The 133,889-nt window shown below is 33.2% G+C and overlaps 2 protein-coding genes across 3 annotated transcripts; both read right to left on the bottom strand.

Annotated features, from left to right (window-relative positions):
- Positions 1–56,948: 56,948 nt before the first annotated feature.
- Positions 56,949–63,877, bottom strand: LOC124367173. Its single transcript, XM_046823822.1, has 4 exons — positions 63,746–63,877; positions 62,622–62,714; positions 58,431–58,532; positions 56,949–57,134 (listed from the first exon to the last, which is right to left on the bottom strand). The coding sequence occupies exons 1-4, from the start codon at positions 63,784–63,786 to the stop codon at positions 57,020–57,022; spliced, it is 351 nt and encodes a 116-aa protein (XP_046679778.1). The 5' UTR covers positions 63,787–63,877; the 3' UTR covers positions 56,949–57,019.
- Positions 63,878–67,551: 3,674 nt separating this feature from the next.
- On the bottom strand, positions 67,552–121,568 carry LOC124368000 (peroxisomal acyl-coenzyme A oxidase 3-like). 2 transcript variants are annotated; one of them, XM_046825265.1, is made up of 13 exons: positions 121,313–121,568; positions 109,945–110,106; positions 108,530–108,688; positions 105,336–105,488; positions 103,178–103,325; positions 80,997–81,171; positions 78,959–79,074; positions 77,064–77,227; positions 73,837–73,959; positions 71,686–71,806; positions 69,498–69,731; positions 69,112–69,266; positions 67,552–67,710 (listed from the first exon to the last, which is right to left on the bottom strand). In XM_046825265.1, the coding sequence occupies exons 2-13, from the start codon at positions 110,071–110,073 to the stop codon at positions 67,567–67,569; spliced, it is 1,821 nt and encodes a 606-aa protein (XP_046681221.1). In that variant the 5' UTR covers positions 110,074–110,106; positions 121,313–121,568; the 3' UTR covers positions 67,552–67,566. The 2 variants fall into 2 exon arrangements, with proteins under 2 accessions (XP_046681221.1, XP_046681222.1); XM_046825266.1 differs by having other exon boundaries at positions 121,213–121,568.
- Between the last annotated feature and the right edge of the window lie 12,321 nt (positions 121,569–133,889).

Consider the following 133,889-nt stretch of genomic DNA (forward strand, 5'->3'; position numbering starts at 1 on the left):
TTTATAGTTAAAAGTTTTTAATGTATAAATATGTCGGACATTTTTAACTGTTCTTGGTTAGTGTTGTTGAGAAAGGGAGAAAAGTAGTTCCATCATTTAATTGTTTGAGAAATACTAGTCCGTTTTAGGTGAAACATCAGTTCAGTTTTTTATTAGCTCTAACTTTAATCTTTTTAAATCTTACTTTAGCCTTAATACATGCTTTTTAAATTGTTTAACATTATTACTGGAAACATGAGAGTACCAATGGCAGAGCGGTCTAAGATGTCAGAATTTGAATCTTATTTAGAGATAGCGCAGATTCAAACCCTGTCTGTGGCCATAGCAGTTTTTTATCAGTACCATTGTCCTTGTACTGTTTCAACTCTTTTCCTAATAAGGAAAAGACGTAATAATATTTAATAACGTTCTCGCACAGGCCAGTGGCCCATGAGGATGTGTAGAACACAATTCAAAAGAATGTTGGCCCATCAAAAAAAAACTAAATTTAATTTACAATTCAATATTTTAGCTATTCTATTAAACATTAAATAATAGATCATAATATTAATCTTATTGAACAATATATCTTCAATTGGCTAAAAGCTCTGGGAACGGGTGAGTTTGAAATAAAACCTGGATGTCAGAGTCAGGAGGTGATTTGTATATATGCGTAAAGGCCATGTAATTGGGGACTACTTATTTCTAAATACTGTAAATCTGCAAATTTACAGTTTAATAGCTTTAAAAACTAATGTTAATAAAGTACAAACTGTCATATTGTATAAGAGATATATTTCCATATAAATAAAACATCAAGTAAGGATTAAGAATCTTGGAGTATTGTAAAAATTTTAATTTAATATCACTAGTAAATGATACACATTTTCCAATTTTAGTTTTATTTTTGTAAGGTCTTTTACAATCAATTATTCCCTCATCAGGCAACTTGCCTTGATTTTGAAAGGCCTATCGAAAATAAAATTAACATTGGAAAACGTGTACTCCTTCACTAGTGATGTCGAATCATGTAAGGAGTTTACTCATATTCACGTACATGTTGTGTGTTGTAAAATACAAAAAACTCATATCCGGCATAACTGACTCCATGAAATATCCGGCTAGAGTCCGTCAGCTTGTTTCCGGTATCAGGCGATAACGTCAAGCGCTTCTGTATTGTTCGTACTTCCAGCATACAGTAGGTATATACTTACATTATTATCTAAATATTATATCACTAATACTTCACACATTGCCATAAATTACTCCATAAGTTTTTCTTGTCTGTTTTTCGTATTTGTGTTTAGAAAATAATTTTTTACTCTTCGGATTATCCAAATTACTCGTATTTCCGTTCCAACAACGGCACGGTACCACCAAAGACGGATATAATCATTTATTTTCTTGACTTTCAAAAAAGAATGTTAAGTAATAATCTTCGGCCACCCCATCCAACTATTCAATCACATAGTTAGTTACCTTTCACCAAATTCAACAGGACTAGGGAGGATACATGCTTAGTAGTCTCGTCTCTACGTGTTACAGCACAACAGAACCATCATCAAATCATCAAAATGTAGATAAAATCACCTTAACGCCATCTATTAAAAATTCGATTCTTGTGTTTTTGAATTTTAAATAGTACATAAGTTTACATTTAAAAAAATTAAAATTACCATTAATTTTGAAATTATTTCTGTTTAGTTCAAGTCATTTAACCACCCCCGTCTTTACGGGGGTGATTAAATAACTTGTGTTTTATTTTCACGCACGAGAAGACCAGAGATGAATAGAGCAACTATTTCACCTCCCGTAGTACTCTGGCACAACCTCCGTTTTTCTGATAAATACGTGAAATTGGGCCTTTTGTCAGACAACTCGCTATTCACCCGAAACTGTGCGCTCCACTGGCTTCTCTCTGGCTTTTGCTCTCGGCTTTTACTCAGTCTGAGTAACGATTGTTAACCAACGAGAAGGATGTTAATCATATTCAATTTCCTACAATTGCAACAGATTATATTTGAAATCGTTCTACCTGAAAAATCCAGGCAACATTTGTAGCTATTTTTAAATACCATAGTATTAAAATTCCCGTAGGACAATCTTTTTTATCAATATTACAATATTTTCAAAAACAATTTTGTAAAACTGTGTGCTCTATGCAACAGATTATATTTGAAATCGTTCTACCTGAAAAATCCAGGCAACATTTGTAGTTATTTTTAAATACCATATTATTAAAATTCCAGTAGGACAATCTTTTTTATCAATATTACAATATTTTCAAAAACAATTTTTAAAAACTGTGTGCTCTATGATTGCCTAATGCTAGTACATAATTATATTTTTGAGCTTTAATATCAATCCCCTTGGAGTCACTGGAAACGTCGGAACTTTTTTGCAATTTATTAAACCTAAATAACCATCATCTAAGTTTCACACCTAAATATTTCAAAAACTTAAACGTCTGGCAATGTTTTCAGGTGTTATGTACATATACTCACAATATCACTGTTAAAGCTTGTCATTACGTAACTTTAAATATTACTAAATGTTAATAAAAACACTACTTTTTCCAAATTGTTTATTTTTTTGACGAGGCCTTTCGAAACCAAAGGTTTCATCTTCAGGCAACTCCACAAATAAATATTTACACATTGTTTGTTATAATTAATATTAAAATAACATATGGTGTAAAAATGTAAATACAAAAATTTTGGAAATATTTCAGCCAGTATGAAAAATTAGATTTGACTAGAGTTTAATTTTTGAATAAATTGAGAAGAAAGAAGATTGGAATTTTCAATAGGGCCCTCTTCATTGTTCATGAGTTTTTCTTTATTTTTGTTTATGTATAGTGTTTCCCAAGCATTCAAGTTCATTGGTTTTGTTATTTCTTTTATTAATTTTAGATTTGTAATTGATGTTCTGTGTCCTGATTCAATGCAGTGCTTGGCTACAGCAGATTTGTCGACTCTTCCATATTTTGTGTGTGATAAATGCTCTTTAAATCGTGTTTTTATTGTTCTTTTTGTTTGTCCAATATAAATTTTGTCACAGTCATCACATAAATTTATGTATGAATCAGAGCACATTCCAATATAGAGAATCTTACTACACCCAAATTGATGGAACGGCTATGGGAAATCCTCTCTCATGTTTTATTGCCAATATTTTTATGAGCTATTTTGAAACTACAGCCAAATATAAAATGACATATTTCCCAAGACAATGGATGCGATACGTCGATGATATTTTTGCAATATTTAATAAAAATGAAAACATACAAGATTTTATCACAACTCTAAATTTGTTTTACCCTACTATTAAATTTACATATGAAATTGAACAAAACAATAGTATCCCATTTTTAGACGTATTAGTTATTAGAAATGAAACAAAATTTGAATTTGATATCTACAGGAAACCAACTCATACAGATAGGTTCATCATCAATGAATCTAACCATCCATCTGCACAAAAAAGAGCAACATTTAATTCAATGATTTATAGACTGTTAAATACACCACTTTCAACAGAAAACTACAAGAAAGAACTAAATTACATCAAATCTATTGCTATGTTCAATGGTTACACTACACAACTCATTGACAATATACTAAAAAAAGCTTTAAAAAGAAGAAGTAGAAAAGATAAGACAACATTAAGACCACCTCAAGACACAAAACATGAATTTATTTCCACAACATACAGCACTTTTTAAAACCAAATATGCAAAACTTTTAAAAAGCATACAAATAAAACTGTCACTCACAGAACAAGCAACAAATTATCCCAAATTTTAGGAAACCCTAAGGACAAAATTTCAAATGATAGTAAATCGGGAATTTATGAAATTGGATGTGATGACTGTGACAAAATTTATATTGGACAAACAAAAAGAACAGTAAAAACACGATTTAAAGAGCATTTATCACACACAAAATATGGAAGAGTCGACAAATCTGCTGTAGCCAAGCACTGCATTGAATCAGGACACAGAACATCAATTACAAATCTAAAATTAATAAAAGAAATAACAAAACCAATGAACTTGAATGCTTGGGAAACACTATACATAAACAAAAATAAAGAAAAACTCATGAACAATGAAGAGGGCCCTATTGAAAATTCCAATCTTCTTTCTTCTCAATTTATTCAAAAATTAAACTCTAGTCAAATCTAATTTTTCATACTGGCTGAAATATTTCCAAAATTTTTGTATTTACATTTTTACACCATATGTTATTTTAATATTAATTATAACAAACAATGTGTAAATATTTATTTGTGGAGTTGCCTGAAGATGAAACCTTTGGTTTCGAAAGGCCTCGTCCAAAAAATAAACAATTTGGAAAAAGTAGTGTTTTTATTAACATTTAGTAATATTTAAAGAATTTTCCAATTGCTCCAAGAGCCTACAATTACGTAAATTGTTAGTTCAATATCGAACATAGTTTCATTTTATACACATACAATGGGAGCTTTCCAGTCTAGACAATACGCTGCACGATGCAAATTTGGACTATTCTTTCATTCTATAGTGAACATCACCAAGTTTCATCTCATTTGTTACACTAACACTTAGGATCGCGTAACGCTTTTGAATGCGGGGTTGTCGAAACATGAATATTTTCATCAATTATGTTTGGGTACTTTTCCGTTCGATTATCCTAGTTTTTATGCTTATCAGGATGCTTGAAGTATATAGGGTTGCAATCTACTGCCGCAAAACAAACTTAAAAACGAAAACGTTGCCGAAGTGGGGTTTAACTCGTTGAAATTTGATGTTTTTAACTATAAGTGTTAGATGGCTTAAACCACACAATGTTACCTGTGGACTGCGAGATAAATTCATCCAACATAATTTCATTCACTCATACTGTTAGTTATATTTCAATTACTGATGTATATGTTACCGGACAAACCCGATTTTAGGACAAACTAGTTTGGACTAGGATGTTCTAGTTTTTCCTGACCACACTAGGATAAACTAGTTTGGCCTTATTGATTACAGGCTGAACTGGTTTGGCCTAATAGCGTTAGGATAAACTAGTTCAGCCTGGTAGAATTGTTAGGCCGAACTAGTTTGGCCTGGTAGCGAACGGATAAACTAATGTGGCCGGGTTCAAGGTCAGGCCAAACCCAAGCAGCCGGGTGGTGGGGGTTGCAAGTCTCGACGTGCTCGTCGCATTACATTGTTGCTCCTACCGCTCACTGTCTCAGTCAGTATCCGCTGTGCGTGGAGTGCGAATATGAGTGCGTCTTAGTTGTTATTTGGTTGTTCGTTGTGCTTTACACCGTGCTTTGGAGTGTGTCGTGTGGGAGTATTAGTGTTAGTGAGTTAAGAGAGTGGTACAAGTAACGTATACTTTAGTAGGTGGGACTATGGAGGAAGATTCTATTAGTGGTGGGCATAGCCAGAAAGAATGGAGAGAAAGATTCATGACTACAGTTTTACAAAGTGAAAACGAGAAATCAACACATTTCAACGTATTGACAAAAGATAAGTACCAACAACTTATAAATGAAGTCGAAACTGCTGCAAACACAGATAAGAAGACCCCGTTGCAGCAGAGACGCCTGAAACGATTTGGTGTAATTGACATCGGAGGAGTAAAAAACTTGGCAGCCGGTGAGAGACACCAAGACATCAAGTACTATTTGACGGTAGATGAACTGTACGATGTTATCGATGCCGCTCACGGGGCAGTTGGTCACGTTGGCCGTGATAGAATGCTTGCCGAAACGTCAAAGAAATATGCCAATATTACGAAGGAAGAAATACAGCTTTATCTGTCAATGTGCCAAGTATGTCACATGAAAAAAAAACAAAAAGAAACGTGGTCTGGTATCAAAACCAATTTTACATTCGGAAATGAATAGTAGGTGCCAAGTTGATCTTATCGATTTTCAGACTCAACCAGATAACCAATTTAAGTTTATAATGGTTTACCAAGATCATTTAACAAAATTTGTTTTGCTTCGTCCATTGCAAAGCAAAAGAGCTGAGGAAGTTGCCTACCAACTGAATGATATCTTTTTAACTTTAGGAGCCCCGTGTATTCTACAGTCTGATAATGGAGAGAACCCAAGCAGCCGGGGGGGTGGGGGTTAAACTATATTAGAGTATCATAAAATGTTTAAGGGTAATGAATTATTCACATTTCGATATTCTGAGGAACAAAACTAAACGTGTTTATTGATTACTTATTGTTACATGACAAACTGGAATGGCATTTAGAATTGCAGAGTACATTTTTCTTTTTGCAAAGGCACCTATTTGTTTTGCAGCTTGTTGTACAAGAACATTTTAGAAATCCTTGACCGCTACCAATGGAATGTTTTGTTGCTGCGGTTCTTAAAGAAATCTCGCTCTCCATATTCACGTCATTTTCAGTGAAGAATCTTTGGGCACTCACGTCAAACTGGGTTCTGAAAAAAGTCCGCAAATTGTATTCTTGATAAACAATTAAGTAAACTTAAACTTTTAACATTTGTAATTTACTGTAAACTTATATTTAGGCTGGTTTAAATGAAAAGTCGTTGAATTCGGGTAAAAATTATGGACGATGAGGGTAAAATTGTGAGATCAAACACGGGGTCAAAAAACATTTTTGAAACTATAACGTTAACGTTAACATAATTAACTAAACATATGCCTACCTGCAATAGAGTGTTTGAAGAATTCCATGTTTCGTTCCAATTTTGTACAGCCCCTCATCAGTGATATCAATAACAACTCCAATGATATTCCTTAGGTCAACTTTAGACTTGTCCACATCGGGAATGGGTATCATGACGTTATCTCCAATATTGGCTGGTGGATGTGACTTGTCACTGTGTGATTTCATTTTTTTTTTTTGCTTGCTTTCTTAGACCTTCAGCAGCGGTTTTTCTTGAATTTTTTATTTTATTTTCAGTTGAGGTATGGGTCTGAACCATATTTTCATCTTCTTCCATTAAGATATCGTCAGCTGTTTCACTTGCAGGTGTTAGGTTATTGTTTATAACCTTTTTAAGATCTTCCTCATCGTTTATATCTTTGAAAATTTCAGAGGGCAGAGATGAAGTAGAAAGTCCGACTCTAGGATCCATGCCGAACATAGCTTTATAAGGAGATTGCTTAATACCAGAATGGAAAGCTCTGTTCTTCATGAATTGTACATACAGAACCCCTCAGACCACTTTGTTGTCTTGTTATCAGCCATCCAAGATGCGAGCATGTTTTCGATGTCTTGATTGGCTCTTTCAACTGAGCCCTGACTTTGGCTGTGCCGAGGTTTACCATGCACAATTTTCAACTCTGGCCACAACTGTGTTACTTCAGAAATAACTTTATTAACAAATTCTCTTCCATTATCAGACTGTAGAATACACGGGGCTCCTAAAGTTAAAAAGATATCATTCAGTTGGTAGGCAACTTCCTCAGCTCTTTTGCTTTGCAATGGACGAAGCAAAACAAATTTTGTTAAATGATCTTGGTAAAACCATTATAAACTTAAATTGGTTATCTGGTTGAGTCTGAAAATCGATAAGATCAACTTGGCACCTACTATTCATTTCCGAATGTAAAATTGGTTTTGAGACCAGACCTCGTTTCTTTTTGTTTTTTTTTCATGTGACATACTTGGCACATTGACAGATAAAGCTGTATTTCTTCCTTCGTAATATTGGCATATTTCTTTGACGTTTCGGCAAGCATTCTATCACGGCCACCGTGACCAACTGCCCCGTGAGCAGCATCGATAACATCGTACAGTTCATCTACCGTCAAATAGTACTTGATGTCTTGGTTTCTCTCACCGGCTGCCACCAATTTTTTTTACTCCTCCGATGTCAATTACACCAAATCGTTTCAGGCGTCTCTGCTGCAACGGGGTCTTCTTATCTGTGTTTGCAGCAGTTTCGACTTCATTTATAAGTTGTTGGTACTTATCTTTTGTCAATACGTTGAAATGTGTTGATTTCTCGTTTTCACTTTGTAAAACTGTAGTCATGAATCTTTCTTTCCATTCTTTCTGGCTATGCCCACCACTAACAGAATCTTCCTCCATAGTCCCACCTACTAAAGTATACGTTACTTGTACCACTCTCTTAGCTCACTAACACTAATACTACCACACGACACACTCCAAAGCACGGTGCAAAGCACAACGAACAACCAAATAACAACTAAGACGCACTCATATTCGCACTCCACGCACAGCGGATACTGACTGAGACAGTGAGCGGTAGGAGCAAACAATGTAATGCGACGAGCACGTCGAGACTTGCAACCCCCACCACCCGGCTGCTTGGGTTTGGCCTGACCTTGAACCCGGCCAAATTAGTTTATCCGTTCGCTACCAGGCCAAATTAGTTCGGCCTAACAATTCTACCAGGCTGAACTAGTTTATCCTAACGCTATTAGGCCAAACCAGTTCAGCCTGTAATCAATAAGGCCAAACTAGTTTATCCTAGTGTGGTCAGGAAAAACTAGAACATCCTAGTCCAAACTAGTTTGTCCTAAAATCGGGTTTGTCCGGTAACATATATATATATATATATATATATATATATATATATATATATATATGTATATAACTCGAATGGTCTACAATAGCTAGAGTTGATTATCAACAACCAATTTAAACACAGAGAGCTGATATCAAAGATCAACGGACCGTGTTTTTTATTCATTTATTAGACGGAAACACGATGTTTTGAGTGGAATAGCAGATATTTTAGGATTTTGTTTTAGATATATTACCCCAGGCTAAGTTGAGGTGGTAGCGACGCTTCGACCATATCGTGTGATTGTCTCTGGAGCTTCTCTTTGGTGCTCTCTTAACCAGATGGCCTCTTTCGAATTGTTCGGTGTTGCTGTGCAATGCGAGATTATAGCCTTCCTTCCTTTTATGTCTTTTATGTCATCTTCATTCGTCCATTTCTAACTTCATAATTTATTTCACCCCGATTTGATCTATTTTGAATAACAATTTTATAAGTGGTTTGTAATGATCCGCTGTACCTATCTGGCCGGTTTAACTTCGAACGTCACATTCATTCGTCAATTTAGCTATTCAAATAGCTCCCAGTATAATGTGTTATTATATATTTTCACGAACGTAATTTATTTATTTGTAATACTAGAACTATCAAAGTGTTACATAATCTGTGATTTGTTTGAATTAAACATTTACAAGTTTAACGTATTTTCTTTAAATTCAAGTCCTTATTACAAATTAACAATAAATTATATGGAGTTATTAATTATAAAGTTATATACGCTTCCCCTAAATTCAGATTTACTAAAACATTCTCTGAATAAACTTTTTATTTCTGGGAAACTTTCAAGCAGACCTGCTAATGTTGTCAGACGAGTATAAAACAGTGGCAAAACTAATATGGTCCAGATTGCAGGCCTGGGGCGTACGGCACACAAATAAGAAAACATTTTGGGACGACGAATGTCAGTATTAACTTTAAAATGTATTTCTAACATAAAATGTGCATAAAATGATTTCTTTTAAATACTTCTGTTTTAATTTAAAATGTTTCTATTTCCTTTCTACAATTGTTAAAAACACGATCCATTACTGTATTTTCTTTATTAAATAGATAGATATCGTATATGTGAAGTAATTATACTCCACTAGTAAACGTTGAGTTTTTCACACTGACAGGTCTCAGCAGTGTTTAAACTTGGAAATGTAACTTTCCAACATCGGTCGCATTTCGCTAACTGCTAACGTACACTGGGTTTTTTTTAGGAGAAGCCGATCTCCTTTTTGCCTTATCCTGCCCGTCCTCATGGGCCACTGGTCTGTGCGAGGATCTTATCAAACAGAATAAGGGGGAGAGTCGATACAGTACAAGGTCGATGGTACTGATAAAAAGTGCAACGGTCACAGACAGGATTCGAACCTGCGCTATCTCTAACTCAGACTCTCAGTCCAGCGTCTTAGACCACTCGGCCATCGGCACTCCCTGGTATGACGTCAGTCACGAGACGTGATCAGCGATCACATAAGACCAATAGATGGAGCAGTGGGGTTGCCCGTTGAAGTCGACTCTGGCGCGCGATGCTACTACAATGGCGGCGACCTTGGGATGATTCACCCTAGTGGCGAGCGCTCAGACTGTGTTCGCTGCTGTCTGGCAGGTTTTAGAACATGAGAAGGAAGATGAAGATCTCGACTATTTCTATGATATTGTAGGAAACACTTCAAATGTAACGACGCATATTGTGGAGTACCTTTCTGGTTTTATAGTAAGAACGTTAAGAAATCAAATAGCCTGTAGCGGGTGCCTAATGAGGAAATGCAATACCGCAACAGTTTGATAAGTTGTAAAAACCGAGGAGGACTTTTACAATCTTCTGAAGGTGTTGTGAAACTTTGTTTGTTATGTGAAACAGAAGTAAAGTTGCGTATTAATAAAGGCGACGTGACAACTGTGAAAAAACTAGAGGACAGAATGGTAAATTCAATGTTACGAAAGTGTATCGGTATAAATCTGTTCCCAGGAGGGCATTGTTTTGAACAAGATCCTGGGGTAAATCACCTTATATTAGTTAAAAAAAGCTATTTGTAAATAATACTTCAAAGTGCGACTACATCACCACTGCAAAAATGTCAGTGCCTCATTACACAAAAGCAGAATACGCAGTCATTTATTAAAAACTGTAACAATTTTGTAAGCTTTGGATATTTATGTTTCTAATTTTCATATTGTAATTTCCATTATATTAAATACATTATTTATAAACAAATAAGTCTATGTCTAGTGGTTTACTTTATTGTACCTTATATTGCCTCAAGTTTAGTTAATATTTAATTGCACTAAATGACAGTTTCTATTTAAATGAAATGATAAGCGAATGCCTTATAAATGGGGTTTAAAAATGTTTAACATATTAAAAATAATTAATTACATTTAAATGAATTTTAAATTAACGATATGTTGACTTTTAATTTAAGAGCCGAGAGCGGCCTGGAGTGTAGGCGATCTGTTTTAGGTCGGGCGATGCGGTCAGGGTTTTCCCCTATATTCTGCCGATAATATCAGGAAAACGACTGGTCTTAGAAAAAAAAGTTTCGAATGAAAAAAATAATTCAACTCTTTATCTCAAACTTTCCCGCTTGCAAAACTTGCCTGTCCTAAAAACAAAAAAAAAATCCTCAAAGACCGACTTTTTCATGTTACGATTTCTAATGTGTATAAAACTTTTAAAGTTTTTTGCTCATTAAAATTATATAGAGATCAAAACTGGTAATTTGAGTTGCACCATTGGAATCGGTGTTTTATGAGATATACGTACACCAAATTTGAACATTTTGGCTTAATCCTAAGTGGGCTAGGTGGCGATTTATTTATGCGCGCGCACTGCAATTTTTAAGCTTCTCTGGACGGTGTTTGGCGTTTCTAGATGCTCTCAAGATGGCCGCCACTGGCTTCAACACCAGTAATGTTGTAGGAATAGGAGTGCTCCATCTATTGGTCTTATGTGATCGCTGGACGTGGTGCACCCGTTTAAACAAGTAGTTTTTAATGACGCAATAGTTAAATCTTAAGCAATTTCTAGCTAGTGCACACGATACATTTTCTGGTATATAGAATTTACAAAAGGTGTAACAATTATGTGTTATTTTGTCCATGTAGAAATGAAGGTTTCAAGTCTACAAACTATATCTTTCCCGGAATTCCTTTCCCCATTAACATTTTAGTCCATTAAATTGAGTTTCACATCGGTGCATGGTAAAAGCCTACTACACATCGTCACCATAAAATGGTGTTGGATGTTGTGTTGGCTATTATTAGACTACATATTTCAGTGACGTGTTGAAATCTCTTACGATTATACTGAGTTTGTTTACAGATTTATTTGCAAATCCAATTAAAAAATATTCGATAGCACTCAGCCAAATTCTATGGAGTTACATGCACCATAGTAAACACAATATTCCTCGTATAAATATCAAGGTTCATATAAAAATTCAAGTCTAGGGCAGTATGTTTTCGTAATATCGTGCGGAAAGACTTGCAGATGAAAGATATGAAATTTTCAGCTTTACGAGAAATAGGCTTCGCTTACACTCATCCAACAAACCTTAGTTACACGTATTTCATTTTTCATTGTACTAAGCTATAAGGATAAGTCCTAGAAAACTGACTCGCAAGCTTTGATTCGAAGATACTGGAAATTGCTTAGCAACAAAAATCTCAATAACTGTCATATACATTTCATATACTTTCTGTGCTTCATAAACATCCATTTGCAGAGAAATATCAGTCAGGTTTACCAAACATATGAATAGCATAATAATAATTCCCCTAAGAACAATCATACTAAAAACAAGTTTTTATTAATTATTTGACGAATCACAGAAAAAATAAAGCATATATGGTATTTTTGAAATCAGTAAAAAATTTCCTTTCTTTAAGTTGAAGAAAATATGCTCCTTGCATTAAAAAATTAACTTGAACGCTTTATGATCTGCTTACTTATTTTTAAAAGTTTTCATTAAAGTATTTACAAACTATAAAGTATTGCATACATGTTCATGAAAAAGTCGTTTTATTTCAGGTATTAATAAGAGAGCTGTGACAGTTTGAATATTTAGACCAAAACGGTTGTTGAGCGTAGCGAGTGAACGACGCAATAATTAATCTAACCACGTTGATTTACTGGTTTTTTATAGTTTCCAAAATCCTTACAGTGTGCATAACATTTTGAACAAAGTGTATATTGTTTATAAGTTTAAGGTTTGATAAGTGCAAAAATCACGAATTTTATTCTTATAAATCTACATTAATATTAAAAAGATATAATCTTTAAAAAAAATTATACATATACATATCCACCACACACTAAGTAATTTTTTTGAATATCAAATTAATACAATCAAATTTTCCAGAAATTTTCAATTTTATATAGACACCATATGTCCCTCCATGAGATATGTGTGTCCGTAGGATATATGGGGATTGAATTGAGCATGTATACTTTAAGGACTATGCAATTAATACTCATGTGGCTGCCAAATGTCTCTTGTCTGTTAGCTCTCTTAGTGTCTCTGCCTTCTGCAGAATATTTCCAGAATCCGTTGAACTATAGAATTTAAATTTATCATTAAACTCCAACGAAGATTGTTACGCTAAATGTGGTGTACCTCAGTACCCCAGTTTTTTTCTCTTCTAGGACAAGAAGCTTAGAAAATTCCACCTAGTCCTATAAGAACCTTTGCGCTGCTTCCGGAGTGACAGGATATTTTTGATGGGTAAGTTTGGGAGTAGGGGCCAACTCCTATTCATGAGGAAAAGTTTAGGGCACTCATCTTAAGTCATGTCTCCTAGGAAGAATGAAAAGCCAGCTCTGTAGCAGCCTCTCCAGTCAAAGCAGGCAGGGGGTGGCACACCCTTATGTCTAGGCTAATAAGAACCTTTGACTCTTATTGAACCCCACCAACTCCAACAGCCTTCTCTCGCAGTAGACTAGACCTATCGAATTGCCCTTGAGCCCCAGAATCTCGACATTTTCGGTTAGTGATGTACCGGTCCTGGACATCCGTAAGATTTCCCAGATTTAAGTGACATCGGTTTTTACTGTACCCACTGTGGGTCCAACTGGAAGGTATAAACCTGCCAGAAGTGAGCCTTCCTAGGGAATTGGTACCCAAGTTGTACTCGTACAGTGTAACTGTATAGCTGTGACAGACGTATTAGGGCGTTCTTTTTGAATGTAGTACTTAAGATTACTCAGTATAGACCAGCAGTGGATGTGTAATTCCACTACCTTTGGTTGGTTGACAAAACAACTTTAAGGTTATTCACAACCTTGAAGGCTTAAAATGTACAATCAACAAATTTCCGCAATGTGAATTTATCTTTAGGCAGTGTAATAATAAAAATATACAGAAAACAAGTGAGTTATATTTTATGTACTCCAGTAACTCCAACCATATTTAGATATCATTTATCACAGCCTGTTCGGCTGTTATCTGTCAGAGGAAATGGCTCCTTTTACAGCCCATAATCTGCACCTATACTGCTTATCTCTCTCTACCTTAGAGTTTGAGGACTAGACAGAATAACAGATAAGAAACTCGTGAAAAGGGTTCGTGTAGTGAGGTTTGTTATTAAATATAACATTTAATTAACAAAACTATTGTAGAAATTGGTGCAGATTTATTGTATGGTTGATGCTTGCAAACTTATCTAGCAGTTGAGAGTTTAGGCAGAAAGAAACTCAATGTATTTATATTATCCTTATACATTCCGAATTCGAAATTTTCCAGACAGTTTGTGTTACATTGTTTAACGGTAATAAACATGAGACAATACGATGTACTTCTCAATAACACTGTTTTATTGTACATTTATAACATGTAGACCATATTTTCTTAACAATAAATTTTCATAAATATGATAAATAGAAATTATGGTGGTTATTTTTGTAGGTGTGCTTCACCCTCTTAAAGTTTTATAATGATGCCAAGTTTCGGCACATACAAATATATAAATTATATCAAATATTACAACAAATATATCAGGAATTACATACATACAGTGAAATTAAAACTGTTTCAAAATAATTACGTTTACAAGGTTGCCTACAAAAAACTTTTTACTCATCTGGCAACGTTTAAAAATGAGAGACGACAAATTTTACGTTGTTTGTTGTTACAGTGAGGAAATTGTATTTTGTCGACAATTAAAAAATGTAGATGTCGAAATACTGAGTATCATCGTTTGCGCGGTAGTGATGTAGTGTTGTAAAATAATCTATGATTCGTTTTGGAATATCGCAAATTGGCTAAGATCTAATCTTTAACTAATCAGATCAATCTTTAGAGTAGTTATTGTACAAATTTTATATCGGCTATATGAAACATTTAGTTTTAACAAAGCAGTGTTTAATAAAATCCGCTTTACAGATATGGTAGGAGTGATAGTGGTGGCTGGGGGTGAAATAGTAATCTCCATAATCGTGAGGTATTATTGGACTAGTCTAATGAGCTTTGTAATTAACACTGATTAGCTAATAATTGGACAAATTAAAACTTTGGGGGTGCCCGAGGAGAGTTGAAAATAAAAATCCCTATCTCGGTTTGTACTGGCATTGTGGCAACTTTCCATGAGCAGATTACAATTTACATATGTATTATTGAATAACAGCCACAATTGAGGGGTAGCTATGGAAAATAGAAATCAATATTTTCAGAATCGCACCTATTAGTGGTTTCGGCTGTCACTAATAGGTCTTTACTGGGTATATTTTTTGCATTGGAAATGGTTGAAAATGAGTCATTGATTTATTTCCCAGGTTATAAAATGATAATTCATAAAATTTCTTATCCTAGTTATTTACTAAATATAAAACATTATAAATAAAGATTGTCTACTCAGATAATAGTTGTTCGAAGCAAAACTGGTAAAATAAAATAAGATAAAATTTTTAAACAATATTTTATCCAGAATGTTTGGGATAAAAATACAACTTTTATTCTTTGTTTGTAAGTCTTTTTGAAGGATGGAAGGATTGTGAAGGAAACATAAGTTCTATTTGGTGGCCGGTGAGTGCAGACAGTTCTTTAGTTCAGTTTTAATAATGATTTTTTACTTTTATTACGTGAGTGTTTTAGAGTTAGTGTGCGTGGAACTGGCACACAACATGATGGTTGTGGTTCCAAACTTACGCGTGCCACAACGCTCTGGTATGTTTTTTTTACTTTAATCTAAGGTTGTAGACATGTATTAATTTAGTTATGCGCCCGAGGAAGAGGTCAGATTACAGACACACATATTATACTGGCCTAGCTTAAAGATGTTGCTTATTATACCAAATAAAAATTACTATTAAAAATACACAAACTAAAATATATGTTATATATAGCATACCAGTATTGTTTTGTTACCATTATTTTAAGAAACCAAATTTATATATAAATACCTAAGTTTTCAACTGTAAGCGACATTTCCTAACTTTCATTCATGTCACTTTCACTTCAGTACGAAAATTGAGAAGGTTCTGATGTAAAAAGGTCCCTGCTATTTTCAACTCCCACCACTAGGAAGTTATATAAATTGTTATATTTAATAGCTGATTTAAAATTTAAAAAATTATTAAATAACAAAAATAAATTAATTATGGTAAACAAATAAGTTAAGAAAAGCACAAGAAAAATGTATGATAAATATAATTTTGATCTGTATTTTTGTCAGAAAATTAGCTACAAATATTTGTTTTCGTTCAATTCACTTAGTACATAATACAAATTACAATTAGAACACTAAAATTAAATGAACGTAACTTTAGCAAATTTCCTTATTAAAAATATGCAATGCTAATAAAAATGTACAATAAATAATTAGAAAAATGTGTAATAATAAACTAGTGTGTGTCTAATTAGATCTATTAGTTATGTAAAAGCAATGCAAACAACACTTTAGATTGTTACAAACAAGACTTTATATTTTACCAAACCTAATTTAAATCTAACTTTTTATTTGTGTGATGTTAAAAAGTGAGCCTGATTCTCAAACAACATTACTGCGTAAAATATACAGTACAAAACAATTAATGAATAATTCATTTTGTTTTAGTCAATATACTTGCCTCACACATAATAATTCATATTTTAATTAACTTTCAAGTGAACCAATGTTTGATTTAGTAAATTTCTGTCAAATTGGTTTTGTATGTAAATATTTATAACCACGTACTAATATGCAATGTGTCCGAATACAATTATTGGCAATCATATTTATTCTTTTATTTATTTTAACCTTTATTTTACCATATTTTAATTATAAATAAAAATTGATTCAATGTAAATTAATGCCCATAGTTGACTTAAATTCCATAGTGTATTTTAAAATTCGACCTCGTTACATTTTTAATTGGCTCAGTATTATAGCGAAGCCTATCACACAAGGGGCTAGAAAAAAATTCATCTCAGTCTGACGTCTCAAGTCTGCCTAAAGAAACCTAAAAAAAGTCGGTGGCGTCAACGTTCTCTTTCCATTGTTTCGTCAGCAGATAATAAAAAAGGGCTCTGGCTGGATTACTCAGCAGTCTTACAGTGTAATGTAGATGAATCTGCAGAACAGAGTTCATTACGATATTTCAGACCCTGCCTCCTTACGGAGGTGGACTCCAGATTACAGAAATATGACAGCGTCGGATTTCAGACGCTTCTTTAAGTGGAAGGTGAACTGGACCTAAACATAACATTCGGAAGAGGTTTATGTTAAGAGCTGTGTAATTTTATGTCGTTTTGGTTTAAGTTTATTGCGTAGAGTTCTGGAAAACTATTGTAAAACGATTTAAAAAAATATGTTTTATTACTAAAATACAAAGGGGTCCAATTCTCTATTAGACTATTATTTGGTGTTAATCAAAAAAGTTCTAAGACGCTTATAAAACGAATTTGAGAATAGACGATGAAAATAATTTAGTAAACAATGGATATTTTAAAAAAATCACTGTTACTAGTGTGTTTTAAATTACACATTAAATATATTTTCATTTGAAAAATATACTTCCTAGTAGTTTTTAATTATGCGTCTCCATTTATTTACATATATGAGTTTGCTTGTATTAATAATCTACGTCAACCATTTTGTGTTTAGTTATGTAGATCTGATTGTCGGTGTTTGAGAGCAAAAGGCTAAAAAATTAAATAAACAATATTAGGCCAGGTTTAATTTTTAATTAATAAATAAAAATAAAATTAAAACACACATGCATCTCGCTTTTTTTGTCCATATGTCTGTTTTTTTTACCTCAAATTTATTTAGAACTTTAGTTAAATTATTCTGAACTTTCAGAAAAGGGACGGTTTCGTTTTTAATTACGCAAATAATAATACTATACAATTTATTTGTAGTTTTTAACTCTCTGCATTACATACTAAAACACATTGTCATTCATGCCTCAGATATACCGGATGTAGGACAAATTTAACTTTACGAGTGACTACTTACTTCCAAGGCGATATTGCCAAAGTTGAAATGAACGCTCTCCACGGCTCGTGCCAAGTGCCAAACACACATGAAACCTAACCGATATAAACATTATATATTGACTTGCTGCCAAGCATAATTAACAAGTAACAGTAATCCAACAACTTTTTAAAAAGATAATAGTATTAATAAAATTAATATTAGGAAATTTGTATTCATTTAGCACTGATAATAAATTTAACATTTTCCAATGCTCCAAGATTCATCATGCAAGATAATTCCGGTTCACTCTGTAGATTTCTAACTTTATGGAGTTTTCCAACACAAATTGGGGAGAGCCAAAGATTAGGGTTCAGATCTTAAGTTTAACACGGGCACCTAACGTTCATCATAACGGAAAATAAATAACCTTATCGAACTTTGTTATCGTCTGATATACCTGAACCCAAGTTTTCGTGAGTGGAAGCTTTGCCTTAAATATACTTTTTGAAATTTTAAGCAATGGACAGGCACACTCTAAAAATTAATAATCATTCAAGTCAAGACAAATTTTAAGGTCAGATAATGATATTGATCATTTATAACATTAGTCAGAATTAGCAACTGATCAGTTATTGAATAAACGATTATACTCTGTTATTCCAATCTGTTTTTTAAATCTTTTCATTTTTTTCTTTAATATAGTACTTTTAATAATGATTACTAGTTCACCATGTTTACTACACAATTATTTCAACTTCAGTGCAAAAGCACGTACAAGAGTAACGTAGGCTTAATCTAAAATAGTCCAGGAACTAAAAGCCATTTTGCATTGAAAAGAACCAAACTAGTTTTCCTTGTAATCGATAACGACATTTTCCATAGAGAAGAAGTTGATCGTGAACTTTTGGTTTTGGTTGAGGCCGAAATTGTAAGGTACCGAAAGGGTTAAAATATGAAATAATGTTTTTAAGTTTAGGTAATGTTTATTTGAAATAATATTTTTCTTGGCACGCTTAAAGTTATCATTGGACACTTAATTAAGTGTTAAATAAACACTACTAACCATATATAAACCCTAGTGGAAACTTTCAATCTTTTTATTTAATTGTTTCTCAACGGATAATAATTTGTATTGCCTGACGACTCATTTTAAGCGTATCATACTAGGAAAATTATTTCGCTAATTTTAATTACATTTTTAAAATAATACATTTATTTCTTGATAGTATCATTTTCATTCGAAATATAAATTGTATATATGAAGGGCGTGTATTATCCAAAGCATAATGTAAATGAAAAGAGCTTTAGAAAGTTCTGACTTAAACAAGCACGTGAGTCTGAAAAGAGAAATAATTTGTTTCAAATTAGTACCTCCGTCGCTGCAGACAGGATCAAACTTTCTCAATTAAAACTTTTTTGCCTAATCAGGATACAAGAGTAATCCAGTAAATTTGTGTTCATCATTTATTAATTAATAGACACCCTCACAAGGACATGGTTAACGTAACGACTTAACTTTCATTTATGTCAATCAAGTTTAAAATAAAAAATGGTAGCTACCTGATTACTAGACTGTATGAATAATTTATTTTAAACGCCGTAGTATTAAAATAATATGATATTTTAATGCTACGTAAAGTATATATCGATAAATTATGTTAGAAACTGAACAGCTATCTAGTGGTAGTTAATTTGATGAGGAACCACTCTTAAATTATCCATATAGGATTCTGTATTTTATGATCTAATGCTTACTTCAGTTTGATCGAACGTTTTATTTATCAACAGGTAGAAGTACGCCATACCATATGTCCTAGCAGGCTTCGGTGAGATTAAATAAACAATTTCAAATGTATAGTTTATTTCATTCTGTAAATGACCTGCGGAAAGATAGATAGACATACAATCATAAAACAATTTACACGAAAATGACACTTCATATAACACGTTCTCTAAGACTTGACATATAAAATCTTTCTCGATACTCCTTGTACTTTCAAATTTTTAATCGTTGAATTGGGTGTTCAAATAATAAATGTCTATAAGCCTATAAAGTCTACTATACACTTTTTGTATGCATTGGGCTAGTTAGGCTACATGCGTTATTATATCACTTGTTTAAATCTCTTATGGTTGTATTGCTTGTTTACAAATTTATTTATTCTATGATTTTTCCTTTGTCATCATATCTACCCATAAGACCAATGCAAAAATATTCAATAACGCTCAGCCAAATCTCATGGAGTGACATGCACCCTAATTAAACTTAGTGTTCCTCATAAAGAAATGAAGCCTCATACACAGTTTGTCTATAGTTCAGTTCGTTTTCGAGATACCATGTGTACAGAACACATACAGACAGAAATGATAATTCAGCCCCACGATTTATAGACGTCAGCCAATTCGATAAACGTCAGTCAATTAGACATATTTAGTATGAAGATATTCAGGTACCTGAGTCTCCGTTAAGAGGATCATTATAAGTCGTTGCAGCTGAACTTCCTGTGCAATCAAGGATCGATCATTAAGTCCTAGACATTTTGGGACTCTGAAGGCCTAAAAGCTCCAAGATGCTTGTTTAGGAATTGTCTTGTCCTTCAAGTAAGATACTAAGGTAAATCCACCCGCAACTGTACTAGGAGTGTTAGATATCCCATTACTCTCCTTAGGGTTGAAGGATCTGTTCGTCTGAAACTGAAGAGCGTGTCCTCAACCTCAAGGATCAGTTTAATTCCCGCCATTTTCTGGTTTAACACCGCCGTTATGGCATTATAGGTTAGTACTTATCATATCCTGTCAAAAATTGATAATCCAAAAACATCTGTCAAAAGTGTATGTTTATAGCCAATATACACGTACATGTACTTTATTTTAAAGTGGCCTAACACTCAAGCTTTAAGTTAAACCAGAAATGTATTTTAAAGACAAATATACATAATAACTTAGCGCCTTCAAATAGTGTTTGGCTATTTAATATTCTTAACTGTCGCGTATTTGCAGTTTATAATGTGCAGGTGCTTTGAAAAGTATCATTTGCAGCGCCGCTTGGTAGTGAGTTACATCGATGGGCATAGTATATAAACCTTATCCGTAAAAAAATACATAAATCAAAATTCAAAATTTTCACAATGATCGGTCTAATAGTTTTTGATTCTATATAGGACATGCATAAAAACATTTTATATTATATAAAATTCAATTTAGGTTGAAATTTATGGATCTCTAGGGCATACAGAGTATTTTTTTAACGGTGTTTAATTTAAATCAATCCTAGAAAAAATATATAAAACGTATCTTTACTAATATTATTACAATTATAAACCTATTTTTAAAGTTATTAAATTCGAAAAATTTAATTAAGTGTCTGAAGAAATTAAAAATGTATTTATATACATAACTCGACGTCTTAAGTAACGTGTTTATTTCTTTTTAATATCCTCTAATATATCAAAAAAGAAGGTTAAAACAAATTTGGACTGTCGAAATTTGAATACAAAGGTCCATTTGTATATTCCAATATAAGTATAAGTATCTCCAATATTATATTTTCCTAGTAATCTATTTCACTTGTGTGTTTGTAAATCCTCGTCTCTTTCGAAATAAATTTCTGAGATAATTAGATCGTTACAACTTGAATCTTATTGTTACTCTCAAAATAATCAAATGTATTCAATAATCTCTGCAGTTAATTACGATGTTATTTACCACCTCCGGCAATTTTAGTAATGCTGAGAACAGGCCCTAAAGAACAAATATCACCAACTAAGTGCCCTCTTAAGTATTTCCGGCCTCTTCAAGCAGAACTTCGTTATTAAACTTCGTTGTCGAGATTGTTCTTTATTGCGCTGACAGTTCTAAACTTAATAACTCTCGAGACATTTCAGATATTGCTGAGTTGGTGGAGTCATTTTGCCGGGAAGAGGTGAATCGGTTTAGAAATACTAACAGTTTTTAGTTGTTGTGTTTTTTAAGTAACTAGCAGTTTATCTGGTGTTGCCCCGGTTACTTCTTAGTAAAGGATGTAGACCAAAGTGGATCTATACACTGGAATTACATTGTAGTATTAATTTGATATAAAAATCTGTAAAATATTTTGAGAAATAATAGTATTAAATAATTTGAGCTCATTTTTCCGAGGTCAGGGATGGGGTTACATCCTGTGCGAAGTCAATATACCCAATTGCACTAAACGATACATACTGAAATTTTAATGAATTATCTTGTATTTAATATTTCTAAATGATCACTATGTAAGTAAGTAATTTGAGTGTGGGTTCGATTCTCATTCCGTGGATGTTGAAAAAATAAATATGAATAAACAACAGATTTCAAATGCTAAAACTATTCCAAAGTTAGCTCTTTAATATTCAAAAGTAGGAAAGCATTTGGAATCTACGTTTAGAAACATTTATTAAAAGACCTTCGGAAGACAAAGAACGCATAAGTAAAATAAATAACCTGACACTGACGCAAAACAAATTGTCGGGATCTGCTTAGCTTCCAACGTTGCCCTACTTCGTACAGTTCTCTTGGTGATGTAGTAGATACGTGGTTTATTGTAACTGACACAAATAGCGGAGCTACACAAGAATATTTATTTATTTATCCTTCCAACGGAATTAAACCAGCAGTACAATTAAATAAGTTCAAAAGAATGGTGGAGTCCGTGAGGACCGAATCCGCCAGGGCCGAATAGTGAATTCGTCCGCCAAGACCGAAAACGATACTTTCCGTCAGCTCCGAATGATTCGACGTTCACGGACTGGAGAGCAAATTATTCGGAGCTATCGGACGAAGACATAAAATATTCGAGGCTCACGGACGATTCTACTTTTCGCCACTCACGGAATCTAGGAGGATTCGGAGTTGGCGGACTGTCTCGTTATTCGGTCCTGGCGGACTCATCATGTATAGAGTCGAATAAATTCGGAGCTCACGGACTGATGTAGAAACTCTTCGATGTTGACGGACGAATAATAGAATTTATCGGTGCTATAGGAAAATTTAAAGTAGAATCTTCAACTGTCCGCGAACTCCGAATTCATACCAATCCGCCAGAGCCGAATCAGCTCCATTCCGCCAACGTCGAAAAGAGCCCATTCCGTCAACGCCGAATCGTGAGGAGGGGGCAGTCATGGAGGGATACAAGTTTGCAATGGCTGCTGGCTCCTCCTACTGTCGACAGTAAATTACAGTCGCCTGGCTCTACACTCCTCCCTCTAACGGTACTACTCCGCTACACTTTACGTTAAGTGAAATGAGATAGCTATTTAAGATAGGTACAAAAACTTCAAAATGTCTGCTTCTAAAGAAAAATGTAGTAAAATTAACAGTAAATAGGAAATATTATTTTCGTATATTGTGTTATATTATTTCTTGGATTTTATAGAATTACTTTTAAATTAAAAGTTTGATTAGTACTTAACTAATGTAATTGCTATTTACCCAAATGTTAATTATTTTTAAGTTACTCGTATAATTTCAATACTACGATGAAACATCTTTAACCTCATACACCATTATACAAAGGAATTCTAGGTGTATAATATTGACGAAAACATTACTTTATAGAAGGTTTTTATCTTCAGTTTGTTCAAGAACTTACCTTGTCATCTATTAGGCCCAACATATAATAAATCTACACCCTCTTAGTTATAAACGATAGAACGGCGCAACAAAAAATGAGTTCGAACTAACACAAAACATAAGTTGAATGGTTTTCTAAAATTATTACCACATTTGAATCTTCCTTTCACTACAAAATTTACAATTTAATATGGTTTTACTGTAACCGTAGTATTTTGCGTAACAAATTGTTAATTGTAGTGTGATATCAGTAAAATATTTTTAATGGGGAAAAAGATTACATGTTTGCAATCATAGATTGCACATATTTTATTATGTTACTCTCTCAACTTTTATCTATTACAAATAATGAATTAAGTTTTATATCCAATACTTTGATATACGATTTTTCAAGAATTGAAAACCCAACCAAGGTTACAAGACACATAAAACCAGTTAATTAAGTTGTGATACACTGACTACTTTGTTAGGATTAGATAAGATCATATCGTACGTATTATTGTAGCTTATATGCATTTTCCAGCTACTTGTTACCTAATACCAATAAATAAAGTACCAAATAGTTTGGTCTTTTGGCGGTTTCCCACTAATCCTATCCATATTTACAATATTACATAAAGCAATACATACAGTAGTAGAGATCAATCTTGTCTTAGTTGGAGCAATAGTACTTATAATATCCCTCGCAGATAAAGCCATGATAATCGCAGAAATTTTGGAGCTGGTGAGGATTAACCAAAGTATGTACTGTATAGTTTTAGGGGAGTCGAATATGGAATTAATACCAATGATTCAAAATATTGAATATGTAGAAAATCCCTAAAGGAAATAGTCAATTAATTAACGGAATAGTCAGTTAAATTCTGTATAATGATTAAAATGTAGAAATCTATTTGGCTGTAAAAAAATAATAATGTTAAAAATTAATATATTGGATTAAATGAGTACACTTCATTAGGCATTTTACGTGAAAGCTTGTTATCCTTCTCATAAGTTATGAAATAATTTATGCTCACGGAAGTTATTTTTAATATTCAGTGTATATAATCTGTGTCACTCGGTCAGCCAGAGCGGACGATGCGGTGCATGAGAGAGGGCTAATGGCCAGTAGCGTAGCCAGAAATTTCGTTCGGGGGGGGGTCCGAAAATTTGGGCCCGAAACCGGGGGATCCGGGGGACGTTTTGTGTGTTATTTGCCAATGAGTTCACTGGTAAAAGGTAAATACCAAAAATATGGAGCTTTAGTAACTACGCCTTATAGAAAGTGGAAAGATGTAATAGGCAAATACAACTCTCACAGCAACTCTAGTACCACAAAGTTCGATTCTGGCCGAATAGAAGGCACCAAAGTGATGTTGGATTCACTGGATAAGAAAGAAAAAGAACAAAACAGAGCTTCACTCAAGCGTATAGTTGATACAACTATATTCTGTGGAGAAAATGAAATACCTCTGCGGGGACATTGGGCCACTGACGGTCGAAATCCCTTTAGAAAAGGAGGGCAATTTTCGAGTGTTGCTCGGGTACAGATCAAACTAACGGTCGGAAAATGCACCGCAAAAACTCTACTGATTAGAAGTTCGGCTACTTTTGATTTCACTGATTGAGGTATTTATGAATGAATTATAATGACGATTTTTTGTATCATTACACTGTAGACGAGTATATAATTATCGGAAAAAACATTTAAAAAATCACTTTCGGTCGGAAATAAAATACACCTGAAAAACTCTAATGATTAGGTAGAACTTCAACTACTTCGGACTTCAGTTATTGAGGTAAACGTGGTATTTTTGATTGAGTTAGGACGACGATTTTTGTTATCATTAATACTCGACTACCTATATAATTATCGAGAAAAAAATCACTTTCTGTCGGTAAATACAGAAGAAAAGCTCTCTACAGATTCAAGTTTTGACGATTTTGGATTTCACTGGTTGAGTGGTTGAGGTAAAATGGTACTTATAATTATGTTAGGACATTGATTTCAGATATTAATTCAATGCCGACTAATAAATATATATTTACCGAGAAAAAAAACAAAAATAATCACTTCCGATCGGAATATACTAAGGAAAATGAAATAATACCTCAGTCAGTGAAATCCAAAGTAGTCGGAACTTCTTATCAGTAGAGATTTTTTCCGGTGTATTATCCGACCGGAAGTGATTTTTCCAACTTTTCCTTGATAATTAATTATATAGGTATTAGTCGGCGTTCAATTGATACCTAAAATCAATGTTCAAACATACTTCTAAGTACCACTTTTATCTCAACGACTCAACCAGTGAAATCAGTAGAGCTTTTCCTCGGTATTTTCAGACCAGAAGTGATTTTATTGTTTTCTTTCTCGATAATTAGTCGACGTTGCATTAATACCTAAAATAAACGTCCTAACAAAATTATAAGTACCATTTTTACCTCAACCATTCAACCAGTGAAATCCTAAATCGTCAAAACTTGATTCTGTAGACAGTTTTCTTCGGTATTTACCGACCGGAAGTGATTTTTTCTCGATAATTATATAGGTACATTGTATAGTTTAATGATAACAAAAATCGTCGTCCTAACTCAATCAAAAATACCACGTTTACCTCAATAACTGAAGTCCCAAGTAGTTGAAGTTCTACCTAATCATTAGAGTTTTCCAGGTGTATTTTATTTCCGACCGAAAGTGATTTTTTAAATGTTTTTCCGATAATTATATACACGTCTACAGTTTATTGACACCTAAAATCAACGTCGTAACTTAATTCTAAGCAGTCATTTTAAGTCCTCAAGACGAATTTGAACGAAGTAGTCGCTAATTTAAACTGTTCGCCATGTTACGGTTCACGTTACTTTGCGACGTCACGTGACCGCGCCCTATAGAAATACCGTGATAACACTACACTATCCGAAAGGCCGAGCCCAAAAGTATCGTTTGATACTTTATGATTTAAACGAAAAGACAATTATATTTTTAACAACGGTCACTTCAATTAAATAAATCAATTAATTTAATGTTTGTAGACAAAAGTAAAGACAACTCTCCTTTTTTTCTCCTGCTCCATGCTTTATTTTTTAATACGTCTTAAAATTTGGGGGGGGTCCGGACCCCCTGGACCCCCCCCCCTTCGGTACGCCACTGAGGCAGGCCAGCTGCACGGACGAGCAGGAGATGATTGTGTAACATCGCCCATTGAACAGAGTCTCTGCACCTCGAGGTTTGTGGTCGTGTCACAGTCAGGCCCGCGCCGCCCGCACGCGTATTTACAACCCCAAAGTGGTCTCAGCAATCGCTCAGTCGGGTCTGCCGAGGCCTGGCGGGGATATCCGGATTGGCGGGCCCGCATATCCTATCTATTGCATCAGGCTGAGCCCGTGCATAATATTATGTAGACAAACATGAATTTTGTTATTCATTCGTGTCACAATAACGGCCTCTTCCACCAAATGGACATTCTCAAGTTGTAAAATCTACATTGAGGGAATACATAATGTTTTCTTTTCAGAATTAACAGAGTACTCGGTTTATCAATCTTGTACTAGACTTAGGTTTAGTGGCTCATAATATTTTTTGATCACACCGATAAGTGCCGAAATCAATGACTCTGGTTTCATTGTAGTTTTCAAATGACTTGCAAATATACTCAATCAATACATAGTCTATGCATCAAAAGTTTTACATCATTGTAATACTACATCTTTCAATTGAACGCCGACTAATACCTATACAGGGTGAGTGGCTCTTGGTGTGACAAAATTTTTTGGGTTATAATGCAATGTAAATGTGATACAATGGCGGTTATAAAAAAGTCTAACTCCAAAACTTAGGTCTGAAATGAATTATTTTCAGTTTTTCTAAATGACCCGTGTTTTTGTACGTAAATCTGATATTTACTATAACACACAAAACGTCCCCCGGATCACCCGGTTTCGGACCCCCCCCCCGAACGATATTTCTGGCTACGCTACTGTGTTTCCTCATCATATTTCTGAAAATAGATTTACCTTCACAAACAAAAACAGTAGTTGGGGGATGAACCACCTGCAATCTATTGCCTTAATATCACATAACGTAGTTTGGTCTGTTTTTCTCATTCTTCATATATTAAAAAATCGTAACTTTATTAAAATGGTACTTTCATGTATATATTATTACTATGAAGTTATAGAGAACAAGTTTTTTGTCAATTGGAATTAGTTTGTGTAGACATTCAACAAAGTTTATACAGTTGTAATTACATCAAGTTGGTTTAGGTTTTGTTAGAAATAAGTAAACCTCTTTCTTTCGACATATTTTAAAACTCGTTCAAATAGTGATCCAGGAACGACAGGAGATAATATTTTTTGTTACTAGCAGTTAGTTACCAATGACTTCGAACGCAACATATTCTTAAATATATTCTTAAACAATATTAGTTTTACTCCTCTTTACGATAAACTATTAACCGTTAAACGGTTTAACATTTGGAATATCGTAGTTAATAAAAAACACAAATGCTGTAAGGTTTTTTAAAGGTGCACGATTACAATTCATGTTAAAACTCGTTCATGTTACCCGCGTTTCGCACACAAATTCCTAGGCTTTCTTATGAGCACTTCTCGCTGCAGTGAATTATATATCCGACGTCAATGTTAAGATTTCCTTGTTCAAAGAAATATGTCTAAAAGTGTAGACTTGTAGTCATTGTAATTTATATTTAAAAAAATTAATGATGTAATATGATGGAGCTGTATAGTATTTTTTTCAAACAGGAATAGACATATCAGGTAGCTATTATTTCAGTATCCAAGACACTTTCACAGTTGAGGGGTATCAGATGTTTGTTAATCGAGGTTTTTGCAAGCGTACCTTTAAAGTAGTGGCGCTCCCTTCTACGTCGATGGATTCGTTGAAAAAGTACCTTGAAAATCACAACATTATTTCTTTAAATATCACTTTTATTTATTACATGTGCAGAGTGTATACTTTTTTAAACCATTAAAATTATACCATTTACCATTTTGTGAACTATAACGTATATTGTGTACTTCTATATAGTAATTCTTATACAAATTCAATGGAACCGTTATTTTAAACTAATTACATCTCAATTTAGGTGATTATTTTACTACACTTTACGTTAAGTGAAATAAAATAGCTATTACAGATACGTCTCATAAAGTAGAGTACACAGTTAAACTAATCGCATTATAGGTACAAAAACTTAGAGGCCAAATTGTCTGCTTCTAAAGAAAAATGTAGTAAAATTAACAGTAAATAGTAAATATTATTATTTTCATATAATGTGTTGTATTATTTCTTGGATTTTATAGAACTATTGTAAAAAAAAATGATTTGATTAGTGCTTAACTGTTGTAACTGATATTTATCCAAATGTAGGTAATCATTTTTAAGATACTCGTATAATTTCTATACGACGATGAAACACCAACGTAATGGAATCTTTCAACTCATACACCACTATACGAAAGAATTATAGGTGTAATTATTTTGACGGAAACATTATTTTATAGTAACAGTCAAATCGTCAATTTATGGAAGAACTGACCTTGCCATATATTAACACATAAAACATATACACCCTCTTCACTTTAACCTAAACAATCGCGTACAAACAATAAACTATTACAAAATATAAGTAGAATGGTTTTATAAAATTAATACCGCATTGGAATCTTCTTTTCTTTTCATTGTACAATTTACAATTCAATACGGTTTTACTTTAAACCTTGATATTTTGCGTAACAAATTGTTGATTATAGTAACTTAGTGATATCGGATTTATGCAAACACGAAACAATACATACAGTAGTAGAGACCTTTCTTGTCTTAAAGTTGGATCAATAGTAGTTATAATATCCCTCTCAGACAAAGCCTTGATAATCGCATAAAGTTGGAGGACCAGATAAAAACTAACCAAAGTAAGCACAGGTTAAGGAAGTCGAAAATGGAATTAATCTACCAATGATTCAAAATATTATTAAAAATGTAGAAAATAAACCAAGGGAAATAGTCAGTTAATTAACGTAATAGTCAGTTAAATTATGTATAATGAGTTAAATGTAAAACCCTATTTGGCTGTGGACAGAAAAAAATAATGTTTAAGATTATATATTGGATGAAATGAGTACACTACGATACATTACGAATTTTAAGCGCAAGTTTCTATCCTACTGATAAGTTCTGAAATAATGTGTGCTTTTTGTAGTTGTTTCTATTGTTCGGTGTATATAATCTTTCACTCGGTCAGCCAGCGCGAACGTTAGGTGCATGAATGAGGTGCTAACAGTAGGCCACCTGCACATTGAACGCAGGTGCTGTGCGGACGAGCAGGATATGATTTCGTAACATCGCACATTGAACAAAGCCTCTGCGAGCATACCTGTTTGTGGTCGTGGCGCATTCAGACCCGCGCCGCCCGCACGCGTATTTACAACCCCAAAGTGGCTTCAGTCGCCAGTCGGGTCTGCCAAGGCGCGTGGCAGAGATATCCGATGACTGGCTGGCCCGTATATCCTATCTATAGCGTGAGGCTGAGCTGTCTATAACCTTGCATAATATTATGTAGACAAACATGAAGTATGTTATTCATTCGTGTCACAATAACGGCCTCTTCTATCAAATGGACATTCACAAGTCACAAAATATACATTAAAAGGAATACATAATGTGTTCTTTCCATGATATTGAATTATCCACAACTAAACAAAGAAATGTACATGACGATGTTACTTTAATATTAGTTAGGTTAAAATTAATATACGTGCTTGCCGATTGGAGTGTTGAGAATATTAATAATTGGCTTTTATTTTCTTTGAACAGTAGCTGAGAACCACTACCCTGCTTCGTCAGTTGCTTGATTAATTTTATTCTCTAAATCATCAAGAGATTTTGTTTTTTATAGTGGTGTCGTCAGCAAACACAACTACAGATAATGTAGTTAGGTTAGGTGAAAAATCGTTCACGTAATTTAGAAATAGTAGTGGACCCAGCACTGAGCCTTGGAAACGCCACGATCGTTAAGTTGTCAGTGGGAAGAAAACTTTATCGAAGACTTATTTTTAATTGTAACCTTTTGTTTCTTATGTGATAAATATGAAGATATTGAACTGTGAACTGAAAAGCCATAAATTCTAATTTCTTTAACATTTTTCTGTGTTCAACACAGTCAAAAGCCTTTGATAGGTCACAGAAAAGAGTTGCAGTATGATGTTTTTTGTCAAAATTGAAAAATAAAATTGTATCAATTAGTTCAAACACTGCCTAGGCTGTTTATGAGTTAAACTGATTTTTATACAAAATGTTATATTTAGTAAAATGTTTAAGAATTGTGATTGGGTCTACTTTTTCAAAAAATTTAGAAATCACTGGAAGAAGGGGACTCAAGATCCTCATCCGCTTTAATTTTTAACTTGTTAGTTTCTCTATTAACCATCTCCCACATCGCGTGTGGCCTATTCCTCGCATCCAATATGAATCTGTCATTTGCCATTTTTTTGGAAGCAAGAATTACTTTCCTTAAGATATTACAATATACTTCTTATAGTATTTAGTGAGCTCTTGACAGTTCAGTGATTTCTGAGCTTCCATAATATTTTGATCACACCGATAACTGGCGAAATCAATGAATCTGGTTTCACGGTAGTTTTCAAATCAATTGCAAATATAATTAATCAAAGCATAGTCTATCAAGAGATTTACATCATTTTAATCTTTCAAAAAGCTCACGAACGCTTCACAGTACTTGTTTGTATCATCCCTTTGGATCATCACAATGTTGCAAAACGATAGCACCATAGAGCTCTCCACTCCAAAAGAGTTTTAAAATAACACATATAGGTACTCCTTTTTCACGATTCTTAATTTATTAGTCCTCATACCATTGTTCTGCTGCACCGACTGAAGTCGCACTTTCTTCATTCTTGCAGTCTGCTTGTTGTACCTCTTGGAAACTTTTCATTTTAGTTTTCATATCTTATTTCAACACATTGTGTTTTATATCCCACAGCCACCTCCAGACTGCTTGACATACATGAAAGTACACAAAAGTAAATTAGATTTAGGAAAAACATTTGTAAAGAGTTTCGTCTAACAGAAATATAGTCACCTTGTCTGTGTTGTATTAAGCACTTCTTTAAGCAAACTATATGGTATGTTGTAGTTTTCTTCGGTATCTGGTGGATGAAGTACACAGACTAACGGTAGATCTCCTATTTTGTCAGTAGAAGGTAAAGATGTACTAAGGATTGTGTTTATTTGGTCACATAATCCACTAGAGTCTACAAAAGTTTTATAGTTTGTATCATTCTGTCGTTTCATGATTAGAGATACCTCTGATACAGTTTTAGAGTTTTCACCAATACTTACACGAAACATCTTTTTTTAGATAAGCCTTTGTTATCACAGGTTTCTGAAACGTTTCTCAATCTCTGCCTCCGAAATAGCGTTTCCTTCAACTGTTCATGTGAAAATGTGCATGTGAATAGACTGAACGTTTCTTTAAATACGAAAGTCACATATTCGGTCGGCTTGAGATAAAGAAAAATCGGAAAAAAACTACCTGAAAAACTAATGCCTTCAGGTTTTCTAACAATACGTACACTTCTCATAATAAGCATATAATTTATTAGCAATACGATTACAAATTTTGGAATTAGTCTGTCTAGGATATAGTTTTGTTATTGTCACATAGAGCAATGTTCTTTGGTCCTTTACAAGACGAAGAATTCTTTCAGAAGATTAGTATAATACATACAAAAGAAAAGTATTTGATTTCATTCCTTTCCTTTTAAAAATATGAATAGCTAGTGATTTAAATTTGCACATTAAATTACAATTAAATAGTGTATTTGTGTACATTGTTTTCCAAAACCTCCCGCCTTACCTCAGGTCTAAATAAAATATGCGTATTAGACAGTTTTATTTATTTCTAAACTTGAGAGACATCGCTCTCTAAACACAACATGCAGAGTTCTAATATTGTCCAATAAATTGTCTGATAAATAGAATGAAGTGTGACAAAAAGAAGAGGCTCATTGATTTTCAAAGTAATCAAGTATTAGTGGAAAGAGTTTGATTTAAAAGAGGGAAAAGGCGATGAACTCGAAAGGAAGCTAGATCAGTAGGTATGCTGGCCACTATCTCTCCCCCTACCGGGGTTCTCACGGTTCTTATCACATGTCTGAAAATAGATACACCCTGACCGGAAAAAACAGTAGTTGGGAGATCAACGTCCTGGAATATCTTGTCTCAATATCACATAACGTAGTTCGATCTGTTCATCTCATAATTGATGGATGAACTAATCATAACTTTATTTAAGTGGTACTTTCATGTATACCACTAAATAACCATATGTAGGTATATATTGTCACTATGACGTTATAAGGAACAAGTTTTTCATCAAAGGCAATTAGATTGTGTACAGATTTAATAAAGTTTACACAGTTGTGATTTCATCAAATTGATTTTTGATTATAATAAGCAAAGTCTCTTTCTTGGTATGTTACAATCAATACTTTTTTCAACCTCGTTTCTTAACCCTCCATTTTTATTCTGGATCAGTGTTTCCCAAACGGTTTTTTCTCGTGGCACACAACAAAAAACGGCACACCTATTACTTTATGCCATTGATTAAGCTTAAGTACTTGATATAAACGTACTTATACAACAAAAATCAGGAAAATTATATTATTTATTAAAATAATATAATTTTCTTGGGTAAGTGAAAGAAAAAAATTACATTTAAAAGAAACTTAATTTATTTTAACTTATTGAGCAAAATATAGTAGTATAATACAACCAGTAAAAGTTGGAAAATATTAAACAAAATACTTCTTGATTTCCATTATTCACATTCTTGGTTAATGTTAACACTATTTTCCGCTGTAGAGGTTGAACAACGAATAAGGCCAATTTCAAGTCGTGCTCTACTGTTTCTTTTTTACAACTTGGTCGAGTACAGGTGAAGCAAAAAATGGAAGTACTCCCCGCTTTCTTGTACATGGTCACTCATTATGTTTTTAAACTTTAGATATCGGATTCATTTTAGGCCATACGTCATGAGAAATTAAAATTTGAAATTTCTTAGGCGATATTATTTTCTTTAATTTTCTAACCTTCTTATAAGTATTATACGTTTTCATGTAAATACTTGTATATAGGCTATATTTATCGTACTTCCATTCAAACGGTTTACATACTACCTGTTTCATCATCAGGTATTCCAAGAAAGGTGGAAGTCGAAAATTAACAGTTTTTGCCAGAATGGACCGATTTGTATTGTTTCACGCGTATTGGTACCAAATCGTGTTAGAGCAGTACGATTGTGTTTGAAGTGTCACAAAACAGTTGCGTTACTTAAAAGATGGATTATAAAACGGCATTATGAGATCAAACACAAATAATATGCTGATATATTTACACCTGCCAGTAATCTTAGTAAATCTAAAGTTTACTGTCAATCTACGTATCTTCAACTCAAATCAATGACTGAGCAGGTGGAATGTGGAGAGGCTTCTTTACGTATTTCTTGGACTCTTGCTAAGCACATGAAACTATTCAACGATACTGACATAATTAAGGAACACATGCCCGATGTAGGCAATGTTCTAGTGATAACGGAAAACATGGTGTTGAAACTCCATTGTCTGCAAATTCACTAAAAAAACACACATGTTTTGGTAGAATAAAATCATTTTTATTTGAAAGGATAGTTATATAATTCCGAATATTACATATTGGCTAAGGATGACTCTTGTAAAATTACTGTTGAAGCACAATTCATTATATTTGTACGTTTTTTGGATAAAATTAGAGAAACTTTTGTTGATGAGCTATTAGTTATTTTGTTGTTAATAGGAAAAACCCAGGGAAATACATAATCGAAGCGGTAATGGATTATTTCGTTAAATATGAGTTACATTTTAAAAAGCTTTTATCACTAACTACCGACGGTGCACCAGCGATTATTGGGTCAAAAACGACTAGTTCACCTACTAAAAATCAATGGAAAAGTAATGAAAATTTCTTTTCCAACCACTATATCATTCAGCATACTGCGCTTTTCTTCAAACGCAATCCTATTCTTGAGAGAATAATGCAAGAAATTATTTAAATAACAAACTGTCTTCGTGCAATACATCGTGAATTGAAAATATTTCTTTATGAAGTAGACGCTTAAGATGACGTTCTGTTGTTGCAAAATAATGTGTGGTTAAAAGGTTGAAAGCAAAGACTGCATTTTACAACGATTCTTTACCATTTTAGAAGACGAAGACATTTCTTTTCAATATTGATCAGATATCAACCATCACCTACTTAAGTTTTCTTGGCAATAAAGAATAAACACATCCATTGCTTTCTTATCAGATATTCTTTAACAATTCAATAATCTGAACTTTAACTTAAAGGCAAAGAAAAGCTTGCATGGCAGTTCCTGACAAAAGTAAAAAGCTTTTTGCACAAACTAAATCTTTTTAACATTGATCCTGAAAATGAACGCCTGCACTTCCCTAATTAAAAAATAATCAGTAGTGACAACAAGCTTGACGTCGGCCAATACAAAACGTTCATTAAGGACCTTAAAAAGGAATTTGAAAACAAATTCACAGATTTCAAGAAAATTGAGATTGTTGTCGACATCCTTAGTAACATTTACTCTTTGGATTCTGTTGATGAATGGAGCAATGAAGGTGCAAATATTCTCGGGAGTAATAAAGTTGCTCTCAAGATAGAAATGATCGATTTCCAAGAAAATACATTTGTTAAACATCAAAAAGAGAAAGTGTAATGTCAATACTTTTGGATAAAACGTCTACTTTGTCTTAATAAATATCCAGAAAACTAGCCTTGAAACTTCTTACTTTGTATGGGTTGACGTATGTTTGAAAGCAGCATTTTCTAACATGAACTTCTTTAAGAATAAATTCCGAAGCAGACTTATCAACAAAAATCTTTCATATTTAATGATAATAGCCTGTTCAAACTTTAGTCTAGTCTTCGGGAGGATAGTTCAGGGCAAAAATATTATTTTGCTCATTAAAATTGTAAATTACAGATGATACTTCCTTTGGATTATAATGTTTGTTTATTATTTAATAAAATAATATCCCAAAACTCATTTGTTATATGTATTTATTAATATTGCAACTACAATAATGTTTAAATAGGACAATTTAATATTTCAATTATCAAGCCACCATAATATTTCACAATACCTATTTTCTATGACAAGCAATATTTTGTTCAAACCAATTAATTTAATTTTAATTTTAATTTTATAGCGTTTATGTTATAATAACAAAGGCGTTACAATAACAACATAAAGAACTTCGGGAATAGCAAAACTAACGTATACTAAGGATCCAACCAGTTGTAAGTGAATGGGCTATTTTGCGTGGGCCAAATTGCCAGAAATGAAAACTTAAGGGTTCTTAATATTTCGTTAAATATAAAACAAAGGTGGTGAATGACAAACGTAACAAAACCTACCAAAAATGTATGTTGTCTGGAATGCATTTTGCATCGATGTTACTACAATCTAATTACCCATTAATCTTGTTTCGCCACTTTTTCACGGTGTGAAGTATGCCTAGCCATTAAATTAGGGCTGTAAAATAGATATTATTGCTGAAGTAACGAAAAATAACGAGGGACAGACGATATGAATTTTGAAAACGTATTATTTAATCTGGGTAGGCTAATTTTTATGGTGACACATTGAATTAAGGCTGTAAAGTTTTTAATATTGCTAAACTAACGAAACTTTTGTGAGAACTAACAGGAACTTACGAAGAACTAACGAATAATATGAAAAATGTGGGTAAGCTATTTTGTGTATGTCAACTTTACACACCTGTCGAGTACTACTTTTATTCCAGAAGCCAAAGATATGGCAATCAGAGTTTCTCTATGTAGGAAACAATGTGTATAAACTATATCTGTGTTTTTCTGTTTTGCTAACGTTAGAAAGCCTGTGAAGTGCCCACCCATAAATGGGACACTTAAACAGGACTGCCATAATATTTTGGAATTTTCAAAGAACTTATCAACTAAATTAAAAATGTCTTGTCCTTTTGTTGTATCAGGGAGATCTTTACAAAACAGGAATGGTTCAACTATAGATTTTTCATCAATAAACTGTACAAAAGTCACCACCAGTGATTATATAAGTATATGTATCTTCTCAGTGTAATTATACTAAATCAATAATTAAAGAGTCCATTTCGGTACGTTATATCTCTAAATTGTATGTGTATATAGATTAGTGCACAAACAAAAAGTCAAAAAGTTAGTTAAATAGAGTATAATAATACACATTTCACTGACTGCTCTAACGAGGCCTGTAACTTGTGGGATTAAACAAATTTAATTTGTAAGTTTGTCTGTCTGTCTGTATATCTGTCCGCACGAAAACGAACTAACCTACAAACTTAAAACTGTACCATAAAGCTAAATTAAATTAATTAAAGTTAAATTATGGTACATGTCACTCCATGGGATTTGGCTAAATGTTTAGACTACATTGGGCAACCGTGATAAAAACGAGACAGTATCAACATAAATAAATTTCAAAAATAAACTCATTAACATATTAACGCATGTAGCCTAACTATCCCAACACATATGTAAATTAATAGTGAATTAGTGTGTAGAATTTTATGATTTTAACACCGATATGAAACCCAATTTAATGAACAAAAATTTGAATGTATTATCTGGAAGATATGCCAAGAAAGACTTCATATGAAGGTTTAAAATTTTGCATGAAACTTCATTTATACAAGACTGAGTTTTATTATAGGTAATTTTAGTTTCAAACTCTATTTTGTACGATTGTTTGTCTGATTGTGCACAGTGCATCTTAAGAATGAACTGAGACATAGAGTAGCAATTTTTTATGCAACCTCCGCGAATCCTGTTACTTGATCAAAATAATGTCAATAGATGAATTGCATCGAATAATAAGTTTTCACGGTAAGTATATAAAAACGGATTCACAGGTTAAACTATTTAAGTACTAACACGCTAATAAAATGAAAAGTAAATTTAATTTTCTTTGGTTGTAGTATTGCAAAACATATAATTTATGAAGGTGTAAAAAAATATATAGTTTCCTGGAGGTATCCTTCATGAAAGAGAAGTTGAAATGAATCATTATTATTATAGAATGTATCATATCACTAGAAGTTACTCACGGATTGCCTTGCAATTTCGTATGCTTTTTATTTGTGCACGAGTACTTCTTGTTCGAGTGAATTATATTTCCGACGCCGATGTAGTATGCCTTGTTGCCACGATAAAGAAAATCTGTCAAAAGTGTAATATCGTAACATTAAATATGGCCATTATAAATTAATGTTGTCTTAGCATTCTTTTCTTCCACAATTTTGTCTTCTATCCCGATCAAGAAAATATGTATACAGGGCAGGGAAAAGCTTCTCTCAAGACAACTAAGATGGGTTTTACAACCAACTTTATTTAAGCTTATAGTAAGTTAGATAGTGACTCTGTCCTTTATATTAGCGTCACAGTACTGACCAAGCACAGAATAAATTAACATTTGCTAAAATTTAGAGTTTATTTTCACAAAAACTGTTATTATCTTATCTGGATATTTTCTTACTCAGTGCTAAACAGCGGTTGCAGAAAATGTAGAGATAAGTGATGCTACTATGAAGCTCTCAGTACGTTTTCAAGCCTATAAATGTAACCAAATTGAAAATAGTGGTTAAACTATATAGTTAAACCTATGATTGTATCTACCGTCAGCAAACTATGTTTACACAAAACATACATTACACACATTACATTACATTTAACAGGTCTTTGAATACATTTCCTTGCTGCAATACAACTTCAGAGACCAAGATGAGGATTTTCATAATTTGGAATACGAATAGGCCTATATGTTAATATACAAACAAACTCACTTTCGCATTTATAATATAAGTTACGATGTAGGTCTCAAAAACTTATTTCGGTCAAAAAATTTCCACATTCGGAACTTGCAATCTTCTTTTAGTCTAAGATATTTCCAGTGCCATTGTGCATTTTACAATGTACCTTTTGTCTATGTTATCTGCATTTCACTACTGACCATGCACTGTATACCTAATATTTTATAAAATTAAAAGGGTTAAACTTCTTTCAACCTTTTTGAGGAAAATCAGTTGAAACATCAAATAATGCTTTAATATATGTTAATATATTACTAACATATATTAGATATTATATATATATATATATATATATATATATATATATATATATATATATATTTTCTTTTTCTTCTTCGTCAGAACAACAAGGCAAACTCAACTATGGTACTGGAAATATCTTAGACCTGAAATATATGACAAGGACTAGAAATATACGCTTTTTGACCGAAGTAAGTTTCCGAGACCTGTATGATCTGAGATTTGTCTTTTCTTGATCGGGATGACAAGGCAGATTCAGCTGTGACGTTATGTACATAATTAATTTTAACCAGAAATGCTCCCACATGTGCCAAACATGATTTAATAATTGAGTTAAACTCTGATACTATTTACCATGAACTTAAATAATATCTACCTGATGTATGCCTACAAATTAAAATTTTTATAGGACTTCCATCATATTAGCCTACATCATAATTGCTTTTACTAAGTAATATAAGGACTTTGGTTCTAAGATTGCGTGCGAAGCCGCGGGTAACAGCTAGTATTCTATAAATACCCGGCCCATACTAGAACTACAATGAGATTAACTAACTATTAACTACAGGCCACATGTAAACAAACGATTAACTATATGCCTATAAAGTTGATGTGCTAATGAAAATATGATGCATATATTACCAAGGAATTGACTGTGTAGACTCAACACAAATTCCTAAAACTAAATTTTACGTACAATAATTGTAGTGGAAATATAATGATAATGAGGATTATACTTATTGATGAAGGAAAATGTGACTACACTTGATGTTATTAAATGTGTAAAGGTGTAAAGAACGTTTGGAAGTACCCAAGCCAAATTTGACATTTTTTACAAAAAGTTATTGTTTTATGGGTCCTAGAATTTTTAATATTATTCCGAAAAGCATTGCAAATTGTACAAATGCTAAGTTGTTTGCAAAAAAATTGAAGTTTTGGCTTTTAAAAAAAGATAATATTGATCACCTTATTAATATACAAGTTTAATTTGTGTTAAATCTATATCGTAAAGAAACAAACATTATTCTAAGCGGCTAGGTTTGTTGAAGTTATATTGCCACAATGCATTTATTTAGTGGGAATTTATGTAGTTAAATAAAATATAAAAATCTTTGTAGCGCAAAATGTTTAATCTTGGAGAAGGAACCTCTACACAGGCTTTGCCTTAGAGGCCCTATGTTTTTGAAAGTAAATATATATTGGATATATACTAGAATATGTGTGTTGCATTTAAACTTATATATAGTATTTTTATTCTTTTAATTATGATAATTTGTGATATTGTATAGTTTAATTGCAGTCAAATTTAAGACTATATTATGTGAATTAATATTATTACCATCTTTTTTGATAATTTTGCACCAGATTATTTTAGTTGTGATAGATTGTAATTACTTTCGAAAAATAAATATATTCTATTCTGAATTCTATTCTATTCTAAATATGTTCATACAATATTCAAGCTCCATGTGAGTTTTAAAATTATTTCTTAAAATGTCGTTCACTTTTCCAACATAATTATGACGTAGAATAAATACCATTCAAATTGTACTCATTGATGGACTAATTGAGTCATTTATATGTATCACATAACATTCTTCTCTACAATGGAGCGAGAGAACAATGAACCTTCCTGTTGCGGAGCCCGCCGCAGTCTGACCTGTACGAAGTGATGGGATAACCGAATGGATTTTATAACCGACTAACCAGTCAGTTATTTTTGTCGTTAATCGGTTATTTTAGTCGAATGAATAACCGATTACCTTTTAAATTCTATCCACAGTTTAGGGATGGGGTGGTGGGGGAATGAACCATTCCTGTTGAGACAGGTACGCGGCGCGGCGCGGCCAATTTACTCACGGCCGTACTTAGCTTTGGCGAGCCCTGGTAAAGATATTCGGTCGGGTCCCGTCGTGTCCCCCCACCAGACACAGTCCCTTCATATAGACGTGTGACTGGCTCCGGAAGAAATTGTACGAAAACCCGGTCTGAGTTCGGACCTGAATATACAATCAAAAAATTCCAAGCAAACCCGCACTGGCAGAACCGTAATTGAAAACGAAATTCTGTAATTGTATTATTACTTTTTTCTGTGCATACGTTATAGTCATAACATTTTAAAAAGTTATATTATCATATATCATTTATAACACTACAAAATAATTACCGTTCAAATTGCAAAATTATAATTTATTTTAATTACGAATCACCAAAGTTAACCGAAAGTTAATCGCTAAAGAACGATATTTCAGTAATAAAAATAACTTATTATAATAAACGAGCAATTCAAGTATAGACTGTCTGCACAACCAGTTAACTTGCAGAAAATTATTCGGTAGAAAAACTAATCTAAAGACTAATTTAAAATATAACCGATCAGAATCAACGACTAATTCAAGTACAGACTAAGTCTGCACAATCAGTTAACTTATAGAAAAATTAGTCGGTAGAAAAACTAATCTAAAGACTAATTTAAAATAACCGATCAGAATCAACGATTAATTCAAATATAGACTAAGTCTTCACAACCAGTTAACTTATAGAAAAATTAGTCGGTAGAAAAACTAATCTAAAGACTAATTTAAAATAACCGATCAGAATCAACGACTAATTCAAGTACAGACTAAGTCTGCACAATCAGTTAACTTATAGAAAAATTAGTCGGTAGAAAAACTAGTCTAAAGACTGATTTAAAATAACCGATCAGAATCAACGATTAATTCAAATATAGACTAAGTCTTCACAACCAGTTAACTTATAGAAAAATCAGTCGGTAGAAAAACTTATCTAAAGACTAATTTAAAATAACCGATCAGAATCAACGATTAATTCAAATATAGACTAAGTCTTCACAACCAGTTAACTTATAGAAAAAATTAGTCTATAGACTAATTTAACTGGATGCAGCAAAAATAACCGACTAATCGGTTAAAATAAAATAACCGAACTAACCAGTTATTTTCATTCGATTATTCCCACCACTAGAGGGGCCCCTCCATCACCACTCATTCTCTCCGCCGGTTGCGATCACCTCATTATGCCGCTGCATGAGGAGCTCGTGAACCGGAACACTGTGATTGGGAGACCCCCTGTGATTCCCCCTGGCCTGGGCGGACTCGCCACTAAGCTCCTCCCATTTCACCGACTGCGCGCATACCTCTCCGCTTGGGGGCGAGTCCAATATTCGACGTTCGCGGAAAGAATCAGATTCGGACTTGGCGGAAAAAATCCCAATTCGGAGTTGGCGGACTGTTACGTATTTATTCGGAGTTAACGGACTGCTCCTGCTATAATTCGGCGCTGACGGAATGCTTCAGTTTCGGCCCTATCGGACGATTGAGTTTTATCGGCCTTACTGGATTGCAACTGCTTTCGTCCCTATAGGATTCGGTGTTAACGGAATATTACATATTCGGATCTCACGGACAATATCTTATTTCGGAGCTGGCGGACTCTACGAATAAGTATTCGAGGTTATAGGAATGTTTACGTTAGAATTCGGAGCTGACGGAAAGTCCATTTTTCGACCTTGGCGGATTATTTTCGGAGCTGACGGAAAGTTTCGTTTTCGGTCTTGGCGGAAAATTTCACTATTCGGCCCTGGCGGATTCGGTCCTCACGGACCCACCCCAAAAGAATGTAAACTATTAATCGCATTAATAATATTTACTTATTTCATTATATAAAAAACCGTGTGTGAAAAATAAATAATAATAAAAAAGCAGTGAATAAGTCAGAAATATATGCTAGTTAACAAACAATTAACAAGAAGGTAAAAAAGTTAAACCTGTAATAGCTAGCTAAATATCAAACTAGCGACATTAATAAATTTGTGATGTGATAAGAAACAAAACGAAGTGATACAACAATTTGACAAATAAACATATAAAAAATTACAACATTTAACCTGCAACATGCAATAAAAAATAAATAGTCAGAAATATGCGTAAACATAACAATTAATTTAAATAAACACGAACCCTTGTGAATACGCTATTACATCCGCTATAGGCATATTACAGAGGTGTTTTGCATTAGTCGTTGAAACAAATGAAATGAAGATTAGAAGGAAATTAATTCATCGCAATAGATTACTTTAACGTTTAATTGTCATTATTACACGCAGGATATAAATAATTAATATGGACAATGTATGTTGAAATCCGGTGGATTAGTTCAGTTAGTTCTGAGGTCCGACGCTAGGGCTGCGCTACGATCCTGCCCTTCATGCCTGGTCGGTCGTCAGTAGCGCTTTACTTGGAAATCCGACCGCAGTTACCCGAAAAGTAGCATCAGCCCATCATTTGCTAAGCTATCATCTGAGTGAATAACAGAAGCGATAAGTTCACTTAATTGCAGCTAGGGCGCACCACAGCATCACTTCTCACACCACAGAAACCACTGCTCTACACGGCTCTGATACGACCAGTGCTCACATATGCGGCCCCAGCATGGTACCACCTCACCTGCAAGACCGCAAGGAGGCAGTTGCTCGCTGTCCAGAGCGTGTGTCTCCGGCGGGCCACTGGGTCGCCCTGGTTCGTGAGGAACACCGTAGTCAGGGCTTCGTCCAACGTCCCTACCATCAGGAGCTTCGTAGAAGGCCTTACATCGAGCCTTGAGGAAGCTGCAGAGTCCTTACCGTGGGATCACATCCGTGAGCTTCGCGCCCAGGAGGTCCCCCAACTGCGTCTTCCTATGGATGACTGATGACATCGACTACAACTTCGACTGCACCACGACACTTCACCCCACTGACAGGTAGCGAAAGCTACTAGGGCTATGACCCTCGAGACACAAGGCAAAAGCCTAACCGGCAGAGGCCTTGAAAGATGTAGGGGATCCACCCCCCCCCCCCCTCCAACAGTCACAGCGACTTGACTTGACTTGACCACAGAAACTGTCTGAGCAATCACTTTTGCCAAGCTTCAACTTATAGCATTGAATGGGTTATTTCTTGTGTAACTAGTGAAAGTTTAAAATATTTTTGTATTCTCTTGGGTTCTAAATATGTAATATGTAAGTTTGTGTGTGTAGATAATATGTAAACATGTACGTTTTTAATTGTGTACGTCTTGAATGAAAACTAGCCTTTCTAGGTGGTGGGATTTGATAACTATGAGTCCTCTGGTCACAGAAAACTTTGGATGTAATTGGGGATTAAGTGTAAGCTGAAGTGGTAACGTCCACGCTTGAAGCAAGTCTTAACTGATCGGTTGTCGCTTTCAAATAAGTAACAAAGAGTATCACTAAAAGGTGTAAACACTCTTCCCTCTTTTTACAATCCTGGTTACCCCTCTTGAAAATTTTTTCTTTAAGGCATTTACAAATGCAGAAAAAATTTAGTCATATTTTTCGGTCAGCACACTCTCACAATTTTATACAAACAAAAATTTATTGTCTCGTTATAAATCGCGTGTTCTTGAAACAAATACCTAATACGTACAAAGAAATCTATGTGAGGGGGTCCATAAATTTCTATTATCCAGCCAATTTGTTTTGCGTCTGCGTTATTTATTTATTTTATTTAGAGAGACAAAACTGGTACTCGGAATAGTCATCTCGTATTCTTCAATACAGACAATACATGTATTAACTGAAATTCTAAAACCTAGCCCATTGTTCAGAATATACTAAACTAAACTTGTTGAAAAACTTTAGATAATTATGTTTAATACATTGTTATTTATCATTATCCTCCACTTTGTAATTCAATATTCTGTATTTTGTTTCCTGCTGTGATAATCTCCAAGTTCCTGCAAGAGGTTTAATATTGCGTTTTTTATTGCAATGTATCGACAATACATTGTTATTTATCGATTATCCTCCACTTTGTAATTCAATATCCTGTATTTTGTTTCCTGCTGTGATGAGCTCCAAGTTCTTGCAGGAGGTTTGATATTGCGTTTTTTATTGCATTGTATCGACAATACATTGTTATTTATCGATTATTCTCCACTTTGTAATTCAATATCCTGTATTTTGTTTCCTGGTGTGATGAGCTCCAAGTTCTTGCAGGAGGTTTAATATTGCGTCCGGTGAATCAGGCAGTATAAATATTGTACATTGATTTTCATAATAAAAACAAATCATTTTTGTAATTTGAAGGGGGAAATCACTTTTACCACATAACTTCACCCTTATTGATCTAGATTCATGTACAATTCATAATGAATATTCTCTGGATATATACCATTATAAAATACCAAGAGGGTTTACTTCTGATGGTTGATACACTCCAGCAATGGCCTACAGCAAAGACCGATGTGTCTCTTAAATATGGAAAACCATATAGATGTCCAGAAGCAACACTAACCGCAAATGTGTAGATATTACAATAAAAAGGATTCATCGATAGGTATAGTGTACTGTGGAGGATTACTGTTGGAGTTGGAGACCTCCACTAATCTTTTTAAAATCTAAACATGAGAACATAAGTATTTTCAAAACAATTCTTCTATTCATAAAGTTATTTTCTTTTTATAACAATATAGTTGTTATAGATTGTTTATTGTTATTCATTGACAGTTTTTCTATACAGAAAGAAATGAGGAAACTTGGCTTTGTTCTAACTTGTCTAAAGCACCATTAACTCCTGAAATTTCAGAGAATAAAGGCCAATTGTATCAACAAAGTTTAATGATAAAGTTTCCAAACTTGTAGAAATTGAAAAGAAATTCAGGGGAAACACTTAGTGAAAGTGTTATTTGTTCTTCTTGCCTTGCTTAGAACAATGACTGTAAATAAATTATAATAAAAAATATATATCTCTTTTCGGCTCAATCGTAAAGAAGGTAGATTTCACATGTTGACGTCATCTCTAAATGTCAAATGCATTATTAGTTTAGATGTTAATTATTACAACACTGATAGGACATCAACCAGCGATATCCAGATATTGCCTCTGTACCAAGTTTGGTCTGAATCTATTAGGAACTATGGTAATTAGCGCAATATTATATATTGATTAAAATGTTGTGCATCTAAATGCTTTTGATCTTAAAAGAAATCAAAATATATTATTGGAAATATTAGAATTCGAAAGGAAATTTTACACTAAAGCGCATAATAACTTATACATAACCATTCCTTTTCCAAACTTTGAATGGCCACCATCTTGAAACCTTAGGAGGCATCGAAAATTTTAAGCGATACATTTTGTTATAATTACTTAATAAAATGTTAAAAAATGTAGCGTTTAACTCTATGTTTGAATTAGTCGATTTCATATTTTTGATCGAATGTGATTGGCCGAAACATATTAATCTTTGGATAAAGGTGGTTTTAGATTCTGGGTGACACTATCGGAGATAATGCAACAAATCTTCCAAAAATTCTGTTGTGAGGGCGATTGTGATGTGCACATTTCCATGAAATCTACCTAAAAATCTCTTTGCTACGTGTTGAAAAAGATGTGTTTTATATAAAAGTTTTACAATTCAAAACAACGTGTGATTAATTTAAAACTTATCAACAAATGGATTACAAGTTATATAAAATTATCAAAGGAAAGAATGAATATCGAATTACGGATAAAATAACATTGAGATTGGTCAACAGCTATACAGACCTTTGTCACACATTTTGAAAATAAATTAGCTTATAAACTGAATTGTAATTAAAAGTTAATCCGGATTACAATAATTCCAATTAGCTGATACTCGCGGCTTGGTTCATAAACATAATTGTGACAACTAGCTTTTGTTTTTAAATTATTTCATGTTTATTTATGTCTGCTAAATTTAATAACCAAAGTAATATTATACTGGAAGCCCAAATACAATTAAAACGACTGTCATAACATTTGTATAGGTGTCAACAACATAATATTTTTGGTAAATAAAATTTAAATTATCAATACAATTTAAAATATCAATATCGCCTGCCACATTTTGTATTTACTGATACTAATTTGACTTTTACCACACAATATTAATGTATTTATGTTATATGAATTCTTAATTTTAAATTCAAGACATTACATTGTGCACTCGTTTAACTTTAAATACAACATGAAGTGTATCTTTTTTATACCTCAATCAATACATAATTATGATTATGTGCAAAAAAAAAAATATATATATATACAATTTCAATAAACTGTGTATTCAACTGGGAAAGTGTGCTACCACTACACCACAGGGCCCTTACTTGTTACTATTCAATTTCTTTTGTATTTAGGAATTTCTATCACATATATGTTTAAAGACCATTTATATATTTAAAGACATACTGTTATAAGACCAGTTCTTCTTTATGGAGCAGAGACATGGATTATAGATAAACAGGCAGAAAAGAAATTGGTTACATTCGAGAATAAAATTTTGAGGAAAATTTTCGGACCTATTAGAGATGGAGATGGATGGAGAATCAGGCACAACCAAGTAATCAGAGAGATGTTTCAATCTCCAGACGTTTGTAGGAGAAGCAAAGAGCAGGAGACTTCGGTGGGCAGGCTATGTGATGAGGAGGGAGGATGATAAATTGATTAAAGAGGTTTGGAAACACAATCCAGTTGGAAGAAGACCTCGAGGTAGACCCAAAAATCGCTGGAAGGACCAGGTGGAGAAGGACTTGCGGAAATTGCGAGCGGGTCAGGGGGATTGTGAAGACAGGGAGAGATGGAGGCAGCTGGTTGGCGAGGCCAAATACCACCTAGGGTATCCATGGCCATGGGAGAAAGTAAGTAAGTATATGTTTAAATAACCAAACTAACATATGATCGGAAGCATAAAACATACACCTTGAAGTAGGTAAAACACAAAAAAGGACAGACAGAAGAAACAAATTTATATTGCGATGGCAGTAAATTGCTGGCCAGTGGATTAATTTCCATGGAGTTGGTACGATGCCTTTCATGTGTTCAGTCTAGGGCTTGATATGATTGCTAAATTACTGTTGTAACGCTATATTGATCATTATAGCAGATAAATGTCACCATGTAGGTGGTACAGAGTTTTAATTATTCCACCTTCTATTTCTTCAGTCTTGGAACTGATATAGTCTCTCAATTACTTCCCTATTTCTGTAGCAGTAAATTATTGGATATAGTGAATAAATCTTTCCACGGAGTCAGTACAGAGCTGTTTTTGTTTCGCCTTTCATGCGAACAGTTTGGGGCTTGATATAGTTACTCAATTACTTCCTTTCATAACGTTTAAATACACACACATATAATTTTACCTTCTATTTCTAACATAAATAACATCACAGGAGTTGTAAGACACCAGTGTTGAAGTTGCTAATGAACGTACCGTGTTACCTTGTTTGTACGCACGTTCCAAAGTTACTAACCGAATGTAAATTTCCCACAAGTAGAGCTCAGTTACATGTTTGCTGGAAGCACCATGATATACTAATTGCTACCCCATGTGAGAATTTCGTTAAATTGGTTACACAACGAATTCTAAGATGTAACTGGATATAGATTACATTAAGGGGAGTCGACCTCCAAATTTTTAATTTTTGTATCTTGTCATATTTGAGTAGCTTAACTCTTCTAGTTAATGGCAATATACAACACTATAGATTTTTTTATTTAGTTTAGGCCATAAAAAATGTGTTAACACATGCTTGCACAATGTTATGAGTAAAATTTATTGTCGCGCCGCCTCCTAGCTCTGAGCCTATTACAGTACTTATAGTTTTGATTATGTTAGCTATGATCTTTGTATTTAGAGGTCTTTGGAAATACTACTTTTTCAAGAGTGACTCCTCTTAAGAAATATTTCCATTTTACTAAGTTTTGGATATGTTCTTATCTGCATTTAACTGTGTACTATCAACCCATCTCTATCATCGTATCAACCTAATAACGCAGGGAATTTTCAACCGATGTATATGAAAATTGGCTGGGACATATTACAATTAGATTATAACGTTCGTCATAGGGATCAATCAGACCAAATCCAAATCAGAACACAATTACAACGAGAGTGCATCAAAGAAGACACTTGAGAGCGTGGCCCAAAGGTCCTAGGATCTTTAAATCTGAAACCAGGGTTCCTATTGGGCCACACATGAAGCCTATTTATTTTTAAATAATAAGGTCAAAGGGTGTTACGTCTGTCTATATGTCTATCCGTTAACCTGTAAGGTCAATACTTCTTTATATAAAGGTCCTAGATCTTAAAATCTGAAACAAGGGTTCCTATTGGGCCACACAAGAAGCCTATTGATGTTGAGGTAAAAAGGTCAATTCTGTATGTCTCGCTGTGTATCTGTATACTTGTCTGTGTGACAACTCTGAGAGACAGTTCTTGGAGACTTCAAATTTTGTACATACTCGTGTGTATTTATTGTCCCAAGGGCTCTATTGATTCTAAGAATGAAAATTAAAGGGACAGTCCCTTCGTTCGCTTGTTCACTGCTCGCTACGTTTTGAATCCTCCCTCGATATTCTGTTGTATCAGTGTTTCCTGACATACAATTCCTTAAATATTTTATTTTATGTTCATCGTCTCCATTTTTAAGATCAATAGAATCAATTGCTTTCTATTCTGAATATTATCTGATAAAGAATTAATTAAGGCTAATCAAAAATAGTTTACCAACAAGATACATAAAGAGTGAAAGTAAGCGGGGTGTATATTACATAGAAAGTTTCACGCTGCAACAGTTTAACCAAGAAAGTCTCTCAAAGAACGAAATTTCATTTGTAACAAGGAGATGCAATTGTCTCGCATCTCACATAGCTTGACGTGAGACTGTTTTATTGGATAAAACTGCCATACCGACACACCTCCACTTTGTCTGTCTCCAGTTGCACATGTGAGCCCCTTAATCCGATATATTAAACTTCTTTAATATTGAAGACTTTTGGAGCAATTGGAAAAAACGTATAATAATACTAAATGTAAGTAATACAAATCTTGGCGAAAAACATAATTCGCTTACGAAACCGTTTAAACAATGGATTAGAAATATCGTTATTGCAAAAGAAACGATCATAAATTTAATACCGATACTACAATTGTCTTTATAGTAAATACTAGAACCTACTGTCCTAATATAAGAAGAAAAGTGATGGAAAAATCGAATGTAACTGTTAACAAACGTTTCTTACGTGATAATATGAAAAGCAAGTGTGGAAGATGATATGGACATGGAAATATATGCGGGGAACTATAATTAGTTATAAAGCAGTTGTGATTTAAATAGCTTTTATTTTTTTAAAGTCGATATTTTTATGGATTATATTATAATGACCTTTAATGGAATCATCCCTTACAAATATTGTATCAATTAAATTAAATTACAGTTTACCATGCTTCTCCACGAATGTGAAATGTAACACAGTATTGTAAAACACGTTCTGTTCCCCAAGTATATTTCTGCCCACGCTAATCGTGTTACACATTGTAGCTGGAACTTAGATAAATGCCCCAGCAAGACAAAACGCAGTCGGCAGCCCTCCAAACGTCGTGTGGGAATGATTTACGCGTCTGCCCCTGACATCGCCAAATTAGGTTTGAGGACTGAGGCACTTTATTTAAATCTTCTATATTTGTCATTGATATTACAGCTCAGACCAAGGGTTACATCTTACGTTATCGCACTTCTAATGTGGTATTCACACGTTTTAATTTGTCAAAGAGTTTATTATTGAACAATTTTAATTAATTGTAAATTAAAAAATTTTAATTCTGTTCCCCATAAGAATTGCTGTAAGTATAATATTTTCACCGTCCTCTAGTCTCGACATAAGGTATAAATTTTAGTAAAATTGCGATAATTTTTATAAAGTATATTGTGTTTTTAAAGTACTTTGAAATAAAACACATATCTCTTTTTATTTTAGAGGACAATTAAAACCGTAGTACTAAACATGCACCGAAAAATATTTTATTTCTGTTGCCGTCTAGAATAAGAAGCTGAGAAATATCACTCAATCCTAAAAGAACATTTGTGCTGCGTCCGGAGTGAAAATGAAAAATGAAATGAAAAATTGTTTATTTAAACAGGCAAAGTTAGGACCTCATTGCCCTTTCTTACACTTAACCTGCTTCCGGAGTGACAGGATATTCTGGATGGGTAAGGTTGGGGGTAGGAGGCACCTCCTGTCAACATCCACGGGGAAGGATTTTGGACATTAATCTCTGGCGTGTCTCCTCGGAAAAAGAGAAATCCATCTGTGTGCCAGCTCCTTAGTTAAATCAGGTAGAGGATAAATTATAATGGATATCCATAAAGTTGCCCATATTTAAGTGACACGTCGGTTTTTGCTGTACCCTGTGTAGGTTCAACTGGAAGGTATAAACCAGCTAGGAGTGAACCTTCTTGGCTAAAGTTTTTCCCACCCGGTTGATAACTGTGTGATCGGTTTTCTCTCTCAAAGGAAACAATGAAGCTCACTTGGAAAACTCCTACTTTGCAGACCTTTAAAACTGTAACAGTCTTAATACTATAAAAGACTTAGATCAGTGATATGCTTGTGGTGATTAGTGTTTACATAAACCTACTTAGAGTTTCCAAAGTTGTGTCACTGTTTGCAGATGCCACGTGCTAGATAATGTGAAAGAATTAGTTCAAACAAATTTAATTTAATATTATGTTATTTTAAATCAATTTCAAGACTTATTTACTTTAAATTATACCATATAAATAAGTATAATTTTCTGGAATCTCTTGCTTGTATATTCCAAAATATGTCGTTAAATTCAAGATTCAAGATCGTTATTCGTAAATACAAAATACATTTTTATACTACACGTCAAATACTAAGAAATAAATCTAACCTGACAAATCTTTTGCACAGTAATAGCATTTATCAAGAAAGTGTGTCTTTAGTTTTTGTGTAAATAAACATAAATTTACTCATTTTTAATATCCAATCGTAATTTATTGTACGCTTTTGCACCCAAGTGGTATGGACCCCTCTCAAATGCGCTGGTACTATGTGCAGCCACAGATATCAGCCCTCTTGATCTGGTCGGATACTGATGGTAGTATCCATTGCTTACAAAAAGCTTTGGATTGGCCTTAAGAAAAGTGCATAGCTCGAACCCCACCAGACCCGCCAGAGTAGGATTTTCAATTCACCGAAAAGAGGTTTAAAAGTCTCGAACCTCCTACGTCCTGAGATGATTCGCAAACACCACTTCTGGAGGACAAGCACTATTGAAATTTACCACTCTGCATGGATCCCATAACATCAACACGTACCTCAAAATCGATTCAACGTGAGAAAAATATTATATATATATATAATTCGATATAGTCAAATGTTGGGATTTATTAGATACAAGGAAAGAACAATCGGCAGACACCGCAACTTTGAGGTCTGTTGAAAGTTTTAGAAAATCATTTACATAAATGAGAATAATAATACAGCACCGAGAATAGAGCCTTGAGGAACACCACAAGTAATGGCTCTATACGATGAGGAAACTTTATTTTGGCCATCGTGGATTTAGACGGTTTGATTCTATCAGAGAAATACGATTTTATGAATTGAAGAGTGACCTCTAACTCCATATGTATGTAGTTTTTCAAGGAGAATAATGTGATCAACGGAATCAAACGCTTTGCCTCCGTAAATTAAAAAAATACTTTATTTCAAACATATGCTTTATGCAAAGGCTTGCGTCACTGATTTCCAAATTATTTTTTAAGCCAAATTTATCTTTCCTTTTAAATTAAAATCACTGGCAAGGTTTGTTTCAAATATTTCCCGAATCGGGATCTGCGTAACTTGTATGAGGTAGAGAATTTAGCAAGAGTGAAAGTTTGAAGTAAAGTCAACGGCTGCTTTAGTTTACTGCAGACGGTAAGTACTAAGATAAACTGAACTGAAGTTTACACCCAGCGTCGATAAGGTAAGTACGGGCGTCAAGGATATTCACGTGTGTGTCTTGCAAAACGATGTTTGATTTTGCCCAGGGACGTATCTAGAAACACATTTTGAGGCGGTGGGGATACCAAAAATCGCAATTGTATATACAGGGGTAGCAAGCAAATTAGGCAAACAAGGCGACAACCTGGGGGGTGGTTTAGTTGGGTGACAAAAGAGGGGGAAAATAAAAAATTACTGTACTTTCACCCGACAAAAAATGAAGATAAAACGGGCTTTTCATCTAAATAATTGTACAGTTTGAATAAATTTTTGTACAGTTTCCGTGTAGAGAGGGTGGGGGAGAGAGTTCCAGTTGGTAGGGGAAGGGGGCCCAAAGCGGTAATCTGTTTAGGGCGCCAGAGTAGCTTACGCCGCGCCTGGTTATATAATATGCATTTTTATTATTTATTATTAAGGTGAAGTACTATATACAAATATTAGTAAGGCCCAGAAAGATTCTTAAATTGGTTATCTATCCGGTAAATCTTGATTGAAAGGTCCCCAAAGATATACTTGAAAATTGAAACATCAAGAATATCCTCTTGGTCTAAATAACTCTTGATTTTCGGATCAAAAATCGTCAAGGTTACCTTAGAGAGACGATACAATACATATTCCGTGCCATGTTGGTTAACATATTTCGATATAGTTGGAATGTGCATACTTATGAGTGTATGTACGGAATAAAATCTTAAATACATTTATTCTCCCTATAATCATGTTTACGGATGGCGAGATTTTTTATGTTTTTACAGCTTAATAACGTAAACATTAATTAAATTATGAAACTTATAAAGAATGGTAAAAGTTCTATACTTTACAAACACTATAATACCTTAAACATAAATTGCGTCAATAAATAATGTAGATATAAGATTTTAAGTTTTTAATGTGTGGTTAAAAAAGTCATATACTAATGTAACAAAGCACCGATACTGAAGCCATGCATGAATGGGAGAGGGAATGTAATTTAATGTATGTATGTATGCAATGAATTAATCTTTTTAAATTGCAAGCTTTTTAGTTTTATTTATTGACGTTTGAAAATGCAATGTATAATTGTTTGAAAGCAATGAAAATATGATTATTGATTATTGTGTGACAAATGCATAGTTTACAGTCTGTTTGTATGTGTTTTTAAGATTCAGAAACAAATATATGTGATTTATTTTAGAAAATAATATAGCAAAACGACAAATTCGGTGCAATTATTGCTCTTGCAGTCTCAAATAAAAAATTAATACTAATTATGATTCGAGATTTAGAGTTTTTTATGTTTTTAAAGCTTAATAACGTAAACATTAAAATGATTATGAAACTTATAAGGATTAATAAAAGTTCTTTGCCTTAAGTCCAAACAATTTGAACCGTTATTTAGTAGTATTTTGGATAATACATGATTTCGCAGCCCTGTTACTTGTTACTGGTTAGTGTAAGTTACATCCGATGCTCTTGGAAACTAAATTCTTGGCGGATTAATAACGAAGAAAATCAAGCGAAGAAAATCAATAATATTTCCAACGCCGATGTAGAGTTTGCCTTATTGCCACGATCAAGAAAGCATGCGTATGTTTATAGCCATTGCATACGTACATATGCTTTATTACAAAGTGGCCTAAAACTTAAGCTTTAAGTTCAACCAGAAATTTATCTTAAGACAAATATACATCATAACTTAGCGCCTTCAAATATTGTTTGCCTATTTATGTTCGTAACTGTCTCGTAATTGCAGTGTATAGTGTGCAGGCGCTTTTAAATAGCTTATCTTTTTCAATGCCGTCTGGTTGCGAGTTACATCTATGGGCATAGTATATAAACCTTCTCCGTGGAAATATATATATATATGTAGAAAAAGGCCAACATATTAATATTAATTAACTATATTTCGCATTACGCTTCTTCAGGTCAAAATAACATAACAAAACACATAAAATAATTAAAAACATACATGTAAACAGATAAATAAATTAATAGGCATAATATTCTTGAAATGATAAACATATGTTCAAACTGTGGGTCTAAAGATGTGATGAGTGTTCAGATGATTTAAATTTATCGAAGATTTAATCCATAGGGAAATTTAGATATTGTGACAATTTGAGACACACACACACACACACACACACACACACACACACACACACACACACATATTACAAATGTTAGTTATAAATGACTGTGTAAATAATTTTTTTTTTTCATTGTCACTATATTTCGGTATAAAAACTGTCTTCAGGTGCATAAATTGTATAAAATAGCATAATACACACGAAAGTAAATAAACAGTGAATAAATAATAATAAATACAGATGACACGAACTAAATATTTCCATGTGAAGATTTCAAATTTATACGTTTTTTGCTAAGTTACCTGTTGAGCCCATGTGGAACTTTGCTCTTTAAATCCAATTGGCGCGCTTGTTCTAATGTTCTGAGGTAAATTGGGTTTGAATTTTGATTTACTTGCTGAATAGGTTTGACAGAATATGTAGGCTATTTTCAAACGTGTCATTGTGATTTAGTCATGAGTGACGACAGTTCTTTGTACTTACAGTCGAATCGGTATCCTGTCATTCTTGTCCTCAAGATATTTGTAGTTGAGCCAATATAATCTGCTGGACATTAATTTCTTACATTTAATTTGGTAAATCACATTTTTAGATTCACAAGACAAGTTGCCAATGATAGGATATTCCTTGCTTGTTTTGCTACTAGTGGTTTTTGATGAATTTGGCAACACTTTACAAATCTAACATCTTGGTTTGTTACGTGGATGTGATCCTTTTTGTTTTTGTATTGGGTTTTCATTGGCGTTTGTCATTGGTAATTTAGGTTTAACAAAATAAATCTGTTAGAAAATGAGGATAATATCATTAGTTGAACTGGAATTTTGTAAGGTACTAAATGCTATTTATGAATATTATTAATTTTGTGAAGCCGAGGATGGTGTTAAAATATTAATTTTGGATCACTGTTTTCAAATTTAGAATGTAGTATTTTTTATTTTAGATTAAGTTTGTCTTTGAATAATTTCCTAGGATCACCTATTCTTAAGAATGCATTCATTATATCATCAATGTATTTTTCCAATTCAGTTGTGTTAGTACATAATTTTTGAGCTCTGAAAATTAAACTTTTCGGTATATTCCTCTTGATATACACTGGATGAAAGCTGTCGTAGTTTCAGTTACTCTGTAGTATTCGTTTGTTTTACGTTTATTTTGCTTTTTAAATTACCATTTTTAATAAATACTTCCATGTCTAAACATTTATAAATGTTTATTATATATTCCCGAAGATCACTAAACATTTTATAAATGTATATTATATATTCTCGAAGATCACTAAACATTTTATAAATGTATATTATATATTCTCGAAGATCACTATGGCGCAATCTAGCAGTAGTAACTAAAGTAGTAGTACTAGTACAGCCAATGCTATCGTGGCAGACTCTGGAACTATATCTTGCTTACGGAAGAGGAAGATCATTATTGAAGTACTTCCAGTGAGTTATCTCTGTTAATAATAAAATATTGGCTACGTTAAAACTGCCAACCGTTGTTCGAATGTTCGCTGGAAGTTTAAGAACAGAATGCCCAGATCTAGGCTTATTTCTGTTATCCCCCAACATCTGAAACGTTTACTACTAAAGTCCAATCAGGTGAACATATTTTTTTATGCTTGAATAACGAATATATACTGTATTGTGCACAGTGCTTCATACGATCACCCCTCTTATCCGATTTACAACGTCTTATTATGTTGTTACTGACAGTAAGATTCAAAATATGTTGTTAAAAGCAAGTATGGAAAATAATCTTATTAATCTGACCATTTTAAGCATTGTTTTAATTAATTTAGTGGACTCTCAAAATGTATAGTACGTATTTAGCCTAAAAGTTGTCCGATTGAAATTATAGACTGATGAACTCGTTTCCCCACACACGCTGATGTCCATGTGGGGATAATTTCTTAGAAAGATATTTTTGATTTTCATTACTTTGTATGTAAATTATGGAAATTAATTAATCAATCTAATTTGCATGTTTTAGAACGTATAGTTCACTTAAAATATTTAAACTGTACAATTAAGTGTACTTTTTTCTGTTCTAAATAACTAATACTTATTGCCAGACTTTACTCAATACTTTGATCATCTATTTATTTATCATATATTATTACGTATATTAAGTAATCTTTTAGTTTATTTTAGAGAAGTGGTAATCGCCTCAGCCTGCCAACTTAGGGATCCGGGTTCGAATTCCGGTCTCGGACGGAATTTTCACTCTTGAATCACTATCTAACTCTGGCCTAAAATAATCTGATTTACGGTTTCGGCCGAAAACTTCAAATCAACCATATAAAAAACATTTAATCTTAAATTTAGATGATAAGGTTTTGTAAGACAGAATACTCTCCTAAATAATTTATTAAACACGTTATAATTATCATCTTAGATCTATATATTACAGTTCATCTGATTGGAAAGATGCATCATGGAAGGGTCAAAGTTATGTACCTCCAAGACTTGGTTTGCTTTTCTGAAAAAGTCCGCTTGATCTTCGTCCGTAGGGAATATCTGGTATCTACCGAGAAAACCAGATTGTATCTGGAAAATCCAGAAGTTAATTAAGAAAACATAATTTGTTGCATGGTCCAGTAAAGTTCTCCTTATTGCATTCTGAATAGTGAGTTAATATCTTCACAATAACAAGTTAGAAAATACTGTGGTATCAAAAGGGGTCTCTTAAGAACATTAAAAAGAGTACTAAAACAAGGTGTGAAGAATAACTAAGAAGTATTTACTTCCAATAAAACCTGAATAAGTTTCTGTTCATTATATAACTTATAATATGACTTATCAAAGTTGCATTACTAAATATTTTTAATAGACTACATGAATAACTATAGAAATAGGTCTACATAGACAACAGCCATATTTACAAATTAAACTTCATAGAAAAAACTATAAATGACAAAAATGTATAATATATTTTAATTGAGATCTACGTTAGTTAAGAACAATGGTGGTAAATAACTGAAGAATTATCGTAAATTATTTTCCGTATGGATTATGTTTTAGCATTAATAGGATATTTAATAACGACGATTTTTAATTACGTTAGATTTATTTTTTTTTAAAATCGTAAATAATTTTTTATGTAGAAATTACATTTATTAATTGTTTAAGACAGATCCATGAGATTTCCGTGACTATACATTAATTAGTTACAATTCTTCGTGTAGTTATTACTTGTTTGGTCTTCCTGTCTTCAAAAAAAGGTATCTAGCGACTGCAACTAATGTGTAAAACATTTTGTATCATCCTAACCGATTACTAACTGCACTACCTTTAAGTACAATCTACTAAAGTATATACTTGTTGTGTTTCAGATATAGGCTACAATAATTAATAAAAACCATTACCGTAATGCTGAAAATGCACAAAAATGTTATAACCAAACAATAGATTTACTGTAAGTAGTTTATATGTCCGCAGCATTGCATTTGAAAGGATAGTATGATTCCGGACATTGATGCCATCGTTATTTGTAGTCAGTGTTCCACCTTCGTTAGTGCAGGTGTGACGTGTCTGTGCTGTTGGGTCCTGTGCAACGACATAGTTTGGTTCTTTATAGTCTGGATTTACGTTCGTCCACCACGTTCCACTTACATCTTTAGTACAGTTTACTAAAGTATTAGGGTTTTTTCGTCTGAAGAACTTTACATTCCTTTAAACGCAGGGTTATACTTTTTTGTAACATAACGATAACTAAATTCCAGGATCATACTATCCTTTGTATTCACCCATTATCAGTTACAAACTGTAAACATTTTCGTTTAATTGTAAGAAACCTAGAACTATTTTACGTATTGCATTACCAAAAATTAATATAATACTTACAGTATCGCCAGAAGAATAAAAAGTTTTGACAGCTGTATACAACAGTGTAAGTATTGTAGTCGGTTCCTAACACCCAATAGGGTCCCTCCACGTGTCCGAAAACTGCAACACAATATATTTTATTTATTAAATTTAATGTACCTGTAAATTTAGGCTATTTTGGTTTATTGAAACGTTCTCTTCGGTGAACTTCAAAAACTTTTCAAATTCTGTAGTAATTTTAACTTTAAAAATATAAATTATGATTCTTAATACAATACAAACTTTAACATTATATACCAATACAAATTTATAAGGAGTGAATATACAATTTTTCTTGACGAACCCTACTTCTACAAGTGCCTTCAAGCGAGTTTTAAAAACAACAAAAACTCGTTTTTCTATTAAAATTTAAAAGAGTTAATAACAGCGATTTCAAGCATTTGTACCGAATGACGATAACACATGGGGGTGGTGATTTCTGAGGTCGTAGTAATAAATACTCGAATTGCAAAGTTTACTTATAAGTTCAATTTAATCAGTGAAACTTACAAGCACCACTTTTAGTTGGTAAATTAAATGTATGCCTTGCCATGTTGCTGCCAATTAGAGTACAATAACTAAAAATGTATATCTGATAGGTGGGCCTAAAATATCCAATGTTCTATGGAATTATGCCTACGATGTTTTACTTTATAAAACATTAAGATTTTACTTCCCTTTGCAATGTGTAGACTCACAACCCGGGCGTCGGCGTCTTGGCACGAGGACACGAGAAGCTGTAGTCTAAGAAGGGTTATTTCTAGTCGGTAATTACTAGAAGAGTTAGTTTCCGGAACATTGGATAAAAAAAAATAATATTAAATTATACTGGCTGACTAGGTTGTGAAATTTACATTATATAAAATCTAACTAACTAACGGTACACATTGAATGTTAAATTTCCCAAAACATGGAATCTCCCACATCTCAAAGAAAAATTTGAAAACTTAACCTCTCTTTGCTACACACTATTGGAAAATTAATTTAAATAGAGAGCATTATGTCGTAAACTGAAATTAAAATAATGTATTGTATTACATTTTCAAGTTTAATGGTACGTTTTGTACAGATTTTGTTTAATTATGTCTTGATAATTATCTTTCAAAAATATCTTACAATTAAACAGCATTTGCAATCAGGCTAAGAAAAACAAGACTCTTTAGAGTAAAAGTAAAGTAACTACTAGTCCGGTCAATTTAGCCAAAAAATAGGGGTAACTTTGCATTAATTCCCAGAAAGCTGAAAATTTGCATAGATGTTAGGGACACCATTGTTATGAAATTGTGAAAATTCCCCATCGATCCCATGTCTGCAAAATTTTTTATTCAAGGTCAAATTTCACAAAAATAGGTTTTTTGAACTTTTCAGCGAAACGGTTAGGTTTATGAAAACATATGTCAAACAAAAATTGTAGATCATCCAATTATCTACAAAAATGCTCCTTATACTTTTTTTCATAACACTAACCATTTTGAGAAAAAACAATTACAACCTTTCTTTCACTGTATTGTCCATTATAAGCATGACCAAGCTGCCTATGATACCATTGGGCGTGTAATATAAGTAAAAACTATAAGTCTGCGTGACTAATACATTCATATTGACTGATAATTCTGAGAATATGATATTAAAAAAAACGGAGTACCTAATTTTAAGGGACCATGTGCCCTTTGAACAACGTCTGCCTGCCATTCCATTGTTCGAGTGCCCGTTCCGTCTAGACCTGCTTTTCTGAGGTCGCACCTAAATCACCGTTAGTCTCTAAAATTTCTTCGTAGTGAAAAAAATGTAGTTATTTCAAATATTCTCTGCTAAAGTTTGTGCTGTGTTCACTTTTTGTTGAAAATATGTCGCAATAGTGTTTTATTTGCACTAAACTTTTATCTTCAAGTGAATGTGTTATTGTTGATCGCGGTATGAAGACGTTACTTAACGGGAGTATTCAAGGGGGGAATCAATTTACTGATTACTTGAAGAATGTAAAATTCAGCGACAAATCATGTGCAGTGTCACAAACAATACAATAGAAAGAGTACAATTGCAGCAGCAAAACAGCAACATGAAGAGGAATAAGCTAGTACCTCTCAAAAAGTCCTCCTCGTACTAGAGCACATGTAAGTGAGTCATATTTTTCTTTTAAAAATTGTTGTTTATTTTGCGCCGACAAGTTGAGGAATACAAAAAGAAACAAGCACAGAAATCTCGTCGTAAAATTTGTAACGTTATAACTCATTCATTTAAAGACTCGGTTATGAAAGCAGGTCAGTCTCGTTCTGATGACACCGCAAAAAACTATTGTTGCTCGCATCGGGTTTGAACACGACTTAGTTGCTGCTGAAGCTAAATTACCATAATGATTGCTTTGTATCATTTTTTTTAAGCCGACCACTGGAGGCTAAGTCGGCCGTCCTCAAGATGAAGCATTGTATCTCACCATGGGGGAAATATTTTCATATATTGAAAGAGGTGATGACTGCCAGTTTACGTTAGAAGAATTAGAAAATATATGTAAAAAACGTAAGTGCTAATAATAGAAAAATTAAATTACGATTGAAGTTAAATTATGGTAATAGAGTCATTATTACTCAGAAATTAAGACAGTTAACATTGTATGTTTTCTTGTTAATTATCATGATATTATCAATCAAGCTTGGAGTGAAAAAACATAAAGGCAAAGAAGAGCAATTGAAGGTCCTATCAAACTGCGCCAGTAATTATTCGGGAAGATAATCAATCGGTTCAATCATATACAGTTTTTATATGCGATTTTATGACTGTCTGTGATACAACATCAGTAATGTCTCGAAGGGGTAAAACAACAATTTTTTAATTGTTTGAAAAAGAAACTTTTATTACATGTGTAGCCTACAAGCTTTCAGAGATATCAACTCTTCACCAGAAACTCGCTTTCTTCTGTCTTTATATGGAGCTCCAAAATTTACTTCCATAGACAAATTACGTTACTTATCTTTTGCAAAACAAACACGTAATAAAAACGTGTGCAATTAGCCATCCTTCCTCCAACCGCGGCTTCCGCTCACCAACAGTTTTATCATGTATATTACTAGGTTCAGCTGTGTGGCTTGGTAATCAACTAGACCCAGAACAATGGGGTTGGAAGCATATCCCACACGCTTCTTCCACCTGAACCAGAAAACCTCCTTAATTCTGTTTTTTGGAACTGCAAAAAGAGGTGTAACTTAAGATGCGGCCGCAAAAAATGTAATCTTATTTTGTTCACTAGCGTGCACTACTTGTCAAGGCCAATCGTGTTCAAATGTTGAATCTCCAGCAGAAGAAGGTTTTTACATGAATGACGAAAACAAACTTATGTATTGCTGTTAGTACAATTTATGTCTACTCAAGAAGATGAGGAAGAAGAAGAAAATAGAGAGAGAAAAGAAGATGAAGGAGAAGAAGAGGAAATACCTAATGACGATGAAGACGAATAAAATATGTTACAATGAAATATAACGGGACTTGTCACTCGAGCTGTACCTGATCGACAACGACCACACTGACAAGAGTGCAACGACTAAAAAGAAGAATAACCAAACATTCATTAAATTTTACTGGAAAAGACTGTGAAATAGGCCTACTGGGGAAACCACATTAAAAAAATCGCGCTAGGTACACTAACTCATAGGTGGCGTGGAAACGTGTTCATATTATAGACAATACAGTGTATGAAAGTTTTGTAATTTTTTTTTCTCAAAAATGGTTAGTGTTATGAAAAAAAGTATAAGGAGCATTTTTGTAGATAATTGGATGATCTACAATTTTTGTTTTGACATATTTTTTTATAAACCTAACCGTTTCGCTGATAAGTTCAAAACACCTTTTTTTGTGAAATTTGACCTTGAATAAAAAGTTTTGCAGACATAGGATCGATGGGGACTTTTCTCAATTTCATACCAATGGTGTCCCTAACATATATGCAAATTTTCTGCTTTCTGGGAATTTTTGCAAGGGTCAATGTCTAAATTGACCGGACTATACGTACTTTTAGTTAGTTGCTTTACTAAATAAAAATGTCTTTTATATTAAAACCTGGTGACTTCCATCAAGCAGAAAACAGGCATATAGTCAAAGAGTGCCTTAATTAATTCCCACCAATTAATGCTTCCAGGATCCATGAATGGTACATAAACAGATGGGATCTGTACTTACTCCCAACTGGGAAAGAAACGATCAGTTTTTCCCTCATTCTTGCTCGGGTCCGCCTCGAACGCCGTACCGTTGATTCCTTCCCATTTGTTTGTTCTGCAAATCAAGTACAATAATAAGTGGTAGACTCTTTACAAACAAAGTACCTTGCAAAGTTCTGGAAATAGTTGTTGTTACCTACCGTTTAGTATTATTACGATGTTTGGAAAAATTAGGAAAATTCATCTCTAAAAGACAATTCAAATATGCAAGCAATATTGTATGTATTTACGTTCCTGTCCTATAAAATACATAATTCATTTAATTTCTATTCATTAACGCGTGAACATTATATTTTCCACGACTCCACCATCTCTTAAAGATCAAGATGAGAAGGATTCATCTGGAACTGAGTACTGAATTGCATATTTCTCGATCAAAATAATAAGATAAGAATAAGTAAGTTGTTTTTTAATAAATACAGAGATTCTTTTAGGTCCCAGGGAGGATTAATATTATGTTAACTATTACAAATCGAGCTGCAAAACTTTACACATTGTTAGTCTACATGAAAAATATTTTAATACGTGTTCTGTGGATATCTACGCTCCCAGGGGAATTAACCACAGAGTGAGAAAAAAAACGTTTTAATGGGAATATAAGGCGAGTAGTACATCAAATTAAAGATAGTGAAAAATAAATCTCAAAAAATTTACTCTAACAAAAATCTCGGTGGCTTGCAGAAGTTTCAAAACATAGTTGGTGTATTACTTCCATATTATCTGTGTAGAGCAAGTACAACGGTAACAACACATTTTCAAACTCCAAATTAAAGGTTTTAATCAGTATAGCATAACTTAATTTTCTGTATTTATATTTAAGACGCCTGAAGGCAAGGTATACTTGCAATAATGTCACACTTCTGGTCTCAAAGATGGTCGTTAACAACGGTTATAACAGAGTAAATTTAAAATTTGACTTCTCAGTTTTTTTCATTAGCCTAAATGAGTACATTGTATACATACTTATCTAGAAGGGTTCTTAAAAATAAGGCTTTCAACAGCTCATTTATTAAACTTCCTTAAAAAGACTGTTCTGACCTCGGCATAGTCATGAATGGAACATTCAGTTTATGAATGAAAACTTACTTTTCCACGATGGCCCGGTTCTCCACCGTCACGACCGCCATTGCCAGACGGGGTGAGACTGTATATTGTATGGACGCACCTCGCTTTGCCTTCCACCCTCTCGTTATTGTAGGCCGCCTGCTCCCACCATTTGCCCTGTACTGAACAGGAAGTCGTGCTTAATTATTGCATAATTGTAAAAAAACCCCTCTCTATTTTATTTCTCTTTCTTAGGACAAGAAGCTTATAAATTGCACTTAGTCCTGTAAGAACGTTTGCGCTGCTCCCGGAATGACAGGGTATTCAGGATGGGTAAGGTTATGGTCGCCTCCTATCGAGATCCATGAGGAAGTATTAGGGCACTACATCTCAGAGTCATGTCTCCCCGGAAGAAGGGGAGGCCAGCTCTAAACCAGCCTCTCCAGTCAAATCAGCAGGGGTGGCACGCCCTTGTTGAGGCTAGCAAGAACCTCTGAGGTTAGGGAACAAACCCCACCAAACTCCAACAGTCATCTCCCACAGTAGACTAGACCTATTGAATTTCCCATGAAACTCAGAATCTCACATTTGCGGTTAGTGATGAGCCACTCCTGGACATCCATAAGGTTGCCCCAGATTTAAGTGTCACGTCTGTTTTTTTCTGTGCCCAGTGGTAGGTTCAACTGGAAGGTATAAACCAGCCAGAAGTGATCCCTGCTGGGTAAAACCAATGAATAAAAACCTTATAAGAAGCGCAAAACCAATGTTAAAAAGTCTGCCAATTTTTATTTGAATTTGGCAAGCTTAGCGCGTCCACCGCTAGGCAGCGTGAAGGGCACTCGTGGCGTGGCGAGCTAGAGTGAGACAGAAGACAGACAGAGCGGGGAGCGAATGAGAAGACAGCGCGCGGGCCAGTTAGACAGAGAGAGAGAACAAGCTAGAGCGAGAGGGAAAGAGGGGGAAACAAGCGCTCCTAGCGGCGGACGCGCTAAGCTCGTTTTGGCGGGAAACCAACTTGGCAGACTATTCTCCATAAGCTTTGCGCTTCTTATAAGGTCTGTATTCAACGGTAAAACACACTATATTAATATAACTAATAATCAATTTACTGGGTAAGTCATTATTATTTTTTTTAACTAAATTTTAAATATAGAGGAGTTGATCAAATAAGAGCCAAAACGTTTTTTTACTCTTTATCAAAATTCTCTTTTACTCGTTATCAATTTCTACCTTCTGATCCACAAACAAACCGAGTAAACATTTTTTGGTGGGCCTGACTTGGAAAACTTTATATTTAATCTCTCCATAAACCAATACAACGGAGTATGGAGTCCAGACTCGTATAAAAGGTCCAGACAAACGTAACGAAAGCCTTTACCGAACTGTCCTGGATTTTTGCAACTTTGGTGCCCTTTAAACTTTTGTCCCCACACTCAATTTAGTTCTCCCATAGACTAGGAGGATTTTGCGGACATCAACTAGTTTCAAGTTCCTGGACAAGAGTTACTAACGCCCAGACGTTACATATAGACGGCACGATTTTAAAGAAATATAATCGGACTCGTAATAATTTAAGTAAGTCACGACGATGAAATTACCAAAACAAAATTAATATCATTCAAAGATAATTTTTTGTAATCACAGCCGTTTCTTTAAAATATCCAGAATTTCACTTGTTTAATCCCTTGTTCTGGTTTATATCAATTTCCCATCAAGAGCTCACAGACCGTTTTCCTGAAGAAGCGAAGAGTAGATAGTAGTTTCGTAGGCCTTTTGAATTTTGTAGTTATATTTGTTAAGATCAATGAAATCGCTTTCGAGTTGTTTCAGACTACAGACTTGTTTGACACTGTACGGGAGGAAAGAAATATTTTTATCGGCATAAAGTCCACAAAAATATTGAAAGGTGAAGGTGAAGATTCTCAATCCGTTTGGAATACATCTAGGCGTATTAGGACATAATTTACACCCTGTATATGTATATATATATATATATATATATATATATATATATATATAAGTTTGATACGCAATTTTGTTACAATATGGTAGGTATTAAAACTTTTTCAAACTCACAACTGAGTTATTTATGAAAATATCGAAAAAGCTTTCTGGAATACTTTAAAAAATGATTAATGCATTATATATAACAAATATTCAGTCCGTTGAAAATTAATTCAAAATAAATTTTTAAGATATTTGTATCTAAAAAAACACCAACACATATTGTGATAGAAATTTCCCCACTGATTCTTTAAGAAATTTATTTAATTTTCAAAAACTTTCAGCAAGAAGACTAATTTTTAATCTATCTTTTTTATTTAAATTACTAAATAACCTGATTGATAGTTCACATTTACTTAAAAATATAAACTTTTATGTCCCTAAGTTTCATTCAAGGTCCAAAATATTGTTTTTTATTCCTAGATGTAACACAATCAGCCATTATTATTTTTCTTTGTTTAGGAGTTTTAACAATAATAACAATTCTTGTATTGATTTACATTTAGGAAGTGCAAAAGATTTTATTGGAAAATTAAAACCTTTAGTTTGAGACTTTTACTCGAAAAGCTGTAATAATCTGTTTAATTCTTAGTATTCTTACCAATAAGTTAAGTTTTTGGATTATTTTTAGGATTTTTTGTATGTTATTTATGTAACCAATCTAGATATTATTTGTTTAGAAGTGTTTCATTTTGCTCTGTCAATTTAATTCTTATATAATTTTAAGATGTTGTGCATGTTATTTATTTCAAGGTGAAAGTTTTTTTCCTCTATTGTTAAGAATAACATCGTTCATTTTGTTTTTTGAGCTAGTATAATTATTAATTTATTTGTAATTTGCACTGCACTTAGGTTAGAGGATAGTATAATTTTTGTTTAATTTTTGTTTTATTTAATATAGCTAATTTAGGTAACTGATGACCTGTAGCTATTTATAAGTCAAAATAAATAAATAAATATAACTTACATTCTTTGTCGTTAAATGAAAATAGGCCACCAAACATCATTGGTTAATTAATCGTAAATCAATCAATCAAAATTCCAGCAGGTAAATATTGATCAAGAGGTTTAATCGAGGCTTTCAATATTGATGAACATTTTCGAACGTATATCCATTAAAAAAATTATTCAAGATGGGCCATTTTGACTAAGGCTGATTAAAGTTTTGGTACGGGGATGTACCACAATTCATCCCAAGTGTTGATCGAACTTAATAATGTTATACTTTTTTACATATCTTTTCCAAATTTAGAGTCAATTAGATTAAAAACCATGTAATACTTATTAACTATCCACAAAATTGTTTAGTCATTTTAAGACCGATGCTGTGCCCAGTAGATATTAATGGTGTGGTCACATTGCCCCCCCCCCCCCCACCCCCCCCCCCCCCCACCCCCCCCCCCCCCCACCCCCCCCCCCCCCCACCCCCCCCCCCCCCCACCCCCCCCCCCCCCCACCCCCAAAATTAAAGTCTGGTTAATATTTAAATAACCCTTGTACTACTAAGAAGTGTGGTAAAAGCAGCAATACACCTAATGTTGACAACAATCATGTTAACAGAACAGTAAAGAAGGCACAGTTTGAATGGTATTTAAATAATACAGTATTTATCAAGATAACTTTATCAAAAACCCAAGTAGCGATTGGTACATTGCAATGGTCAAGGTTTACTGTTTTTTTTTTTCAACTTTATATGTTCAGTAGCTTACCTAATGTATTGGGTGTAACACTGTTAGACACACTTTGTACAGTAGACAATAAATAATACCTGTTCACATCCAGAATATAGTGGAATTCAAGACACAGCATGAACGCAAGAAGTTCTGTTTCTAGATAGTATAAATGTAAGGTCAGAAACACTACTTGCCTTGGTACAGTGTTGCCAAATGTCGCTCTAGGCTCCAGACTCCATACAGTGCTGCCAGTTTGTGCAGGACTGACTGAATGCTTGGGTCAGTCTTCTGGCTCTCAACAAGCTGAGAGAACTTCCACAAGATAAAATGCTGAAACAATACAATTCTAATTTGTAACAATTCACCATGCACAGCTTATAAGTGTTTGTCTTACTGCAAAAGAGTCCTTGAATCTAATTTGTACAGTCATTTGTACTCATGACACTAATTTTGTTTTCATTTTATCAAGACGCAATGTTCAGTGAGATGCTAACTAAGAAACTTAACTCCTTCCTGTGCAACCAATGTCCATTATCTCACCATCAAATTAAATTAACTTTTAAAGTCCATACCAGTTCTACGGTTTCCTGGGAACGAATCTCTTTGTTCATCTAATCTGGATGCACTCTTTGACAGTGAACGTACAGGCCAATATCACTTGTGCGAGTTTCCATGCAGCTTGGACAATTAATTCTTTGCAAACCACTAATAAATCCATTAACTTTTTCATAATGCCAAGACCAGTTACAATTTTTTTTTTCTTTAAAGTTCAAAGCTAATTTTTATTATAACAAAACTATAAAAAGTAAAAGAAAAAAAAGTATAAAACAGGGAATTCAACTTAAAATTAGTGTATTTATTAATTAAAAAAAAACTATTTACAAATCTGTTTATTTCAAATAAATTTTAATTTTACTATAGAACACGAGAAATATTTCAAACTAATCACAACACTACCAAACGATGAAGAATAATAACGAGATACATAGTAGATGTGCGCTTGTGACAACCGAGAATGCAGTAATACATGCCACGGATATGTTTGGTTATGGCTCCGTAGGAGACGCAGAACTGACAAGCTGTTGGTTGGAGTTAAGATAAAGGGCGCTCCCCTTCCCCTACCGCATAGTGAAGGTCGTTTATAAATACTTCTTTGGCAACCGTGATAAGCACAGAGCGTGCACCAGGCATTTTAAAGTCCTTTTGTGAACTAAAAAAACTCTCCAAGAGACATAATCTATAATATCGGATATAACTGTATCTGGTGTTCTGGTCAAAGTCTTACTATTCTAATATATCCATCTACAGCGTGGTAAGGGTTAAAATTATAAAACATCCCAGGAACATGAACAGGATCAGGTATGGATGAATTTTTGAGAGAAGCAGTCGGTGGAGATATCTAAATCCAGTTTGAGGGCTCCTCCACAAATTTTAACAGGTCTAACTATTAAAAAGAGAGCTTTGGAAAACGGACTGGCTCAAATTTTGTGTCCGTCTACGTTGCCTCCAATCATAAAGCTAAAATTTGTCATGTTCAATATTAATTTCACAATGTTTGGGCTCAACGCAAACACCTAATCATCAAATTGATTTATTGTAAATCAAGATCATGTGTTACTTATAAAGAAAACTAGAATCCCAAATTGAAAATATTTTGGAGTAAACCTCTCCTAAAATATCTAGGTATCTCACATGCAAGAATTGATAAATGACAAGATACCAGGAACTGACCTCAATATATGCAATACTGAGTGTGCGAGCGAAGAAGACTTGAGAGTTATTCTTGGCCGTAAACATATCTTTGCCGTGACTCTGGTTTATCTTCAGGCGTTGGAAGGTACTTTTTGTCAAGTAACAGATTAACCACTGGTATGCCTTCAGCAGAACTGAAACAACAAATTTAAAATTTTCAACTTATTTCTATTTCATTATGTATGTAATTTGACGCTGTAATTATACTTTGATTTAGGCTTATCTAATTTATTTACCCCAGAGAGTTATCATGATTAATCCTATCCTCCTTAGAAAAAAAATGTGTATTTCCTTTTTCAACAATTCATTAATATTAATAGAAGTTTAAACAAATAGACAAGTCAGCTAAGACAACGCCATATTACCTTGCAGATCAGTGATTTCCACAATGGCACGAGCGGTCCAGGTCGTGTCCAGTATCTCGGTGTGGTGTGCCAGGAATGCCACAGAACCTAGAGGAGTGCTGAACACATCTCGTTCGTGCTTGCGCGCCCACAGAGACACCAGCCAGTTACTGGTCTGCTGCTGCAGCACGTTGTTATCCCCCTCGTATGTACAGTTGGCATCGTGGTCGTTTCTCAGGTCACTTAAACCAGCACCTGCACGTAATTAGATACCTTTCTGTTAAATATTTCTTACATGTACTATAATAGAGACAGTGTTTGCAAATTGTCTGGAAACACCTTAATATTTGTTAAAACCTTTGCAGATAAAATTTACAAACTATGCATTTTATACAGCTATATCCATTCATTTTTATTCTATAACCATCACTCTCCTACAATGGGAAAACATCCTGTCAGGAGTGTAATGAAAATTTCAAATACAAAACTAGGTCAATATGAATATAATTTTAAAGGTCTTTATTATTAGAACATAATGCTGCAGACCATACTTCATAAGCTTTATCTATAAAAAAATGGCGGCTGTTGAAATAAAATCATTATTGAATCTTAAAAGTTTGCCATTTTGTAAGGGATAAATTTTGTACGAATTACTCCAAAAAAAAAAAAAAAAAAAAAAAAAAAAAAAAAAAAAAAAAAAAAAAAAAAAAAAAAAAAAAAAAAAAAAAAAAACACACTTGAGTATGTAGCCAAAGTGCACTATTTTTGTAAATTTAAAATTCTGCTAAGGTTTAAAAAATATTAAGGTTTAAAACAAATTTTACACATTTTGTGTATACTATACACACAAAACAGTGAGATATAAATAAAGAATCTAACATAATTTTAATTTTTAACAGGCCAATTTATCACAGTTCTTATCACACGAAGTTCTTTCTGCAAACCTCATTGTTGATGAGTAATAATCATTGTTTGTGCTATAACATTGATTGGCTGCACTGCCAAACACGCACCAACAGTTTTAAGGGCTTAAGTGCCCAAATCTCTTTGAAAGAGAGAGAGATTCTTTATACATCACAAACATTAAGATTAGACATAGCGCCAAGTTACATACACAAGAGCAAAATACTTAATACTTTCAGACAGCTACGCTGCACTGAATGCACTTGATGCCTGTTTTGTTTGATTCGAAAATATTATGGGAATGCAAGAATGCTCTGGTAGAACTGGCTAAGGAAAATAGAGTAACACTAGGTGCCATGAGGGCATTCATGGAAATGAAAAAAGCTGATTCCCTCGCCTAAAAGGGAGTGGAGTCAATTATGGTGGGGCCAGAGCCGGGTTGTGGGATAGCTTTCTCCAACAGCAAAGCTCTTATAAAAGATTGGGCAAAGAGGATACGAAACTTTAACTGGAGTTGGGCCTCAGGATTAAGACTATCAAAAATGTTTATCTCTTCTTAAGCTAAAGGGTGGGCATCTCTCCTAGATCAGAATAAGGAGGATATAAGAATGATAATAGGGATGTTGACAGGACATGGCCTCCTTACAAACACCTCATGAAGGTGGGCCTTAGCCAGACTGATGAATGCAGACTCTGCGGAGAACAGGAGGGATCAGCGGAGCATGTTTGTCTAAACTGTCCTGCCATATCTAAAATTCGGAAAAGATTCCTAGGGGCTATGTCTCCTCAGCCCTAAGGACATCAGAGAACAGGAGCCCTCAAATCTGATCGGCTTTTGTAAAAATCTCAGATTCTAAGGGTATAAATAAAGTTAGGTTCTTTTAGAACTAAGTGTGGGGACAATCGTCTCTTTCTCTCAGGAAAAAAGTAACATACACAGACAAAACAACTCCTTTTAAACATCAAAATGCACATCTTTCCAGTTCAAAATATCAGGAATGGAGTAAAAATGGTTTGTTACTCAGCCAGTCCAGTATAAGCCTACTCAGCACCTTTGGATTTTCTTTTTTCATTTCGGCAGGCAGAACGAAATAAGTATATTATTTAAATACTTTGGCCCAGTGCATGAGTGCTTCCTTTCAAAAGGAGTAATTTCTTTGTTGGACCAATTCAATTGAATCAATATTGTAACAAATAAATTAATGAAGGAAAATTAGAAAAGTTACATGTATGAATAATGAATAACCCATCTGGGTGATATATAACTTTCACGTTTGGACAAATTTGCAATAATTGTTGGACTTACACTTCAAGTAGCCGTGGCCTCCGCAGGCCTCTCTACACTCTTGTATTGCATCTCTGGTGATCCAACCAGCCAGTGGTTTAGCAGCACTGGAGATCACATGGAATTCTGTTCCCAAACCTGCCTGAAACATGAAGCCTTGCTCTGGTCATCTGATGTTTAAGTTCACACAGTAGGAGTGGACTTTACATGGCTAATAATATAATTACAAATAATGTTATGGTACCAACTAGTATAAAGACAGTTGGACAGGACAGTAGGGAATAGTCAAGAAGGAATGACAGGAAAGGTGGTATGAGCAAAGGAGATTTATTAGACAAGTATCCAACCTCGTATCAGGCTTTGTTGGCCGATTATTACATGCCTGATTGGCAATTGTTTATGTGGGAAAGAAATTTCTAATAAAAGGTAGAATTAGGTGACAGTTTTTATGGGAAACTGTGCATAGATATCACAAGTTAGGAGTAGCTTGCTACTTCTCCCTTATACAGAGGACTAGCAAAAAGATATCTGTGATATTTCACACCATGTTTTATCTCACATGCAAAAGCATATGGTTTTTTATAGTAATTATGTTATTATAAAAACTACACACTGAAATTAATACACAAATAAAATATAAAAACCTTGTTTGCAAAAATAACAAAAATAGGGCATTCCAGAATGTTGCTATTTTTATGTGAGTTATAAAATAATGTTCTGGAATGTCAATATCATTCATTAGCTAATACATCACCTTTGGAAAGTATTAATAGTTCTTTAAACCCTTTGACTGGTGGGATTTTTCTTAGTAAGAGTGCCCTAAAGAATGATTTTTAAAATTTTGGGTTTTTGTAAATAATTTGGGTTTACTGCAGTAGATGTGTTATAAAAAACACTCAAACGTTTCTGAAGTTTTTTTGGTACTTGTACATAAATTAATTTAATTATGCACAAAACTTATTATAAATTTACAAAATAAGAGAATAAGATAAAATATTCAGTATTTTCTCATAAACATACTAAGGTACACAATAAGTACAATTTCGTAACATTACATAATCTCCTTAGAAATCTAAGTCGGACACAAAGCGGAACATCACAATCCTGGCATATTGTGTCCTGGTGTCGCTGCTCGCAGACGCTCATCTATTTGTACACGTGGTGTGCTCTCTTTGGCTTGTCCTTCTTACTTGTAGCAGAGATGATGGCAGGAAAATGCAGAGCAATAAGTCTAAGGGAAACATCTTAGCCAAAAATTCGTCAGTAAGTCTTTCTTACGCCATTTTACGTAATCAGTAATTACACAAACAGCTACGTTTATTTACTCACAGTAAACACTACAAAACTTTTACAATCAGGGCAATCGGTAACGTAAAAGTGAGGTTACATCCTGTACCTAATACAAACCGAAATAGAATCAGCTGATTACTTGGAGTAACTGATTGAATACTGTAATATGGCCTGAATAACATTGATTGGTTCTGTAAGAAATAAATAAAAGAACAACACTGCGATCTAGTGGGAACTACTTGAAACTGTTTCTGATTTATTCTACTAGATTGCATTGATAATCAAGTGAGAGATTATTCATCATGAAACATTATTGTGAATACTGTTTAGCACCATAGAGCTTCCCGCACGGCTATTGGGATACTGTTGGCGGCACGTAGGGCGCTTCCAAGTTTGTTGTTTGGATTACTAGTCAAAGGGTTAAAAAGCTGACTGATAGGATAGGCTCTGCAATTTGATAAAAAAAGTAGAAAATTTAATTTAAACATAATTAAGAAAAGCTAAAAAGATTAGATACAAGAACAATTCCTCTGTATGTCTCAATGTTATTAAATGATTATTGTGAGAATCTCTTTTTTTTAAGGCCAATCCCCTTAGCCTTATTCTACTTTATTCATGAGCCACTGGCCTGTGCAAGGACCTTAAACAGGATAAGGATAAGAGGAAAAGTAGTGATAAAAAGTGGTCTGATCACAGACAGGATTTGACCTGAGCTATCCTTAATTCACCAAAGTCCGATGCCTTACACCGCTTGGCCACTGGCTCTCCAATCTATTCTAAACACTGTAAACACTATATTCCAAAGTGTCTCTCTTCAGAGACAGATAAAAGACTGATTTAACAGAGTATATTTAAAAAACGAATGAATAAAACGATACTTACAACCTCATCTTTGTTTTCGTTTGTCATTATTTGGATTTGAAACTTGCCGAACTCCTTGCACAAGTCATCGCTGAAGTTCTTGATCGCAAAAGTGGCCGCCAAGTAAGGAAACAGTCGCCATTGCTGCAGACACAAAAGTATTACTCTCTAGGTTTTAATTTTGTATATACAAAGTACACTAAACGTAAAATAGAGTCAAAAAGAAACCATAATCTATATGTATGATTTGTTTTCAATTCTAGTACGGTTACATCAAACATAAAACATGATTGTTCTGAAAATTATAAAAGTAAAGAAATTACTGCAATATTATGGGATTGAATGCTTTCGATACTGATAGAGAGAGGATTCTCTTGAATTAACTGTTACAGTGTCTTTTGTTCTTTAATATTGCCCATGAGTTCAAAATGGATATCAAAACTTCAGGAAAACATTTCAATGAGAACATAAATTGTGCCGGAGGCTTCATCACAAACTGCTTAATAATGTTGGACCTCAGAATAATGGTGATGGTTTGTCAAAGTTTGCTTTGTAATTACATTCATAATAAGATTTCCATAATACTAGCTATGTTTTGACTACAACAGTAAAAGGTGAATGTAAAGAATTAAAAGTCCAAACTAGGATTTTATCATTTGAGAGTTGAAACTTAACACAATCCTGTGTCAATCTTTTAAGCTTTCTTCTAAAATCACATTTTTATGGTGTAACAAATAGTGAATTTTAGTGAAAATACAACAAATAATGAAACATTATTTATAAATATAATTGATCTATATGATTTTGAAACTAGGCGATTCATTCATGACATGTCAATAACTGACCATGTATTGACTTATTATGACACAATAAACTATAATTTAATGTGAGGTTCCCATTCATTCCTTCACGTTACCAATTCTTCCACTGCTCAGTGAAAATGGACTAGAACTTTCACAGAATCAAGTGTCCAAATATGCCTTGAAGAAGTTGAGTATAAGAATCACTCACAAAGCCATAGCTCAAATGCAATCTAATGCTTTGTACAAATCTTCCAAAACTTCCAAAGTCATTGGTGAAAGATAGTAACAACTTAAAAGGGTTTCTGATGGTAACAGATCTAACTGATGGGTCACACACAACGATATAGGGATAAACAAACAAGCCTAACAACTTAAAAGGGTTTCTGATGGTAACAGATCTAACTGATGGGTCACACACAACGATATAGGGATAAACAAACAAGCCTAACAACTTAAAAGGGTTTCTGATGGTAACAGATCTAACTGATGGGTCACACACAACGATATAGGGATAAACAAACAAGCCTCTCGCACAAATAGGTGACCATGAAGAAATCTGTAAAAACATGAACAGTTCTTCTCCCCCTATTCCAAACAGAACATTTAATACTATTTGTATATCAGCACAGTCTTGAGTTTTACCATAATTTTCCAAATTATTTCAGAGATTAATATATAATAGTTTAGTTAATTACCTAGAAGACAAAAACTTTTTGATGATGTGTACCATGGATTTCGTAAAAAGAAATCCACCACCACAGCTTTAATAGACTTTGAGTTTCTAATACAGTCAGTTGACGAAAAGGCTAAAACTGCTGGTATATTTATAGACCTATCTAACGCTTTTGATAGCATATCTCATGATACAATGTTTAAAAAACTTCAAAGCTTTGGAATAAAAATATACATTTAAAGTCATTTGAATATATTTGAATCATACCTCTCTAATAAGAGGCAATATGTTGAAATAACTCACGTCTATGATAATAAGGTTAAAAAATTCAAATCACACACTCAAGTAATTAGAAATGGAGTACCTCAAGGTTCAATCTTGGGACACATATTATTTATTTGTTATTTAAAAGATATGCCAAAACCTCTATCAAACTATGAACACATTAAAAACCAACTATACCTTTAAGCAGATGAATCTAACCTGATCATTTCTACTAAAAGCAAAATTGAAATGGATAATGCTGAAGAGTGAAAATTGATTAACCCTTAACTCAAGTAAAACTAAATTTATTTAATTTCATACAAAACAAAACAAAAATCCACTCAATCTAGAAACTGTGATTAATGATGTAAACTGAAACAACTGCATAAAAAAATTTGTATGACTGTTAATTGACCAAAATCTTAGTTGGGATTTTCATATTGAACGTATCACTAAGAAAATAAAATCCAGAATATTTGCACTAAAATGTTGAACATATCTCTGCAATTTTCCTGTTTTAATGACATGTTTCTACACACATGTCCAATATCATATTTCATATGGTCTATGTGTGTGTTACTACCAACAAAATCTTGACAAAATTTTACGTTTTCAAAAAAAAGCACTTAGAACAATAAAATTATGATCAGTCAATTAAACATCACGTTTCTGCATTAAAAGTTTAACTGTGTACGGATTGTATATTTTGGAATTTGTCATGTTTGTCAGGATTACAAACATTATTTAAAAATTAATTCTGATTGCCACTATTACAACACTAGAAACAAAAAAATGTTACCTCAATATAGGGTAGAATATTTAAAAAAATAGTACGTCATATGCTGGAATAAGGTTTTTGAAATATATTCCTAAGCAGATCAAGGATGTTGAGGACAACAATAAATTTTAAAAGCAACTAAAAGAGTTATTAGAGAAGGCCTTGTATTCACTTGATGAATTTTACTTTATAGATGATTTTCTGTTAATATAATATAAATAAAAATGTAGATTTAAACTGTTAATACACAATGAAATGTACTTCCAATGTGAATATCTTTAAACTATTTTATAATATGTCACGACGCTATTTATTGTAAAAATGTACAAGAAAGAAAATCAAAATAATTTGAGTTTGAGTGTTACATTTTTTTGCCCTGATCCCTATTCCAGTCAACTACGGCATAATCAAGATAATTTAAGTCCATCGATCTGTCCAAGAATCTTTATAGTTAAAAATCCAGAAAGGTTAGTTGACATCCACGAAACAAGAGTTCCACCTACCTTTCAAAACGAAACTGGTCACATCATATTCAGAGTAGATGAATTTGACATTCCACATAAGAACAGGAAGATCCTGCAAGATATTTTTTTTGGTATTGATTCTACTAGAATACATCCCAAAGGAGAATTTTCACGATTGTGATAATAATTGATTGATTGATGACGTCATATAAGGATCCCGTGTATGCTTTACTTAACTTATGACTACAGAGTTCTGTCTGTACTACCTGCAGCTGATACTCGAGTACGGGCAATTCCTTGTCAGCCTCTACACCAAACTGCCTGCGGACTGCCGAGTATCGGATGGCTATGGGGAGAGCCTTGCTCAGGTACGCCACGCAGATACTGACGATGCTCACCCTACCTTGCGACAGCATCCCCAGCGCAGCTCCTGCAGGCAACAGATATCATAATCGGACCTCCTCCAGTCTGCTTCTCAAGTTACGGCATATATCAGTTTAACAAGGATTTTGATACACACACTACCTGCCAAAGCAATAATTTTGTCAACAATCAAGAAAACCGTGTCTTCAAATAATCAAACTCCTATGAGATTTTATATTTTACAGTTTTTGAAATTGGCATTTTCATTTGGCTGGAAGTCTGTGTTTTGTTCTTAGTCAGCAATAACATTAATTATCAATGGATAATTCTTAATTCGAACTCAGTAAATTAATGTTCTTAGGTATAGGAGAAGTTACTTCTTTCTTTATTCATATCCTGGTAAAGGTGTTTCCTCCGAGGTCATACAATTGGGGGGGAGGGGTTGTACAACATCAAACACATATTATTAAAATGCACCATCAATATAGTTTCACAATATCTTATTAATTTCATACTCTAATTTATTGCAGTAATTACCATCCCAAATATTTATTTCTATTTAATTAACTTTCTTCCCCATCTCAGAAATTAATTACCTCATACTATTATAATTTTAACTTATGTGAAACTCTCAATTATGTACCTTATTAATACTTTAGAAAATAAGTTAATCATCTAAATTACAAATCCAATAAATTATGTTACATCTTATTTCACCAATTCAATGAAAGTTCATATTAATTACATCTCAATTTAATTACTGTTACCAAATTAAACAATTACTATACATTAGATGTTATTTCCTGTAATAAAATCTAACGTATAGCCAATTTCAACTTTTATTGGTTGACTTGGCTATAAAGAAATCATACAAAAACATTTTTGAAAAGAAATAAAATTACAGATTTCACACATTCACATTGAAGCAAAAAATGTGGCATTTATAAAATATATCAAATAGAAATTATTCATTGATTCATTATTTTTACGAAACTAACCCTTTTCATAAGTTTTGGAAGAAATATGAGTTTAGACAATATTAATATAAACACCCGGACAACTGTGAAATTTACCTCCGTAATGTGGAAGCTAGACTAATTCTTAACACTTGCAATCAAACCTCTTCCTCAGGTAGACACTTAACCTAACACATGCATGTTAAATCAAATCATCATCTGTTAACCAAAAACGGTTGCCACAGCAAGTCCGAAATAGTTCAAGAATGTATTTGTCTAAGGAATGTTTCGACATGGTGTGAACCGGAAAACTGAAATGTTAATCATGACACTGGTTGTTTAGCCTAAGCACTAACATAGTAAAATTATATTTGTATTCTATTCACTTTAAAAAATATTTGCACAGCCTTACTACACCTGCCTATTATTTTTAAATTGCAAAAGTTCAACTATTCAGCATATGAGAAGGAGTAAAGCATATTTTATTATAAATCTTGTTTTTTTCTTCATTTTTACAATGTAAATAAATTTATAATACAAATTTTTGTCTTCTTAAAATTATTCATAATAAATAATGTAAAATAAGTTTATCTTTTGGCAAACAAAATTTGTTTGAATTGAGCAAAGAATAACAAATTTGTAATAACAAATACAATTGTGTTTGTGTGTGTGTAATTTGAATTTGTTATTTGGTATTCAATAGAAATAACGAATAACGAATTTGTTTCAATTGTTTGGTTGTTAACTCATTGAGGAACTGTTTTATGATGGAGTTTAATAATAATTTCAGCCATTATGGAAATATTTCTTGAAATATGTATAATAACGGTACATGAACTTACCAAATCGTTTATTTGAGTCCTTGAATGGACTCACGTATTTTCCTTCTGGCGTTACGTCACCACCTTTGTTGAGCAGATTTTCTCGTGGAATACGATACTTATCAAAGATTACAAACCTGAAAATATTAAACAGGCTAATTAAACATATTTTTTAGTCAAATTTCAATAACGTGTTGATGTTGATCTGTGTTGATGAATATATGTAGTTGTAGATGTGGAAGCCCACGTTGTTTGCATCTTTATGTTCATAATGGGTTAAGGATGTTTTAGTATCAAAGGTTGATGCTAATCTAAACATGAGGGGTTACTGTCCCCTACCCACTTGGACTGGAAGAGGTTGGAACAGAGCTAGCCTCTCTCTCTTAGTATCAAAGGTATCCTCTCTCTTAGTATCAAAAGTTGATGCTAATCCAAATATGAGGGATTACTCTCCACTACCCACTTGGACTGGAAGAGGTTGGAACAGAGCTAGCCTCTCTCTCTTAGTATCAAAGGTATCCTCTCTCTTAGTATCAAAAGTTGATGCTAATCCAAACATGAGGGATTACTCTCCCCTAACCACTTGAACTGGAAGAGGTTGGAACAGAGCTAGCCTCTCTCTTAGTATCAAAAGTTGACGCTAATCGAAACATGAGGGATTACTCTCCCCTACCCACTTGGAGTGGAAGAGGTTGGAACAGAGCTAGCCTCTCTCTCTTAGTATCAAAGGTATCCTCTCTCTTAGTATCAAAAGTTGATGCTAATCCAAACATGAGGGATTACTCTCCCCTACCCACTTGGACTGAAAGAGGTTGGAACAGAGCTAGCCTCTCTCTCTTAGTATCAAAGGTATCCTCTCTCTTAGTATCAAAAGTTGATGCTAATCCAAATATGAGGGATTACTCTCCACTACCCACTTGGACTGGAAGAGGTTGGAACAGAGCTAGCCTCTCTCTCTTAGTATCAAAGGTATCCTCTCTCTTAGTATCAAAAGTTGATGCTAATCCAAACATGAGGGATTACTCTCCCCTACCCACTTGGAGTGGAAGAGGTTGGAACAGAGCTAGCCTCTCTCTTAGTATCAAAGGTATCATCTCTCTTAGTATCAAAAGTTGATGCTAATCCAAAATGAGGATTAACATGAGGATAAACATGAGGATACTCTCCCCTACCCACTTGGACTGGAAGAGGTTGGAACAGAGCTAGCCTCTCTCTTAGTATCAAAGGTATCCTCTCTCTTAGTATCAAAAGTTGATGCTAATCCAAACAGGAGGGATTACTTTCCCCTACTCACTTTAACTGAAAGAGGTTGGAACAGAGCTAGCTTCTCTCTTAGTATCAAAGGTTAGCCTCTCCCTTAGTATCAAAAGTTTATGCTAATCCAAACATGAGGGATTACTGTCCCCTGCCCACTAGGACTGGAAGAGGTTGGAACAGAGCTAGCCTCTCCCTTAGTATCAAAAGTTGTTGCTAATCCAAACATGAGGGATTACTGTCCCCTGCCCACTTGGACTGGAAGAGGTTGGAACAGAGCTAGCCTCTCTCTTAGTATCAAAGGTTGATGCTAATCCAAACATGAGGGATTACTGTCCCCTGCCCACTTGGACTGTAAGAGGTTGGAACAGAGCTAGCCTCTCTCTTAGTATGAAAGGTTGATGCTAATCCAAACATGAGGGATCACTGTCCCCTACTCACTAGGACTGGAAGAGTTTAGAACAGAGCTAACCTCTCTTTTTCCAACCTTACTCACTTTGAATATCCTGTCACTCCGAAAAAAAGCAAAGGTCCTTTAAGGACTAAGTGAAATTAGGGGTTTTCTCAGTTTCATGTCCTTAGTGAAAAACCAAGCCCTCATTACTATTGCTAGTCCAAATAATTAAAATCTATTTATTATGACTAGCTTATTGTTCTTTAATTACACAAACATTTCATGATTCGAATCAGTACTTGGTTCCAAATTGATTCATATTACTAACTCTCAACTTTACACTGAAACTAAGAATATATAGTGTCAACTATGACTACTTTAGCATCATGCAAGTTAAAAAATATGACTCACCCGTTATCAACACCATTGAGTCCAGCCTTCTCTCCCATGTCACCCACTGATACACCCGGGAAGGGGCAGAGAGTACGAGGGTCACGGATGGGAGTCACAAAAGCGTGCAGCCCATGGTCCTTGCCATCTGGCGTGATTAAACGTGCGTACACCAGAGCGTGCGTCGCAGTTTTACCTAATGAAAGAACTTACGTTAAATAATCATTATTTATTTTACAACTAACTGACAACCAATTTTACTATCCAACCTTACCCTGCTGACATGAACCTCTGAAAGAGAATAATGCTTCTGTTAAGGATGGTCTTCCCACTTGAAAATGAATAATCGGTAAACACAAAAAAAATTTTTTTTCGGCCGCATGCCATTTTACAGTAATACAAGAAATCGATAACATTACATTTTGAGATCTGCAATCTGTGAATATTGAGTTTAGCTCCAGTTCACCTTCTTCTTACTGCAACATCTGGAATCTGAGTGTCACAGTATTGACTCCTAGAATCCGGAGGTGTGTTCATCTGAAGAAGCTCAAAATGAACTCTCCATCATTCCATCATCAGAGACACTTAGACTAAAATATAGTATAATCTGGATGAAGAGATATTCTCATTGTCTCATTAAGTGCACAAGGATACTTTAGACACGATCTTTAAACATAGTGGAGCAGCTGAGTTTTCTATACATAATGTAGCTGTGGTAGGAAGGGTCATTCAATATGATTATTGAGTTTAGAACTGGGGTAGATAGCTAACAAAACACTATAACCTAGGTTAAAATTTAAAAATTCATACAAGAGCATTTGACACGCTAAGCCAGAAATCATAACAAACAAGTTGTGTGTCAACTCCATGCACACTACCTGTAAAATATATGCTTAGTAAAAACAGAACACTAATATTGGAACCGAACTAAAAAATACAGGTCACAATAGGTCTGCACTAACCGACCAACCACTGAAAACTGATGAGAGGCCAATAGTAAATTGCGATTGTCACACCAGAAACAATGTGGCGGAAAACCAAGAAATGGGAAAGGACCATTTTTTTTTATTACTAGATGATTTTTTTGAAACCATACTGTGGCACTGAATGATGTGTATTAAAAGATTTCTAGGAATGTTAATGAATAATTCTTTAATTTTAAAGAACACAGCCAAAACTTATCAAAACAATTAAATTCATTTAGAGTAGCAATGAGAGTTTTGGCTGATACAGTCTCTCTTGAAAGTGGCAAAACGTTTATTTTCTTACTACTTCCAATCTGTTTTAAAATATGGAATATTAATATGGGAAGCCTCAACCACTTTAAAAGTCAGAAAACCTTAGTGAGAACAATGATGAGGACAAATAAGAGAGTTGGTTTCCAAGCTTCGTCCAAACAAACTACAACTTTAATTTTGCATTACCTTTCTATGTACAAAATTTTGATAGCAATATAGAGATCTCTCCTTATGACTTGACAATTTCAAGCAACAACCATAGATATATGTAAAACCTTAACTCTTTTTGAAAGAAGTTCACTATATATATAAAGTTCATAAAACTAACTTCCAGTAATTTTTTACCTAAACTTCTATGCAAAACTTAGACTTTTTTCTACATAAAGAATTTTATGTAGAATAAATGAAATTATAGAAAAATGTTTCTATAATTTAAGAGAATATTGAAATAATACCAATTTTTAAATTGTAACTAAGCTTGTTATTTTAGTTTAGGCTGATGTTAGTTTTAACTAATGTATTAGAATTTTATATTTTGACAACGCACCAGTTTGTTATACATTGTTTGTGAACTCGTCAAACGTTTGTGCAATAAAGATATTTTAATTTTATCTTTGTAGGAAAATCTTGTTTCCTTCACAATCCATCCATCATTAAACACAAACTTTAAACAAAGAACCAATACCATTCAAAGCACCAGTATAATGAGTGATTAATTTTAAAACTCAAAATAGCATTACAATATGGAAAAATAATTTACTAGTAGCCACTAATTATGTGTTAAAATATGAATTGCATAGACAAAATTCGGTAATAAATTTTCACATATCATTGGGGGCAATGAATACAATTCTAATAAAACGTTAGACTTGCCTTTTAGTATTTACATTTTTTAGTTTTTGTGATGTGCATCCTTCAATCCTTCATCAAACTTCTGCCTATTGGATGTTATAAGTTATTTCACAACTATTGAGTTTTATTTTGTTCTTAAGTTCTTTATTATTTTTAAATTTTGTATTTTTGAATAGTCAATAGTCAAATATTCTTTATTCAAAAACATATAGTACATTTCTTACATTAGAATAGTGTCAAGTTTCAATAATATAAAATAAAGACTACATCCAAAACTAAATCTAAAAATCAATTGTTAATATTAAAAAATACCCTTTTCAAATTCCTCTATAGAGTACAAAGCTAAACCTGTCAAAAATGCTTTTAACTTTTTCTTAAATATATTACAATTGTCCTCTTTTTTAATTTCTTCTGGTAACTTTTTCAAAAATTTATTTCCTGCAAATGTTGTTTTTTTTTGTAGAACTCCAGACGGTAACTTGGAAAATTAGACTCATTTTTGTGTCGTGTATTGTATGAGTGAATAAAATAATGTTGATTCCTTAGTGGGTTGTATCTTAGGAACATTATGCACTCATAAATAAATAGCCCATAAACGGTCAATATTTTTAATTCTTTGGACTTTTCTTTGACAGAATCATTAAAATTCAGATGTAACATGACTCTGACTGCTCTTTTTTAGACTTTCAATATTTCCGTGAGGTTTTCCATTTTTGTTGTTCCATATACACAAATGCCATAGGCTATGTGAGACTGGATATGAGAATAATAAATCAATTTTAAAGTTTCCAAACTACACAAATTTAACATCTTTCGAATTGCAAATAGGCCTGAATTTATTTTGTTTAAAACCAATTTAGTATGTTCATCCCATGACAAATTACTATCAACCAATAATCCTAGAAATTTTATCTGATCAACCCTCTCAATTACACTGTCATTAATTTCAATATTTAAATCTAAAATTTGATTGGATTGTTTTGTTTTAAAATTTAAAAGCTTGGTTTTATCAGAATTTAGAGTTAAATTGTGGTTTTGAAAAAATTGTTCAATACAAGCCAATTCGATTGAGGTCAGTAACTCTATCCCTTCTACTGTCTTCCCTGAAACTTTCAAGTTAGAGTCGTCAGCATAGAGACAAAGTCCTGAATAAGGCTCAAAATTTAAACATTTTGCTATGTTATTTAAATAACACAAAAAAAAGGAGAGGTCCTAAAATGGAGCCTTGCGGTACCCCTACATTTACTGATTCAAGGTTGGATTGAAATTTAACTACATAATTTTTTTCAGTAATGTGGTTAATTTGAACAAATTGTTTTCTATTAGAAAGATATGATTCAAACCAACTTAATGCATTGTTTTTTATACCCAACTCTTGCAGCTTCAGCAATAGCAGTGAATGATTCACACTGTCAAATGCTTTAGACAGGTCCATAAAAATTCCTATTACTTTTTCTCCTATGTCTATTGCCTCTATAATTGATTCAATAAAGCTTACCACTGCTGTGATTGTTGATTTTTGTTTTCTGAAGCCATGTTGAATAGTCTCCAGAATATCATTATTCTCTAAAAATTGCATAAGTCTGCTATAAACTACTTTTTCATAAATTTTTGATAGTGATGGCAACAGTGATACTGGTCGATAATTTTTAATATCCAAGGGGTCATTTTTTTGTAGATTGGGATAACTTTTGCAATTTTGAGTTGATCAGGGAAAATACCACAAATAAATGATGAATTTATTAAATGTACTAATACTTTGCTCAGTTGTTTATTCACAGTTTTTATGATTGTCATTGGGATGTCATCATGGCCACTTGAAAATTTGTTTTGAAAAGAGTTTATTATCTTTTGGATTTCCATCTCATCTGTTTGTGTTAAATAAAATATTTTTTCAAAATTAGAACCAAATAAATTTTGCCCACTAATGACCGATAGATTATTGTTTATGCAGGTGCCATTGGCCGTATTTACATTGGCAGATATCATTCCTGTAAAGAATTCATTGAAAATTTTACTTATTTTCAGTGGATTCACAATTACTCGGTTATTATTTTTAATTTTGATGTTGTTAAAGCTCTTTAACTTGTCACCAGTTTCTGAATTTATTATATTCCAAGTAGTTTTATTTTTATTTTTTGACTTTTTAATTTTTTGATCAAAGAAATCTTTTTTAGCTGTCAGTAAATTTGTTTTGTAGATTTTATTTTTGTGCTTACATAGTTTAGATAGATTCAAATCATTTGTTACTCGAGCTTTCTTATTTAGTTTAATTATATTTTGTTTTTCCCCCTTTAACTCTTGGTTTATCCATTTATTCAGAACTTTTTTTGTTTTAAAACATTTCTTTGGAAAAGATATATTAAAGTAGTTGATGAATGTACTGTAAAATATACCAAATTTTTCATGCACAGGTGAAAGAAAAACCGTCTGCCACATTTCCCTCTCTAATAGTTCTTTGAACATTACCATATTTTCTTCTGAAAAATCCCTCTTGATATTTATTAAACAATTATTTCTTACATTATTTCTACATGTATTCACTATTTCTAATACTTGACCATCATGGTCAGATAGCATAGTTATTACTCCAGTTACTAATATTTGATATTTTTTTAAACTAGTTAAGAAATTATCTATTGCTGATACAGACCCTTGGAATACTCTTGTTGGGAAATTTACTGCATAATTCATATCAAAGCTTTTCAAAATATTTTTAAGTTTTACATGTTCGCTACTATTTTTTAAAACATTTATATTTAAGTCCCCTGCTAAAATAATATATGGATATTTTTTAATAACTAAATCTATAAGACAACTTAATTTATCCAAAAATACATTAACATTTGAGCTGGGGGACCTGTAAAGACCAATTAAAAGAAACTTAAAATTTTTAAAAAGGAACAATGTTGCACAAAACTCAAACTGTCTCTCCTCACACAAACCCTTTGGAAGACGAATTGCCACCTGTGTCCACTCAATTTGTTCTTTACTTAAGATTATTACTCCTCCCTTATTTGATTTTTCTCTGCAAAAATATGATGTTACTCTGTAATTGTTAATATTAAGTCTGTCAATATCATGAGACCTCATGTCATGTTCAGATAAAACAATTATATGTAGATCTATTTCATCTAAAACAATTTGTAAAGGTTCAATTCTAGATTGTAAATTTTGAATATTTTGATGAAAAATTTTTATATTCTTATTTTTACCATTATTTTTTAAGTCGTAGTCTGGCTTTGAATGACTGAGGAGTTTAAAGAGTTAACAGATGACAATTCCTCCTCAAAGTGAACACTGATATCACTAGAACGATCTAATGACTCTCCACTATCACTTAATATAGAACTGGTGGTCAACTGCACTGGTCCTGCGTGTGGAATGTCATTTCTTTCTTCCAAGGTTGAAGAGTCATCCAAAGTCAAATCTGATGTTTGGTTTGTTTCTCGCTGCCTGTCGAATGATGCCTGATGAATGCTGATGATGTGTCTCAACTCCTTCAAAAAGTCTGCGTGTGAAAGTCCATTTCTTAAATTGTGGTTTGAATTTTCGTTGCAAGTTATTATCTGTATATGAGATCCCGTGGCTTGTTGAAACTTCATCACATTAGCTGCAAAATGTTCAATGGAAATTCTGTCCCTGACACACCCCATTGGGGAACAGATTAATTTCTTTAGACCTCTTTTCTTAAAGTCCTGTGTAAGTTCTTCAAATGCCAAGTTGTAATCCGTTAAATTTGGTTTGGTATAATATTGGGGTTTAGTTATTAAACCATAAACTGTAGCACCATTTTCTATCCTCTGGATTGAGAGGTGGTCAGAGACACAGTCAGAGGGTGCTGGTTTGCCAAATTGATCTTTGAACACTGTTGCTACTCCTGCACTTAAGCTTCTGATATTGTTCAAGTCCGCTGAAATACAATGAGCAAAAGCTACTTCCTTGTTGTATCGGTAGCTTTGGATTACATCCTCCATCTTCAGCTCATTAACGTGAATTGGCTTGAGATGTTCACCAACCTCATGAGACTTTTGCACAGAAGGTGAAGTGCATGTTGCAGCTCCCTTCGGAGGCACCAAGGGGGGAAAGTCAGCCATCGAGTTGATTTTAAAAATTTCCCTTCTTGTATTGGCTTTTGTTTTGATATTAGTAAGGTGCTGTATAATCATGAATGCCAATTTTCTCTTGCCCCTAAGATTCAAATGTAAACCCCGTCGTGAAAAGTGGATTTTTTTCAAATCGTCCAAATCAATAAGTTGAACAGTTTTCATTCTGACAGCAATTTCCTTTATATAATTATTGGCTAATGCTATTTCATCCTGAATAGGATCAGTTTTCTGAATGTCATAGCGAGGTGGGATCGTAGTAATTATAACTGGTCTGGCCTCACTAAGAATTTGGAGATCCCTCTCCATTGTCTCATATATCGATTTAAATAATTTTTTGACAACGTCATTGGATTCTGCTATTAAGACAAGTGGGTCACTGTGAGATTTTTTAGCATTACTGTAAACTTGTCCGACTGTGGCACCAGATGTAATTAGTCCGTTTACATACACCAAACCCTTACTGCAGGAGCCAATAATCTCAGGTAATTCTCGACCTTGACTGTCTGCAAACAACTCAATTTTTATCCTTTTCTCTAGACTTTTATTTCTTTTTTTATGCAGACTTTCATTGGAAACAGACCCCTTTTGCATATCTTTAGCTTTGCTAGACCCGTTTGTGGCGTTAATGGGATCATCGTGGAAACAGAGTCTTTTTTATTATAAATTTTGTCCAAAATGTCATATTGGTTAGATGTGGGGATTGCAAATTTAGTTAGTTTGCACTATTCCTATATATATTGCTTTTTCCAACAGTTCTCCACTGACCATCTCCATCCCTGTGGTTTTGTCCTGTTTTATTATCGTTCACATCTGGACACTTTGATTGTTCCCAGTAACAACTTTTGAATTGTACTTGGGTTAAATTGCAGGTGCTGGTCTCTGTAACACAAATAAGCTAGACAAGATCGTTTAGAAACAATGTCACTTTCACTTATCCTCATAAATCTTGAGCAGTTGGCGATGAAGTAAGACACTTTATTTGCAATTATTCCTCTAAACAGCCAGTCAACGAACAGACATAAATAAATTCCACAATCAAAAGTGTTGTGTTGTTGAGGGCATTGAATGTTTTCAAATTTAGCGTTTTCAAAGATCTTAAGTGTTGTAAATTTAGATATTATTTCTTTTGCTGCCTTTATATTATACTGTCCCATTGAATCAAAATGGTAAAAAGTGTTCACAGACCTTTGATAGAACAATAAGCTCCAGTGTGACCCAGCCACTGTGTTACTAGGTGCTGCATCATTTACTGGGATGAAAACATAGTTCACTTCCTGTAGGTTAAGCGATGATATTGTAAATTCCATATCAGGAAAGCACCTGATAGCATGACTAATAACAGGATTGATACATATTGTGCTAATGTCCAGTTCTTTCACACTGTAGTTCACAATATCTAGATACCGTTTAATTATGTCATCCTTCAGCCACTCATTGCCCAGCAGCTCAAGGCTAAAACTACTCTGATTTTGAGTTTGAGAAGCATTATCCTGTTTAGAGATGGATTTTTTAATTAAATTTTGTGGCTTATTGGGTTCAATTGAATCATTATTATTTGTAAAAAATGCATTTGACCTTAATACATATTCATCCAATTTCTTCTGAATCAATTTAATCTTGTTTTCTAGTACCAGTTTATCTTTGGTTAGTTGATTTATTTGTGACACATCATTGGATTTTTCACTCTCCAAATGGCAAATCAACTCATCTTTTTGCCTGTGTTCAATTTTACTTTTTTCTTGAAATATTCTCATTTGAGCCACAAATTTTTTTCAGAGTTCTCATTTATTTGTGATGCATTCAGAACATTCACTTCAAGTTCCTATATTTTATCCTCCAACTCCAATTCTCTTTTACTTTTTTTATTTTGTAAATCATGGAGTTTTTGTTTTAATTTCTCATTTTCTGAGAGTAATATGTTACCAGCCTCTGCCGCTAATGTCAAAGATGTTTCCAAGTCTTCATTAGCACTTAGATTGTAAATTTTTTCCTGCAGTTTGTCCATTTCTTCTGCCACAGAGACGCTGTCGTCCTCAGATTGGCAGTGTGAACAGATCCACGTTGATATTTCACCTTTATATAATTTATTATAATCTATATTGGACATCTGTACACATTTTACATGGTACCATGTCTGGCAAGCTCCCTTACAAAGTACAGCCTTGGTTTTAGCACCTATTCCACATTTACCACAGGGGAATTTCGTCATTTTAAATTTATTTTCTTCTCAATAGTTACAGACAAACAGATAATTAATCAAACAGTTATTGTGGGTTCAACATGTATATCTACAAATCGCTCAATTTCCCATAAAGAAACAGTTCAGTCTGATATTTTGTCAATATCACAGCAAAAGTCCAATGTAAACAAGCAGCAGACTACTAACTGTGTGACAGCTGAGTAAACAAACAGACTGCAGGTGGTCAGAGTTCAGTACAAGCAAGATGTCAGTCTGCCTGTATCCTAGTGTACTATCTTGTAGTGACTTGCTTGTAACCACAATGTTCAGTACACTGTCCACTTCCTGTTTAAATGGTTTTAATTAGAATGCTTTTCAGTTAAATTAAATATAAAAGCAGTTGAAGTGAGACAAAATAATCGCTATCACTTCTAATTACACCTTCAATTCAGTGATTTTAAGGCTCATAGGAGACAGTTCAGAAATGGAAAAAAAATGTGCTCTGGTTTGTGGCAATTGTAAGTATCTTGATTTACATCATATTTCTTGTATATAGCAAAACAAGGCAGAAATTATTAGCTCCTTATGTACTTAATACTTATCCTAAACTCCAGTGCACTACACCATATTAATTAAAACTGGTAAAATGTTAAAACTTGAATTTAAAAAAACACTTCAAACACTGTAAATAAATGTATGGACAATAACAGGTCCATCAAATCTATGTTATATTATTATTTATAAGTACATAAATATTTCATGATTGATGGTTTTATACTATTTGGTTTATTTGGCTTGCATCAATCTATTCTAAATTTTGATTATATTTAAAAATAAAATCTTTTCAAAGTAAAAAAAAATTCACACAGACAACAATTTTTTACACAGTGAGACAGCTCACTTGATATCAAAAATAAACTTATTCTATAAGATAAGAGGGTAAAATAAACAATTCTGGATTGCCTGTATGTGTTTGTATAGTAGCAGCATTGCAATATTTGCTTGTATTATTGTAAAGTTATCGTGAGATCGTTATGTACTGATATTCAATACACAATCAATTTAAATGTTAGATTCTCTTAAACCGATATACAAGGTGTATCATAACAGGGGACCAATATTTCAGAAATCGGTGGAGGATAACAAAACAGGAAAATAACTGAATGGAACATTTTTGAAAATGCTGTCAAACAAAGCATTTAAATTTGGTAAACATATCATTAGTTTAGTTACTTATTATTTTACAAAAAAGAAAAAGGTTCTCTTTTCCCCTCAAAAGTGGTGGTGGTCCAAAATCTTGGACATTGAATTTTATGAAAACTAAAATGTGACTAATTTAGAAAATTAGATTAGCAAAATTTGCAGAATTTTTTTACAGAAATAAATGAATCCAATTTGTAAGCTGATAAGATGTACCAAAATAGTAGAGTTTTATTTACGAGAACTGCAAAGACCATAAAGATGAAAATTTTCAATTTTCGGTCTTTTGCATTTTGTGTATTTTCCTGTTTATTTATATGTAAAAATTATGATTACCCAAATAATATTAAAAAAGTTATTGACATTTTAGTAATAACGTGCATAAGCATTTTCACAGTTCCTCAGCAACACTAAGCACTTGAAACAAAGGTCTATTTTACTTTTTATAATGCTTTATTTTGAGATAACCATTTTATTTTTTTGCTAAGCTGTTGGTACTACTGTAAAACTGCATAGCAGAAAGGTTGTATTGTTGTATCTACTTTCTGGTTGCTAAAAAAAATTGGCAAAAAAACAAACTATCCGATGGAAAAACAATCGGGGGGTCGTGGCCGTCTAACTGGTGCAGGCATCACAGAACTCCAGCTTTACTATGGCCTAGGAATAAGGCATAATACTCACAGATTACGAAACATGCAAAGAGCTGATTGGGCTGAGTATTTTCATCTCTCCTCTCATCCAATGAAACGCTAATGCACGAGCTATGTCCCAACGGTCCTGACAGTTGGTGTGTAAACTCAATAAGGCTGAAGATAGCCTTATTCCCCACAATTGTTATGGATCAAATATTCAGGGACCTCTTGAATCCCGAGCTATCAAAAAAATGTCTTGATGGTTGGACGCAAAACCCTTGCGAGAGCCTAAATAGTGTAGTCCAAGCCAGAATACCGAAATCCAACGTCGATGATAGCTACTCTGGTACTAGCCGTGTATGAAGGAATAGCTACTTTTAACAATGGAAACATGATAAGATGTAGACTATTAGAAACATTGGAAATATAACTGCATACAAATTATGAAAGCTCTTGATAAAAAAAACAAATCGCAGAAGCTGATAAAGCGATAGAAAAAATCCACAACAAAATTTGTCAGAAGCGGCAGTTGGCCAAAAGGAAATTTGAGGATATTTATGTAGCACAGGAAAACCCATATCAATCAGCTTATGGTGCAGGAATGTACTAAGTTAATCAAAACTGTTGTTTTCAATAGTATTACACTTTTAAATTGTTATTCCTGACAAAACGTGTTTTTCCTACTCATGTAGTTTTTTCTAACCATAGGCCCATAGGCGATATGAATTTTAAAAAATTCTTATTAGTGTTTGGACTGTTTTAGTTTGGACTTTTACATAATTAATTTAAATAGCAATTTGTATGCCTAGCATATAAAAGGAAAGAAATATGTAAAATTTGAAGTATTTACAAAAACATTATAAATATAAACAAAACTAAATACCGTATAAGACTTTTCTACTTAATTTGATCAGAATCTTCAAAACAAAACAAACAGTAAGTCTCTATTATTTACGGTTACTGAGAAACAGGTACATAAAGTTAATATTTAACATTGTAAGTATAGAGATATCCCAGTCTCATTAATTGGGTTAATAATGCATGGATCCTGAAGTAGAAACAGATTATTGTAAATTGTTATTATGTAACCTCTCTAGACTAAATATTCAAATTCACTACATCTGCCATTATGATTATAAGTAACTTAATTAATTATAGGTCTACAAAATGAAACACTCTCTCTCGAACCGCTAATATCTTATTTAAAATCAAACAATCCAATAATTATGTAGTTTTTATATCTGTGAAGCAATAAGATTAAACAAATATAATTAGACTTATATGACTAAACGAAGTAGTTTTCTTTGAAAACATAAGCCTTCATGAATAAAAAAAAATAAAACTATTTGAATATTATTGATCCAAAAGGAAAAGAGTACCAATGTTACCAAATACAAATTTTCTAGAAGAAAACATAATTGTTTGTACAGACAGACAGAAAAACATTCCTTTTTTTAGACATACATTCCATTGAGTTTATTTCTTGTTTTGGTGCTATGAATAGATTTCAGAAACATTTGTCATCCATTATGAAACATCCTGTATAAAATAGCTCATTTATATTATCTCTGACATAATGAATGGGTTTCATTAAAACAATTAGCCTATTATAAAAACAACTGACTAGTTAGTAAAAAATTGCTATATCCAAGTTTTACTCTTGTATAGCCATCTGTTGCACATACAATATGGAATGATTTGAATTTAGTTTTATATTTTCCTAGTAAGAAGCCTGGAACTGTGTGGTATAGTTCTTCACTATTTCTAATAAAAGAAAGTGGAGCCATCTATCTATCACCTGTTGATTACTATTATCACATCCAGCTAACAGATAAGGCTGATAAACCACAACACTGCCTCATGTTTGTGGCATTTCTAGCACACAAAACCCCTGTACACAAAAGAATCAAAGTTTCATATTTACTTATCAGTCAATATCAAGGAAAAAACTTATGAAAAATTTTTAAGATGCAAATGTTCTTTTAATTTTATTAATATGTATTACAATTAAAATTGTTTGATTGATTAATTGTCACATTTTATACTTCCATAAAATTGTGATGACGGATAAAGTTTCACAGACTTTATTAGTTAATTCTGAATAAATGTCACTTTTGCCTACATATTATTTATCGAGACAAAGACACAAAACTGAAATTCAAACCTGACCGAATCAGTCAACGGTCTGAAATATATTAGGACCACATAAATCACCTTTATTACTATGAGTTTTAATAAATATAATAGTTAAATCCGACCCTCTAAACAGTTAATTTTGTACTGAATTATCCGAAAAAAACCATAAAACTGTATTTTAGAAAACATCAGAAACAGTATGAATGTTGAGATTAGCTCCAGTCCACCTTCCTCTTAACGCAGCATCTACAGACTTGATTCCTGGAATCTGGAGCCATGTTCGTCTGGAGAGATTGAAAAAAAGTTGATGACGATGAAGAAGCTCAAAACAAACTATTAAAACTTTTTTGACATCAGAGATACCTAGTATTCTAGACCTAGACACCAACTGGCATTCTCATTGTTTCCTGATGAGACAATAAGAATGCCAATTCACCTGAATTGTACTATATTTTGTAATCTGGGTGTCTCTGATGTCGAACGATGTACATTGTTCATTTTGAGCTACTTCGTTGTCGACTTTCTTTCGACCTCTTCAGATTCCAGGAGTCAAGTCTGCAACAGCATCAGATTCCAGACACTGCGCTAAGAGGGAGGTGAACTGGAACTAATCTCAACATTCATATTAAATCAACCCTTGCCACAATGGTTTCGTTGTATGATCAGAAACAGCTTTAACAAATATAACTGTATTTTAATACACTGATTACGTTTTTACCTGTTAACTGACATATTTGGTATTGGTATGATTTAATAAAAAAATGCATGCTGTGGATTATAAGGATCACTAATACATGACAAAATAATAACTGATAAAATAATCTTCATAAAATTAATATACATACTATATACATCTTTTTAATGTTTTAAATGACCAATCATTGATTGATTTCATCCTGCATCAATTTACTGTGGTTTTACATTCTTAAGGATAATTTCCAACATATGTGTTCTAATTTAAAACCACTTACAACAATCACTTTAAATTTGCCATTTTCATATTAGACAATTAATATGAAAATCAAAACCCCTATTCCACCTAATCAAAAATAATGGTTTTTTTGTGGTGGATGAAGTGATGCATTCTCATGAGATATTTTATTGTACTATAATATAACGTTAATTACATAACACAGTAAAATCATGATAAAATATTAATGAAAAAATAAGTACTATTAAATCATTGGTTAAAAGACATATTTGCAACAGAATTAATCGAAACTATCATATAACATCTCATTAATATTAAAATAGGCATTTACCAGAAACAGCTCTTTAACAGTTTCGTCATATGTTGATTTAGGGAGATATCTCAAAGAATTTAGAATCTTATTATAGATTTATACACTCATGTACGAGGGTCGTCCATAAAGTAACCGCCGTTTGGGCGTGGCGCGATAAGTAGTGGGGGTAGCGCCGCCATTCTCACATCGGTGTGTGCAGCCGTTCAGTATGCTTCTAGCTGTGCAAGTGAGAGCATTGTGCGATCGCGCGTTCTTTTGTTACAACGTAAAAACATGAGCGCCGTGATAGAAAATCCCGCCAAGTGTGAGGTGCGTGGTGTAATAAGATTTCTGTGGTCGAAAAGTTACACAGCAGCTGAAATTCATCATGAATTGAGTGCGGTGGATGGCCCAAACTTAATGAGTGAAAGTGTAGTCCGTCAATGGGTTCGTTTTTTTTTTTAAATGGAAGAACGAACGTTCACGATGAAGACCGGAGTGGTAGGCCATCTATCGTCAGTGATGACTTGGTGAACAAAGTGGATGAGAAAATTCGCGAGTACCATCGCTTCACAATCTCGGGACTTTCAGATCATTTTCCTGAAATTTCTCGAAGCCCTGTGCAAGAGATAGTGACAGAAAAACTAGGCTATCACAAGTTTTAAGCTCGTTGGATTCCAAAAGTGCTCACCGATGATCACCAAATGAAAAGAATGAGTTCTGCCATAGACTTTCTTACTCGGTATGGTATGACATTGAAGGAGAAACATTTTTCAACAGGATCGTTACAGGAGATGAAACTTGGGTAGCCTATGTGAATGCCGAAACAAAACAACAGTTAATGCAATGGGGTCATACCGCTTCGCCAAGCAAGCCAAAGAAAGCTCGCCAATCTTTTTCAGCGAGAAAATTGTTGGCTACAGTTTTTGGGATGCTAAGGGCATCTTGCTCGTTGAATTTATGGAGCATGGTACGACCATTACAGCTGCATCTGACTGTGAAACCTTAAAACGGCTACGACGAGCGATTCAAAACAAGCGTCGTGGTCTTCTGACATCTGGTGTTGTGTTTGTCCATGACAACGCTCGCCCTCATACAGCTCAAAGAACAACAGAACTTTTGGAAAAGTTCAAATGGGACGTTTTTGACCACCCCCCCCCTATAGCCTGGATTTGGCTCCCAGTGATTTCCATCTTTTCCCGTACATGAAGCGGTGGCTTGCATCTCAGAGGTTTGCAAGTGATGAAGACCTTCAAAATGCTGTGACAGGTTGGCTACGTTCTCAGGCGGCAGATTTTTTTAAAGACGGAATTTCAAAAACTGTTAAAAGTATGATAAGTGCTTGAATTTGTATGGTGAATATGTAGAAAAGTAGAGAAAAGCTGTAGTTTTAACATTTATATAATAAACTTTTTGTATCTCAACTGGTTTACTTTTTATTTCAAAACGGAGGTTACTTTGTGGACGACCCTCATACAAAGAAATCTTTTTCAAACGTTGAATTACGATTAGGGAAAGTAAGAAGATTTCTGTGACAAGTTTGTGTCAGTGTTACAATTACTCCCAAAAAATGTGTATGAGTCATATTATTATTGGTCTCAGTCAGGTCATTATAAGCATGCTTTCTTGCCTTTAAATGTATAGTGTTTGTTTGTTGTTGATTTAAGACAAGTCCATTCAGTTGAAACCAATTTGAAAGTTCCTCTAGAGTTTTATTGATAGGCAAACTCAGATTTTTCGTGTTTTCGGTTATGAGAGCATTTGTGTCTTGTTCAAAAAGTGTGAAATCTCTGTTTGTGCAAGTGGTAAATAAATGCAAATAAAAAAAGATTGGTCTTACAATGGAGCCCTGTGAAACACCAAACAACACCCTTTACCATTTTGGTTTCAATTTGTTTGAATTTTCACTAACAACATATAACAATATAGTAACAATTGTTCTCTAGAAGAACTTGCCAGAAGAATACAGTTCAATGAATTTCAGTGAATTGTCTTTTATTTCTCTAATAATTAATTTACATAATAATAAATAGGTGGTCAACACAGTCAAAGGCTTTAAACAAATCACAGAATTCTCCAGCTGTTAACTGTGATCTATCCAAAACCAACATGAACCTAGCAACAAAAGAAGTTAAATCAGTATTTTTATTTTTCCTAAATCCAAATTTTTTATTACACAACAGATTGTTACTTTAATTAATTGTTGTTTGGTTGAGTCAATCTACAACCACCTCTCAAATACTTTTGATACATTATTTAAACCGAGGTAGGTCAAGGTCGTACGGTTGATGCTGATGATAACCTGATGCTCGCCCAAAAAAGTTTTACTTTTTCTATTAGTTTCTTATATTTTGTGTGTTACTAGATGTTTTGTATTCCTCATGTATTTAGTTTAATGTTTTATTTATTTAAAACATGTTTACAAAGTTCTCGTTATATACTGAAGTATCTTCACATTGAACTTGTACATAAAGGTATCACAATTTGTTTTAGTTCCTATTACTGTACAAACCAAAGTTTACAGTTTATGCAATAAAATAAGTTTTATTAAATCTTAATATTACAAAATATACAAACGATAAGATATATTATATTATCAAAAATTATATTACAAAATAAAAAAGCATATATATAAAAAAACATAGGAGAGTACCAATCAGTGTAATTGTATAGGTTTGTTTATTATAAAATTAAGCAATAACAAATATTCTGTCCAGAGTCAGTTACTCAATGAAGATATCAGTTTTATTTCTTGTGACCAATTAATCTGTATTGTCTATCTCCATTTGTACTCTATTATTAGAGTTGCAATGATTGCAGATTGCAACAGTTTACTCTCCACAAATGGGACCTATACATTTTTCACACTGACCATTGTAAACCAGTTTTTCTTTTTTCAGCCAAAAACCACACTTTACCCTCTCTCGGTTTCTCACAGGATCTGGTCTTGCTTCTTCTGTTCGTATTTCAAGATATTTTTTAAAATTGTAATCGGAGATAATTTTTCGGGCCATTGCTAGAAACCCTCTTAATAATATGTGGCTTGATTAGGTCTAGGTCCAAAATTTTGAGAAAGTTTGAGAAAATTTTCTCCCATGTTGCCATTTCGTATAACTTGGGTATTGATTCCACCAATATCAAGAATAGAGTAAATTACGCATAGAGGCGGCCATCTAAACTTAATTGGAAGCATAATTGGACATTAAGCCCTCCCTTGGTACTCAGAAATTCTTTATTGACAGACAGAATAACACTTTAAAATAGCGTACTGCTATAAAGTAAATAATTTCTGGTTTAATAAGGTCTCCTGTCTCTACATTGATTATGTCAGAATCTTGCACAGACGATCAGGATGACATTTTGATACCTCTTTGGTACATAGAAGATGACCTTACAGTTCTCTTGTAGTGCAAAAAGACTGCTGTGTAAACTTTGTTTTGTGTTCATTACCTCTGGAGGCAGTTCTCGTTTTTTCTTTAGAATCACTACTATATTCAAGTTATTTTCATTTAGCAACTCATTGACTGTGCCATTTCCTCTAAAACCCGAATCGGAAAAATGACTGTGTCATTTGTCCTTAAACATGAATCGGGAAAATGACTGGCACTTCTTCTAAAATCTGAATCGGGGAAAAGGACTCCACACTTCCAAAACAGTTGTACCATTTCTAGCTTCCTCAATCAATCCAGGTGGATGAGGGACAATGTTTATACTAGCTTAGTGTCTTCTCTGGTTGGGCTTATAAATATTCCATCTGGTTTCCAAGGTCACGACTGTGTTGTCAACATTTTCTTTGGCCTAGTCTTCGACTGCCGATTGTTCACAATCACTATTGCGGACACTGTTTATGACCTCGTCAACCTCAGTCGCCAGACGAATTTTCACCTCAGACTGAAACATCTCTTTCTGAATCCTCTTGTACCCATTACACTATTACATTGTCATTCAAACATGGTACCAAACACAAAATAAAAGCCTAAAACTGAAAAAAACCTACACAAAGCAAAAGAATTAATCGGTAAAAAATGGAACGCTGATAGTCAACAGGTAAGCGCTTCACTCATTGCCGCGTACAACAGGATAACAAAAATACATTACACATTTTGAAGGTCAAATATCTGCGTGGCTGCTCATCCTTTACACTTATGACAATCTGAATGACAGCTACTCACAATTACTAATCGATATTTCTTTACAATCGATTTAAGAAGCAAAGCAACATTCCAAGTGATTGCAATTCTCACCCCTCGACCACCCTCAGTTTAAAAGAGCAATTGGATGATAATTGGAGATCTCTTCAATTGAACCTTTTTTGTAAAATTAAGGTTTTATTTGGGTTTGCAGTTGGGAATATTGCAGTAATAAAGACTTGATTCAAAATGAATGTCAGTTTCGGACAGATCACCTTTAATGAAAATTTCAGTAAAAACGTTTAACTATCAGTTGAATAACAGTCTCAGTCATATGAGAAACTGCTATTCAAATTGACAATGATTTGTTGAACTTCTTTAATTGTAGCAAAATCAAATACAGTTAACCCAGCCATATTTTCACTAGTTTGGTTACGTTGAGTGACATTAAATTTGGATACATTTAGCCTATCAACTATCGTGGGAATTTATGATTTTTGTCAAGATTTGAGGATTATTAATTTTCAAACCATTGACTCAAAATTATTTAAATTAAATTAATTTAAATTAATTATTATATTAAAATAAAAATAATTTTATCATAATTCATGAAGACACTATTAATTTCATTTTTTAATATGGCCAAAGTTGCTTTTGAGTTGTTCTTAGAATTGCAAATAAGTTTGTAATTTGCCATTTTTAACCATCTTTACAACCTCCTTAAAGATATTTTTTTACAAAATAAAAAAACATTAATATTAGCCTACTTGTTTTAACCAATTTACATAGTTTCCTTTTTCATCCCACTTACAAACTTGTTTTGAATTTCATTATCCAATTTAGTATTTTAGTTTTCTTTGACTTCTTACTTTTTATTGGAATAAAATATTCTTTCATACATAGCACAAATTTATTTACAAATGGGTTGTAACTGGTGTTCACCGAATCACAATATACAAGTTCTGATGTTAACTTATTTAAAAATTATACTTTGTCAACGTCATCATAAATTCTGGTCTTAAACTGATTTTTGTCTAAACAAGACCTTAGTGGTAACTAAATTAACAAAGCATTGTGGTCTGACATTGAGAGGTCTATATTTAAAACTATGTATTACTCATAGTTAGAGCTCGTTAGTGAATAATTAATGCAACTGGTAGAGTTATATGTAATTCTTGAAGACTCAAAATTACCTCCATGTTTCCTCTACAGCTACCCTTTTTCATGGCCCTTATAAAGATTTGCTCTCTCCCAAATCAGTTTAACCAATTATTTGGTTTATCTTTGATTTTAAGAATGTTTGTTTGTTTAAGATTGGTTAAGTAAAAGTTCTTAGGCCTTGAAACAACTATTTATGTTGGTTTATTAAGTATTAATTTAATCTCCATACAATTAATGTCTAATCTAATAACATAGTGTCTTTGTTATATAAAGGACTTTGATAAATCTGGATTTTTTCTTTTACTTATTAAGTTCCTCTACATTGTAATTATGATAGTATAATAAGCAAATAAAAAACTTTATAATTGGTATTTCAGACAGGTCAATCATGTAAATATAGAAACGAGTTAGTCTTAGTAGTGATTGACCTTGAGGAACACCATGTACAAGTTTCTCCATATTGATGTTTATTTACTTGAATGTTCATTTATTATATAGTCCTCTGCTCTGTATTTTTAGTTTTGATTCTATGCAGGTATTTATAAGATAATTTTGAGATTACAGAATGATTATTTACATAAATAAAGGACCTAGATAGATAAAGGTCCCGCATTAAATTCCTGCAGTAGTCGGGGAGGTATCAAAAGCCAACACTATATCATTTACAAACAAATATAGGCTATGTATATCAGTTTTTCCTGTAAAAAAAAACCAAACTGTAACAAAAAGTAAAGTATTTTACTAGGCTTAAAAATCTTTGCAATCTGAAATGAAAAGCTTAGAAAGAAAGTCTTTGTATATATAACTTAGTAATGAACATGTCTACAATTGGTCATTTCTTTTCGAAAATAATTTGGATGAAAATGCATTTAACTTTTTAGAGTTTTCAGAGTTTTAGTCCTGAGCTTGTTAGGAAAGTTCTGAACAATGATTCCTTGATTGGATGATCTTAAAATCAAAGTTTAATGTCATCCTATTCTTTGTCATCTTCAAATAAGAGGTGTAAAATATAGTTGACTAAGAAGGTAACGGTAATAAAACTTAAAAGGATACTATTTTACTTCATTGACAATCCAAAATGGATGAAAAAAAATCAGTATACTCACATATATCACTGCCAGACCTTTTCCAAAATACAAAATATATTAGAAAGAAGCAAGTATACTAGAACCTAATTTTTGAAATATAACTGTATCTAAAACTTTATATTTATTATTACAGTTCTTTTTTACATCTCAGTACAATAAAGAAGTAAAATTCAAATAGCAAATGTGGCACTGTTTTATATGAAACTGCAAAACATTCTAAACAGTTTTTTCTTACATAACACATTGAATTTCAAATGACAGCTTCAAAAATATTTGACCTGGTATAAATCTTTGTCAAAAATAAAAACCTATAATAATTCTTTAAAACTAACATTGAACTTCTATAAGTAAAATTACTAGACAGAAGAGAACAAAGAGACCCAAGAAAATTAATAATAAAAATTTAAAGTACTTTTCACTGGAGTAAATTTACGTCAATATTCTGAATTTTCATATTTCGTGGATGAAATATTAAAAAACAAGAGTTAATGATGTGAATGGAAACAATAAGGACTAATAAAAATATTATTGAATTTCCAATAGAAATTTAAATTCCAAAACAAGTGATATTAAACTGACAAAATATAACATATTAGCAATGTGATTCATTTGGGCCTAAATATTGTTATACCAGTAAAATTACTTTAAGAATTTTTAAATGTATGTAACTACCACAAATCTGGTCCATAAGTCTGTTGTCATTTGAAGGACATATATTGTCGTTTCCATTTTTGTTTTTACAACGCTTGTAGTTGTTAACCTGACTAGTCCAGCACGTATTGATTTGTAATATCAAGCAGTTGAAAGATCAATTTCAATTAAAATTTGAAATCCTGCACTCCAAGAGTATTTGCAACCAAATTTGTAAATCAGTGTTTTTCTACACACTCAGTTTTTGCTATGTATACTCAAACCAAGAGTATGTTCTTAGACCAGCAAAGAAACAATTTTGAGCGTCTGTTGTACATCCATAGAACTGTTAATGTGTTTATAATAAAGTTGTATTATCATTCCACTAGTTTTAATTCACTAAAACATTTTGACAACTTATTTTTTAGTGACTCCAAGAAATAATTATTTACTGTAATTAATTTTGATACTAATCAATAACTATATTGGATACAGGATAAAATAATGCGTGTACTTTCAATTCTTACATATATTTATAAATAAGTGATTCTTACTATGGTACTAACTATTACTAGAAAAGTACCATGAATTTAAAGTTTACCAGTAATCATACTTGGGTCAACAACCGATTTAATTTCTAACTTGTCACTATAAATAGAGTATTATAGTACTTGTCCAATCAGTATTATTCAAACCAAGATAGAAACACAATACCACTATTGCTTACATCTTAGAGAAAACTCTTGTATATTCTTAACAATTAATAAAAAACAAAAAACAAAACACTTTAAAAGAAAAATATGAATCTGGGAAAAAGTAAGAAGGTGAGGGTCTTAAATCTGAATTTTGATGTTTTCTGGATAAAAAACTTAACAAAACAAAAATGTTTTAATAATACATAAAAGGATGGAAAAATTGTATTTCAGAGAAGAATTTCTATTGAGCGCATTGAAGTGTTCATTCATCTAATCTCCAAATAGAGGTGTGAAAGTGTTGTAAAAGAGTACTGCCGGTGTGGGCTTATCTTTGGGGTCACTGATAACCTGATTCTACTCTAGACAGTGTTTGAACAGGTGATTGGAAACTTACCTAGAATGCCCAAACAGCACTTGGGCAGTAAAAGTGATCAAATAGTTTACAGCTAGTGTAGGCTTATCTCTGGAGTCACTGATAACCTTGTTCTACTCTAAACAGTGTTTGGACAAGTGATTGGACACACTTACCAAGACTGCCCAAACAGCACTTGGGCAGTAAAAGTGATCAAATAGTTTACAGCTAGTGTAGGCTTATCTCTGGAGTCACTGATAACCTTGTTCTACTCTAAACAGTGTTTGGACAAGTGATTGGACACACTTACCAAGACTGCCCAAACAGCACTTGGGCAGTAAAAGTGATCAAATAGTTTACAGCTAGTGTAGGCTTATCTCTGGAGTAACTGATAACCTTGTTCTACTCTAAACAGTGTTTGGACAAGTGATCGGAAATTTACCTAGAATGCCCACCCAGCACTTGACCGGTGAAAGTGTTGAAATCGTTTGCAGCCATTGTGGGGTTATCTCTGGAAATCACTGATAACCTTGTTCTACTCTAGACAGTGCTTGAACAGGTGATTGGACACACTTACCAAGACTGCCCACCCAGCACTTGGCCGCCTCAAAGTCGGGTGTGTGGAGAACAAATGACTCCGTGGTTGGGTCGTACCGGGCCTCCGTGCGCATCGACTTGGTGTTAGTCCCATGGGAGAACTCAGTAAGGGCAAAGCATCCCGTCAACTATGGGCAGATTGTGTCACTTTTCCATAAACAACATTACGGGAAAACATTACAAAAGAATCACTTATATATACACAATAGCATGGTGTCAAACCTATCTTTCTCAGACATTGAAAATATTTTTCAGGGGAACAAAAGCAATTTTACAATTCCATAAGTTTTAATTCTATTATGCTGGTATACCTTTATATTTTAACCAATGGAATGGATTTTTAATATGCTATATACATTAACTTTATTACTTAAAATTTTTATGCATTTATTCAATATTAAATTTTGATATTAGTTTAAAATTATTCTAAACAATTTTATTAGTGATCAGATGTGCATCTACTTAGAATGTAATATCTTATTAAAATATTTTACGTACATATACATATACACACACACACATATATATATATATATCTCTCCCGAAAAACGCAATCTAATTCTAAATATTACTTCACAAACAATAACAATCCTTGTATGTATAAAAAAATCATGATTTTTATAAATAACTAGAATGTACAAAGTTACTTTTGTATTAAAATGTATCTTTTGAATCAAAAATAAAGTCCATTAAAATATAATAACATAAATTAGTTTTAAAATTTGCTATGTACAGGACATCTCTTTCCATATTATTTTTGTTACTGTAAAATAAAAATTAAATTACTTATTATAAATTAAATCTCCCTTTCAACGTGAAATAGGAAATTAACTTAAAATTTATTGATTTTACTTAATACTCTTATATTATTTTATTTCAATAATGATATAAACTTTGCACTGTTAAATAACAATGTCTCCCTCAGAGTCTTATATCTCATTATAAGTAACCATTTAATACACCTTTATGTTTTTAATAAGTATATTCTAAACAAAAATCATATAGAAATGAATATTGAGTTGGTATTGTAAGAAACTGCAAATATTAAATTTTTAAGACGTTGAAATCTCTATAGTAATAATTTAATTTTGAAGTAATATTGTTATAGACTTTTTACTTCATGTTTGATATATCAGTATTAAAATAGTCTTCAGTATTAATGCCATTTAACTTTTCGAGTCAACTTTGTAATTGATTTTTTCTTCAGACACACAACAGACTGCTATAAGTAAGAATTAGTTTAACAAAATATCTGAAACATAAAAATTGAGTTTATAATGGACTGATTGTATCTTAAATGTAAGTTTTCATTATAATTCCATAGAATTTTACAGTATAAATAACGATATATATTTAGACCCAGTCTAGTACCAGTGTATTATTACCATGTTATTATCAATGCACAATGCACTGATAAGATACATTTGTTTTATTTCACTACCTGAACTGAATATAATAGAATTGTCAATTGAGTAAATGGTTGAAATAGAAAATTATATTCCTTTACATTTCATATATTAGAAACAATACCTCATGATAAATAAAAATACTTGACATTATAAAATATAAATAACTTTCTGCTCTTTGTATGAATAGTTTACCCATAAATCAATAATTTTAACTCATATCACAGTTTTCCCAGGGTATTTGTGTACTTACCAGTTAGTGATGAAAATTTTAAATATTACTATTGTGAAATTTCAAAGCAGTGTATTATATTATTTTGAAAATCTAAACTGTCAATTCAAAGATTTTATGCATTAACTTAAAAGACTAATAAGAGAAATGTTCATATTGCATACGTTTGCATGGACTCCCTTTCTCAAACAATACATTCGTTGGTGCAAGGACAGTTCTGAGAATTGCTGTGATGGGGGCAAGGTCGAAGGAGTGGCGGTTAGTGTCGGGTAGCAGGAATTACAATAAAGATCACATTTGTAGAATTGATAAATATGTCCAAAATCCATTGAAATCATCAATAATAAACTTTTAACAAAGTGTTCTATGAAAATTGTAATATTTTTCATTTAATAGTAATGGTCCATAATATGAATTATGAAACATTCAAACCACAGAACATGCATAACATGATGAAAATACCAGTCTCAATTTCGAAATATACTAAAACACAAACTCACTTCTGGTTCACTTTTCTCGCAGGCCTCAAAGAACTTGAAGTGCCTGTCAGTACCCATTCCCAGCATGGAGTTTTGGAACATGTTGAAGGTCAGTTGCACTTTAAGCGCCAAAGAGGGAGAATAGCTGAACAATACTGTAGTCACTGCGATGAACTGAAACAACATATATTATATAGGCATTACACATTTACTTTTTATACCATAAATTGTGAATTAACAAGTTAATTTGTTATTAAATCAATCAAAACAGTTTTTTTCTGGACATTTGCCCTTGTTCAGAAATCAGTAACACTACGTTTCGAGATCTGCAATCTGATCTCTCCTTCAGGTAAATAACTAGGTCTCTGGTAGTTTATCCAAAATGGATTCTAGGTGAATTAATAAATATGGCCTAAATTACAAACAGCCCCTGATATTGTTTCCATCCATCATAATTCGCTGCATGGACCCCCATGATACTAAACCAATCTCAAAAGGTTTTCATTCCGATTTTAGTGTAGGGTGGAAGTAACCAATGCTAAATCTAACATTCCTTGATAAATGTTTTCATTTGATTTTTATAAACTGTACACATATAAAACGTACAATTTAACTTACTGTTAAGGTTATCAATAAAAGTCAGATGCAGAAAGACAGAGAGACCCAGTACTCATACGCTATAGCTCTGACAAACTCTTAAATATTGTAAAAAGTGAGTAAGAGAAGGGTCAGTACAATCCGTGGTAGGAATTACACATGAATGGAGCTCTGTTTGAAGTAAGGTGTGAATCTATGTTATTTTATAACTAAAAAATACAGTCCACTATTTACACCTTGCTACGATTGGCTTTCCTTGACATTTTTAATAACAATTTTTTTAAGATTTCTTAAAACAATAATGTTTTTAGCTGCTTATTCAAATATTAACGAACTTTGTAAACAAAGCTGGAGTACTGCCAAAACTATGGTCGGACTTTAGGAAAAGATCACAGTACTTGCACTGATCTAACCCACCTCTGCTGAGTGACATGACCAGGCGCGCACCCATGGGGGGGGGGGGGGTACTAAAGAAAAAAAATTACATTCTGTTTTACTCATACTGAATTCTGGTTTGCGAGAGTTACATTTCACTACAACTACGAAATAAATAGCTGCATTCTTATTCTTAAGAAATGCACAAAAAAAATAAACAAAACATATTTTATATATTCCAAACTCCTCAAAGGAACATTTCTCATGCGCGCTTGCTTTGTTTGTTTGTGGTGGCGGGTGGTAGAAAACCGGTTTCCCCCTTCCACAACCCAACTTCGTGTGGCCAGCAGCAAGCCTCGCCTTCCGCTTTCTGAGGTCTGTGTCAGTGTTTGCCTCATGTTCTTTGATCGCGTTACCGTAAAGTAATTTGTTATGAGTTTTTATTAGTGACAGAGATTACAAATGCAAGTGTTCAGTGTCTAATCTTATGTTTCACTACGAAACGGCTTTTGTTGGACTACTTTGGCATACTGACCAAGACCCAAAAAGACTCAATTTTGTTTTGTAAGACAGCTTATATAAAAATATTTTGTCAACATAAAACCTAAAATCTTATTTAATCTGCTGTGTTTTATTATTCATCCCTATAGTCCCTACACAAAACTTGCATTCCCCCATAATTATTTTCAGAGTGCGCCACTGGACATGACTGATACTGATACTGATACTGATACTAAAGATAAGGGTAGATATAGTTCCCTTATACCAATCGCTTACTCCAAGACTCATTCACGATGGAATTTTATTAGTAAAGGTACATTACTATGGATTCAATGATGACACAGTCAATTGTACAGGAATTTACATGTCTGGTCAGTTAATCAGTAAGTGAGGTGTTTCTCAGGGTGGCTGTCTGGGACCGGTTTTGTACATTTCTTATATGGCAGATTTTCCTGCCTGTTTGCAGAACTGCACTGCTCATTACATGCAGATGATTTTCAACTGTATATCTCTTATGAGCTTCACATAATGACTACAGCCATTGGTTAATTGAATCTCGACTTGAAGAAGAGGCAGTACATTTTGAGGTAGACATTACAGATAAATGGAGTTCTAGCGATGCGAGGCACGGGAACCTATGCTATTTTACTTTAAAATTCCAAGTCCATGATGTTTAGATTATGCAACCACTGGCTTTCTTAGTAACCAAGAGAAAGTTCAGAATAAGATAAAAATCATTCACTCTGCACTCCATATTGGATGGTTTTCTATTATTCTGTACCGTTTTACTGGCACATGAGGGGTTAGCTTTGAAATTTAAAATAAACTTTTGTGAAGGTTAAAAAAAATAAAAGTAAATCTTCTGAAATAAATAAAGTTCAAACTAAAATAAAACTTCTTCTTAAAAATAATAACTGGAATTAAAATTAAAATAAAAAGTTCTTGATGACTTTTAAATTCAAACTTGTTATATATTCTTCACTTCCAAAATGTACAAAGTTCTTACAGCTTGTCTTTTTATTTATTAAATTTTCAAAATTCAAACATTCACACTCTAATCTGATCTGGCAATTCTTCACTTTAATTTATCTTCAAAATTCAATTATATTTGTTACTAATTTTCTTTACTTTACTTTAAAAGTATTCTTCAGTGTTAGAGATTTAAAATCAAAATAATTCTTCAGTGTTAGAGATGTAATAAATCAAAAAATTGCTGAAAGCATCTGTAACAACCACAAAACTCTTTCAGTATTTTTAAATACAATTTTATATACATGTGCTCACTGCACCAACAAGTTTTATATTGCACAGATCAAAAGGACAAGTTCCTAAATTCTCATTAAATTTAATTTTGTACAATATTTCTTTCCCAAAATTATTCCAAAATAACTAAGAATGAATATTGACTGGACTCCAGTTAAAAGGTTCACTTACCCGCAGGTTCGATGACGATTAGCAAAAAGATTTACTCTAAGCACTATTTAACCTACTCGTTACAATCACTTCCGATGAACTGAGATGGAGGTACGGTACGTCTACCTCACCCCACCTCTCAATTTCGTTATCAAACACTGCCATCTGCGATGCGCGCCTCGCCGATAGCAGCCTCTTTTGTACAGTCCTTATCATTCATCTGGGCCTACTCCTTCCACCGGTAATCCAGTTACCCCAGAATTATCATTTAATACAATCGGTACAATTCTATTTCACTTATGTATATGACTGTTTATTTGCTTGCATACCTTCCTGATGTCCTGGACAACATCTTCAAGGCAGAGGACATTCCACTGTTTGAAGCGAAACATGCGCAGGACGTTGATCCTCCGCTGTTCCTCCAAGGTAGGTGTCTCCAAGGAATGGTGGAACAATGGATCCTCCTCCATTCGCTTCCATACCTCTAGCTGACACATTGTTTTAAAGTTAAACTTCTTGAAAAATAATGGCGAATAATTTACAAATATGTACAAGTTGACAGTGAAACAGGAATCCGGTTATATTAAAAGTGAGAACAACAACAATTTTATTACAGTGGTCGAATTCGAGGTATAAAAATGATTTACTGTACTAAAGTCATCATTTTCAGTATCTTTATCTTTTGCCTGATGCTAATACAAATGTTATTTACATATCTCACAGTTGGTTTTAAACATGTCAAACTAAGAAATAATGGCCCATGACACATTTATCTTAAGGTATTTTTGATCGTTTTGCTACCCTACCTTCACATTTTGCTACCCTACCCTCACATTTTCCTACCCTACCCTCATATTTTACTACCCTCCTCACATTTTGATCCGATCCCCACAACTAGCAATCAATTTCTCTCTTACAAGAATTTCTTTGTTAATTTTACAAAAATGTAGGTCGTATTATTTGTATAAAAACTCATAGCAAATTGGCTCTCACCTCTGGACTAGCATTTTGAAGAAGATATTTCAGCTTTTTAAAAGATCTTCAATATATTATAGATCTTCTAGAACTTTTAGCCTAACAATCTATCCTATGAATGACTACCCATTACATCTAATCAGATAATGATATACAAACAACCCATAATGTAAATGAGAATATTCACTAAGCTTTTCAATGATAAACACTGACAAAAAATGGTGTGTCCAGGCCCATACTCAGACTGTTTTTTTCGCACAATTTCACACATCTGTTCGAATGAATGTGTTGATGGACACAGGTGGGGGGACATGATGGGGCCCAGCTGATTATTTTTTCCAGGGCCCACCATAGCTGAGTATGGCCCTGGGTGTGTCAAAACGTTTCCTTCATACAATACTACCCTTTAAAAACGTATTATTGACTTTAATTCATTTAAAGAATATTACATATACATAATAAAATTAAGCTCAAATGTATTTTATTTAAAATTTAAGTACTACAAACTGTATTCTTGGGATTTAAAGCATGAGGTATAGAATTAAGATATGAATCCTTGAATTCAAAATCCCCAGAAGAAATTGAAATATTTAAACATGTTATCAATAAAAAATACATATATAGACTTAATAAACTTTAGCTAGGTAAGATAAAAATATCCATAAAGAAGTAAGTTTAACTGAAACAAATAAGTTCACTTATACTAATTTTAGGTTAATAAGCACTAATAAATCAGATGAATACAAGTAAGTATTTATGAAAAAATTACCTTTGTTTTCAAAATAACTTCATCTTCAATAAGTATTTTTAGTTTTTTCCAATCAAACGAAGCTCTTTTTCTGTAATCCTGAAGAGGTCCTGGAGGAAAGTCCTGGAGCAGATTCATTTCCTCTACCATACTGATCCTGATATGCTTTCCAGAAATTATGTCCTGAAATAGATGCCTAGTAAACTATTTTTGGTTCAACTTAGTAGATACCTATATTATAACCTTATCCTGGTTTGTTGACAATGCGTTGGCAGTAATTGTGCTAATGAAAAGGTTTATTCCAACACATTGATATTTATAGATTGCTGTAAACAGCCAGCGGTAGTTATGTCCATACCTCACTGGATATGTTATAGCCTACTTGGTACCATTACAAACTGCATATTCATCTCTTCTTTCAGCAACTAAGTTATACTGAATAATTACAAAATGGAAAGTTTAAACTCAAGAACGCAGTAACTCTTCTGCCTGGAGGCATTTTCTGCCGGTGAATTAGTTTTTTTTGTATAAAATAAAAAAACAATTATACCATACTGTTTCAATAAACATTTGAAAAGTGGCAAGTAGAATCTTTTGGTTTATAAAATTATGGAAGATGTCTTATTTAAAAGATACAACTAACCCTGGATTGGTAAGGCTTTACCAGGAAGACTACTTTAAGAAAAAAATTCTTTTAAATGATAAAATAAATAGATTGCATTTTACACAAAAGAGCTTTATTGTTAACAAAACTTGTAGTGTAATACTAGGCATATAGTTTTTATTCTCTTGCGCTAGATTGTGCATTTCTTATCCTTGATGCTCATCACACATCGCTTGAGAGTAACGCTCGCAGAACTGGTTATCATCCAGTTCTGTAAAGACAGAAACTGCATATTTTTTTGTCCTTGTTATTGGGTACTGAATGACCTGCAGGCTTTTCTACTCAAATTCTTGCAATATTTAGCAGAATGGGTTTGCTCAAGTTGGAAATATGCAAACAATGTTCCATTCAAGGCTGAAGGAATTCACAGATGAGTTCCTTAGCAATTTGTCTTCTTGTCAGAGGATCTTCTCCTTTGGATACCATGTTATACATATAGATGGTGTAGGAATTAACCAAAATGATATTCATCATTCTATAAAAGATAGAGAGGTCAACATCTTGTTTTTCTGTTAGTCGCCAATTTTGTGTGGTATTTGGTCTAACAAGTCAACTCCTCTTTTGGTACAGTTGTGATATTCAATTACTTCTGGCTTGTTGCTTTTCTAGTTGATACTGGATTTATAATAATGTATCTTGGATAAATGCAAAACAAAACCATGATTGGAAACATGTAATTAAAAAAAAAGTATTGTTTCTTCACAAAAACGTTGTATAAAACAAGTAAGGATTCGTCAACAGGACTACACGATATAAACATAAAACTTATTTACATGATAAAGGTTTATTGGGACAACTATTCTACCACAGAACGCACAAAAACAATAGCAATAACGCTTATTCCCTCCACTCACGCACCCGGATCACGGTCAACTAAGTTGGCACTGACAGATGTAAAGAAACAAACCATTGCCACAGATCCCACAAACTGCTGTTTTGCATCATTGTCCGGATGAAGTCTTCTTCTTCTTCTATAGGGCGGCCTATTGCCATGCACTGAAGCCTCAAGAGCCTTTTGCACACCCTGAAGCACACCATGAGGCCTACCAGTCTGATTTCAGCAGTTCCACAAACTGCCTGAAAACAACCTATCAGGTCCTCCTGGGGGGGAAATTCACCACCATTGTCCAAACTACCAAAGATGGCATACCGCTCCCTTGCTATTGTAGGACAATCAAAAAGTAAGTGTTCAGAAGTTTCATCCTGCTCACCAATGACGTCTTACCAATCTAGGATTAATACACATCAAGGAGCTTTTTAATTTTCTTGTAAAGTGTACACTGTTTAAATATTTAAAAAATGAAATATAAACAAGTTTAGTTTTTTTATCCTTAAATAACCAAAAAACAAACAAAAGACAAAAGTATATAGAGGTTTTATTAATTGTATCTTTAAAATGAGACATCTTGCTTAACTCTATGATGAAAAGTAACATCATAAATTTACATACATTTAAAGTGTTTGGAGTTCAACATTGTTCTTAGGGACTTTAAATCCAGATGGCCACCATTAGAGCCAACTTTTAAGTTCTATGATAATAACAATATTTGTACTTTTACTCATTAAAAGCACTATCAAGAGGCCCGGGAACTTTTAACTCCTACCTGTATTTATAGTTCGTCTGTGTTGGATATTCTATTGTAACTATGATCTATGGATAAAATAATTTAGAAAATGAAACATAACTTGCAATCTTTTGTAATTACAGTGACGGTTTATTTAATACCACACAATAAAAGTTATCTTACCCTCTTAGTCTCAACAAGGTAGGCCACAACACACGTGTCAAAGTCTTCGTTGAGGTTGAATATAAAATTTCAAGTCTACACAGCTACTGTCAACATTATATGATGGTATTGTTTGTTTTCAAATGTATTTATTCTGCAATGTGCTCGTTGATATCATCGTTACCTCTAAGACCAATGTAACATCCTATAGATTAACAAGTACCATCATAAAATTCGATGTTGTCTGTCTATGGGTCAGTTCGTTTTTCAGATAACGTATGGACAGACAAAGAGAAATGAAATTTGTCCTGCCCCTCGAGTGATAGGCTTTGTGAATGCTCAGCCAATAAAGAATGCCCAATGTCCTTCAATACAACTATAACTGAAGTTACCCTATTAACCTCTGTTAACCTACAACACTTCAAACATCTGATCAATGTCTATAACCAGAGTAAGCCATAATCGAATAGTTGGAATAAAAGGATTATACAATACCTATAACCTGGTGTCTCTCAAGGATCATTACTGCAATCAAAATCTTAATCACAGCTATTATTGATTAATCATATTACAGTAACTAATTAATGATTTATAAGTAAATTAATTATATATTCTTTAACATAAACTCAGCCATTTATGAAGCGGCATAAACTCGTTTTCTCAGTCAAAGGTCATAAGCCAAATGTTTATGCATTTTTCTAAAATTATTTTGACCGCATTCAATGTTCAAAATGTAATGGATTATGCAGTCATAATTTTATTCATTAAAAGAAACAGAAAGAATTTTTTATATTTTTTTTATTCTCACTTTAACATAATTTTACAAAGTTTTACAAAATTATAAAGAATTATAAAAATCTGTTTTCATCCAAAAATTTTAATTTATACTTGCAGCGAGAATTAAATTATATATTGTAAGCAAATTTCAGAAAAATCCCTTTAATCATTGCATTGTATACATAAAATAGGAATGTGTTAAATGTAGATAAAAAAGAAATAGTTCAACATATAACAAAAACTAAAATTATCAAAATCAAATTAACAAAATTCAAAACATTTCTCAACTGAATACATTGGTCTATCTACAATGTGCTATTTTAAAAGAGCTTTACATTTATTTTAATTTTTAATATATAATTTTGAAGATGATTAATAATCTTTTACTTCCATATAAGAGGTCTTTTTCTCATAGAACTCGAGCCTATGATTACAAATTGCAATGACTTGCCTATGATGTGTGTCATAACAGTGGGAATCTCCCATTAATGAGACTCTCCCACACATTGATTGATAAACACAACTACTGTGAACAGTCATTATATGTAAATGTTTGAAATGTACTCTTAACAGATTCTAACCTCACTAAGTGCAACATAATACAAACAGCACATTTTTGTAAAATTAGAAATTCTATCCAAGTTCTTTTTTGAGTGGCACCATATGTTTATTCCACAACAAATTATTGAACGGATGTAAGCAAAGAAAACGACCCTAAGTTTGTAATGCATAACACTTCCAAGGGACACCTTCATTGCCATATAATCGTACAGTATAGCTATCACACCATAGGTGGCTATCTATTTGCAAGCCAAGAAATTTGGATTTGGTGCTTGTTCCAATTAAATTTCACCCAGTCTGACCTCTCTGGAATCCAATTTATAAATGAATTTGGTACTGAATTCCATAAAAAACGTTTTAGTTCAATGTAATAATACTAATAATCTATTTAATTCTTTGGTTTTCCACATATTTTAAAATTTGCCTCATCTACATATCAAAATCAACTGGTATTAGTGTTAGTAAGACCTTAAAATTGACCCTTGTGGAATGCCATGCCTAACAGCCATTAATTGTGATTGATACAGGACAAGCTGCTATTTTTGAAGGGACTATCATATTTAAAAAAAAATGTGTCGTTTAGATAAAAAGAACCGGAACCACGTGAGGGGTGGCCCTCTATTACCTAAACTAGACATATTGTGAGAAACACTGTCAAAAGCTTTACTCAATTCCATGTACATACAAGTTACTTTGCCCACATCAATGGAATAAATAACGGATTCAATACATTCAGTATCAGCTATAATAACCGAGATACCAGACCTACAACAATCCTGCTTATCATCAAAAAGATGCTTGAAATCAAGATATTTAACTAACATACATTGCCTTTTCAAATAATTGAGAGAGAACTGGAAGTAATACCAATGGTCTGTAGTTTTTCTGTTCGGACGTATCTCCTTTTTTTTAAAAAAAGAGGTTTTATTTTAACAATGTTTAATATACTTAGGAAAATACCTGGAATGAATGATGAATTAATTATGGGTTAAAGGGTTGGCTAGTTTATCACTTATATGATTTATTACAGTGGTTGACACACCATCATATCCAGTTGATAACAATGTTTAGAAGAAAAAATAATTCTAATAAGTTCCTCTCAGTACAGGACTGTAACGAAAATTTATAATAAATTAACGGACAGTCAACAACGGCAGTTGTTCATTTGTGATCAGATTGTTGAGGAATTACTTGAGTTTGAACAACATTAGAATAATAATAATTAAATAAATTACAGATTTTGGTGGATTCAGAAATGTAATATCTGCATTACCCTAGGTAATTTTATTTTGCAGATTTCTATGTTTCTTACATTTCAGAATGTCTATGTGTATTGGAATTAATTTCTTGTACTAAAACATTTTTGTTTAAATACTCTATCTTTACAGTTTTTATCTGCAAGTTTCATCTCCTCAAAAGTTCTTTGTTTTTTTCGGACACAATTATTTAGTTGCATGATATTTTCTTTTTTTCAATTCCTCACTTAGCCAATGTAATTTAGAAGTATTGGCTCTTTTTCTATTTTATTGTTATACTACAAAAAACCTCAAATTTATACTCCAGTGAGGAGCAATAAACATCTACCCTAAGATTCATTCATTAGTGATGTTGCAAAAGCTTTTAAATTGTTCTGGAAACATTTGTGCATAGTTTCTTTGTTTTAACTGGTTTTGTATTGTTTGAAGATGAATTATTGATTTGCAACAACTACGCATTGTAGTCCGATAATATTGAGTTAATGCCTGTTACAATTAATTAATTCTTGTACTTGCATCAAAGATAGTAAAACATTATAAACGAGAACAGCAACTGAACGTTCATTAGACTCTGTTACTAATTGTGAATTGGGCAATGATATCTGGGCCTAGCAATTCAATAGAATGTAGATGATTGAAAAGTATTCAATAGTGGTTGAACCTTAGAATACAGTTTTTGTGTTATATTTTACTTTTTTTGGTTATATACAAACATTTACAAATTGTACACATTATTTAAGCTTATAACAAAATCATACAAGGAAATTGTTTTGGGTAAGAATTGTTCACTATACTTTATTTATCAAGGTTGGAATAAGCTAAATTTTTAATACATTGTTATGAATTTTATTCTTGTTCAAGCAACATGACATTCTTGTAGTAAAGTGTTTCCTGTAAGTAAAATAATGCCTCACTTTACATCTTACGTGATGTTCAATAATATATAAATAAATATATATATATATATATATATCACGTAAGATGTAAAGTGAGGCATATTTTACTTACAGGAATATATAATGAATTAATAGGCTGCAGAAACTTTTATTTCAAAACTCTTGTGCAATCTTTACAGAAATATACCTACTCATGGAGTGTTCCAAGTTGCAGAAAGATAAGTAAGTAGTAAATTGGCAATGAAACATATTGATGTGGTACTTTAAGTATGAAATGTTATTTTTTAACTACGTTGTAAAAAGTATTGTTTTAAATCAAGAAACATTTTTATCTGTATGTATAACAATTAGTTAATGGTTAATTATTATGTACTGAAAAGGAAGCTTTAAAATTTTTATAGCTGTTCATAGAAAATACAAGACAAACAAAATGAGATAATGTTTTAAGGTAATCAAAACTATTCAATGTTAGCTCATTGTCAGGTGTAAGAAATTATATAAAATTATCAATCAAAATGGAAGACATTGCTTGTTAAATGTCTGGTAAAGAGAGATACTACTAAAAATAAAAATTGAAATTCGTAGGGCTGCAAGATAGGCTACAATGTAGGCCTACTAGTGAAAGTCTGCTGATACTACTACACAGGTACTGCTGGTCTTGAAAAGGAAGCACATGAATCAGTCATGCAATTTGAGAGGGAAATAGAATTACTCAAAGTGGAACACTTGGTCTTAAGGTAGGAAATAAAGAAGAATAAACAAAGAAATTTGTAATTTAAGAAGCAGTTAGAACCTCGAAACAATTATTGTTGAACAAAATGGCTAAGGCTTGCGATCTATAAGAAATGCAGCACAGAGAGAATGCAAATTGAAAAACTAGAGCATGATATAAATGTTCTGGAGAAAATTTCAATCTTGGAAACGATTCACCCTATCCACTTCCAAATAGAAAATTGTTAAATTAAATGTTTTGATAGAAAAACTTACCAGTAAGGAAGAAAAATACAACAAAGATAACTGGAAAATGAAACAATTGGAAACATTTAGAATATTGATTTGGACAGTCTGACATCAGAAACCAACACTCTGAAAAATGAGAATCTAGAGCCTAAACGAAAAATAAATGAAAAATGAGAGGAAAAGATAGAAAAAAATCATTGAAAGGCTGCTTTGAACGCAGAATCCAGTTTGAAGTTCTTACTCAATTATCAAAACTCATCATCTCTGAAGGAGTCTGGCAGAGAACTAGAGATAAATCAAACAGACTGGAAACTGTGTGGTTAAATTTAGAAACCAACAAAACAAAGATGTAACATTTTGTTCTAACAATAAATATCAGACTTAAAGAAACAGAAATTAATAATAAGAATACGCAGGAGAAATAGATAACAAAATCCATTCTCATAATATAGGTAATTCTATTATAAGCTATGTTTCTCTAACAAATGCCAATATACTGTGTCATTGAGTTCCTACTCACGTAATGCGCACTCAAAGACCTAAATAACTTTTAAAACAAATTGACGGTATTAAAGTTAAAATAACGAGCTGCAATAGAATAATGATGCCAAAAGGCTTTGAAGGTTACTGCAAGGGACGATTGTTGGTGCTGTACTACGCTGTTCTGGTTGCAGAACAAGCTACAGATAATACTGAAAGTCATAGATAACAAGAAGCACAGTATACAAATATAACCACAAAATGAAATTTCCACTTCAATTATTAAAAAAACAGTTATTTTTTATTTACACCCCATAAAAAAATATATAATTTTTTCAGAATGACGAATAACAATGAAAATTTTATTGGCAACTCCAGCCGTTAATTTCACTGATACCCAAGTGAATTTCAAATATTAAATTTAAGTTCGTAAACATAAAAAAAGTTAACTTGGAAGTCTACAGTTCTGATTTCAACAACTCTTTTAATAAACAATCTAGACTAAATCACATTTTTTTTACTGATTTTCAAATATCAAATTCCCTAACAGTACAGCAGTACAGTAAGGGGCCACCACAACAATATTAATATTCATATTCAAATTATCAATATTCATGGTTATCTAAAATACCAAAAAAAGTCAAACTAAATTATATTATAGGTATTTCGAATTACAGTATAGTTAAGCTGTTTTTATATCTAAAAAGGTAAAAATTTAACAATGAATAAAAACTATCTAGGCTATGTGTTTTTATAGTAATGTAACACACAATATATGGTAACATTTAGTTACTTTGTACTATTTTGAAGAATAAATGTGTCTGACAGCTTCACAAATAACACATGTACATCGCCATTATACTTGTGGGATTACACAAATATCATACAAATGATTTAGCTTAATTGAATTTATTTCGAACAACATCGTTATTAAATGCGTTAAAAGGAGCTAGCAATAATTAATTGTAAATATCTATAGTTAGAATGTTTTTGTATTCGATAGTTTAGGTATTTCTAATTGATAATTAGGGACCCTGATTCAATTATGGTGGTGGTCCGCTTACTATACTGAAGCTCCCCAAACAACGCAACGTCACTTGATATTGATTTAGATAATAACAGATCTAGTGTAATTACAGCAGTGAGCTATAGTCTTACAACTTCGTTAATATTCAGATATGTTCAGTGACAAACAAATTTTTTCCATAGGGCCTATAAGGACAAAGAACTAATCCGTTCCAATATTATTTTTTGTTTTCAAACAATTAGCCTACACCTTTCAACGTTATAATAAAATAAATGAAAATAAAAGCTCGAATCATTAAAACGCCCTCAGTTACGAACATGTGAGTGAATGGACATCTTGCATTGTTCAATATTTCATGTTGTTTGTGATTTTGAGGCATCTATGTGATTTAAACTTGATGTTATCAGTATTAGACAAATTTAAAGAGACTGGGACAAAATGTTGCAATTGGAACACCCTTGAATAAGAAACTTATGTCCATGGAATATTACGCATTATAAAAAAAAAACTACTCTCTATTACTGAAACAGAGGCATCCAGATTGCTCTGCTAACTTGTTTTAAAAAAGAACAAAGGTAAACGTTAAATTTACCACCTACCATTTCGATTGTGACAATATTTGTAATGAATTACAAGAGAATTTTTAAGTGACATCTATTTGTTTTAATCAAAAACACATTTTTTAACTACGTCTTAATGTTCTAAATATAGGAAGAATGATCCTATGAATAAGAGACTCCAATGGGGTAGAATTTAATAAGCGGCCTATACTCGTTAAATTCGGTTGTTTTAATCGAATGGTTCGATGTTTTTATGCGAAGGAATAATTTGATATTACAATTGATTTAATTAAGCATATGATTTCAACTTATTAGTAGTTGTAAAATGTAAACAATAAACAGCAAGAAGTACGGTAACTAATATTTTGAGACTTTGAGAAAAAAGGCGATGGATATGAGGAAAATATGTGAGATATTTCTCTCAAGTGATGAGATTTGTTTAAATGGCTTCAATATGTTAGTTTGGCTCCTGGTAACCCATAGGGAGAATTCTATACTCAAAAGCTTATTGATATCATTTACTTATTGATATCAAGCTGGGCAAGTTACAAATATTGTAAAGTTTCTTTGATATCTAAGTCTAGGCCATAGTTAGTTTTGTAATGTTAGTGTTAAATTAACGTTTTTTTAAATTGTAATATACGAGTTTGTCTTGTTACGGTAATTGATTATATAACTCTTATTGTGTACAATTTTTACATTATCTAATTGTTTGATAAAAACGTCCGAATAAGGTGTTACTGATTTTTGTTTCACTGAAAGATGGCAAATGTCCGGAAAAATCCTCTTTCCTTCACAATCCTTCCACCGTAAAAAAAAAACTTCAAGCAAAGAATCCGAATAACGAGTGTAGGCCGTTTATTTAAGTCTCCCCCTCCAATGTTCTTTCAACGTTTAGGATTTTAAACTGCAATTCTCTATGAAATGCTTTTGGTTCCATAGTTTTGGTGTTGAACAAAAATATCGGTACTTTGGGATTATACCGACCACACCAGTATGAAGAACACAAAAATAGAAATTTATAGAAACAAACATGATAGAACGAAAAAACAACTCTTCAATTACAAAATTACAAACTTACAAGCATTTCCAGGTATTGTGATCGGTATTGTTGTCGCTGTTATCTTATCTTTTTCGAGAATCCTGATTACGGCAGGCCGCGCCGGCATCACGTGATTTGCACGGTACATCGTTGCCTTTCCATTACAATTCAATTTATATTTCTGATTAGCCCCTCTAGAATTTGATATTTTACTGATAGGTACTATCTCGAGGAATGTTTTTCTTTCGTCGACATCAGCGCGGGGCAGCACCGAAGGTGCTGCCGAAGCCCGCGCTGATGGCCGGAGGCACTCGCATTTTGGGTGGCGGAATGTGATCAAGAATAAAAACAAGTTTTGAGTGTTTTTTTAATAAAAAGTTTAGTTTGGTAAATGTTTGTTTTTGTTGAATTTTTGTGTTTGGAGAAATGTAAAGGTAAAACACGGAAGTACAACAAAGCGATGCACCAGCTGAACGGGCGGCGAGACTCTGCAATCACGTTATCTACTAGACGCTCGACTTTGACCTCTGTCTGAGGATGGGGAGGGGTTTGCGATAAGACAATTTCTGTTTTATATTGACGAAATATTGTTCTACGCTAATCTAGTAATCAGTAGAAACGAAATGTGAAATAACGATTCATGTCTGGGTGTGGTCGGTATAATCCCAAAGTACCAAAATATCTCTCGAGATATTACCTAACTGGTAATCTATCAAAATTCAAGAGGGTCTGATCATGAATGTCTCTGTCCATCAGAAACCACTCATCTGCCACACAATGCTGGTAATGAATGAAAAACACCTTGTGATAGTAGGCCTACTTACCTATCAGGACTTATCTATAAGAATGAAAAATGTATTCTTTTCATATTTAGACAACAAAAAAGGAAAGATCTGTTTTAGCTAAATATGTGTAGGCTAAAAAGTGCCTACAGAATAGGCTATATAAGAAAAGAAATAACATTTTTTTATCACAGTGGCAGTGCAATACCTGATTTAAATTCAATATTAGTCAATTCTTGAGACAAAAAAGTGGTAAATGTTCAGCTGACACACTTAATTGTTTTTGTATTACGGCAGTAATTTTTATAATTGTGGGACGAAACAATTAGAAACTCATAGGCTAATAGACCATATAATCTGATAGAAACAAAATATATGCATGTCTTCTATTGTCTATGGAATCCACTAATAAGATTTTCTGAAATCACAATTGAGGTAGGTAAGATTCTTTAATATTACATAACTTAGGTTACTGTTAAAGCCATATTAGATTAACAAGCTTCAATATTATCTTATTAATTTATGTAAATAAAAAAGATTTGTGATGAGTACCCTACTTGAGATGATCCAATGTTGAATAGAATTCACTTTCAATTCAATTCAAGTAACTCTATAGACCATAAATGATAATTTTAATATATCAAATGAAATACTCACAAGTAGAATAATGAGACCCAATTTCACTTACTACGCTGTAATATAAATCACCATCACTTTCAGTCACGTAACATCTAACACGTAGATAATTCGTAAATAAAACGCCAGTCATTTGTGAAGGTACCTATTGTATTCATGAGTTGATAGCTACTTAATTTAATGATAATACCTAGTCAACTGAATGAATAAACAACTTTAGAAGCAGTAACAGAACACTCATCAAATTTCACACAACCGCCTTTGAACTAGATCACAGACTAACACGGATATCATAATAGAGGAAGAAAAAATAACACAAGGAGATTTAAATTAATACTGTCTATGCATCTAGAAAACAACCGGTGTTTCCGGTAGACTGCGGGGTCATAATATGCAATTACTTAGATAAGCAGACAGTTCCAGCATTTCTAAAATTAAGTGACGTTCATTGGAAGAATGTAAATTTGTCCGCAACCACTTCTCAGTTACTGGAATGAAGTTCAATTAAAAACGTGGTTATTGAAATATACAAAATTTCGGTAGGTAATGGCTAAGGTTATCGTTATGGTTATAATGAAGAACTAACTTCTTGAGCATTTTTATGAAAATACCTTTTCCTTGATGGACTGCTGTCGGTGAACTTGATGAGCAGACATCTCAATGTTTTGAGAACTGGTAGTCCGTCGCTTTGACTTTGGTTGAATTAAGCAGAGCATTTGACTATATTTCCCACATGGTTCTCCTGTGTAAGCGCTGAAAAGATATGGAATTAGGAAATTGCTCAGGACAGTGGAGTCCTAGCTGAGCCGCAGACGACAAATAGTTGTAATCCTGGGAGCTGTATCAGTGGAAAAGTCTGTGAAACGTAGAATGCAACAGGGCTCAGTCATCTGCTTCTTCATCTTCCTGGTCGTAGTCAATGATCAGTACTTTAATGGACAAACCGTGCTTTTTGCAGATGATACTAAGCTGATCATCAGTGAAAGATATATTGAGAAACTTACTAGGGACTCGGAATCATTTGGCAGAACCAAAGACTGGTTTGTAGAGAATAATTTAAAAGTTGACGAAGACAAGACGTAGTAAACGCTCTATAACCATTAATCAGGTAAACATTACTGATTATGTCAGAACAGTTAAGCTTCTGGGTTTCGAAATTAACAACAAACTCTCGTGGAATGAACACACTGCATATGCATGTAGGAAGTTAGCTAGAGTGATATATATGCTTGGGTAGCTGAAACGTGAGGTCACTGAGGATCGCCTTGTCATGGAGTACTACGCTCTTTCCACAGTCACATGGGCTGTAGTTATGGAGATATACACTGAGTGCTAGACGGATACTGGTCTTGAGAAATATAACTTAATTATGATAAACTCAAGCGAAAAAACTTTATCGTTGTAAGCTGGTCTTTTCCTGTTTATGATGGTTTTTCAGTCAGCGTGTGTCCATCTACAATGTGTTTTCCAGGGAAATCCTAGACACTTATACCAAAAGGGGTAGGCGCGTTCATGGACAATATCACATAGAAAAAATATTGAAATGCCTTGGTGTAGACTTGCTAAGACTTCAAACAGTTTCCCAGTACTTGAGCTGAAAATGTTTAGTTGCAGGCCTGTAGGCACAAGATCCATTGCACCACAACAGTTTAGGAAAGAGTTACTTAAGGAATTGAAGTCAAGGCCATTCTACTTTATTAGGGAGTTTTTCAACAGTATGGAATTCGAATGGACTGTATATTGACCATCTTTGTAAATATTGGTTTTACGTATATTTGTGACGCATTCATGCAACTGGCAAAATTAAAGAAGAGGATTTGGTAATGTTAATGTTATTGATACCACATAGAAAGGCATGTACCTGGTTTAAGAGCTTGACATATAAAATATTTGGATTCACTTAGTTCCTGTGAACCATAACATAAACAATTCCAGGTGTTTTGAAACAATCATAATTCATTGTGCTCTTCACCTAGATCACACTGTATTTTGTAGTCTAGGGGTCTCTGATATCGAAATCATGTAAAGAGTGCGTCTTGAGCTTCTTCGTCGTCGATGTTTTAAATTTCTTCAAAAGAACATGACTCCAGGTCCCAGGTAATCGCATAGATGAGATCGTATCTAAAGAACAGAACACAGAACGCAAGGCAAGGAAGTGAGACATCTACCCCTCTGATCAAAATGCGGGGTGTACCTCAGGGTAGTTGTCTTGGGCCTTTGCTGTTCAACCTCACACCTGTGATTTCCCCAGTTGTGTGCAAAGTTGCATAGCTCATTTATACGCTGATGATTGTCGGTTCCACTTGTCTTATGAACCTAGCTCGGATTAACAGTCCGTGGTCAAGGTTAACCCTCACGTTACACGTATTTGCACATGGTCAGACAACAGTCTCCGGTTGAAAATAGTGTTGTATAATTCGTTTAGCTCCACACAATGTGGTGCAGGCCCCAAGTGACGGGGATGTGATGGTCAGAATCGGTGGCGAGGGCTTGGCCTGTATGCGACAGGGTGAAGACCCTCGGCGTCCTTGCTTGATAGCGACCTCACATTCTCTGATCGTGTCACTGATGCTACTCAACGAGCGTTAGGCAGGTTGAGGGGTCTGTATAGATTGAGAAATTTGATGCCAGAATCCACAGGGCTGCAGCTCATGCTGTATTTAATTTTCACTGTTTTCCTATTGCTATCATGCTTATGGATACAGAATCTCGTGGGAGGATATTGGAAGGGTTCAAAGAATGCAAAACTCAGCCTTTGTCCTATTATTTCTGAGAAGGTTTGACCATGAGTCCTTTCATCGGGTGCTGCCAATGTTTTATGCATGAAACAGGTATGAAAAGTGACTACATTGTGCATGATCCACTAGGCCCTAAAATTCGGGGAGTATCTCTATCTTTGTGAGAAACTTTTGCAATGAAAGGTCTCAAAACATAGCACATATGGGTGTAATTCCCTAAAATGAATTATACTCTAATGGGTCCTTCTGTTTTTTCATTAAGCTACTTTAAACATGCCGTCCCACGATGTCAAAAGAAATCAAATTCGAGTACTTTACATGTACATTTACAATGTTCATTAAGTAAATTTCTAGAATGGACCAGAATATACTAATTAGTTTGAATTATAACTTATACTGTATATGTCGTTGTTTCCTCCTATGATTAAGCTGTACAATAATTCTTGTGAATATTATTCACACCATGACCGCTAATATTTATTCATGGAAATGAAAAATATTAGGACACTGCGTGGGGTTCAGTGACTCGATCAGTTGTCAAAAATATTGTGTATCTTGACAGTAAATATATTTTCTTACAGTTACTCTTAAGAGTATCGTGGGTGGCATTCCTGAATTAAAATTTTAAAGTTTTATTATTTATCCAAGTAATAAACGTGTTTAATTTCGGCCATTCTGTCCACTGGTTTTTGTGATTGAGTATCAAACACACAAATATTATCACAAATTAATTTTCGTATAATACTAATAAAATTACATTAGAATAAAATACAAAAGTACTTTTTTGTATTTTAATAGCTCTTTCTGGAAATTGGTTAAAAAACTTTTAACTAAAATTGTTTGCTATTGAATAATCAATAAAATATTACAATAATAATTGAATGCAATATGCAATTATTATTACATAACAATGCAATATTTTATTCAACGCCCTCTTAAAGTATTAATATTTCTTGTCGATTAAAAACCAAAAATCATCTTTAAACAGTATATTATTCTGCAGTTATGTTATGTTGTAAATACAAACGGTAGTTCTAACTTTTAAAGCATTTTAAATAAATAGCTGTTATTTGATTTATACCTGTCCTATCGATTAAAGGTATTGGGCTCTAAAAGGGGTATTTGGAGGGAAAAGAGTGGTGAGCCATTCATTAAACGCAGCTGGCCGTAGATTTGGCCATCGATTGCATCTGACCAAAGCACTTCCAGATTTATGTGACGTTCCCTTCTCTTCCCACAGGGCTTGTCCCTTTTCAAAGGTAAAACTTTTGTGTTGGCAAAATTAATCTGTATTATAATTAATAGTATTACAATTCAGTTTCCTTTGTTCTGTTATATTACTTACGTAAATAATTAATTAACATTATTGACTACCTTTGCTTCCTTTTTAGGACGGTTTACAGTTTATTGATTTTTCATACCTCAGTGTAACAAAGCTTAATGGACAAACTCATTGTTGTCTGTTACCTCTTGTTGTTTGTTTAAATTTTGTGGGAATCAATGCTATATTTAATGTTTAACATATCACATGCATACAATTAATTATTGGTTGTTGATAAACAAACTTTGAATTATAGACATCTTGATTCTAGTAGGATACACAATTTGGTATTGACAAATAAAAACCTTTTACTCAATTATATTGATTCAGTTTTAACGAGAGTACAAACAAAAAAGCAGACAAAAACGTTACGCCAGTATTTGTTACGAAATAACAGTTCCACGAATTACTGACATTATCTCATAGGCGTGCTTTTACAAGACTACTGTATTGATTATCTCGCTTACAATAATGAGTGTAATGTATATTTATGTTACAGTATGCAAGAGAGCTAAAATGTTGTACTGCCTTAAAGTTGACAGAATAGTTTACCGAAGAAAACGGCGTATTTCCAATACTTCCAACTTGAGGCTCACGATAAAGGGTTACAAATCACTGTCTTGATGATATAATTTTAATGCTTATTACATAGAATTAATGGCCAAGTTATTATTGTAATAGCTGCGATAGAATGAAACAGACCAAGGGCAGAGTCGGAAGCCTATAATTTAAATACTAAAAATGATATAGAAATATTACATATAGTTGTATTAGTCATTAGGATTAACTTGGTTGTATGGTTAAAAGCGATGTGCTTGAACATGCGGCCAGCATTACTTCACTAAATAAGAAAAATATAGATATAATTGTATTTTTACAGACTTGAATGTAACTATGTATTGATTTACACTATGGAACAGAAACGTATGTTAACGAGAAACAATATTATGAAGTATAATAATGTTTGAATTAAAATTAAAAAAATAAATTATGCACCATTTCAGACTGGAATCTACCAGTGTATTTTATGTATCTTAGTACAAAATGACAAGATAGGAGATCTCTCACTGCATGCAACCCTAAAAGGGCCTTTCTGCTGTTTCTGAAGAAAAAAAAATCAGAAAGACTTTATTTGTTAATCAATCACACATTACAAAATGAATAAAGAGCCACATGGGACGAATCCTGTGCGTGGCTCTGAGTTCCATTAAAAAAAACTGTGCGCTTACTACGTAATATATAAAAAGACAGAAAGAAAGATAAAAAAGAAACACATTACACTAAAGAACTAAATAAATTTAGAAATATATGTACAGTTTACGTTAATAAAAAATAAGTGCAAACTAAGACTGCTACAGAATAGTTGTAACTACACTTAATGCATCAACCACCGTATTTGACTAGCACTACAGAAATACTTTTCTTCCTCATGTAGGTTCAAAGATGTTTTTAACCATATACTTTATGAAAAATATTTACGAAAAAAGTAATCATAAAAAACAATTAATGAATTAAAAACATTAATAAGTGACACGATATTCTGGATGTCTAAGATTTGGAGGTGGGGGGGGGGCGCCTTCTGCCAACATCCAATAAGTAGGGATATCGAGTACTGTCTCAGCCATGTCACATTGGAAGAAGATTAGCTAGCTCATTCTAATATCAGATCTTTTTTGACTTATTGCAATGAGTGATTTTCTCGTCTTCTAGCCCTAAGTGAACAAAACATTTACCTGGCTTCAAAATGTGTGGTTTTTAACTTTTTCCAGAAGGGCTACGTCAAGAGTTTATAGTTAAATACATTATCCAAATTCTGTCCTTTTATAATATTGCAATTGATGAAGAAACCTATTCTATTGTTTAGCAGGCAACTAATACTTACATGGGCTACATGCGAAATAAGGTACACCACGAATACTCAGCGCCTATAGCTGTGATGCGTCCGGTACTGACACTACCACTTGTACTGAGCAGCTCAAAGTTTGTGTGAGAATTGGCGGCTGATTTACATAAAAGGAATCTCACGTTTTTAATTACCTGCCGCTACTTCAATATCAGGATGCCAGCAACTATTGACCTATATCACTCCTATCAAACTTCCCAAAGATAATTAAGAGAGTGGTCTTGGGAAGATTAATAGATCACTGCAACTATCACAGTCTTTTAATGACCCAACTACATGGATTTTTCAAGGAAAGATCAACCACCACAGCAATTGTAAAACTAGTTTAATTTATCATTGAAAATCTTTAAGAAAAAACTTTGTAACGCCTATTATGCTGGACTTCAGTAAGGTTTTTGACTACCTGAACCATAATCTAATATTGAACGAACTAGACAAATTGGGTAGAAAAGATCGACCTAGATCTTTGTTAAGTATTATCTTGAGGGAAGAACACAAATTGTTAAACTGAGACAAACATACCTCAGGCAAGAGGTTAAGTCCAAACTCCTCCCAACTAATCAATGCGTACCTCAAGGTTCTGCATTGGGCCCTGTTCTTTTTATTTTACTTACAAATGTTATGCCACAGAATATTGAAGAAGACCGATTACTACTAATGTTTACTGACATACCTCTCGTCGTTGTGGCTTAGTGACATATTAATCTACGGATTATATTATAATCTGTACCATTATACAAACATCTTATAGTGTCTGTCTGTGTGTTCATGTGTAAGTAACTTAACCACGTAAAAATTACTGGACCGATTGTATTGAGATTTAATTTTGACCTTATTAGGGTCCCTTGTTTATATATAGCTTTAATCTTATCTTGAAAATACTTTCAGAGTACGTACCACTGGTCATGAAAATACACTTTTGCCTTAATCAGCAAGACAGAAAATGAGTTTTTTAACCGATAAATTATACGCATTATAATGTAACAATAAATTTACTTTTTTAATTAATTTAAGTACTATTTTAAATTCATTGCGCTTACAGTACTAAAACCATACAGTAAGCTTAAAAGTAACAAAGTTTTAGTAAAAATATACTTTTAACTGTAAATTGTAGCAAATATTAAGTATGGAGTTTGATCATAATAATGCAGATTTTAGACTAAGTTACTATCTAACTTTTTTTACAGATGTAAAGTCTGTTATAAAACACATCTTAGTTATTTTTTGACCAAAAAGGCTATTTAGACTAACTCAACTACGGAACCAGAAATACCTTAGAACGGAATACAATGTCACGTGTATACACTTTTTGACCGAACAAGGGTCCAGAGACCTGAATAATTACGTATAAGGCTAATATTCTTGATCCATGCAAATAAACTTCCGTTTCAAAATTATATTGCGGCTCATTACATCATGAGTGTGTTAACTGAAAAGCTTAGAACTTCAAATTTAGGATTCCTCCTCACTGGCTTAAAATAGTTTAGTTATTGTTACTGCAATAGTTTTTTTATGAAGTATTGGAGAGGATATTGAGATATTTATCCGTTATTACTAAAACTGTTTCATTCTCCGACTTAGCCTAAAACATTTTGTTTTAGCATAAATCTAGCTAATACTTAAAAAAGCGGCTTAGAAAAATGAAATAAAATTTCCTAGACAGTTTTCACTAAAGATTTAAAAAGTATAAAACTAACTTCAAACAAAGTATTTTAAAACTATTTAAGGGGGCCATTTACCCAAAAACCAAAAGTTTTTTTAATTATAATTTTTTTTTTAATTTTGACTATTTTATTATAACCTGGTTAGTTTTGTAAAAAAAATTTCAATGAAAAAACTTTCTTTCCCCCCCCACCCATTGCCTTAGGGGGGGGGAGAGCAGTTTTTTTTTGTTTTCACGGGAAACACTCTAGTTTTATTAGTATTATAGATAATTAAGTATTTCTTTTTTTTAATTGTAGGGTAAGCAAATACCTACACACTGTAGCATGGGTTTTTAATAAAATTCAGTTATTTATTACCATAAAAAATTTTTTTTCCTCAAAAAGTCAGGTTTTAAAAAAAAAATTTTCAAAAAGATTTTTTTGTGGGGGTTTATTTGTAGTATTTTTGTAATTTCCATGCTACAGTGTGTAGATAAGTATCTAGGAGAGTACATAAAAAATTTCAAGTTGATATATTAAACAAATAAAAAAGTTAGAGTGTTTCCTGCGACGCAAAACACAGAAATTTAAAACTTTCGGAAAAGTCCAAAAAACAAAAAGCTTGACACAATTCTTACATTTTATTTAGTTTAAACACTTACTTATAAGGATATAAGTTCCTAGAAGTTCCCTGCTCCATAAGTAGGCCCTTCTTTCTTCTTCTTCTTGTCTTCTAGTCTCTGCTTCTTCAGCTTCAAATTCCTTCGATATCTCTTGTAATGCAGATTGTTCTTGCGCACAGTGCTAGTAACTCTCTTTTTGTCTCTGATATTTATTATTCTACCACTGAATCTTCCAGGAGAGACTCCAGCAGCACTCATGCTCAATGAAAATACAGGAGTTTTCCAAAATTAAACTGTGAAACAGCCTCAGCTACTGCGCCCTCAAGAGTCTTTTTCGAAACGTTTCTTGTTTTAGGACACTTTTTCCATATGGTACCATGCAAACTCTCATTTGCATTTTGGGTCCTTCCTTTTACACATCTTTCCAACAAATCCTTTGCCACTAACCTTTGGTAAACAGGAAAGATGTGTCTGAGAACCTGTGGCGTGATGGCAGTACCCAAGTTGTCCTTATGCGGACCAGGTGTAACGTTTGTAGCTTGCGCCCTTTTGTAAAAACACCAGCTCTTTTCTCCATCAGGACATTTTGAGTGGCGAGGCGCTTCATCTGTGGATGTACAATGATGTAAAGTGGCAAGTATGTCACTTTTTCATTTTAGAAATGTCATCTTTATTCCTAAGGATGCTATTCTTGTAATATTTTGTCAGTTTTATAATTGTTGTTTCCTTGAGCAATTCCGTAGCCTTTGCCACCAAGGGTTATACCTTTAGCACGACATGTCTTAATAATATTGCGGAGCCCAGTCCCAAGGCGTTTGGCAACGTGGTTAACACATTCTTCTTTTGTTAGGACTAACTCATTTCCATAAATATGAAGGCTCTGGAGGTGACCAAATACAGAAGAATCACCGTCCGACAAAATAGTGACATAACGAAAGTTATAGGTCAAAGATCTCTGCCAAAGGATTTCCGCAGCTTTTGTTTCCATTGCTGGGGATGGACCCATCATAGTTTTTGTAGCACAAGTCTTTATGTCCACTAAACCAAATATTATATTCTGGAGAATCTTCACCTAACTCTGTCTTAGTAATTTCACACACCTGACAATACTTTGACAGTACGCAATAGTCTACGACTAGGCCAGTTTGTAGCTCTATCACACATCCAAATGCCATAATTGGATGTATGGCCTCTCTTGTGTTACGATCCATCGTAGCTTACACCGAGATCAATGACAGAATCGTCAGTTACAGTACAATCCATTTCTTTGTATACTTCACGCACTCTTTTTCGAGCCATTTCAAGATTACTTTGACTGACATCAATGGCAGTATTTTGCTACAACTGAAGCATGCTTGTGAAATGTTTTGCTACTCAAAATAGGCATGTTCATAATCATACAAAACTGCTCTACAGCAGCATAACCTTTTCCTAATGCTGTAAAACTTTTCACAAACTCTACGGTTTACATCAAAGTTGTTAGATTCATCAATTGTATCAGAAGTAAAAGAAGAAGCTTTTAATTCTTCGCAAGTACTACATGAAATCGTAAGTTTTATTGCAAACCCACGTTGGTCTGATGTCTTCAAAACTAAATTTTGTTGAAAGCATAGAGGGCAAGCTAGGCTAGTAACAAGAGGCTTCAAACACCTAATGTCAACCACTGCGTACTCCGGTGTGTTATGCGTACTGCCGTGAAGGCTTGTGTTATCCTCGCAGCTAACTTCCGAGTTACGCCTAGTAAAAGCTGTGTTTATATCATTTACTCTAAATAGTAGGTAGGCCTAATGATTTTGTAGACCTAATTAAATCACTCTTATTCTCAGATGTTTTAGAAGTACTAGGAACAGGGTTAGAATCATCACAGGATGTGGTAGGCCTATAAGTTTTTTCCACTTGCCCCCATCTTTTACTGGCTGTTAAAGCAGCTTTTAGTTTTTTGTTACTCTTAGTTCTAGCACTTTTCTGAATAGTAGAATGTTTTATCGGTGCCATTTTCACTAACAATACAAAAATTCATAAGCTCACCACCAAAATTCTTCAAAAACAAATCTGTCTACCTTCAAAAACAAATCAAAGAAGACAGCACCGTCCTTCAAACACTTCCACTAACATATAAAACTAATATCAATTCACTATTTATAGTTTGTGCTTTTTCTACTGAAAATAAAAGCAAACTTCAAAAATTAACACACTGTGTTTACTGACCACAACAAAACAAGGCTAGAGAAGTAAACAAAACACAAACAGCTGGCTTTCTGCTTGCCAGTACAAAAAATCAGATTGTTTCTGGCTGGTATTGCCAACCTAACAAATCAAAAACTCTGAGAAACAACCACTGTTATATTGTATAATTATATAATAATTGTATAATTAATAATAATTTTGTTGGATAGTTGTAGTTTGGGTGTAGCATAATGAAGGTTTCCTGCATGCAGGCGAAAAAAAATGGGAGTCAGGCAGTGGTATGCATGTACAAAACCACACAAAAAACCATGATTTAGTCAATAAAAACTTATTTAAATGTCAAAACATGTCTTCCAGAATGTTTAAGAAATAAAAACAGAAAAAAAAAATTTTTGAAAAAAAAAATCATTTTTATGGGTAAATGGCCCCCTTAAATTTGTATCACAATTACAAAAAAAGTAACACAACATCAACATTTATGTTTGAAATACATAGTCATAAATATACTCAAAACACATATTTATAGACAAACTACACAAATATAAGTAAATAAACAAACTTACTCCTGACTTTATCACTGTAGAACGCTCTACCTGAAAATGTGCGAGTCCAGCCAGACGTGTAAGAGAGATGGAAATGTCACATAACTCTGAAAGTGGTTCGGTCAGAACCAATCGATGGCGGAATCTACGGCCAGCTGCGTTTAATGAATGGCCCAACACACTTTGCCCGCAAACACTTAGAGCCCCAATATTTGAAAACGAAAGAGAGGGGAAATAAATAATTTGAGATTTAAATATTTAAGGAAAGATGTGTTATTCCTGACTGCGAATCAAGCGCTGCTCGGTTTAACTCATTTCTTTGTTTAAAGTTTATTGTTGACGTTGGAAGGATTTTGAAGGAAAAAGGATTTTCCGTACATTTGCAATCGTTCAGTGAAAAAGTCAGTAACACTACGTTTCGAGATCTGAAATCTAATCTCTTCTTCAGGTAAATAACTAACCTAATACATAATTACAAACTAGGTTACCACCTACGACTGGTGGTTGGTAGACGAATGCAGATGTATTGTGACCTGTATCCTGTAGTTCAGTTTTAATGATTGGCGTTGTGTATAGTTTTCTATTAAGTGCATGTTTTAGAGTTAGTGAAGTTGACACACAACATGGTGGTTGTGATTCCTGACTTAGGCGTGTCACAACGCTTTGGTATGATTTGTTTATTTCAACCTAGTTTGTAATTATGTATTAGGTTAGTTATTTACCTGAAGAAGAGATCAGATTGCAGATCTCGAAACGTAGTGTTACTGACTTTTTGATTCAATAAACGACGGCAAATGTCCGGAAAAATAATTTTTCCTTTAACTCATTCATTTACATTATAAAGTTTGCTACTATTTCTTACCGAAAATGTTTTAAACAACACAAATAATCGATGAGACCATATGGAGAGAACCTAAGTAGTTAGTTGATACTGGGTTGCAAAATAATAATAGAATAGCACATTTAAAAGCGTTGCACGTTCTAAAAATACGGTTTTTGGTTTATTAACTCATTTGGACAGACACTGTGAGATTCAGTTTAAGTTGGGAACTCAAGATGAATTTTCTACATATTTTATTTTATTGGAACCATTTTGTACAGTGTTATTATAACCAAATATAGAACATTCGTTTAGTTGCTGTATCCTGAATCAAAATGCTACGATAAACACATTATTCTAAAAGATTTACAAACAATATGAGTTAAGAATACTCACAAAGTGAGAATGAGTTTACCACGAAGGAATGAGAGTACTACTAGTGGAAGTATCGTGATAATATATAAACAGAAAGTGAAAATAATTAGTATATAAATTTTTTTATATACTAATTAAAAAATTGTGGTAGGATTCCTTGTCACATTTACAGTATTTAAGATTTGAGGTTAGTAATGGCAAATATCTGGGTATATGCCACTAGTTGTGCCACTAATGCACAATTTTGGAACATTTGTACTGAACTGAGGCCTAAAAGCACTTCTGATTCAAGTTAGTTAAATTTCCAGCGCCGATGTAGAGTTTACCTTGTTGCCATGATCAAGAAAATCTGTCAAATGTGTATGTTTATAGCCATTTTACACTAACATTATTATAAAGTGGTCTAATATGCAAGGTGTAAGTCCAACCAGAGTTTTATTTTAAAG

This window comes from Homalodisca vitripennis, chromosome 8, assembly GCF_021130785.1.
Source record: "Homalodisca vitripennis isolate AUS2020 chromosome 8, UT_GWSS_2.1, whole genome shotgun sequence".
Classification (NCBI taxonomy): domain Eukaryota; kingdom Metazoa; phylum Arthropoda; class Insecta; order Hemiptera; family Cicadellidae; genus Homalodisca; species Homalodisca vitripennis.

Coding starts and splice junctions, on each gene's coding strand:
- LOC124367173 (XM_046823822.1), bottom strand. CDS start 63,786: ATGGCGGTCGTGACGGTGGAGAACCGGGCCATCGTGGAAAA. Junction 62,715..63,745: donor AACCGGGCCATCGTGGAAAA/GTAAGTTTTCAT, acceptor CTTGATTTGCAG/AACAAACAAATGGGAAGGAA. Junction 58,533..62,621: donor CGTTTCTTTCCCAGTTGGGA/GTAAGTACAGAT, acceptor ATTGTGTTGCAG/TTTTCGGACACGTGGAGGGA.
- LOC124368000 (XM_046825265.1), bottom strand. CDS start 110,073: ATGGTAGAGGAAATGAATCTGCTCCAGGACTTTCCTCCAGGACCTCTT. Junction 108,689..109,944: donor AAGTTATTTTGAAAACAAAG/GTAATTTTTTCA, acceptor ACAATGTGTCAG/CTAGAGGTATGGAAGCGAAT. Junction 69,267..69,497: donor GGAAATCACTGATCTGCAAG/GTAATATGGCGT, acceptor TTGTTGTTTCAG/TTCTGCTGAAGGCATACCAG.